Source organism: Seriola aureovittata, chromosome 5 (assembly GCF_021018895.1).
Source record: "Seriola aureovittata isolate HTS-2021-v1 ecotype China chromosome 5, ASM2101889v1, whole genome shotgun sequence".
Taxonomy (NCBI): Eukaryota; Metazoa; Chordata; class Actinopteri; order Carangiformes; family Carangidae; genus Seriola; species Seriola aureovittata.
In genome coordinates this window covers 8,840,607-8,984,785 of record NC_079368.1, presented here as the reverse complement: position 1 = coordinate 8,984,785, position 144,179 = coordinate 8,840,607, and the positions used below count along the sequence as shown (strand labels likewise).

The window sequence follows — 144,179 nt, the reverse complement described above, 5'->3', positions numbered from 1 at the left end:
AAGCGTAAGAAGGACAATAAAAAGAAGTTTCTGTTGCCACAGATGAAGCGATAACTTGATTATTTGATCATTTATCACATCAACTTTCTGTACCTGAAAAGTATTTTCCTACATTGAATCCATCGCTCTGTGTTTGCCGAACTTAACCAATCACATTCACGACTGTCAGGTTAAATTCCAGCAGAATTCCCCCTCAGAAAATCGAGAGAGACGAGGCTGTGGAAGCTATGATTATTTCTCCCGCGCTCTCGTGTTAACATTTTGGATACCTCTGCACTTTTCTAACCTTTTTTGATGCTGTATACACGGGACGAGATTAGCATTTTATTGTCATCAGAACGCACTGCTCTGACTTTAAATTGATCCAATAAAAACCCTCAAATACTATTTTCCTCATCCTCATTGCATTAGGTTTTATTTCATAACTCATAGATGTCAATAATGGAAACCATTATATAGCAGTATACTCAATAACAGAATTTTCCTGCTTGAAATGCATGCAGTATTGATTTCATGTTTTTCTGGGTCCATAAGGGCAAGTAGCGTGGCGGAGGTTGTTTTACTGTACTCAGTCAGCAATGCAGAAAACAACATGGAGAGGATTGCTGCTTAAAAAAAAAAAAAAAGTACAGCTTCAAGAAAATAATAAAAATATATTTTAAGAAACACTTCAGTTCAGATAATTAAGAAGTAGTTCCTAAAATTTTTGATTATTGTTTTCATTTTATTTATAGAAATTACTGTGCTCACATTATTCACAGGAATATCCATGCATATTAACATCAAGCAATCAAAAATAATAATGTGTTATTTCAGATCTAACATCCAATCACGTGCTACTTGAATTACAAACACTGCAATTTCTGGGAATTCAGTGTGTGAGTTATGAACTATTGCTGTGCTGGAAAATGCTCATTTTTCAATTAGGGTCCATTGTTTTGTGAAAGTGTAAAATGAATGTGGACAGCAGTATTTTTGAAACAGCTGTATAGCGTCTGAGGCTGGTACTGTACTGTGGAAGGCTCCAGGTGAAGCTGTGCTATGTGGCCATGCTGCGTTTGATTTTTATTGTGCTGAATTGGAATGACAGAGCAAAGCATTTCACATAGTGTGTCTTCCATTTCTTCCCTGGGATCCCTCCAAGCTAGCCTCTTGTGTCCCCTGGGAAACAAACCCATCCAGCTAATATGCCATAAGCTGACAGCCCTCCTCTGAAATGTGTGTTAAAGAGCCGGGTTTGAAAACATAAAGGCATTCTTCAGAAGCTGACGCAATTCCTTTAGAGATGCACACATTCTGCATGTACCTCTTGCTTCATGCAGAGTGCTCATAGCTCTGCTAAAACAGCGCTGGGATTTTACGCATATTCACACACTGTCCATATTAAATGCATGAACATTTTATACATTACACAAAAAGACAATATGTTTTAGATGAACTTCTAAATTCAGCACAGGGAGGCAACAAAGTCACAGTGATGCTTTTAGCACAAAAAAAAAAAGGACTTTACAGTATTATATGCCTCTGACTCACTGATATCTATGCAATTTAGCAAGCACATGAAATTGCCCCAAGTTTTCCAACCTCAGCTGTAATCCGCTCAAGGAGGATTTGCAGACTTTTCCTCCAAACCATTTTAAATCAGACAGAACAGCGAGGGTGAAAAATAACACTTTAAACGGAAATCTTGACAGGATAGCGCAATGTTAATGTTACACCACAGCTGCTTTTGTTTAAATCCAGCGCATTCACAGCTCTTAAAAATATTGCATCACTGCTGGTTTTTATAATCTCTCTGCACTTTCACTCTTTGATGGTCTTAAAGAATAAAAATGCTGTTTCCTGACTTATTTTCATAAGAATTACAGAATACCTAATATGTGCATTTATCACGCTACACAGAGCAGCCTGAATTTAGACTATATCCACACCTACTGAGACTTACTGTTGTGATCTTATTCAATTTACACAGAAATATTAAAGCTCAAACTTTTAAGTACAAGAGGCAATATTGGTGTTTCATGGGGCAATCTTTCACAAGCACATTGTTCAACAACAGAATCACAAGCCATTTAAAGACCAATACCAGAGACCATAACGCCTTTATAGTTGGTGTTGTCAACTCAATTTTCAAATTCCACCCCACACTCTGGCTCTTCTATTGAAGTGTCATCTGATCTGCTGAATTACTGACAAGGCCACAGTCATCACCGTATCGCTCTGCCTTTCTCTCCAACGACATCCATCAGCAGCAGCGTTACGTTCACCTTAAACCAGGGAAATAACAGCGCTGTGAAAAAAAAAAAACCTGCTTGGAGCCGGTGTGCCAACAAACTCTCTGTGTCTTTTATCTAAAGGAGACTATTTCTCTTCATTGCTATACCAATGTACACCTTGCTTAATCATAGAGATAAGATTCTTTATGTCAAAATAAGGTTAAAGATGGTTCAAATTTCTTACTGACAATGCAGTAGATGACAGTGGCAGCCTCATTCAGTCATCAGGTAGGACTTTACAGCAGCTGTAATTAATGTTTTCATAATAATGGCTCTAATGACTGTGTAATAATTAATTAAAAAGTGAAATAATTAATCCACAGTGAACTATCACACGACTCTGCACTTCTTGTAACTTCTGCAGAACATTTTAATGTCTTTAAGAAAATTATTTTGGTCGTGTCTTATTTTGGTTCAGTTTTTAATTCAGTCCCACGACTCTCATGGTGCTGTTTAGTAAAAAGGTTCAGAAAACCCAGTGTACAGTACCAGGCCGACACCAAGTAGCAGACAGACAAAGTTAGCCACTGTAGCTGGCGGACGTAATGGAGCGTTTAGCTGCTAAACAGCCGGGTATTTCCCCCAGGAGTTGGTGGAGAACCAAAACAAAGCTAAAAGAAGAGTGAATATTAGACTTAGCACATGGCCAGAAATAACGACTCCAAAAGAAAGCTGAAAAACTAATGTTGCTCCACGTTGAATGTGTCAATATGCAAACGTTTGCTTACAAATTTACCAGTTATGTTATGTAAATAACTTGTTTCTGCTGCGCCCAAGTGGCCAGAGAGGTTGTTATTGCAGGTTTGAAGTACTTAAAATTGATTATATTTCATAATAGGAAATATTAACAACTAATCATTAGATTGTAATTTAACTAATAGAAATGTTCTACTGTACAAAAATGATTTCAAAAATATAAGCTATGATACTTATTTTTTCTAATGGGTGACTTCCCAGCTAGTAGACTGTAATTTAACACTTTGAATAACTCAATAGTTAGTCATTGTGGGATATTGGACTGCATTAAGGTTTTTATAATAGGGAACCATAATAGAGTATCGGATCATAGTCATTTTTTTTATATTAGCATCTTATTGCAAATACATTGCATGTTTGTACTGTATCTAAGCAGTGGAAGTCCAACTCAGGTAGATAATCACTACCAGCATATAAATTAGATGTTTTTTTACTTAGCTAAACAGGGATGAGCTCAGTTTTTGCAGTAGTAAGACCAAGATGACCTACAACTCCTCACTTCACACTGAAAGCTTCAGCAGCCTCACCTGAGACTCTGGTCCCTGGGGCAGTAGAACGGTTGAGGGGGGTCCTCTGGGAAAATATCATGTTCATGACCAAACAAAACTGAAGGACACCAAGTACAGCAGGGAAAGGTTGTCGATATGACCAGAGGAGCAGCGGAGCGACAGAGGGAAAAAAAAGAGGCACAGTGAGTTGGCAGCACTCTCGCTGCTCTTTGGTGAAATTGTCAAGCACTTGGCTGAGATGTGGTTTCTGACAGAATCTAAAAAAAGGACACCGGGACACTTTGTCTTTGGCGACCGATTGTTTTCCTGCAACAGTAATTTAGCCTCTTATCATGCAAGAGGATAATCAAAGCTGCTCTACTGGGTACTATAGGCAACTCTGCAACTCCTAAGGACAGTGTGGGAAATTGTCCCAAACATGTGCAGTGGTTAACTACACACACTAAACCCATATTTACCCTCCTGCTGTTGTGTGATTTCTTTGTGCCAAATGAATAAAATGACATGATCGTGTCCAGCTTCCACTGGACAGAGTGCTTTCCTGTTACTGTCCAGGAGACAATTTACATTTTATTCTGAAGATTTCTATTTGCACTGTTAGTGGGTGAAGAAGAGTCCCAAACTAAAACCACAGTTTCCACTGTAAAAAAAAAACAAAAAAAAAAACAGGTCAAATGAATGGAACTTTCTTCACACTCCTCAGCTCAGTGCCACCAAGACACAGCCCAGTTTCTCTACTTGTGATATTCTGAATGAAACTTCTAAATATGTTCTCCCTCAGATTAGGAAACTACTCTGCACTTACATAATTGCACTTTCTGCCTCAGGCACCATCACATTACAGGTCATGAGAGACGTATATTTGACTCCTTTATAGACACAAGCTTGAAGAAAGCTGAGCGTGCCTCCATTATTCATTGTCAAATGGCCAAGCTGAATTTGGACACACTTATGCTGAGGGGTGGGGGGTAAAGAAGATTTTTTAATCCGCACTTTCAGAATCAGAATAAATGCAGTGTCTCAAATACCGTACATGCAGTTTCATATGGGTTGTTCAAGATATGTATACTAAATTTTCTTCTTTTTCTTTTTTACCACGGATTAATGGTAATAATCAGACGATTAAATTAAAATAACAGAAACTGCACTTAATCATTTCTGATAAAGACCTAATTTTCAATACATTGTTAAAGAAACCCTGTGGACTTTTGAGCACTAGTGTATCCGCGGTATCCCCATTCTTGTTTATACCTCATGCATGTGGCACCAACACATTCCAAGCTAACAACCATAGCAGAATTAAAAATATATTTTTGAACATGTTTTATGAGGAGGGAAAAGCATTCAATACGTGCTTCACGCCTACACACAAGGGTCATTCCACTCATCTAACAGTTTTTGGTTGTACTTACTGAGATTTCTATCCAGTTTGATTCTAATTCTGTTGATTTTATTGTCAAGTATTAATAAAATACTGATTGCAGCAAGATCTGTGGACAACATTTCTGGGAAGAGACATTCCTGTTGGAGTTTTCCATATGTTGTTTTTCAAATGGTTCACTTCCATTGTATGAATGCGGTGGCGGAATCTCGGTAGCATTTGTCTTAGCTCAGTCAAAACCTTAACAGATGCAACAGAAAATATCTGCATGGCTAGGTATAACTGAAAAAAAAAATCTGTTAAATATGCTTTGGGTGAACTGACCCTTTAAGTTGTGGGTGTACAGAGCTTGTTTTACAAACTGGCCCTCCTCTACACATCTGTTCCTGCTAATGCCGTCTCCTACCAGCATTCCTGATGCTCAGGTGAGTGTTCTCCTGGTGTGAATTGCAGACCTTGTGCTGAACATTGATGCACTGCCTCCATTACCGCCCTGCCTCCTTCCGAGGAGTCGACGCTATTGTTTATGACACTGACACATGCAGTAATGGGTATTTCACTTCTGCACCTATACTGAGTGCGTGTTGGAACTGGAAACACAGATAAATATGGTGCGTATCCACAACATCAGTAAATTTCTATTTCATCAACTGAAGCATTAGACTGATCACCAGAAAGCCACAGTGTGGTGGTAACATTGCTCATTGGACACACTGCCATTAGAAACTGAAATTATAACGTTGCTTTAACAGAGCAGAAACGATCCCATGGGTAAAACAGTAGCTACTACAAATCCACTATCACTCTCGTGTTTGGTCTCTCTGTTATTTCTGGGACTTAAACGTTCGGGGAATTCAAGGCGCAAAACTTCTGAAAAGATTTAACTGGAACCTCTTTTCAGGAAAATCATCAAACATGCAAAGATGCGTCTCAGGGGATTTGAGGAACTTCAGACATACTGTACAAGTCAGATGAATCCTGCAGTACTGTATGTCCCTGCAGACTGGGGAACATGGCAGCTGTCACTAACAAGGAAAGTCACATGCCACTCTTCTCCTTTATGTTCAAATACAAACACAGACTCTGGTGTATTAGTGCCAGATATTTTCAATTATCTGGTGTCAACCTTTATCTCTTCACATTTACTGCTGTACAGCTGGATTGACGCCTTCCTCGTTTCATATTTCAAGCACTGTTGTACTTCAGAGGAGAAGGAGGAGGAGAAGATCACAACAGTTTGAGGCAACTTTTATGTAGGTGTTTCAGATTCTGCTAGCCTGGGGGTATGTGGTGCACACTGTTAAATTCTTTAACAATGCTTTTAGCGGCACAATGATTGTAAATAAAAACGAAGGCAACCCAGGAAATGTTTGTCTTGAAGAAATCTTGTTCGCCCGAGCAGCTCATTCATTTCAAACACAGGGATTATCAGCCCACATAAAAGACTGATCAACTTTTCTGATAGAGAAAAAAATCCAGTGTAGTTACAGTGTTGATGGTATATATTTGTATTACAGTGTAGCTGTAGAGCACAGCATGGTTTTTACATCTCCTCAGTAGTTTTCTATTACAGTACAACAAAAAGCCTTCCTCTGTTTACATAGCAAGCTTGCATCAAGTGGAGGATTGTGCACATAAAATTACCATAATAGGCGGCCACCGAGTTTGCTAATGTGCTGCTCTGGATGATGGGGCATGCAGAGACTTGCTGAGGAACAGACAATGTGGCAAAAGCAGAGAAATCCTCAGTATATCCTCATTTTTCCAGGCCCTGTTTAGTACATGGGTGTGCAGCCACCCCAGGAGCAGAGAGGTTACCCCACATCTGGAGAAATGAGTTTGACCCTCTCAAAGGGCACAGGAAGTTGCCCCTGAAAGCTGCAAACAAAAGCAGCAGTGGCGAGCAGGAGCCCAGAGCGCCATTCATCGCGGCTAATGACTTGTTCATTAAGAGTGATGATGGATAAAGACTTCTCACGCTGAGATGAAATCAAGATTTATATGCGTTGTTTCCTCACCCAACTTGTGGGAAGATCATCATCATTTAATTCTATCTCTGCGGCCGGTGATGGGCATCCAGAGAGCGGGCTATCAAACGGTGCAGTCAGCTGGCAAAATCCAAAACGTGCCGTTGGCACATCTGGAGCTTGCCGTCGCAGCTGAGGGTGAGCAATGGCTGCTGGCGGGTGGCCAAATTACAGGCAGAGACGCTTCAGGACTCCACAGTCTCCACCCTGGCTTCTCCTCGTTTAGATCATCATCATTATTTATTTGCTTATTTATTATTTTTTCCATTATGTGTGCTGTGTTGCATTTCAACAGCACTTTTTTTTTTCCTCAGCATCAGCGTATTATCACACTGCGCTAGACCCTCGACCCACCTCTCTCTGTAGGTTCTTATCTCTAGCTGGAAATAGGCCCCAAGACACTTCATCAGTGTCCTTCACCCTGCTATCTGCTGCTCCCAACTTTTATTAAAACTTCAGCCTTTATCAGCTCCTGGGTAATTCAGGCATGACAAATTGGGCACCAGATGCCACCTCCATTTGAGGCCGCTGTACATCTCTTGCTCCCCTATCAAGACAATGGGAGGTGGCGGGCTGCAGCATTGTGGGATATCCACCTTTAGCCCACCACATCAGGGTACTTCAACAAACTTCCTTTATCCATCTGAACGCTGAATCCTGTGTCTGCCATTGTAAAAGTTCGTCGGTATGCATCTCCTCTACAGCAGTGCACTGCCGCTCTCTGCAACCTTTTCTATCTGTAATCTCATACAGGAGAATTACTATGAACCAGATGCCTTGTGAAACAACTAGGTGCCAGAATATGCTTTGTTTCTAATTTGATTCTGAATTGAAAAAATAACTGCAAAAATCTTCTAAGGTGTCTTTTCATTTTTATGTTGTTTATCTCACACAATTTTATTTTTCTTGTAAAATATTAAATGAAGAATCTATCATGCATTCTATTCGGTGGCCAGACACAGTTTATCCGTTTAAAACATATATTTCATATCCAATACAATATGATGGTGCAAGAAAATACTGCTATATTTTTCATGGTGCTGGTATTGGAGGAACCTCTTACATCCATGATGATCAATCAAAATGAGCATGCTATCATAATGTGTTATTTGTGGGATAACAAATTAATAAAACTACTGTATTGTGATTCTGTGCACAATTAGCTTCCTCTGCTGCTTTTTGAATGCGCTCATCTTGATGACATGGACAAGAAGAGCACTGGACAGCTCATATATACTGTCTCCTCCTCCTGCACATTTCATTTTGGGCATGTTTAAAGATAGGATATAATTTATGATGCATTTAAAAAGAGGGAACGTGGAGCAGAGTTGTACGGTCTGTTAAGTAAAACCTCAGCGGCTCCAGGATATAGAAAAAGAATCAGTCAATGCCATTAGTTCATTTATATCGCAGAGATTAATAATCTACAGGGGGTTTTAGGAACAGAGCAGACTGAAACAGACAACACACATCCCCTCACATGTACGTGTACATGTACCTAATTCTGGAAGTGTGAAAGGTTTTAAAGTTGACAGCCCTGCGCATAAAGAAGCTAGTTGGATCAGTTACTGGAACTCTTGAATAGTATTCATAGGGATAGGGACAGTATTCATGGGATATGGTCCCTACCTAGACCTGCACATCATCTGCTCCTCAGGGAATTCAGCGAGGGTCCTGCCTGTAAATAAGAATCCATGATAGAGGGGCAGCGGGCGTGAAGCATGAGATTGGAAACCAAAGGCATCACACTGGGCTGTTGGATCTTAGTGATGTTTAGCAACACATAACTCTACACATAGACCCTGTATTTGGCATGAGCAAGTACACACACTAATGCACACAGGGGCACCCATGCATGTGAACACTATCTCTTACACTGCATTATAGTGCGAGTGCCCCCTCTTTCATAAATATACACATATATGTGTAATGTCTTTCAAATGAGCTCACAATAATCAGAGCCTGCTCTCGCAAAGAGTTGCTGATTCACACAGGGAATGTGTCGGGAATGAGAAGTGCACAGACAGCACAGCATAGATCCACTCTCATTATTCCAACTGGGTTCCATTTTTAATTTCTCTCCACAACATCCACGTTTGGTCGTTCCCGTGCCCAATGCAACAGTGCCGGCCAAGATGCCAGCTGTGTTTCAGGGCTAAAATGTGTTTTAAGAGCTACTGCAGGATGGTAATGTGTTGTGCAACCTGCCAGCCCATGAGCATCCCGAGGCAAATGGGAGAAGCAGTGGTTAAAAAGCAGGCTTTTTTGGGCTAGAGCCAGGGAGTAATCTACCACATAAAGGCATGGCATAACCGGGGGCTATCATATGGGATATGCTTCCCAAAAGACACCATTTTTTTTTTTTATAGAGACCTCCCATTATTTGGTGCCAATGGAATTTGGCACTGAAAGCCTCTTTTAGTCAATTAACATTTAAAATTAAAAAGCACTTTACACAGCCATGTTAAGTAAATTAGCAAACAATAGATTCATTTGTCAGTGACGTTGGAAGCATCATAGAACCCCAGCAGAGCAAACACACTCACAGTGAACAGGAAATGGAGACTGACCTCGCAGACAGGACTGGGATACGCTCTTTTTCACACATTTACCCATTGGTTTGAAAAATATACCAATTCCCTGCTTGAAAAGCCTTTCATTTTGGCAATTTGTTATGTCAAATAAGTTTGCTGGGTAAACTGGACTTGGGTACAGAAGCCTGTGATGAATAGTATCCATTAAGCTGGAATCTTACAAACCTTAAAGTGAAAACATACCTAAAACAAGAGCATCATTAGGAAAATGAGCAAAGACCTGAACCTGGAGTGTTTCTGAGCAGAGATGAATGATGGCATCACACCTCGGTCCATTATAGACTCTATTTATACACAGGGACACAGAGGAGCAACACTAGTTAGAGGCTTCTCTCCAATTAGGTTATTACTGGTCTGGGAGCCTTTCTACTCAAGGAAATTTCAGAATAGAAATTGTGTCTTTAATCAAGCATAAGGAAATCTGTCATGGAATAGTTCCCTTTCCTTGGTGTTTTATTTAATTTGGTATCCACATATGTATTTCCTTATGCTTTGTTTAAATGAATTTACCAATTTCATTAAGTATATTTAGGAATCTAGAATGTCTCTAGTGATAACATAATATTCAAACATCCATTATTTACTTTGAAATGAGCCCCTGAAGTCATTCTTGGAGGATATTATTAGCAATAAAAATACAATTCACTCACCTAACAATTTCTGTCCAGTGTCAATGTTCTTTGTCGACGCAGGAGGTCGTGTGCCAACATAAACGCTTAAGATAAATCATCAAAAACTGATCTGAGGGAAACAAACTACATAAAGACAACCTCCTTTCAAATAAATTACACTATTCATAAATGTTCACGCAAACATCACTTCGATGGAATCAGATTATGAACATTTCTTTTCTATTTGTCACAGTTCTATGTTTTTCCCTCAAATTTTTCTAAGGAAACAGCACAAAGCTATTGTAAAAAATTAATGCTGAACACCAGTTCCTACTGAAATATATATATATACAACTACAATGTCAAACCCAGAGCCATATATATACATATATACATACATATATAACAAAACCTTGTAATAATAGCTTGCAAATAGTCAGCACTAAACATGCTAGCAGCTTAACCTATTAGCAGTAGTGCTAGCTCAGCTATTCATGTCCGCCATGTGTCTTATATAATTGTCCCTCAAAAGTCTCTGTTATGTGGTGAGACAGAAGGTGAGAATGTGGAGGTCAAGGTGGTGGATTTGTGAAAGTCCTACTTTCATGTGAGACGTCATGTCTTGTCACAAGACTACAATTTTAAATCATCATCTTTCCCTAAACTTAGCCATACCGTAATTTCCATGTGTAGTTATTGTGGAAAGAAAATTTCCTCCAAAACATTTATCACATGAACACACAGACTGCAAATGTAAATTGCTTCATAAACTGGCAACAAACTGAATCAATACTGTGCCTGATTGGTGATCAGTAAATTGGACATGAGTTTATATGAAAATATCACCTTGTGAAGGGTGATGGTGAGGGTTAAGAGCACCAATGTGTTGCCAATAAAACTTAGCTATAAGGTGAGGTATCACATGGCCCCTCGCACGCAGCCTGAGTGACAGGTCAGTTTACAGCCCTGGAATTCCCCGCCGCTCCTCCTCCTCATCGCAGGACATGGTAGCCTCACTTGAAGTAGAGCGAGGAATAAAGGATTACCTTCTGTATTTTTTCATTAGACTTTTCTTTTGTTACTGAATACATAAATCCATTGTGGCAAGATGCAATATGTATCATGGCGCTCCACCTGCGGACGTCTCATAATGGCTGCCATGTCCCTCCAGTCAGGGATGATAAGTGAACCCCCTGTGAATGTTAATGATAGTGATCATTCTGAACCAGCCCGCCTCTCCGTCTTCGCTCACAGCCCGGGTGTCACACACAGGGTGGCAAGGTTCAAGGGACTAAAATGAAAACAAACACTCAAGGAGATATATAAATAAATAAAGACGGAAATGAATGAATGAGGGACTGAATGAATGAATGCACACAGAGAAAAACATACTGTAGCGGGGATGCATTGACTTTCCTTTTTTTTTTTTTTTTTTGGATTACTTTAACTTAGAAATATGCAATTACTGGCAGTATTTTGTTCCATAGTGTTGATTAATTATTGTGTCATTTAATGCAAAAGTCCAAGCTGCTGTAATATTTTTCATGCACCAGGACTTATTTCATTATTTACAAGGCCGGTAAACAGTGGGGAGCAGGTGGGTTCAAACAGATGTGGCTGTTTACATGACCACAATAGTCTGGGCTTCATATCTGGTCATTGCTCGTAAATAGCTTTGACAACATGCACACTTGCAGGGCCAGACAAAGGCTTGACTCAGCTAATCAAAACTGACAATACTGAAATCACAATGAGCCTTTCTCTATCAAGTGCTATGAGTCAAATGGGAGATGAGCGTAAGTATCCCGCTAATCTTGAACAGCACCCGCACGACGCAGATAACCTGCAGAAGAGGTAAGATTCTGCCGCCTGTTGACGACACAACGACGAAAACCACGTGTGACTTGATACCGCTTTAATCACATTTTCCTCCGCAGCCCGCTCTCTGCAACTTTCTCCGTTGTATCTGTCTCCCTCAGCGTTCGGCGGATTGTTTTGACCAACACAGCAGCCTCTCCAAGCAACACACCCCAGCTCAAGTAACAGGCAGGGGAGAAAGCAAACACAGAGTCCATGCCAGCTCATCCCCCTCTCTACATCTCACCGCTTCCTCCTTGTCTAACTTTGCCAAAGTCCTTGGAACTTGCCAAATCCGGTCATGCCTGCTTAGCTTGCTGGACTGATTGTGCCAGAAAAGAAAATAAGACACAGATGTATACAAACTCTTGGTGGTGCCAGTGGAGAGACAGCTAATGGCTTCATCTCGACCCTCCCATTGTAGCCGGGCACAGGTGGGGATAATTAGAGATCTCTCTCTCTCTCTCTCTCTCTCTCTGCTCAAAGTCCTTTTTTTTTTTTTTTTCAAGTTGTGACAAGCGAAAGGAAGTTAGGCTACTAGGCTGCACCCCTCCCATCATCAACCTCCTTAACCACGGAAGTCTTGGTAAGAACAACAAAACATTACCCATACAGCTTCTCCTTTATAATAAGTGACACCACTGGACCCAGCCTACCAATGGTTTGTGTTGGCAACAATAGAGGAAACTAAGAGTTTTGTAAATAGACAAGAAACATCCCACTGGAAAAAAAAGAAAAAAAAAAGAAAGATCTATAGCAGACCTTCTCCTGTCAGGCCAGGCTGTGTCATCGCAGTGGAAGAAGAACAGCAAAACCACAGGCAGAGGGACCCAGGGAGTGTTTCATAGCCAAGACTAATCTACTGCTCAAAACAGCTCAAGCTTAGTACACATACAAAGTAAAAAAAAAAAAAAAAAATGAAGAAATGTAATGCTTTTCAGCCTTTGGAAATTGAATACCTCAATCAAGTGCACCATGAAAAACAGTTAGGTGTCTCAATCCAGATCGCTGCCTCATTTAATAATTTATGTTCCTGAACTCCAGATGTTTGAATGAGCTCCAGAGTGTGACCTCTGTCCTCTCGCTGGGAGACTCCAAATGAAATAATCCCGCATGAGCAATTCCTGATGCAAAGCGCAGTGCTATCATATATAGCCCAGTGTGCTTCAAAAGGCTTGAAAAGCCCTTTTTCTTCCGTTAGCCTGAGTGACAGCAGAGAGACATGTGTCTTCAGATGAGAGGAGGCGAGTCTCATTACGCCGTATTTGGTTGACACTGAGTGATTCAAGTGTTCCTGGACAATTCAGACACACTGATATAAAACACATTAAATGTCTTTCACAGCACTTTACCTGACACTGTTCATCTGCGCTCATCTGTTATCCCTGACGAGCCGGCATTTGTCGCTGCTTCAAGTCTGGGGATCAGGACTGTGGTGAACAGTGAGTCAAAAGGAGCTGTAATAAAACACACACACACACACACACACATACACACACACACACACACATCACAACTTTAGATCTTAAGATGTGAAATATCGTTTGAATTTTGTTTTTCAAGGAGAATTTTTTAACTTTTATGTTTTCCAAAGATAAAATATCATTTGCCTCATAAACATAATATTGTTGGCGCTGTAATGCCAAATTTGAAATACACAGCAGGCACCAAGTGGCTTTTGTCAAACATGACGGACCACACGCAGATAAAATCAAACATATTGTGAACTTCACTGACACATATGGGTGTATGACAAAGTAAACGCTCTCAAAAATGATATTTCAGTAATCATACATGACCAACCATGATATTATTTTGACATCCCGCATTGGAAAAGAAAAGTAGCATGGCACCACAGACAGCCATATATATGATGTAGAGTTTGTCCAGCAGTGACGGGTATAGTGACAAGATGACACAGTGAACTGAGCGACCTGAAAGACAAACACTGCGTCAGTGAGGATTTGCAGCTCAGGCTCAGGATGAAGAGGAAGCTCCACCTTCTCCATACATATTCAGCACAGCTCAGTGAATCAACACGAAGCTCACCAAACCAAAGATAAAGTGCTGCCTTGTTAGTTCGCAGTTGTTATACTATTTTACACTACGTGACTATGCAATGCAGACAATCACAAAAAGGAAAAAAAACAAAAACAAAACAATATTCTTGAAACTAAAATCTTAACTTCCCACAAAAATGGCATCTCTGTGAGTCGAAGTCAGTAAAACCTAATTAGTCACTTACATTTGAAGTGAAGGTGTGTCCCTTTGTCAGACAAGGAAATATTTTCAAAACACCAACACACCGGAGTCAGCACCCGGAACCGACACTTGTAAGTCCGCAGTCAGAAATTGTTAGCCTACATTCCTTCTCTTTGACACCAAGGCGTTGATCCTCATTCTTGCTGCAAAGACTTTGAGGTGAGAGTGAGGCAAGGATAGAGATACGGTGGAGGCGGTGATAGGGCAGGTGAGTGGAGAGGATGCCAAGCCCAGTGGTCAGCGGGTAACAGAGAGAGGGCGGCTGTCACATCCTGCTGACTTAGCCAAGACAGATGAGACAATCAGCAACCCAAGGCCTGGACAGCTCTTCAACCCTGCCCGCATCCAGTGTTTGAGGGCAGCTTTCCACAACATCTCAAAGCTGAACTCAGCTTTCCCTTTGCTGCAGTGAGGAGGAGAAGCCACTGCTCGGGAACATTCTTCAATTCTTCCATTGTTAAAGCAGATGTGATGCATTTGGTTGATAATGCTAATGCTAATTCCTAAAGCGGCATACATATGTTCTTTGATAATAATGGTGGAACAAATGAGTATGTGATTCAAAGGGGTCACACCCACAGAGAATGATCCCCCAGCCTTCCAGTTCCTCTCAGCCCTGCGGACAGTTTAAACTGCTTTTAGCACATTGTTTTGGTTTTCTGGCCCACAACTGTGTGGTTGACTCTTACCACTCTCATCCACCAGCAGGCATGTGTTTTCAGCAAAAAAAAAAAAAGCTCTGATAAACCTTTTGAATGCGACCTGCTCAGCATCAAAAGAGCCAGAGATATTTCTCCAGACTTGGTTGTAAGCGAAAACAGAGCGAAAAGTGAGTCTATATTGGACTTATATTTGCCGGGTGGCAAGAAGTATTGGGTTTCCTGCATTGTTCAGCAGCCCCCGAGTGGCCATAGAAATCAAATGATGCAGCTTTAATGTAGTTTTCATTCATCACATAAGTTAGTTTATTGTTTTGTTTTGTTCTGCCCATATATTTACGGGCCCTTTTATCACTTTAGCCTTATATTCTTTGAGAAGTATAAACAAGTTCTTTCACTGCAATTATATGAAATATGTTCAAAGTCTAACAGAAAACCTTCAGGCCCTTGCTCAACGATGATGGCAACATGTAAACCACGTAGACCAGAGTAGGAGTATTAGCAATGGGATCTATGGGAAATGTAGTCTTTGATGAACACTAACATCAATAAAGATGGTAAGAGACAGGGGCAACCAATCATCTGGACCGTTGTCTCATTTGCTTGTGATAATTATACCAAGGTGTCACACTTAATTTGACAATGACATATTGAGGTTTAAAAAGGCAACACATTGCACCCTAAGCTGTGCTTCAGATATTTTGCTGGGTGACTACTGGACGTTCAATGTTACTGCAGCTGATGATGAACTCAGTACATCCCAAAAAAAAAAAAAGAAAAAGAAAAAACAGAGAAGAAAAAAGTTTTAGAGTGTGTGTGTGCGTGTGTGTGTTTCGCTTTCTGTGTGTGTGTGTGTGTGTGTGTGTGTGTGTGTGTGTGTGTGTGTGTTTCGCTTTCTGTGTTTGTGTGTGTGTGTGTGTCAAAAATTTCCTAAAGACCATGCTGGACCCCAGGCCAGCTTCCAGCCTCTCTCCTAATTGCATTGATTTTTAACACAGTAAATCTAGCTGTGTCACAATCTGCACTCCACAGGCATGATGTACTGCTCCAACGCCAGCCTGCACGTCTGCTCCCAAATTTGCTGGCTTAAAATTTCAGCTGTAATGGCGTGATTAATGATTAAATTAATTAATTGCTAAATGTATGCTAATTGTTTAATTGGTTGCCTGATCTATATAAGATCATTTATAAATTAAATGAGTTGATTTACAAAGTTTATTGATTAAATGTGACAATGAGTTATATGGCTGACTACCTGATTTGCAATTTTCCCAATTAAATTCACAAAGCTCTTTAAAGTGTGGTTTTGCAAAGTGTGCCCTATCCAAGTGATCTATACCAGCGCTGACACTGCTGTACTTATTTATGAAATCAGACAGCTGATAATGATGCATTAATATTAATGCCAACTGTAAATTTTCATATTGCTGTGCAGAAACCAATCCAAGAACATTTGTCATTGTAAATCCATCTATTTTTCACATTTTTAATGCAAATTAAAGTGGAAGTCCTCGGTAAGGTCAAGTATCTGGGAAGCATCCGATTTTTTTTTGGTTCTATAAGCTACAGGTGAATTATCTAGGGAAGACATGTGAAGGACAATGGAACATTCATGAATAAGCTGCAAACTCTCATTTGCTACAAAAAGTGTAAAACCAAGCAAATTCATTTATATTGCTTATGTTTTTGTAGCACACTCTCCTAAAGATGCTCAAAGAAAGGTTTGGCATTTCTAGTGCATCAAGAGCATTATGATAAGTGTGTTTCCCAAAAATTCTGATAAAAATACATCAAAGCATTGATGATGTAAATTTGCACTGGCTTTCTCTGCGCTGATTTATAATATAACATAAGAGCTTTTTTTTTCTTAAGAATACAATACCGATAAGCTTTCCAAGTGTTCTTCTGAAGAAAATAAAAAAATCCACAGAAACAATCACCTGTAGTCCAGTGCGACGACACCACGCTACACTCCACTTCCTGTCTGTGAATTACCATTTTTGTTGTCTCTCCCCTGGGGGCTGGAGGACATGCAGGGATGTGGTGAAATATGGCAGTATGGCAACCAATACAACTGCCCCTTTGGGTGTGATAGTGGGAGGTTGTGTATGTGTAACAGCTATCTGTTCAAAGATCATTAAGGAACCACTGACCTCTAGCTCCTAGTATTACACATCCCATATTCTTATTACAGTAAAATCACCAATATTTCACAGCAGCGGCTGGTGAATAAACAGTAGGTGTCAGGATGCAGAGTCACTTTACTTTGCTAATCCAGCATTTATAAGCAACACTAATGTAGTTTTAATCAGATATGAGGATATTTTCATTAGTAAGTTCATTAATGTATTTGTGAACTGTAAAATAACTCAGTTGTAATCATCTAAATTATGAATATGAAATGTGATGCATTTATTCATTATGTGTATTAATTATATGATATAATGATGTACGATATGATTATTGAAATTATTGAGATATTTTGATTATGAGAATTTGGTTTGTTATATCTACAAAATAAGTATTTACATATTCACAAATACTCAAAGCTGAAACCTCCAGAAGAAGATAATGGACAATGAGTTACGATTTAATGTAAAAAAAAAAATTTTTTTATTAGGCATCAGTCCAGCTTCTGTTTCCAGAGCCTGATGTCTGTCAGAAAGAAAAGGTGAAGGTTACCTTACACTAAACCATAGGTGTAGCTCACATTTAAAAAAAAGCGCCAAGAAAATCAGACACACACAGTATGTTTTGGAATAATATGAGCTGTGGAGTTGACTACCTGTTAAAGTTCAGTAAGTTCTACATAGTTTTTTGTGCAATCACATATCCTGCAATATGATTACAGCAGCATCATCCATTAAAGGGGCTATCTGTAATTAAGTTTTCTCTGCTGCTGCACATGGTTTCTTGCTGGGAGTGGATGTTGGTGATTGTCACTTGCCAAGAGCTTCAGCCGTTGTTGCAAGTTAGACATTATAATATGCGGTCTGAGTAGCACTTCTTCTCTCCTTCTTCAGGGCAGACTGGACGCTACAGTGAGTCGCTATCAGAAAGTGACGCGACAGGCTGGAATGGGCCGGAGCTAGCAGGTTAGCATGCTAACTTCACTAGAAGAAAACAAAGAAACAAAGAGTTAATATTGGTGTTGCTTTCCACCGCTGGAGACAGCTGAAGTTTGATGCTGAACTCACATCGTTTTTACTAGACTGGTAAGTAAACAGCTGTAAATACAAACAATGGCTATGTAGGCAAAAGAAACCTACAAATAGCTCCTCTAACTGTTCAAACACATGCTTCATGCAAGCTTCATACATGGAGTAATTGTTAATAAATACATTAATAAACAATTCAAAATGTCCTTTTATCTGATATTAAGAGTTGATATGCGTTCATATTTCAGTGGAACAAAGTGAACTGCTGTAGCAGTGAATGTGATACATTGATAGTTTTGTGGAGCTAATGGGAAAGCCTCCAACATTTTTGATAATAATCTACAGTCCATACTTTTCTTTACAATAAATAATGGGCTGAAATCCAAAAATCTGCTGGCAGCTCCCTCTGAGAGGAAACTTGTGCGCTCAGAAGCAACAGTGTGCATCTGTTTTCTTTTTTTTTTCTTTTTTTTTTTAAGATCTTGCTCTTAAGTAATATAGGAAACAAATCTAAGACGTGAAAAGATGAAGAGTGGCTGTCACTCTTTAGGTAATGGGCTTCCCTGCCTGAAGTGAGATTAAACCAACAAATGACTGACAGATCATACTTTTTACTAATGTGCACGGATGTAAATATTTTAAGTAAATACTCCAGGTAATAAATAAATCGGTGTCCCAATCTAGCTGACTAAACTCAGCACCATAATGATAGCTAGAGCAATTTAACACTTTTGAATAAATAAATGGACTCTGTTCGTCTGCCACAGTGTACAGGGCAGTCGCTGTGTACTGCTGCCGCGGATCTGGATTGGCAACAGAGGCAAAGTTTGGCAATGGGACTCAGAGATGGAGAGTTGGAGGCCAAAACTGAAAGCAGTGAGAAGGCCTCCCAGATCTAAATTTATTTAAGTACTGCTTTAATTTGGAATAATCCACTATTCATCCATTACAGTCACAATTATACTATCCAGAGCAGTTATTTCTACTTTAAACACTTCATCCAACATATTCATAGTGACCAAAGCTGTGCCACTCTCATCCTGAAGCTGGCAGGAAAGACAAAGATGATAAAGAGCAACACATGCTCAAAGAGAGAGAGAGAGAGAGAGAGAGACAGAGACCTTGACAGAATGAGATGACCAATTTGACTAATTTGATGTGATCTAAAGAAAAACACTTGCTGTGTTAGTGTATTAGTGTTAGTCTGGACAAAGACTGGGAGCAGATGAATTCCAGAAATGAAATCCAGGTTTTCTCTGAATTCAGAACTGCCAAAGAGTCCTACCTTTCAGACACATTCATCTTCTTCTTTGTCTTGTCTCTCGCCGTCTGTTTATTCTGGCATTCATCAGCGCCATTACTGCCATGCCCGTCAGATCTCTTCGAGGGAAATGAAAAACAGCAGTCATTTTAAGGTACAGGCTAGAAAGGTTAGTTCATGTGGAGGGAGTCTGGCACATCATTCCTTGTGCACGCGTCTCTCCTGTATTCTGTATTTCATTGTGCGCAGCGCTGCAAAAGTGCACCCTAAAAAGTTCAGAAAAAGTCTCTGAATTTGGTATCTGCAGAAAAAAAAAAGTGCAACAGCAACAGTCCTGGCACCAACAGACCCATTTGGATTTGGTTTTATAGGACATACAAAAGCTGAAAGGCCGTCAAGTTCATGAAGCTGAAATTATGAAAAAAAAAAAAAAAGAAAATAGAAGAAAAACATTTCTACCACAGTAAAAGCGTCCTCCGCTTTGTACTTGGCACTTTGGAAGAGATTTGCCTTTGGAAAAATCTTTCCATGTGAGAAATTCATTTTTTCGGTCTCAAATGCCTCATTAGGTTATATCTATCCCTGCGAGTAAATGAAGAGCAATTAGCTCTGTTAAAGTCTCCAAAAGGCCACAATGGCAATAAAAAGAAATGATTGTACAGGTGGCGAACGTCGGCCCGTCTTCATGAGAGGAATGCACGTTTGCTAATGTTGGTGGTGTTGGTCCAGAGGTTACATGGGTAGCTTGTGGTGAATTTTTTATATGTTTTTGCTTTTTGTAGTTCCTCGGAGGTGATGAATGGCAATGGGTATAGTGCCAGTAGCGATGTCTCTAGAAGTAGCTTATTCTGTGCTGCCAAGCATGATTTATGACAAGAAAGGGGAGGGGGGAATCTCTGACTTCACCATTTGCCCTCCTGCACTTTTCCATATCGTCCAAGAGGAGTTTGGGGGTATTGGATTGACACAGCAACTGCACACATCTGGTTTGGAGATATATCCAGGCCCTTTTTTCAAGCCAGCGACCATTTGAAGAATATAAGTGGGAATTACAAAATGGAAATATGATGTGGCAAAAGAGGGAATAGTATCCATGACAAAGACTATTATTGTTTTCTTTAAGGCCTCCAACGTCGGCTTTCAAGAGTTCGTTGTCAAGTTTTCTGTTACTCGAAATAAGAATAATGTGCCTGTGGGCTTTTTCAAGTAAATGCAGATTAGGGAGAAGATATTTCTTCCAAGCATATGTTCTCATACACAGAAATACTGGATGCTGACTGGTGGATATTACCAGCAACCAACCCTAATTCAAATAACACAGCAGTGCTGAGTGCAGGTTTTCTGCAGGGTGTGTCAGTTGAAATATAACTGCAACCTGACTGACGGAAAGATTTAAGTCACTTTTTCTTTTTTTCTTTTTTTTTTGATGGAAATCTTGTCAAAATGTGATGCATTTATGGAAGCAGCAGCTAACTGTAATGTAAATCATCATTGTTAGCCTTTTTTTTTTTTTACAGGAAAACAGTGACATTAACTCTGCCTTTTTTGCCTTGTATTATTATTGAGGAAGAGTAAAATACATAAAGTGCAATTCCATAATGAATAGGCTATATTTCCCCTTTTCTCTCATTTTTCTCCATCTGCCGTAATCTCATTTCCACCGAAAAACACTGCAAGCAGAAAAAACAAAAACAAAAACAGAACGACAAGCACTTCCCAAGGTTTTTTTTTAGTCCAAATGATTATCTACTATACAAGAATTTAATCAGCAAGTTCATCAAAACTAAACATCAAAACAATCTGTTTTTATTGTTGTTTAGTGTAAATAAGCAAATGCAAGAACATTTACTCAAGTACTTTACTTACTTCAGTTTTGAAATATATGTAACTCATTTTCTGTACATTCATATTTGTGCTTTAATACTGATTGTAATCATTAGTTACTTTGCAGATTCAGCTTTAACAAATGAAATCTATGATCAGTAAATAAACATGGTTATAAATAAGATCAAGTCAGATCCCTTTTGACCAACTAAAGCAGTGAAATGCTTATGCTGCATTTTAAAATGCTGTTTATATATTATTACTATGCATCAGTAATAATAATAAAATAATATAAAATAATGTAACCCTGACAGGTGTGATTTACTGTGTTGTAAATTTAAGTACATTTTGCTGCTACATTTTACTTTTGTTATTTTTAAAAGTTTGAATACTTTTCAAGAACTTGGAATATTTGTACACTCCAGTATTGCTTTTTTAATCACTTTACTCATTTTCTACTATTTAAATTTGAATCACTGCAAAGAGAAAAAAAAATATGAGAGAGAGAGAGATACAGATACTTCAGGTTAATTGCTTTATTCAAACTCATAAACATATGGTAAATACTGTAACCTGTAATAGCACAGAGCTGCTTATCTGCCCCATAAACTTTGCACTTTAACAGATTTGTAGCATCAGAGGGGAACACTGTGTCCCTGTAACCTGAGGCCATTAGTCCATTCAAACAGGAGTTAGAAATTTACTTTGGTTTGTTTTTCCCTCAACCATAAAGCCCAGACATCAGCTGACAAACAATCCCCTGTAATGCACAGCAGGTATGATAAATGTAATGCTAATGATGCAACTTCAGTCTCAAGTAATTCTGGTTGAGCATTTTATTGTTCAGACATGCTTTTAAGGACCTCTGTCTTCTTAAATAATATTCATATAAAATCAATGCGGTTAAAATGTTCAAGGAGGATTTTAGCACCATAAGGATGAATTAGACATTCAGAAACTCTATTAATTTCAGCAGTACGCGGCGTCATATTTAGATTTAATAGAAAGTTTTTAATGAAGCAGATTGGAAAAGGGATCCTTGCCTCCATTACCGGATGATGGATAACTGAGAAAGGTTAGCAGCCACTCATTAACACTCTCTTAAATTACGAAAGTACTTGGCATTTTTTTTTCCCTCCACCTTTCATTTTTCCCCTTAAATGAGATAAAATAATATTGAGAGGATGAGCGTTGAATCAAGTCCAACCATAATTAAATACACTGATGGGGTGAAAGTGTTCTCTAGTGCTGGTGGTGTTTGAAAATGTTGCTGTGAGTTAAGATCGTGTGAGGCACTTATGTTCCAATCCACGCTGCTGTCTGTGGGAGTGTGATGGATAAGTGCAGAGCACAGATCTATGGGAGTCAAAAGAAATGTGCTTGAAAAAAGTGTTTTTCTTCTATTTTCTTTGCAACAGAGTTAGGCTGAATACACTTCATACAGTTAATGGTGTCGCATTTTGAGTCAGCACATGGAGTCATCTGTTCCAAATGAATATAATATGCTGAAAAAGGGATGAGAATGGAAAAGCAAAAGAATCTTTTATATTTGTACACTTTCTGAATATACATTTTGCATAAATTTAGACCTGTCAGATTTATTCTCACGGCAGGTTAAGAACTAGAAATGGGAGACAGGGGTAACAGAGCATCTGATAAAAATAGAGGTCATAAGGTATTCTTCATTGCGCTGAGTGCTACAGAATTGGAACCACTTGGGATGCTGGTATATAGGACACCCGCTGCTAAAACACCGCCATGCGGCACCATGATTACGACTTGATCTGTCCTCCACTGAAAGCTCACGCTGGCGGAAATCAAGTACCCCGAGGCTTACAGCTCGCAGCCCAAGGCCTAAAAGGTAATAGCATGAAATATAGATACGGAGGTGACAGATGTTTACAGTGCGTTGCGAGATGGCATTGAGACACAACACAGTGGCTCCCTCCATTGGAGAGGAACCTGATGAGTGGTATAGTAAAGAGATGGAGTGATATAGGAGGTGCTCTGGCAGTGTTTGCAGGCAGATCATTAGGGCCCCTCTTTAACTCAACCCCCAGTGACAATCTATTGCTCTCCTCCCCTGTCAGCGAATCATTATGGTCTGATCATTAGTGACATCGCCACATGCCCATCACTCAGGCTGGTGCCATATTGGCAGATGAACAGCCTCTGCCCCAAGCCCACTAATCTACAGTCTTCAGACAGGGAGGATGAAGGAATGTTCGGCAAGCATCAGAAACCTTGGACTGGCTCTTTTCACTCAGATCAAATATAGATCCAGCTCAGCATCAGCATTCATGGAGGGGAGCAATAACTGCTGTAATAAATGAAATGCGCACAATGATTGTCTTGATTGTCAATTATTGTTTTGTTTTTTTTTAATTGGGGATTTTCTTCACTAAAGGAGCAATGACAACAAACAAGTTTTCCATTTCTCACAAAGACACATGCCAACATCCTTGGCATTTATAATAGTCTAGTTTCCTTCCTATAAAGTTCAAGTTCTTACTGGGTCAGATCAACTCTTCCTGTTTGTCACCGCAGCAGCAGACGAAGGGTGCAACTCACAGAGTTAAGCCGTTGAAACTTGCTGACCGAGCTGTGTGCGAGTCATCACAGCTGTGCAGCCACACATTACTAGGGTTATTAGGGTGTAGCCATCAAACACATGAAGTCTTGTGTTTAATGATATTTCAATCAGTTTGAGCATCATATGTATGTAACACTAATGATTTGTCCAAAACTGAAGCTACTTGAAGGAGAAAGCAGAAAAAAATATGTTAAAAGATCATTTTTTTTAGCATTCACAACAACTCTGAACAACAACACTAAAGTTTGCACCAATTTAAGCTAAGCACAACAAAACTGCTTTTTTCCCTTCATTAGACAGGACAGTGAAGATAGAAATGCAGGAAGAGCAAGCTGGAGAATAACATGCAACAAAGAGTATGGTCAGAGATTCACTGCTCAGGGCACCTGCACCCATGTGGTATGTGCAGTAACCACTCTAAACTGTTGCTTGTGTTCTGATTATTACATAAATGGTCTTCATACATTTAACAGGTGGAATTCAAACATACCCAGGATACATGAAGTTAGTTTGAGAGGTGATAACTTGAAGACAGATTTTAAGCAAGTAAACTTGGATTATGTCACACTGACCAGTGCGCTGAACTAATAAACCCTCACCCACACCAATGTAAATACCGCCATTAACCACTGATCAATATATTTATCACCTTACTCTTGTTGCTATTTTTCATATTAAATGTTACAAATTATGTCATCACACAAGCAAAAAGAATTGAGTCTCTGATTACAATTAAGTACTTTTAACGGCTTTATATTAAAATATTACACATGAAATATATAATTTAACCCAATTAATAATTCATGCCTGATAACTACATAGTATTATGGATTTAAGGGTCCTCTTCAAGCAAATGAGGAGTTGCACAGCTTCATTTATTTATGCATTTAGTTGTGGTTGCTTCTTTCTCTCATCGTTTCACATTTAACATTTGCTATAATGAAACACTTACGTGAGTAAAGAACCAAGCCGTTCATTCCAGTTCAACATGTATACTAACACCAGCACAAGAAAAAGTAATTAGTTTTGAACATAATATGCATGTTATGATTGATTTCATGTGGAGGAACGCCAGAGATGCTCTCAGCTCTCTACTGTATGTTTTAAGATGGTGATTCAATGAAAACAGAAATGCATGGCCTCTGCTCTGTGACCTGTAAATAATTGATAAATCAATTTTCTTGACTAGAACACCAAATAATGAAGCAATGCAATTCTTATCAATTACATTTTTGTCTTAATTGTTGACTTCACTTAGCACAAAGCAGCACAGCGAAACACCATGCCATTTTTCAATTAAAAGGTCCAGATGTTTTCGGAGGCTTCAGTAGACACAGGCAGTTGTGAGAAATGCTTTATCTGCATTGTAATAATCACTAGAACATCAGCTCCAGGCTGCATTTACATACTCATGTTTTATTCCAGCCCTCTTTCTAATGCACCGCTTAATTATACTGAGCGCAGACAATGTCAGACCCCCATAGCCCCAAATTTATTATTGTACTGCATGTGAAGCAGCAACCATCAAACCTAGCGCCCCTCATCACAAAATACCACACTCATCACTGCTCTCACACTATGAAACACATATCATGCTCTCAGCACTGAACCCATATGAAAATCTCTAATTTTCTGATCCCAGTTTTTTTTTTCCCCTATCTTCCTTCTCTTAGATGAAAGATTTGTGTTGTTAACTGCGTGTTATTTTGCACGAGGACGATTGCATTGTTCTGAGAATCATAATGGAAATTGGATCCAAGATGTATAATCATGAGATGTAATTACTTTGAATGGCCAAACAGCAGTTTGTCATCAGGGATGTCTGCCCCAAAACTATTGTCTTATCTGTTTTCAATCATTTCCTTTGACGGAGACATTTCTGTCATGAGTGAACATCATCATGCAGAGAAACTTTTTTGGTGTTCATGCCATTCACGTAGTTGTAGTGTGTTCCATTACAAGTTTGTCCTGCAACTGTCAGCACTTAAGCTTGAAACTTATAATGATTATTATTACTGATGCATTACTGATGCATCAATGTGTGTTATTACAGTTTCTACAAACTTTATATGCTCGTGGGTGGTTCTGTCTATAATAATGAATCATATTTCATATCTTCATAAAATGTTTAGTTTAGAAAATCTTATTTTCAATTATATTTCAATTCAATGTTTTTCTCGTGCCAAAATAACATTTTTGAGTTTAAAATTGTTAAAATATCTTCATTTGGAGGCTCTGCAAAGCAAACACTGATTGTTTATGATTAAATCTGCATATATCTGCCACCCTTTAAAGTCTCCATGACAACCCATGAATATTTCTCAAGATCTGCCGCTGTTAACCTGCAAAGTGACTATGTACTTAATCAGTGGAATAAGTGTAGTGGAGTAAAAAGTACAATATTTCTTGCTTGTAGCATGAAATAGAACTTAAACTGCTTGAGTAAATGTTTATTTGCATTACTTGAAAACACATTTGGCATCTGACATGACTGTATAATGTTTACATTATATTTGAAGTATTTTGTAAAAAGCATCCTGTCCTTTTAGTTTGAAAAAATAATAATTAAGGACATCAGGGATTATCATTTTTATCTAGATTCACTGGATAACACACAAATCAAACAGAACCAAATACATTTAAAGAGACCTCTTAAGTCACTAAATAAACTGCTTATCCATTTACAGTAAATGTACATGTGCATGTGCTTGGTTTGGGTTAATATGTGGAATGGCTACTTATATTTCAGGATAAAACAGACATCCGTAGTGCACAATACATAAAAAAAAACAACAAAAAAACATGTCTTACAGCAATACAAGCCGACATCTCCAGTTTGGTAAGGTCACATGTTCCATTACAGTGAACAGAGAGTGGATACCCCACCCACCCTCCACCCCCACCATGCACAACCAAATCCCTCTGAGAACAGCCGAGCATGGAAGAAATATTCTTATTTAGATGAGGGCTCTGCGAGGGGCATAGTATGGCATAACAGAGGAAGAATACAATGTACTGTGGCATGCATTGAGAGTGACTCCAACACAGCCCCCTTTACAGAAGGCAATCAAATCTGGCAGTCATGTGTAAAGATACTTATCTGCCTGGAGAGGATTTCAACACCATATTTCAGGGAGAAATGGAAATCAATGCTGACAGCAGCTTGTCAGTGTTATATATTCAGAACATCTGATCTCTATAGAGAAACTTCCTTGAGAAAAAGGGGAATAATGAAGAGATATATGGCAGTGAAAGGTCAATCCTACATTGTGAATAAAGTTAAAACACAGAGCAGGAGAGCTTTGGATGTATTCAGTATCCTGATGAGGGGAGATATTAAAATAAAACACACATCTTACCTGCGTGCTTTTACCCACTTCACACTCCACACTGCCTCAGGCACGCTATTGCTTTTGTTTGAAATTTGGTGCATTTCATTGCAGCACAAATGAGATCTAACATGAATTCATAAACAAATACCTCTCTTCTGATATGGTTTTTGAAATATGTTGCTGTACAGTATTCCCCTGACATATCTATAAATTTAGTGTCAGAACTAACCAGTGTTGCCTGTTCTGGGGACTGATGAAATATGACAGTACTCCAGTAAAGAGAAACTTTGGCATGGACAAAGGCACTTCATCAGCTGGTATTCCCGCAAATGTGGAATTATCACCCAACCTGCGAAACGACTTCACAATTCCAGTGAGCGGCGTTAATCAGATTTTCCCACCAGAGCTGTAGTTCATTGTCATTGCTAATGGAGCCTCCTCTGCAGGTTGTTGCTCTTCACTAAATTAGTGTGAAGTCGTATCCCAAAAACATTGACTAATACTGCACTTAATCTTAGAAACTCTCAACTCCCGTGAAAAATCTCATCTGGACTGACACTGATGCATCGGAGCGTCGCCCCGCGTTGCATTCATCATGTTCCTGACAAAATTAATCTTGATAGACTGAAACCAAATTACACCTGAGCTCACACCCATTGCTCACCACAAACACTGAATAAATATTTATCGATGATACGTGTAATTTCTTCTGTACGTGGTGAAGATATTTCGCTAAAAAAAAAGATGGAATGAGAAACTTTCGGGAGAAATTTGCAGAATATTTTTTCGCTGTTTGACCTCAGGTGCAAAACAAAAAACAAAAACTGGTGCTCTGAGGTAAAAATGTAGAAAAGAGCCAAGGCCAGTTCCTCAAGGTGGAAAACTTGAAAGATTTTATTGAAGTCGAGTTGAAACTCAAACAATTAAAAACTAGTGTTAGTTATGAATTATTTCAATACGAACTGGCGTCTTGAGAGAAGTAACTTTTGCCTTCTTGCTGCTCATGTGGTAACAAAAAACTACTACTTTCAATAATGTACTGCACTGGCATATCGCACATTAACTCACTGACAGTAACATGTTAGGAAAAGGATTACTGTTTACTGTTTGTCTTGTGTGGAGCCGTTAATTAACATCTTAATCAAGTGGCACTGGACATGATTACAGTCCACATTGGCAATATTTTCAAAATCCTTTCAATTAATACCTTCCACAGACATTACAATTTTATTTGCGGACTACTCTATAAATGAATATTATTTTAAAGGATTATGAGACCATCAGCGTTGCTGTTTAAATAGCTTCGTAAACTATGCAAATTGCGTCTCTCTCTCTCTCCACTCTGTGCAAACGGGGGTGAAAAACACCCATCTTTAGCCTTGCCAACCAAAAACAGACATGCACAGCTCACGTTATTTATCTTCCAAATGAACTCATTTTTCAATACTAATTAAAACATGTTGAGATGAGGAAGAACATGGAAGAAGGGAAGCATTTGTTTGAGAACTGCACAGTCATTCATTTGGACATGTATGTTTGGCGCCTGTTTAAAGAAAGCAAAGTGATGTACGAACACAGAGCAAGTTGTTGTCACTAATAGCGAGAGGGAGTCGTTTGTATTGTTGCCATGATGCTGACACACCAAACGGATTGACAGGCCTTAAAAATATTGGGAGGTTTGCCAACCTTTTCTGGCGCCATGCTTTAAAATAGATCATCCCGTCGCCTCTTTAATGTACCTTAATCTATTAGGTACACAGCAAACCAACAAGAATATTTTTAGATGATGGGTTTTATGGCTTTGTGTTTGTGATTAATTGAATAAAATGATGGCATTTCACAAATCATCCCTTTAATTAGTCTGTGAGCGTCAGAGTGACGACGCTGCCTCTGTCTGAAAACACAGAGACAGGGGTGGGGGTACCAGCCAGAGCTCCAGCAGGGGCTGGGGGGCTTTTGGAGAGGAGGGGGTGTGGGTTGGGGGTGCGGGAAGGGGGGGGGGGCAGCGCAGCCCCAGGCAGCCTGTGCTGCACACCCAGGTGCTGTTGTCAGCTGGAGTCCTGCCCCAGCTGCTCGCCAAAGATTGATTTAATTATTTCCATTCCCTCTGTCCCTGCATTTCTTTAATTCTTTGTCTTCTCTACCTTGTTGCCTTTTGGCTTCTCTCCCACTCTTGACTCCGTGATGATATAAAAACCTAAAGGTCTATTGTTGTCAAAACAATACATCATATATATTCAATTCTATACATTTGGTTTCATGCAAATATAAAGCCTCCCTCACTGTGATCCTCGCATTTCAAAGCAGCACACAGAATGTCAAATAGAAAAAAGCACTAGATAACTCACATTTTCTAAAGCCGAATTTTGACACTCGTATCACTTCATCTACTTCTTTTCATTCGGCTCATTTTCATACATAATGACACAGATTCATTTTATAATTACAGATGTACTGTATTGTTACAGTCCATAAGTGCTGAAGGAGATTTTGGCTCCGCTCGCTGAGTTTGAGGTCGTAGGACTCGTGTTATCAATTCTCAATGATTTAAATTACTAAAGTTCTTTTTCTCTTATCTGATATTTTAAAGGGCAATGAAAAGGCCCATCTTTTCACTGAAACCCATCCTCAATCACTGTTAATGTTAACTCCATGTACACATAAGAGGGCTGATAAAGAATCATTAGTCTCGTTAATGGAATCACAGGTCCAATCCCTCCATCCTTTTCTATTGAAAAGCGCTCTTCATTTCAAAGTTGTTCTGCTTTATTAAAGCTCATTACCATTTCTCTTTTAATAAGCACTCTTTAAAGTCATTACCTGCAGTGGAGTTAAAGGCTCAGCTATTAAAAGGTTACTTTAATGTGAATAATGGCCTCCTGATATACTCAAGTTAATTACTATTGGACACTGGTTCTAGTTTAATCTAATGCTTAAACCTTAATGAAAGATATGTCACAGTACAATGAAATGGCAAAAAATTGTTCCCGATCAACAGAACTATTTGTGCTATCTCTCCTCGCACAGGCAGCCTTCCTCCATCTTCTGCTCTAAAGCAGCCTTCCAATACATTGAATTGCAATGTGCTATTTTCTCAGAATATCAATAGACACATGGTTAGCATGCTTAATTGCAATTGATGTCAATCGTATTAACATTGTCTTCATCAATCACTTTTTCGAACATTATGTTGCAGTTAATTCTCTACTTTTATTCCTCAAGCAAGATAGATAGATAGATAGATAAAAGACATAAAATTAAAAGATTTATTATAATTCTTAGATCCACCTATATAAGTGACAAATTGCTGACATTGAACTAAATGTTCACCAACCGGTTTCATATGTTTTCCTGCACTATCATCTCGTATCCACTGTAAATCACTAAAAAACTTTTTTAGGTTTCACAGCACTTTGATAAACCGGCAAAATCGATATTTTCATATTAACAATGAATCACATGACCTCTTGAGTGTGAAAGGGGTGGTCAGCTCTACAGAGCTTTTCCGAGTCTTTCAGCTCATTGTTTTGATTTTTGGACACAACCTCACTGTTTTGATCCACTTTTTCGTTTTTACATTTTCGGTCACAGCAGGCAGCAGTTTTCAGCCAAATGATTCAAAAAACACACCGCAGATCGGCCTACTTGCCCAGCACCAAACCACACACAGACAGTGTTAGTGACTAGCTACAAAGTACAAGGCTAAAATGCTAGGTATTTCTCTAGAAAGTTAGTGGAGAGAGAAACAGAGCTAAAAGGAGAGAGAATATTTGACTTAAATTCACCAGGTTGCTTGAAACACGACTCCAAATACATGCTAGTGTTGCTCTGTGTCTACCTGAAGTGTGAATGAGCAGCTGATTTCTATTTCAACTTTATGAGTTGGTGTGTCAGTGGTGTGTTAACTGCCCCCAAGTGGCCAAAAGAAATGAGTTATTGTGGTTTTAAGGTCAGGAAAGGTTAAATATTTGAACTGTCAGCAGTGGCTTAAGAGCAAGACACAATGTGTTACTTTTTTAACAGTCTTCTCCTGCACTTCATCGGCCCACCATCCTCCACCTCCTCATGACATCTGTGCAGTACAGGGGCAGATTTTGTTCATTGGAAATAAAGATTCTCACTGAACATAATCCTCACAGTAATTATGTTTCCCTCAAAACATTACTGGGACATTAAATGAATGGTATAATACATATGTAATTTCTAGGGGACAGGGCTGCATGGTTCATGGCAATGAATTAGTGCAGAAATAACGGCTTGATGAGCACACCCAGTATGTGCACAGATTTGCAAGAAAAACAGTCAAAACCCAGAGTTATTCACCAGCAAATTATTCACCACTCAGAATTCACCATAATCCTCACGCTGTAATATGAGACCTTTGAACTGTGTGTTATTTCCCACTTTGAGGGCACAGGGTCAGATGATGAAAGCTGACCTCTTTGTTTCAGACAGTTTTAATTCACAAGTGAAAAGCCTAATTGCGGCGATCTGCACAGAAGGCCAGAGGTAAAGGCCCCTGAGAAGCATTAACCTTGAGATCATGTGGTGCGGTACACTTTCCAGAGAAATCGGGGGATGCAACTTGGGAAGCAAATCGAGCTAAAATGTGGAACAAAATTTTCACCAAACACAACAAGTCGTTTGATGCTGATGCAAATATCACACATACCTCATCTAAACAAAACCTGAACACCTATCGCCTCTCATGCTCACCAACCTTCCACCGCCCCTCTGAGGGACTGACACACATATACACAGTAATTAACGGGTTTAAAGATGCTCTCGCTAACACACTGAGAACTTCTCAAATCAGCAATTTTCTATAATTCGCATATCGTCACAAGAGAAATAATTACAGCCACGATGACATCACCAGTTAACAAATTACTACTAGTCCTAACTGCTAAAGAGCACATTCCCTTAATGTTTAAGTTAGAGAAAAGAACACATCACTCTAATGCTCCGTTTTTTATTTTTCCAGCAGTGAAATATGTGTCGTATTCATGCACAGAATTAATGTGCACCAAATGCACCACATTAGCATTTTCCTGTGATACGTTTCCCTCTTTCTTAAGGTCATGTGGCTTTAACGGGAGGCTTAAGTAAGACTCATGTGCATGCGTATGACCCATTTCATAAATCCCGTCGCCTCCTCAGCGAGATAGTGGATACTAAATGTCACAAACCAGTGGGTCAGCTAATCCCTTTTCCTCAACAAACCACATTAAAACAATTATAAGGAATGAACAGCGGCTGTGTTGGAGGGCTTCAATGTGCTAAAATACTCTGATGACAACAAACATTTTCCGTCATGTCAACAACAAACGGCGCATTCATGAATAGGTTTGTTGAGACGTGGTGGACAGATGTTGTTACAGTCGTTGGTCTCCATGCTTGACAGATTATTTGCAGAACTTCAATGTATCTTTGAAGCCCAGGGGTTGCCTACTGCCAGCCAAACAGAAATGGCACTGTCAGAGAAAGGATGGACAGGAGACTTTCAGCAAAGAACAGCATGATGAAAAGACACAACATTATTTCTTGATCAAGAGCACGAGGCTTCTGTTGAGCATTGGCTTTTAAGATCAAATGTTTCAGTTGAAAAGTGGCTGTAGCACCGGCTGTATGGTGGTGTGCTTCATAAATATTGTACTGTATGTTTCACATGAATGCCTTGCTAACAAGACGAACGGGACACAGACAAGACATGTTCACCTGGAGATGTTTGAAGAAAGCTGACAATAAAAAGTGTAATGTTGTGACTTCATAGAAGCTAAAAATAAAGAATTTTGCTTTTGGCATTTATTAAAATACTCCTGATTACACAAACCAGACTGACTGCTGAGATGCATTTGAGCTTTCTCTTGCTTTCTTTTTGTTTTCATTTTTCTTTTCTTTGAGCTCTCCATACACTTAAGAAGAAGAAGAAGACAGTTATTGGTGAATATGGTCACATTCGCACCACCGCTTGTCACCACTCCAACATTAATGCACTCACTGAGTTGTTAGGTGCCATAGGATCATTTTCTATGTGGCATGTTTTCATGGGAAATAAAAGATGACACATGCTTGAAAAAAGGAAAAACAACTGTCTTATCTACTGACATGTGTGTCAGCATGTCAAAACAAAACATTATAAAGTAAACCTACTTATTACAGTAAATGGAAATTTCAGCTTATAGAATTTTCTATTTAATAATATTAAACAAGGTGTTTTTTTAAAAAAAAAAAGAAGCTGTTCATTTAGAGCTAACTCACAATCATCGAATTATATTCATGCATATGTGGAAAATCTGTTAAATATGAAAAAAGTTGTTTGATATTTTGGGAAATATAGTTATACTCTTTCTGACTGAGATGGGAAGTATTTTGGTACCGGCAAAATTATGCTATAGCCAGCAGCTCGTTAGCTAGGCACAGCACAAAGACTATAAACACGGGAAAACAGTTGGCCTGGCTCCTTACTAACATACTAAAACTCACCTTTCACCATCCCTTAAAGTGGTTATTTGTAAGTTTTCTCTGCCGCCGAACATGGTTTCTTGCCGGGATCAGGTGGTGGTGATTGTTGCTTGACAAGAACTTTGGCCATTGTTGTAGAAGAAAATACAGAGACAACGTGATAGAGTTGACATTGGTGTTGCTTTCCACCACTGGAGACAGCTCTTGATGAGTAAAGGAATGAGGTTTTGATGCTGAACTCACAACCTTTCCTCTCGACTACTAAGTAAACAGCTGTTAAATAACTCCTTAAAGTTCACCAATTGACATACGTCTTATTTGTTTAATCCTTACACAAACCAAAGTGTAAAAACAACATGTTTCACCCTGTTCTTTCTGCTAAGCTACTGTAAGCTAACTTCATGTTTACGGCACAGACATAAGCGTCGTGGCAGTCTTCTCATCTAACTAAGACAGTGCATAATTTGCCAAAATATCAAACTTAAAGTTTGAACTTTGTCACAGGTGAAAACATTGTCAGAGTTTATGTACAAAATATGCATCGTGCCTCTTTTTGCTGTTGCTTCATTCATTTTTTATCCAAATGTGACTTTTGTTTTCACACACCGCTGTTCTTCCATGCACCAAAGACCATTTCAGATAAGACGAGTTATTTTTCTGAACAATATACTGATACAGCTTTGCTACACTCTTCCCCTCGATTGAGAAAAAAAGACAGTGGGGCTGTACCTCCATAAGAGCCTCATAAAAATAATGAAACTCTGACTGTAGCGGCTCTCCCTGCTTTCCAGCAACACTACATTTGAACTGTATGTCGACAAAGCAACAAAGTCATCACTATCTACAGCGCGAGCTTGCATTATGCTGATGAATGGAGAGCCCTGCCAGATTACTTGATTTGATAAGCAGTACAACCCATCGGTAACATAATACATCACAAATTGTTTTGTCAACAATTTATGATACCATTTATCAAATGACCATCGCAGTGGGCTGAGTTATGGTGTCATAGCTGGCATAATGTCAATACTCAAGCTGAGTTGAGGGCAGTCTGGCCACATTGATTTAGACACGCTACACTCTGACCTCTTCGGAGATTTTCTCTTCATTACCAGACAAATTGATGTTGAAGCGAGACAAAAGTTGTAAAATTTAATGTTTAAATCTTTACAATTAAATATATGAAGGAGATAAAGTAAGTGAGATAAAGTCCAGAGTCAATGTTGTGTATGCCGGGTGCAGTTCGATGAAGACTTCGGATTCACAAAATGAGCCTAAGTTTCAATTTTGACTTTAGAAACGAAGCAGCGTATGCTCAAAAGGAATTCAGATTAATATATTTAATTGGACACTAGTTGATATTTATGAAAACCTTCAGTTTCGTCTGAAGATCGTTACATCTGTCCATCAATTTTCCTGCAGATGATCCACATCAGTGTCACATGGCAACAGAGTGAGCACAGCGCTCCATGACATCCCGTTCATCGCCGACTTCCGCCAATTTTTTGTCACATAAAAAAAAAAAAAAGTCTTAGAAATCTGTCAAACACGTGAATTTTGCAATGAAAGCTTTGCAATCAAGGTCTGATTTTATTGCGCTCCTGAGAATCAATTTGGGCTGCAGCCTGGATAACAATTAAAATGTAAGGCCTTAAAATGCCTCCCCAAGTCAATCCCTGTCTCTGGTATTGACCAGAATATATGGCCCGTGTCCAAGCCACCACCACTGGCTGGCCAATCTTAAAGGTTACTGCAACCACTACATGTACCCACATTAACAGGACACTCACCTCTCTGGGTTTATGGCCTGTGTAATAATTTTAAGCAAAGAGAGAAGTGCATTCAGTGGAGACAGTAACAGCGAGAGAGTCGAGGGAGGACAAGTATAGTATGATTGATCGTGGTGAGCAGTATAGCTGTGTACCTCTCACCTTCCCCCCCGATTACTGCCTGCTCCTGATCTCTCACATCTGTCTTGACTTCCTAAAGAAACAGATTCCTTACATATAACACTGTTGGGATTAAAACTCTATCAAAACGTTGACTTTTTAAGGAACATCCTGCTTTGTATTTGTGCAGTTTCACACATGAATGAAGTGTGGCCAGAGTGGGGACACTGAGCAGCTCCACTGGAGTAGCTGAAGTCACAGTAGGTGTGGTGTATTGATTAAGATTGGAGTAGTTTCGCCCAGATTTACAAACTACAAACTCACAACTACAAAGTTAAATCTACCCCTGTCCCACAAACATGTCAGAGATGTATCAACCCTCTAATCGTGCATGTAACACTCTTACCAGTTTATTAGTTTACCTCCCACACTAACACTTGAAGTGATTTAATAACCACAGGGGGAGTTAACAGCACTTGTTAGAAGATGAAATATTTTCTGCATAGTTTCAAACACACTTTGTACAGTCAGGGCTGCAATGTAACAAATCCATCGAGTCCAGCAGGGTTAGCAGTTTCTTTGCAGATTAGGATTTTACATAGAAAACATATGATCAGCTCATGAAATATGACACATTGCTGTAGATTAAAGTATTCAGCAGTATATAAAGTGTTTAAAATGAGCTCCTCCGCAACTAGCTACAACTGTAAAATGCTTATTATAAATGTATGCATCAGCACAAATTATTCAGTAATGTAATATATAATAATTCTGCTCGATAGTGTTTTTACACTGTGGCATTGCTACTTTCGCTTAAGCTAAGGATCTGAACGCTTCATGCACCAGTGTCTGCAACACACAACACCTGATACCAGGAACTTTGCATTTCAGCTCTGCTTGGATATTAGTTCGCTACACGAAACCAAGGAGCAGATTCGACAAATATTCATGCTACCTCTCTGTGCTTTCACGTGTGCAGCCGTAATGAAGACAAAGTGCACGCGTACCGGCGACAAATACCAGGAAATAAATAAGAATAAAGTATCCAAACCAAATGAAAGACTGTTCATAATTGGGTTAGTAATGTCTCTGGCACCGTCTGCTCGGTCATTTCCTCCAATCTCCCCGAGCAACAGGGGGATCATACAGGCGTCATTCAGACCAGGAGGTATCTCGCCGCCGTGTGACAGGCTACCTTCACCAGCATACTTTCACTGTCTTCAAAACCAATTCTGATTCGAGGAAGCTTAGAGGAAAGACGAACGTCATCTTCAGATGTAATACAAGCAGCGATTTCACAAATCTTTTAATGATTTGTGACCCCTTTGTGGACAGCAAAATTGTGAAATCATGCACCCATAACTTCTCACTTAATCTGTATTACTCTCATCACAACAGAGCAAGCCACTCTATCAGTAAATGCTAATCTCCTAATTAACAAGCTAATTAGGCAATTACAGCTTTGCAGAAGGATGCCTAAATGAAATATGACAACACAGTCACTTTCTACAGCACCTGTGGGTCTTTTCAGATGTCACAATGAGAAGCATGATGACAAAGTGTTGTCTCTACACTCATAGGTGCTTATTTCTATGCCTCGCTTAGCTCATTTGTAAAAATATTGTCATTTTATTTAACCTAATGCACGGTACATGTGGAAACAACTTGTCAAATTACATGTAAATGATTCCTCTTCAAAGAATCAAACCACCAGCATTTTCAAGACATTTTAGAAAATGAAGTGTACAGAAAGCAGTGGGTAGCACAACCCCTTGGTTGTGTAAACAGGGTTTTGTGAACTAGTAGCACCACAGTGTCTTACTGTAAGGAGCTGTCACATACGGAAATGAATTATGTTGACATATGGCTGAAAACAACGGTGAATAGCGCTGCTATGCAATGCAATGAAGAATCATGCACTGCAACAGAGGAGAGGAGCCGGAGCTGTACCTTTGAGCCCTTCTTGACAGGTATGTAGTGTGACTTGACAGCTCAGTATTTCAATGATAAATGCAGTAGTCCTGGGACTCCCATTTACTAAACTCAAGAGTGTGTTGCTCCGATGCTTCAAGGTCAAATGAATGAGCAGAACAACACAGGCCGCTAAATACAATCTGTTTTTTTTTTTTTTTCTTCAAATATTGAAATCTTGTGATATTTAGATCTATAACTTCAGGTCAACATTACTTATGTCCTCAAGTTTTAAGGACAAGCTGAACACTTGTATTAATGTCTGAAGATACTCATTAATAAATTCAAAATATATCAATTTATTTTCATGTAGTGTCATATAAAATTAAATGTACTAAAAGTTATGTAATGCATCATTTGTTCTCAGACCTCTGAAGTTTTGACTCATCCTCAGTTGCTGAAAAAAAACAGACAGGGTGATGTCCCCTTCATTGTAGAGCAAGATAATGAAACATTGTGAGCAGTTATTTGAAGTAATGACTCACTGTATCGTGACTCAAAGTAGAAGTTGCTTCCTTTTCTGAGGATAAATCCGGTCACTCAGTTCTGATGCATGAAGATGATTCACAACCAAACACCAGGTAATTCCCGATCCGTCCACCATTTTTTGACCAAAGAGAACATGTTATTTTTAGCACAATATTTTTGATGGACGCAATTAACTCAGTATTCGTCAGAGCTTGCAGTAATGACTAATAACAAATGATGGAATTTAATAGAAATTGATGAAAATTGTATTTCATTATCAACCCTGTGTGTTCACACATGGTGTTTATGTCTGTTTGATCTTTACTAAGAAAAGTGAGTTACAGTCTGAGCTTTGCGTAACGCTGTAAAACCAAGAGCTTCCCTGTCAGAGATGTTGTTGGTGTTTATTTCATTTAATCCCAAACCAGGAGCTCAGACTTGAAGGTGATGCTTTACTTGGTGTCCCGCAAGTTTGTTTTCTTTTTACTTTTTCATTTTTTGAAGGGGATAAACACGGTGTTGCAAGACAATTTGCAGATGTTTTTGACCAATTTCACAATCTTATGACATTGTTCAGCTCCCTTTGTGTTTTCAAACTGCAAATGAAACCAAATACCTAATGACGGTTTGTCGGTTTGTGCATAGTGTAAATAAATCTGTAAGGATGGATAACACAGTGCCTTTAAAAGGTAAACATACCAGCACCAACAAAACCTCTGGAACATGAGAAATGTTTTTTTTTTTTTTTTCTCTCTACCAGCTTCCTCAGAATAAACTGTACTCTTTTGTCAACTTTGTCTGAATTCTGGTCCCTGTTTGTCTCATCAGTGCACAAGTTCAACAGTGCATCAGTTTAAAAAGAGACTAATGGAAACAAAAAAAGCTCAAAGTGTCACACATCTCTTCAAATGAATTTTTACGCTGTTTCCTCTCTCTGTTTTTTTCTTCTTAGCTTAATTAAATATAAAACTTCAGTGAAACATTGGAAATATAAAAGATCTCTAAATAATGTGTCACTATAAACTACTTAGAAGCCAAACTTTAACATATTTATGGATTATCTGATGGGTTTTGGTAGAAATTACACCCATAATGGTTATTTTGGCTGCCAGAGAAGATAATATCTCATGTGAGCAAACAGAACTGTACATGACGCGGCAGATTTGTCCTTATTTATGTCGACTTTGCCACTTTATTCCATAGTCATCATCAAACCCAAATCAAACAAATCCCTTCTGTCAAAAGTTCAGCATCATGACATGCTGTCTTTCTATAACACTCCAATGTAGGAAAATCTAACCTGCCTTTAACTCTTCTCGCTCTAATCCTGCATGAGTATCATGAAACACCTACAAAATGAAAGCAAAACCCCGTTTTTCCCTCCTTTTTCTTTACAAATCCACGATCTAGATGTTTATAGTGGAGGTGCACAGTGTATTTGCTGCCTCGCATCCAGCTCAACAACTTGTCTGCTGCCATAGCAACTGCGGAGGAGCACAGAGCAGCGCCGCCTGCTTGTGCAATGGATGTCACTCGTAGCAACGACCAATCAGAAGTTCCCATCCTTTTGTACCAGCAGTGTGAAGATGGAGGGATGGAGTGGGTGGGCTTTCGCCATCATGCATCTGCCAGTAATAGGACACTCGGATCGTCAGTCTCCGTCAGTCTAGCCCGGGATTGGTCGAGGAGCTTGACTTTCCAATAATATAAACATGTCTACTGCTTGCCTGGCTTGAACCAAGGCTTACAGGGGACTGTGCAGTTCTACATCAAACTGTATAAAAACTCTCATTATGTATTTGGCTGTGTGGTTGCAGGGCTAAATCTTTATCACTGCTAGAGAATATGCACATAGCTGCACGTGCACGCGTGAGGAAACGAGGATACCCTGCTGCCGCCGCTGCGAGAAAGAGAGAGGGGGACTCTGCCGTGCTTTCATCATTATAATCACCATCCTAAGTACTAGCTCTTAACATTTTGTTTTTCGGTGTTCAGGCGAGAAGTGACAAGAATATAGACCCCTCCTCTGCAGGGCGGAGCGTGCATTTTCATTTCGTATTTTGTATGTTTTTTTTTTCTACCCCTGTTCCCTGCTCTGACACGTCTGCACTGAGTGAGTGGCATTGGCACACTGTCAATCGCTCACTACCGCTGCCATCAAACAACATAAAACACACACAGGCAGAGGCTGGAGCTCATAAATTTCAGCAGGGCGAGATATTTTTTTGCGCATCGCCTGTACACAGCGTTGTATCCTAATTAATTTCTTCTCGCTGTTGCCTTTTTTTTTTCTAAAAAGAAACCCCTAACTTTTTGTACATTTCATATTTTTTATAGTCACATTTGGACACCTTATGCAGCAGATTGTGTATATATTTTTTTAAATGCTGTCAGTTGTCGCGGGAGTCATTTCTGCACATTTATAGTTGGCAACACCTGCAAGCCTAAGATTTTTTTTTTCTCTTTTTTTTTTTTTTTTTTTTTTTTTTTTTGATTTGTTTACACGTTTCCACATTGGATATTTTTGTTGCCGGTGCTTCACGCGGAGGATTTGGACATTTTTTGGAGAGGAAATGCGATGGGAATCCCATATGAAGAGCGCTAATAAATGAGAGATCACCAAGGAGCGTTTCTGTCTCAACCACCCGTCAAATCCCAGAGAAAAGACAGATTGGCATCAGGATTCGTGCGGGATACGATGGACCGTCAATTTTGACAGAGAAGTTTTAAGAAGAAGATAAAAATAAAAATTTATGCATTTTTCTACAAACGCAGCCACGCGTTTTGGCACTTTGGACCGCGCGTAAAAAAAAGCGAGAGGACAGCGAGAACTTGGACACAAGATTTACGCTAAAACATCTCTGCTAGTCTTCATTTTAAAAAAAAGAAGAAGAAGAAGAAAATCACCGTGTCTGCTCTGCATCGCTGAAGAAGCCCACGGCCGTACATCCCTCCAGTCTGCGGCACATGTTGTAGCCGATTTCGTATATGAGTTTTTCAATTTGTGTGGCTCAGTGCACAGACTCTTTAGCGGCTACAATGGACGATCAAGCCCGGATCATGCAGTCGATCGGCGGCGTTAGTCTGGCTGGCCACTCGGTACAAGGAGGCATGGCACTGCCGCCTCCACATGGACACGATGGGACAGACGGAGACGGAAGAAAACAAGACATTGGTGACATTCTCCATCAAATAATGACCATAACTGATCAGAGTCTGGACGAGGCGCAAGCAAAGTTGGTTGATTTATATGTTTTATTAACTTCGCCCCCCCAAAACGCTGAACGCATCATTGCTGAGTTGTGGCCCGCTTAACTTAACTCCCCAATGCATAACAATAGACTGGAGTGGCTTTAATGATAATCTTCCACTGAGGTGTATTTAGTGCGTCGCAGGGCTTTAACACATGAGAAAGTTGTCACTGAGGGAACAACAGCTTTTTATTTAAACTGCCTGCGTGAAACTGAAAGAGGTCGTGCTGTTCAGAAAGTTCATGTGCACACATGTCCTGTAGTAAATGTTCATACATCTGCACAACTATAGGCTAAAAGAAAATTAATGCCTGTAGGCTCATTATAGAAATGAATTGCCATTGCATTGGCATTGTATTTATAATGGAGCATTATTATTAGCCTAATTTATTTAACAGATACCTTTATTTCCTTTTTCCCAACTTTGTGCAAATTCTCCACTGTTACAAATGATAACTTTGGAAAGACCTCTGTGTTGGAACATAGTGACAACTAAACTTTATATCTGAAAATATCCATTCACTTGTTAATGTTTAACATGTGATTGATCAGTGAACTTATTTCAATATTTTATCTTTTCTCATACTGAAACAGGAAACATGGACTGAACTGTCACAGAATGAAACCAGCACTCTTCAGCGTTCTCTGTGAAATCAAAGAAAAGACAGGTAAGACCTTTATGTAAAAATATCAACTCTCAGAGAAATAGCACAGGAGCCTGAATGCGATAGCACATAGAGATTTCAACCTCCCAGGGATCCGATGGCAGCCTGCATCCAGGTTACAAGGGGACCTCTGCCCAAATTAATCAATCACTTTTTTTTAAATATGTCATTGTGCCACACAGAAACAGTCCTGTTGTAGCAGCAGAGGTAGATTTTTTTCTTTTCTTTTCCCACTGAAGATGCTCTTGTTTCATCTCCTCCAGCACTGGTTGCTTGGATTTAAACAGAAAGTTCAGCTCCAGCTTCCAGCCCCACTACACTGGCTCTGAACAGGATGGGGGAAATCCCGCAGCATATGCTCTACATAGCTGAGATCACACAGAATTCATGCTTTATAACCTCCCAACAATTTCCACGCTTTCAACATATGAAGGCAACTATACACTCTCAGTCAGAAACTGTCCTGCAGTTGCATGCAGACGCCTTTCCCACAAACGTGGGCTGTTGATGCTTGTAAAACACAATCAGCTTGTAGGGAATTATTGAAAAAAAATTCATTTGGAAAAAAAGAAAAATTTTGTTGCATATTGTGCAGTTGCTCTGTAAAAGCATCAACTCTCAGGGTTGAAAACTTTCAGTGTGTGTGTGTGCACATTTACACACATATATGAGAGACAGCTCAAATTAAAGCTGTCGTTTTTGTGTCTTATAATTTTTCTTATAGCTTCAACTTTTTACATTATATATATATATTTTAAAAATACACCTTTGTACAGACAGATTGCTGTTTTTACACTTTCCCCACAATGTTTATGGGGCGTATAATAAACTGCATCCCTTTAAATTCTTAAATGATTTTTCGGTGATAACAGCTTTGTACTGACCTTGATGCTTCACATTTTGAAACTGCTGTACATTTTCTAAATGATCTGTACATCTCTCAGACAAAGAGCAAATAAGAATATGTAGAAAACAATGCTGTGGGTTGAGTGTAATTTAGCAAACCTGATGTCTTGTCAGATTTGTGACCTTTGTGCAGTTTATGAGGAAATTGGCTTCGGGGAGATCATAAAAGTTTATGAACTTCCCCAACACAGGTGGCGTCCACAGGGTCAGGCAGAGGGTCCACAGTGTGAGCCGAGGTGTTCTGCTGTGTGTTTGTGTGTGAGATCACACATCTCACAAGATGCCAGCTTTTATTTTTGTGTGCGCTCATTGATTTAATGTGAAAGTGTCTTCCAGGACAGAATCGTTGCTGCGTCTGTCAAACCTCAGTGAAAAAAGAAAAAAAAAAAGATTGCTATTTATATTTTCAAACTAAAGTTATATTATCATCCTGTTACTCTAGTGACTTTATCATCAGATGTTTTAGCAGTTTGCTTGTGGAAACTTGACTCTGGTTTCGGTGTTTTGTACTGCCGCTTTAAGTAGCATGAAAAAGTAAATGAGAATGACAACAACAAAAAAAAAAAAAAGAAAGGATTAATATATGTTCATGTGTCAAAGAGTGTATGTGCTCGGGAATATGTGTGTGTGAGAAAGAGATGAGAGGAGAGGGAGAACAAGCTTGTGTGTGTGTGTGTGTGTGTGTGTGTGTGTGTGTGTGTGAGTGTGAGTGTGAGTGTGAGTGTGTGTGCATGGTTAACCTGTGGTTTAGAGTCACAGCCTCCCCCTCTTAGCCATTGACAGAGCTCAGCTGGTCTGGTGGCCTTGTTGACCGGCCTGTTTTTCCAGCACACACTGAGCCTTTCACTGGCTCCTGTAGCACCGTTCACAGGGCTCCCCTTGGTCCTTTCATGTGCGTTCAGATGGCACAGGGGCCGCTGTCTTTTAGCCATGGGAATCCACCGTTGGCTGAAAATGACTTTTAATAATAAATTTGAAAGCCGTCCAAGAATCATCTGTGTAATTACTGCGCACATGTATCATGTTATCTCGACCTATTGTCTCGTGCGCAGATGAATGGTGGGTATATGGTTTAGCTTCAAAGCTTCGGACGTGTTTATGGTAAAAGTATTATGTTGTGAGACAAAGTCAAAGCGGTGAGAACGATGTTAATCTTGATTTTTCTGGGTTTTAGCAGAGGTGAAGACGTGCTGTTTCTAGCACTGGAAAGCCACGTTGAAGACTTTTCAGGGTGTTTAGAAGTTTCTGGCAGTCTTCTAACTGTTATTATAGAGCTACAGCATATTTCTGCATTGCTAATGCCCTAGAAGTATTAATTCACTTTGATATGCTAATTAGAGAGCATTATGCAAGAAATGAGATTAAGTGGCAGCATGAAGTCATTTGCCTGTCACTAAATTGAGTGTTTTTAGCAGGAGGGGTTTTTTTTTTCCTCCCAGATTTTCTTGGTTTTGCATTTAGATAAGCTGCATGTGAGATTCGGTTGGCGAGTGGTGTTCTTTGTCCTTCAGTGTGTGATGTTTTTTTTCTTCCTTTTGGTTGTATACATAAAGAAAAATGGCAATTAAAGTGTTTGATTCTCTCACGTTTTCCGACCGTTCCAGGACAAAGGCTGCGTTCATGCTGCACCTCTGTACCTGTAGGCTGCATGGGAAGACAATGAATGCATTGAGTGAAAATGGCCTGTGATTCAGATGAGTTTTGCAGTTACTCCTCTGTGCTGGGTTTGTTTTATCCTGCTGGCTACTCCCTTGTCTTGCTCTCATGCTTGGAAGAGAGGCTCACAGCAGCAGCAGCAGCGGGAGCGGCAAGAATAAGAAAGGTGAAAGATTACCTCCATATGGTATTTCTGACCAGGAAAAGAGAGGTTCTGTAGCAGGACTCCTCTTTGATGTGAGGTTTAATCAATAGAAAGAGATTACAGAAAACTATTACAGGCTAAATCACGGAGTGCCACAGAGAGGCTTAGCCCTCTCCACAGCTCTCTCAGCTGCATGGCGCTTCTTTTGGCTGCGTATTGACTTGTTGTTTTCCTGACCTTTGACTCATCAGGTTCTGAAACGGGGGGTCTGGAGAGGCAGGGGAGAGAGAGAGTGAGAGAGAGAGAGAGAGAGCGGGAGAGAGAGAGAGCGTGTGGCAGATTCAGGCTGATAAATGCTCCGATCCAGTGTTTAAAGCAGTAGATTAGGGAGGGACTACTCTCACAGTCCGAGCCAATGTCGGCGTCGTGTTTCACATGTTTGATTTGGCTTCTGGAAACCGCTAAACATGCTCTCATGTCTGTTTATCGCTTCGCCTATGTTATATGTAATGTTCAGCTAGGAAGGACTGTGTTAACTAAAGACAGTTCAGGATGAGCCTGTAATTAACCACATGCGAGGCTGACTAAAAGCATTACCTGGAGTAAATAGAGTTAGGACTGAGGAGGTAAGCATTTCTGAAATCTACAGGGAACATTAATTTCAATGTTCCCTGACAAAGTTAATGAGCCTTCTCATTCCAACAGGGTTATTATTATTAATACAAAATTATTATTATTGTCATTATTATTATTATTATCATTTTTATTATCATTATTATTACTATTATTATTATTATTACAATTATTATTATTATTATCATAAGGCAGAGAACAAAAATATTTTTAATTTGACTTTATTTTTCTACCTTATGGGTTTTCTTTGTGCTGAAAAAGCTCCAGCAAAGGCATGACAGAGACAGCAGGAGAGACAATTGACTTTGGCTGCTTTTTGTCTCAGAGAGCCCCAGTGATGCGGCTGCAGTGACTAGATAGTGTTGTGCCGAATGGCTCGCGCACAGCTGGGTTCCTGACTGGCTCAATGGCAGGGCCACTAGTGCTTCCTCCTCTAAAGCACGAGGGGGACCGGGGAAAGATGTGGTTATTATCTAAGTAGCTCCCAAATACCCTCCATTTCCCCATCAGCAAAGATGAGAAGAAAGAGAGGCAGACAAAGAGGAAAAGGGAGAAAAAACAAAGCGTATACATGTCAGTTTCGTTTGGAAGGGTAAATGCTTTTGTGCCGTGGAGATGGATGCCTGTGCACCGGTGCTGCCTGGTATCCGCGCGCACGGCTCCTCAAACCTGTTTTTTTTTTTTTTTTTTTTTTTGTACGATGATTCAGTGCTGTCCCTCCATCTGCACACACGGGCACCCATCTTGCACACGTCTCCCTCGCTCCCCCTCCAATCGCTCCAAGCGTTTTCTGCGGGCTCCTGCGCGATCAACAGCTCATAATTGTTTTTTGCACATACGTTATGCAAATGAGTCTTTATGGCAACTGGCATAACAATTAGCATTCTCCAACAATATTTTAGTAGGTTAATTGCGAAATTTCTGAATTGTACATCTGAGTTGTTAATTAGGCATGACAGAGGTGGTGAAATAGTTATCTTCAGGCGGTGGCAGCCAGCAGAGGCTGCTTTGGATGCAAAAAGGAAGGATTGATTGAAATTAGTTTACAGCAGTAGGAACGTGGCTGTTGCCTCTTTTGCTTTTTTGCGGCATCTGTTTGTGGCTGAGTGCAGAGATAGAAACCCGAAACTGACAGGGAGAAGCTAGTTCAAGTGATGACCTGAAACACTGAACAGAGATGTGAATGATACAACTTGTTGTCTTGTCAACATGTACTTTCTTTTTTTGAACGCATCACTGCGGCTGTGCTCTTGTCAAAACTGTAAAAGACCTTTGACCTGCCAGACACAGTTAAACCAAACTTTCCTTTTTTTTTTTTTTTTTAGGACTTTTTACTGCTTGAAACAAAGTTAATGCCAAAAACAAACACTTTTAATATTTCACACTTTCTGTTTTATGATGCAAAATTAAAAAAGCTGACAGCCTGTGTTTATGAAACACAAAGCAGCAAAAAATAAAATGAAAACTCACGCGTGTATCCTCCTTATTCTGTCAGCGTCCAGCTCTGTTTATTTACAGCAAAAAAAAAAAAAACACTCAGATTTTTTTCTTTCAACATGAACTTTTCCTTAAGTCTCCTTATGACATGACGTTCATTAGTGTGTCACTCGATGGCTGAGGAGATGTAACTCCGTAGAGCCAGTTATTAGTGTAAAAAGGGTTACAGCGAACGACTGGTGCAAAGCAAGTCCTCTCTCAGTAATGACTCTGCTATTTATAGGTCCCTATTTCATTAGCTCTAGTGTTTCAGGGAAGAGTTTTCCTCATGGGACAATAGACACCATGATGTTCATTTACTCTGTACACATTACATGTGGACAACTAAATGACCTATCATTTGTGAGTGCAAGAACACTGAAGACAATCCTGCTTCTGTCCCTGTTGTTGCTTTTGTCCAAGTAACTATTTCTTTATTTAAATTTTTGATAGAGAAACAGCTACTGAAATTTTTTCTTGGCAGATAAATGCCTGTATTTTAGAACATTTTGGTGTGTGTGTGTGTGTGTGTGTGTGTGTGTGTGTGTGTGTGTGTGTATGTGGAGGTGTTACTCCTACAGGTAACACACAAGTGAGTAAATGTACACATTTTAAATCCCACTTGTAATATTTTGACACTTTAGCTTGTTGCCTGACAAAAACAGAGTGATACACTGCCGTCACCTTTCTTTTCTTTACACAAGATTGTTTTCCAAAAACAGGAAAAAGAAAAAAAAAAAGAAATCTGAGCTCTTTTCCTCATTTGCGAGCTTGAAAATGAAGCCCCTCTTCCCATTGTTCCATCTGCCATTGTTCCACATGTTTCATACATTAGAATGATATATTGAAGGCAGAAATGGGAAAAAGACTGCAATGCAATGAAATTTTAATCAGCGTCTTCTGCTGCTTTAATAAGGCAAATAATTCTTATTGGCTGCTGTGTTAAGATTTCTGATATTTAATTCATAACAAACCTTGCATTATTCTGCTTTAGCCCTGAGACAAGCTCCACTCTGCTGCCTGCCAAGAGGCAACTATGGGGAAAAAAGAGAAGTAAAAGGAAGTGCAGACTGAGCATTTTTCTTATCAGTTGTGGCATAATACTATCACACTGATTTGATACTGCCTGTGAATTTAAATATATATTTAAAATCTTTATGAATAAATGTGTTAGTGGAGTTAACGACAGAGAAACTGGTCACCTGAAACTGATCCTGAAAATTCTTTTTTTTTTCTTTTTTTTTTGGGGGGGCGGGGGGTTTTCGTCAGTATGACCATTCACCAAGCATACTATCTCTTTATTTTCTTAAGTCCTTGAAGTTCATTTTTGTGTCTGAAGTAATGGAAAGATGGCGAGGGGCCAGCAGCTAGGTGCTGGCTCATGTTACAGTGAAACGGCGGGCCCTGTTTTCGTCTCTCGGTGAAATGGCTTAATTGGTGTCAGAGCCCCAGGGATAAAGGCCTCTTGCTCTGAAACACAGCCACACAGGCCCTGTCTTCCCTCAAACCAGGAGGAACGGCCGGCGTCTGCTGGTGAATGAGGACTAAGCCGTGGCATAACAATACCAAATGATGTTTGGGATGACAGAAATTAATATGCGCTTGCTCCCAGAAAGCTATGATTAATGACGGCGAGCAGGGGAATGCTGTCCCTCCTTTAGCTCGTCTTTGATGGGGATTGAAAAGCAAAAAAAAAAAAAAAAAAAAGGCTGGTTTCTCCTCTCTTTAGAAAGTGGAGGTCATCCAGAGTACATTACTGCTATTCTTCTCCTGCTTTTTCCTCAAGCAGGAGGCAGGAAAAGGACTGAGCGCTTGTAATGAATTTTGGAATGATTCACTAACGCTGTGAGCCAGTGTATTGTCCCATGGCATGTGGCTCAAAAGAGACACATACCTGTGTACCTCTGCAAAGACATTCACCCGCTGCTCGTAATTTTACCTGTAATAATTAACAGTCTGAATCTCAGTCTGATAATTACAGATATATTTTTAATAACCTGTGCAGGATCATTTGAAATGATAATTTGTACTATAAAGGAAGCACTTCTAATTTTAATAATGGAGCTAATAACTGATGTTCTGGCAGTGTCTGTTTTTTTTGTTGTTGTTTTTTTTCATATGGAATTTTATACACCATTGATTCAGATGCAAACGTGTGAACAAAATGGTGGTGTGCTGTTGCCATGATAATGATCTGTATCTGTTGTGTCCTAGGAGGAGACACATGAATATTTAATTGTGTCTGCTAGAGAGATCCCCAGACCCTTCTGTTCATATCTTACTTTCCCTAATGTGTTTCCACCCTCCCAGGTACTTCCTCTCTAAGTAATGGAGAATTAAAGTGCACATTAAAATGATATAAATTGCAATGTAAGGGATTTCTAAGGACATTTGTCTCCGCACAACGCGGTTGAAAATTCAAATGGCAAGTTTTGACAACGGACATTCTGCTGACATGGTGTATTTGCCTCACGTTGGCTCCTCAAATAAGCATTTCCTCTGTCACCGGTGATTGATATGTATTAAGCGTGCGCTTTTTACATCACGGTGCTCTGGAAGATGATGTGGGTGCAAGGATATGAGTTTTAAACAGAGGATGAGTTCCCCTCATATTGATCTATTTGCGTTGCCGGAGTGGCAGGTGCTATACGAAGACCGTGTCAGCTTTGATTGTTTGTGTCAGTGATCCGAGCCGACACTGAGCTCTCGTACTGTTCGTCACTGCACTTGGCTCCTCTTGATGAATGGCAGCACACTGCACAGATCCTCAGAAAAACAAACAAAACAAACAACAAAAAAAACAACAAAAAAACAACTTGTGTCTACGCTGTCTCACAGACGCTGTGAATCAGCATTGGTTTTCTCAGATTATTTATCACTCGCGTGAAGATTGTGGGACATCCCTGAAACGTCCCAAGGGTTTGTTTTCGGTTCTTTAATAAAATGATGTAAAAGCTTTCCCTGTGAATGTGAACATCAGTTGTCGAGGGACAGGAGGTGTGGTTCCTCTCCTTCTCTAAATATTCAGGATCAGTTCTTATCCTGTGTGTGTGTGTGTGTGTGTGTGTGTGTGCGTGCGTGCGTGTGTGTGAGTGCTGGCAGGCCGGCTCGGGTGTGGCGTGAAGGTGAGGTGCGTGATGCTCTGTAAGTATGCAGAGCACGGTGGGCCTCTCGCGGGTGCTGAAGGAGAGCATGGAGTGGCAGAGTTAATTTATTTAATGACTGAGCGTCTTATATCTCCCCAGCCCTGATTAGAATCCATGCTTGATGAGGGAAGCGATAGAGGGGTGTGCACTGCCCCTAGGCCCTAGCACGTACGTTCATGGTTTTCTTTCTCCAGTGCCTATTTTCCCTACCCCCAGTCCACTGGGTTTTGCAAAGAAAGAAAGAAAGAAAGAAAGAAAGAAAGAAAGAAAGAAAGGATAATTTCCACTTTTGTCTGTTGCAATATTATGTGATTATGTCTCTACGTGTGATCATTTTGTTGCACATTGACAGGGAATTCAGCTCTGAGGCTGATTAAATGTGTGTGTGTTTGTGTGTGTGTGCGCGCGCGCGCGTGTGTGTGTGTGTGTGTGTGTGTGCGCGCTCCGTGATAAAGACGAAGCGCTGTGGAGCTCTATGAACGTGGGAAAGCCAAACAGAGTGTGTCACTTTGGCAGCACGGGCTGTCAGCATTGGGGAGCTGCAGTTGTAAAAACCATGACCTTCCTCTTTGCCAGCATGTCTCTTGCAGAGCCAAAGCGCTGCCCTGTAGATCTGGGGCTGGCTGTGGGAGGGAATACAAACACAGAGAAAGGACAGACAGTGGAAAAAAACGGTAAGAGCCATAATTGTGAAGAAGGAGGGGTGGTGGGTGGGGTGGGGTGGGGTGGGGGGGTTGAAGTAATGAAATACTTCTTGGAGCTATCATGACTGAGAAGGTGAGGGAGGGAAAGCAAGAGGACTGGCGAAGAGGGAAAAAATACTCCTAGGCTTCCAACATTTCCATGAGCCATCATCAGTAATGCCGCAGCAGCCTCACAAACCAGAAATTATTTCTTCAGGCGTCGCTGTCAAGTGTTATTCAAATAACACCAGCCTCACATTTGAATAACAGCCGACATTTTGAATTAATTAATCAGACAAGATAGTCTGGGCCTTTTCTCATTAGTCTACAGGTCAGGCTGGGGAAGATATATGCGCTGGTGATGATATACTTGTCTTTAATAGTGATTTATGGAGATTTTGGATTGTACTCGATTCGTCAAAGGGCCCAGTAGCAGAAAAATAGGACAGTGCATATTTCATTACCTAATCTTTGATATGTTGCGTGATGCTAAAAGATACAATCCTGTTGTTTAGATGCACAGGAAGCTCGTTTATATTCACTCTTCTTGAGTGAAGAGGCGCAAACACACACTCACACACACTCACACACACACACACATACACGGACTCGCATGCACGAACACACACATACACACATTTAATCTCCTCTCATAGACCTCTCCCATTTTACTTTTCCTATGCAATTAAGCGAGGGCTGTAAATTATAACTGTGTCGTACTTTAATTATCATGGTGTAAAAATAGAGTTCCTGTCTTTGAGAGGATTTCATTAACTTACTCAATATTCCATGTCAGTTCAGAGAATCACAAGATTGCAGTGAGCTTTAACATGATCCGAATCAAGTGTGTTATTTACTTAGATGTTATTTACATTTAGTTGAAAAGTAAAAAATTAAAAAATTAAAAAGTTGGTTTACATGTGAACATACGGTATAATTTTGACCTTAGCGTAGCCTGTTTGCTGGTGTGACATTTTATTTTGGTCCAATATAGGGTGATGTGTGTGGCCATGGAGGTGTAAATGGAAATATATATTTTTTTGAAAGGATTGCTGGTGCTAACAATGTAGTGTCACCTGCTTTATTGCGTGTGAAATATTAATGAACACATTCTGTTTAGCGACACTGTACCTACTTTTTTTTTTTGTTCTTAACATACACAGGTTTTAATTATCCAAAGTAGACATGTAGCACATGCAATATGCATCTGTGATTTTGTGCTAGGCCATGTGTGTGTGTGTGTGTGTGTGTGTGTGTGTGTGTGTGTGTGTGTGTGTGTTAGAGGCTGTATGTGTGTGTATGTGTGTGTGTGTGCAGTGTCAGGAAGCTACGAGCTGTTGCCATTCCGGTGAGCAGCCCACACAAAATGCACCAACACCAGTGTGACAAAACATTCAAATAAATTGCTGTCAGGCTGCTGAAACACCAAGTGCAGCGATTTTTATCTGACATGTGGAAGACCCAGACATGCAGTCCTGACAAGTAACGCCGGAGCACCTGTGAGAGACGGGCGATAAAAATCAGGATGTGCCTGATCCTCGGCATAACAATACCTATCATTACGTGATATTATTACTCTTCTTTAAGAGAGAGCTCCAGATGGAAAGATAGTACGCGTGTTGGCTCTTTTAAAGCCCGGATAGTAAATGATCTCAGGCCGTTGTTTGTGCAGATGCATTTTAAATTTACAGTTAAATTGAATTATGCAGTCCGATGGCTTATCAACAAGTACTAAACTGGCTCTCATATTCATGCAGAATTGTTTATCATTTAGAGGAAACTGCCATGTTTTTGTCTGCACGCTCATTGTAAACAAAGTCCAAGGTGAGGACATTTATTTATTCTAGTCCAGCATCATAATTCGCAGATGTGCTGTTTAAAGAACATAATGCATATATGAAGATTTTAGGTATATATATATATATATATATATATTATATATATATATATATATATATATATATATATATATTTATTTTTTTACATTACAGTGTTAAAAAAAGCTACAAAAAAAATCTGTAGAATAAATTCTGTTTTTTCAGTTCTTTGTAGTTTAAATTGAATTTGGTGCAAAATCAAGCCGCCTGATGACACTGATTGACTTTGTTTTACTGTTCCAAGTAGCATGGAGGCACAAATAAATACTGAGAGAGCCTGTGTTGCTTCACTTATTTTCATTGAGTCTACAAAATTGACTCAGTAATTCTTAAATCCAATTGAGAAGCGTAAAAAAAAAAAAAAAATGCTTTTTAGAAACTCTGAGACAAAGGACTCGCTGTGCAACGCGCCATCCATTCTCTACTGTATTGTTATTTTCTCCCTTATAGGTTACTAATGAGGAATCGGCCCTCATTATGATTTTAAGGATGAGAGAGGAAAGCTTTTAATTAATGATATGTAAATGGTTCTGAATTGATTATGTTAGAATATCAAGAGAGATGGGTAGAAGCTGTGGTGTAATATATTTTAATTAAGAATTAATTAAAAATGATGGCAATTTTATAGAGGCTCACAGAAAATAGAAGAATTTATTCTCTGTCACAAGTAAATCAGCCCTTGATTAAATAAACAGACACATGCTGTATTCATTGAAGAGTTATATTTATACTTTGCCAGGAAGAATTATCCTGATTATTAAAAAAAAAAAAAAAAAAAGGATCTGTGCGGTATGTCAGTGGTCGACCACAAGCTGGGTTCTCCGGGGGTTAATGGTGATTTATCTCATTCCTAATTCATGAGATCCTCCTGGTCTGTGTTAGGTGGATCAATAAAGCTGTGTTTCCTTTTTGAATTCAGTGTCTACTATTAGATTTGCAGCGTGGAACACAATTACAAGTAAGACATGAATGCATGTTTTTATCACTTGTGGCAAGTGAATGTGCAACCCCCCCCCCCCCCAAAAAAAGATATCAATCTGTTTATGAGGTAAAAAGATTTGTGTGAAAAAGATGAGTTGTGACTAGACGTGGACCCTAGTTAACCTTTTTAATTGCTATCTGCTTTCTTTCATTCATTCTTCAGGGCAGGGGGGGGGGCAGAAGACGTTAGCTGCATTAACGGCGTGCGCCACTATTAAAGGGAGAGAGGTCTTTGTTTTCTGCTAACGGTGGCATGCATGCTCTGTGCTAAACTCTGCGATCAATGGCAGAGAGGCTGCTATCACAGCGCTCAGAGCAGGCGTAGCTCAGGGGGGAGGGAAAGGGGGAGGGAGGGAGGGAGGGGTGGGGGTCCCTGGTGGTTCATTTTGATTGGAGCGCAGAGTTTTGTGTTGAAAGGCGAGGGAGAGACAGGCTGTTGGAAGCAAATCCCCCTGGATCAGTTAGAGCTTTGCAACAAAAACACCTTGATATTCCTGGGAACATTTGCTTAGGAAAAAGAATGAATTTAAATAAACGGGCAACGAGAGAATGAAATGATCTAAAGCGTTTCTGAAGGTTTGTGTGTTCAGAGAAAGCTCCTGTATCTCAGGCTTAGAATTAATTTAGGAAGCAGTGTAAAAAGGGGAAATCAGTGTAACTGTATTCTGTCGATATGTTGTTCCACATTCCTAAAGAGCTGTTTTTCCAAAAGAATAATATATATATACAGTATATATATATATATATATATATATATATATATATATATATGTAAGTAAGGCGATGGTGTGAGGTTGATTACAGTAGAGGCTGACCAGCAGACAGTGGCAGTGTGTGAGTGTGTGGCAGTGGTGAGCCTTTATGAGCTAACCAATCTGTTATGGGCGACAGGGAGGATGTGCTGCTTGGGATGGAGGGAGTGTTGAATGGATTATTAGTATGATTCACCCCCCCCCCCCCCCCCCCGCCACTATACCAGGTCACATGTACAGACTTACAGGCATCATGCACGTTCACACGTCAAACGTCTGCGAGAGCACACGCACGCACACACAAATATACACATACATGATGTGCAGTGGGACGCACGTTCGGAAAATCACGCAGGGGCACAGACGTGTGCATGCATGCATATATACAGTGCATGCACACCAATGGCTGGCAGAGCATCTCCTTTTTGACACCTGCAACTAGTTGCAATACATCACTGTCAGGATCGCTTTCTCCACCTATCCGCATTTGCGCGTTAGTTATCCGCGGAGGCCTTCGTCAAAAAGTTGAGCAGTCTTGACACGAGCTCCCTAGTGGGAACAGAAAAGGTGAAGTTGTGCTGGGAGGTGCCATGGCGGGTGTCATCGCCATGTACTCTCTGCACCCAACAGCATCCTAATGACAACTGAAGAGAGAAATGATGCTTTAACATACAAACATTATGCCACAATTAATCTTGTAATTGACGCGTGAGGTGAAATTCTGAGCGGCAAAAGCAAACATCTTGTTTGGTTGCTGCTCTTTATCTCCAGCTACACAGAACGCCGCACTGTACACATACTGTATTTATGAAATGAATAGCAGGGAATGACATAATAAAAAGCCAGGCTGAGGTTTATTTTGTTTAGGGCCTCTTGTAGTGAATGTATGTTGCTTGTGTAAATGACAGCGAGTGTGGCTGTTGAGGAGGAAGTGAGGGCACGGCGCCTCCTGTGTGAGCTCACTGTGGAGATGAGGAGAGTCTGCCAGTGGCACTGCTAGTGGTGAGCACCAACAGCTCTGGCCATGACAGAGAGGAGGTGGGGAGTAGTTGGGGGCGGGTTGTGTGTGGGGTGTGGGGGGGGGGTGGGGGGTCAGCGTCTGAACTGGCTGATGGGAGCCAGAACATGAAACAATGCCGGGGGAACGTCTGGTGGGTTCGCTGCACAGAATTACAAGCGAGGGAGCAGGCCTGCTGAGGCAATTACAGCTTAATGGGGTCATTTGGAAGGCAATTGCCAGGGGTTAATGTAGTATGGAGAGATGAGGTGAGATTGAAGTGAAATTTTTGGCTAGAAAATGTGTTCAAATGAAAAGGGAGCAGGCAGACAAGCCGCGCGCTGATGGGGTGGGAGGTTGATTGGGGGAACTGGAATGCAGGCTTTCACTGCCACACAGATAGACGCAAGGCCCGGGCCGCCCGCTTGTATGTGCACCAGTGCAGGCAAATGCACATGTCCATACAGGTGCTTTTTGCGCTCTTTCTCCTCTCCACAAGGCTGTGCTCACTTTTTCTGGCGTCTCCTTACTGCCCAAACCGTGAACAAGAGCTCCTCTGTTCCACTTTGCTGCTGAAAGCTGTCTGCTTTGCTCACAGACGTGGTAGCTGTAGCTGTGGTTTTTCTTTTGTCTCGGATTACCTGTGATATCATTTCCTTTATTAGAGAGTAGCAACCACCGGGATGCAAAACAGAAAGTGTTACAAGTTGTTTTTAAGTGATACAGAGAAAGATGTGTCAGAGAAACTACAACAGACCGACACCCTAGAGAACGAGGATAAAAAGGATCATTATGCGCTGTTACGTTAGCCAGTTCATTACCTTAATTGCCCAACATAATCCGGTGTTGGAAGGGTGCACTGGAGCTTTGGGAAGGAGTCTTTGCCAGGACCTCCGAGCCCAGGTCTCATCTCCCTGATCCCCTGATCTGTAGCAAGCAGACCAGTGGTGCTAACGTTAAACTTTGATCAAAGCCAAACTTATTTAAGGTCAGCCATGTGAAATCCCCTGGGAGCCGCCGTGTGCGCTGAAGCAGACTGCGATATAGGAAGTTGTACAGCACTGTGCCTTGCTGCTGCTGCCTGTGACCGTGCTGGATCACTGGACAGCAATAGCATTATCATCAGCCCTTTCAAGTCTTCAGCATTTTTACGCGATTATGCTCAACAGTGGAACTCAACATCATCCATGGGTGGAGATTCCTTGAGAGTGTTCTCTCTCCCTCCCTCTCTCTCTCTCTTTCCCTTCTCTGTCTGTCTGTCTCTCTCTCTCACTCTCTCTCTCTCTCTCTCTCCCTCTCGTTTTCTGTCATCTCTGTGAAGTCTATGCCTCCCCTCTCCTCCCCTTCCCCTCTACACAGGGTTTTGGCCAAGAGCCGGCCACTTCACTGAGGCAGATTTTCCCAGGCTCCCCAAAGGCTATTTTACCAGGATTCCCATTAGGTCTTTACCCATTACCAATGTTCCAAATCATTTACAGAAGAATCTATTTACTTTATGTGGTAATGGATTCATTTTACATGGCTTGCACTAAGGAAACTCAACATTTAACATGCACTTTCCCCCAGTTGATTTTTTTTTACTGTATTTTCTACGTTTGGTTTATTTTTATCTGTTATCTGTCTCGCCTTCAAATCCTCCTCACACTGTGCTTTCCATTACAGTACAGTATTGCACAATATGGAGGTGGTGGAGCATTGTGTCAGTGCTGCAGGAAAAACAAGTATGATGCAACTCTGTTGTCATTTTCGAGTGACAAATAGACAGTGGCAGACAATCAGAAAGGGGGAGAGAGTGCAGTGGTGTCGCTGACAAACTGCTATGACCTTTGGGTCCTTTGGCCTCCAGAGTGGCACATACAGTGTTTACCTCAGGTCAGCAGCAGCGTGAACATGCTGGTGTCCCCCTCACCGCCCCACCCCACCCCCGACTGGAGAAAAGTCCAGCCTATTGCACTCATCACATTTGAATCGTCAAAATCAATAATCAGTCAGATAACCTTTGGTCAAATTGGAGGCATGTGTCTGGAATAAGCTATAAAAGGAGGGTGTAGAGTCTGTGTGTCATTTTACATTTTAAAATACTATTAGTTGGCTATGCTAAATCATACTTAATGTATAAACGGTCCATAAAGCAAAGCCTTTACTACAGCAACTGAGGAGCAAAGCTCCTAAAGCTACTGAGCCCTTCTCCTTCCCCTATTCCATGTCACCAAAGCATCCCATCAAAGCCTGCCTCCTTCCTGTTGTAAGGTAGAAAAAAAAAAAATCAATGCTGCAATCTTTTCTTTTTGCCTCCTCCAATCCGTAATTGAAATGGAAAATCAAATGAACGGCAAGCAGATAATTGTTTTATCAATATTCCCTGCCTGCCCTACAAGGGTCAGTGCAGAATGATCATGAGTCGGGGATATGACGAGGACAAAATGTGAAATTGAACAGCTAGGAGGCAATAAATCAGCCTTGACAACTAAGAGTGACCAGCATGTAGCTGCAGCAGGCAGCTCTCCCTTCAGAATTTGTCCTAAAGCTGTCTACACTAAATGGGGAATATTCATCTCATTATTGTTGCACTTAATATTGCTATCAAATATTATTCTTAGAGTCCAGACGGGAAGTCAAGGTCACTCGTTCTATTATTGTTGTCATTGTTAGTGTGTGATATTGAGAGTATAATAGAGGGCAAAGCCATATGGTCGGCTAGGCTTATGAAGAGGCAAAGAATAAATTTAGTCATTTGTTAGAGTTGAGGAAAGAAGTGGTTTCCTTTTGTCATGTTCATGACTATTACCGCTGCTTATAAATTGCTATTTAAGGTTGAAAACCAACAAATGTACAAAAACACCAAGAGCAAAGTTGTCATCGTCATCATCATCAATAAAAAACATTTTCTGACAGATTACAGAGCGTTTATGCAGTTATCAGGTTTCACTGTCAAAATGTTGATTTCTGTGGTATTGTATGTTGAGTCAGAAAATATAAATGAATGGATTCAGATGCAATAAACAAATTAATAACCGATAATATGCATGGTAACAGTCTGAGCTTTGATGATTGCAGACTGAAAGTCTGTGGATATTTGTTTAGACGTAGAGGTTTTAGACAATAATAAACTATCTCAGTTGTTTATTTTGCTCAAACAGCATTCCAAACGTTAACACAGTATAATGAATATAAAATATGAATAAATGGTTTATAACACAACATAATGTAGTTGCAATCAGAAGTAGGTTGTTTATTTATGCATTTGTTTTTAACTGTAACTCTTCCTATGGGCACCCAGTGGCGGGGAGGCTGGTGTATAAACACATAATGACAAAATTGTAAAACACAGTTGCAATAATATGAAATATGTCTTCATAGGAGACAGTTGTTGAAATATACTGTACATTAATTAAACAGCTATATTGGCCTTGTATCTGCTTACAACCACAGTATAGTGTGTTATAAATAATTTACTCCAAAAATAGTTGGTTTACTAAGCTATAAGAGAAGCAAACGCTCAGTTTACACGCTGATGTGAGATAATGATTGTCACTGATAATTAAAGAAATGACTGAAACGATTAATCAACCAGTAAAATAATTGCCTTTTAATTCTCTGCCAATCAACTTATCAATTAATAACTGATAGTTTCAGCTCTACCATAATGTATGTCAACTTATTTTTGCTCCTGCCCCATTATATGTCTTTAAATAAACCCATCGTGTCAGCTTTCTAAGTCTTGTAAAAACTGCAGATAAAACAGTTGCCAGAAAATCGACATCCTAAATCATGTGACGTCCCTTCCCATCTGGCTCATCCAGTTGCAAGGCATTGACAAAAATATGAAATTGATTTGGTTGAAGGGTGTTAAAGAGCCGACAGGAGAATGTCACAAACAATGAATGGTCACAGCTTGGAGGAAAATCAATGACAGAGGTTGAAGCCAGTCTAGAGTGCTACTTGGCAGTGCTACACTGTTCCTGGAAAAGAGCCGTCTTGTGGCCTTGGTTGTCTGATCAAAAGGAAAACTTGATAGGTTTAATGAAGGAGGATACAATAAAACTGACCATGGAAATATAGACACTGTTTTACTTCAATGTAGGTGGCAGCTATATGTTTGCACTGTTTGAAAGTCATTTGTAATTTGCTGCTGTGGAATGACTTTCTATTTCCATATGTATATGCAGGATTGCAATGCAGAATCAGTGACTGCCCTACTAGCTTGTAGGGCAATTGCTGTCACCTTGTAAAGCTCTAATGTGTACATATGATTATAGCGTTTGCAGTACAATTTTACATTTTGGAGATATGTGACAACATTGCTCCATAAATCATACTGGAGTCAACTGATGAGAAAAATGTCTCTAACATGTATTTCAAACATGGTATGTGAATTGTACTGTGTACAGTAGATTATGATCCTTGGAAGGAGAAAAAAAAATGAATTGGCAGAGTGTCTTTCAAGTGGACAAAGTGATGAAAATCCCCCCTACTTTGTTGGGATTGCAGTTGTAAGCTTTGCACCATATGCTACTTTCCTCTTTAGCTGGGATTATGCCATCATTATTGCTGATAAAAGCTGTTTACTGCCTTGGCTCCAAATCGATGCTCGGGGCGCTCTGAAACTGGCATTCCCTCTCCAGAAGAATTCATTCCATGCCAGCTGCTCAGGATTCAACCCCCTTTGTTTAAGATTTCACAGTTTTTGTGATGTTTATTTTCTATTTAGTTTTTGCCCCCACCCTCCCCACGCCCACCACCCCCCTCACCCTCACACATGAGGTTTTTCCTGCATTAGCATATGTTTGCAACAAATTGACATTTACATTTGATTTACTTACAGCAGATTGAAGGTGTCTGAGACATGCTTATACAATACTCTTGGTGCTACAGTGCTAGTTAACACAGCAGAGGCCGTAGAACACAAATAATAAGGCCTGATTTGAGGCGATGTTTTTCGGTATCCAAAATGCAATCACGGTGTTGAAAAGGCTCTGAATTTGAAGCAATGTCCTAAAGGCTGCCTTCTCACAGGGTTACCAATCAATGGCATAATCAGTCAATGCAGATTCAGCCCGACAGCTGTGTTAAGATAACAACTGGTTCTCATGACTATAGCGGCCCCAATGACCTTGTGTGCCTCAAATTAATAATGTAAAATCAACACAAGACAACCACCCCCCCGGTTCCCATGCAGACAGTGATGAACTACCTTTTCGCCTTACCATCAAAGGCCACTCAGACTAAGTCATGTTTCAAGGCACAGAGCATAACGTCACCTTTTTTTTTTTTTTTTCAACTTAGGCTCCATGTCCCTTAAATAATGTCTCTCACTCTTCCTCTACAGCTCCCTAGTACCCAGGGAAATCATACTGATCAATATTTCCCATTTTAGAGGAACTGCAGCAACATTCACACAGGATTTACTGTAGTCCCCCGTTAGACTTTAATCAAGCTATAATTTAGATCTAACAAACAAAAGGTTCAGTTGAAAATATATGGAAAGTCAATTAGCTGATAAATGATCTATCTATCTATCTATCTATCTATCTGTCTGTCTATCTATCTATCTGTCTATCTATCTTTCTGTCTATCTATCTCTCTCTCTCTCTCTCTCTCTCTCTCTCTCTCTCTATGGATTTTTTTCCCATTTTCTTATTTTTCAGCAATCGTGTGTGTTGGTGTTCATGCATGTGCTTGCATGCATTCATAATGTCTTCACAGGGCATAAATCAGAACATGCTATCTCAGTACTTCTTTATATTGGTCAAGGGCCATTGAGCAAAACAGCTTAATGCGCCCTTAACCATCTCAGTCATGGCAGGAAGTGGAAAGACTGCTGACTGGCTGACTGGCTGGGGTCGACACCCTCTGCAGTCTGTTTATTGTTTATACATAGTGTGTCTGAAAAACCACACCACAACAACAGTTGTTGAAGACTTAACAGAGTGGAACAGTAGTAAGCATAGAATTTGGGTACATTATAGGCTAAATGCAGCTAGCTAACCATTTGGTTAAAACTTCACTTATAGCCTTTCATATCAAGGGCTTCTGCTAACCCTAGTAAAAAGCTAGTCTTTTACTCATCTACCATCTTCCATTTTTTAAATCCCAGTGTAAAATGTCAACACATTATGTCTTGACCTGCAAAAAATAGAAGCAACCTGAAAAAGAGAGAACACAATGATGGATTAAGTGTTTATCTGGTTTGTAATGCTAGCGTTTTGGCAGCTGATATTCCTTTTATACCTCTCGGGTATTGTGTAGCAGCTCCACATCCATACACGACTGTCGACACACAGACTCAAGCTTAACCCAGTCGAAGGAGCACTACCAGAGCTCCCAGTGGTTTAGCAAGCTCAGCCAGGATGTGGAGGACTGGAGTGGAGCTGAGGCAAATCCATAATGAACATACAGATGCAATTAATGGGACATGTGCACATAAAAGGAGAAAGTGAAGATAGGTGCATTCAGGTGGTGTATGGCGCACTGCAACTCTTTTTTTTTAGTCAAGATTTTTTGCTGAATGCATTATTGCATTATTAACTCATGAAAACTCTTCAAACAAGTATGGCCGCTGTGCCTGTTATGTAATGGATTTTCTGATGGGAGACATTTGGTTTTGCTCTTTGATCTCTGCTTGAACTTGCTGGTAACCGGGTGACCAGAGTGCAGACCGTTGTTGACTGTTCTCCATGGCAGGTGGTGACAGAGCATGTGTGGTCCCCATCACAGGCGTGTGCAATTAGCCTGACAGCTAGTCCTGGATTGCCACGAAATAAGACCCTCCACTGTTTATGTGACTGTGTGTGCGCATGTTTACGTGTCTGCTCTTGTGTGCATTAGTGTACATACTAGTTACCAGCAAACATAAACTGCTGTATCGCCACGAGATCCTTTTACAAAGCACCACGGTGCAGCAGTGTTTGACGATTTCATATAGTACACAGTGTAGCTCCAAACTGTCTAGGTCTTGTTGCGAGCTTGGAGAATCTGTGTGTCATTTATTCAGCCTCCTGTAATGGGGAATGGACTTGGAAGAGAAGAGAGGGTAATGTATTGGAAAATATCCCTTTCAGCACCTCAGCATTACTTGTCATAGGTCAGGCTTAAAACGTAGCTTGATACAGTTATTAACTCTAATCCGGGCATAAACGCAAATCCTCAAGCACCAGCCCAATTAATAATTTGCATAATTAACATGCATTTTAAATAGAGGCTGGTCTTGTCGTTGCCAAAGCAGGGATGGGGGTAATTAGGGCTAACGGAGCAGTGCCTAGGGCCCTTACCCGCGGACGTGCTGCAGTCGTTTCCAGGGAAGGGATTGACAACAGCAAGACAAGCTCTCTCGGCTTAGAGTGAAACCCCCTTTGACAGAATTAATAGTTGACAAACTGCTCCTAAAGCCCTGGCATTGTTTCTGTCAGTTGTTTGGTTTGATGTCACTGTTAGACATTATAAATCAATAGTGTCAGGATTTAGTAATGTTTATAGCCAGCCATGGTTTATTATTTCATGTGACTGTCATGGACAAATAGTATTTATCATAGCTGTCTATAAATTACTGCAGACAGACTGTTGGTTTACCCAAACCCACTCTGCTCTTACAGGGCCCATTCCAACGTCCACTTACATATTTAGAGTAATTTATTTTCTCAGCCGTAGGCCCACATTAACCCCTCTCTTTCCCACACTCCTCTGAGACTTATTGTGGCTTGATTGCTGTGCCTCCGCTGACACATTAACACATCAAAAAAGCTGATCAAAGCTCGTTCGAAACTGCTTGTCGCGTCTATTTCAAGACTCAACATATTTTATCTGTGCATGTTTTCAAAAAGGCCTTAAAAAACAAAACAAAATTGACAGCCACTTCCTTTCATGTTTTGACATTATATACTGTCATTGTCTCCTCTTTCTCAGGTAGAACTGGGTTGTTATGTGGAGTTAACTTATTCAGTGAGAAGCAATTGTTAAGTGCTCTAGTTAAAAAGTCCAGTCCTGCTTCATCAGTGTCACACTTCAACGTGAGCAATTTATAATGCATTCATTCAACCAGCCGGCTTTCAATATAACAAAACGGTCTTAACCTTTGCATCAGTGCCACACTCATCAAAAACAATTAGAATCATCAGTTTTAATGAGATGATTGATTAGTGAGCTCTTGCAACATCTTGTCAACACAGAACGAGAACACAATGGCTGCATTCAGTGTCAGGTAACATTACTTACATTAACACATGGATTTGTCTTGTTCACATTCTCCATCATAATGAATATGTAACAATGACACGTTATTGACCAATGTGCTTTGTGTTCAGCAGTCACCATTGAGGTGTATTGATCAGATTTTATTCTTGTTTTTCTTATTATAAAATAAATATGAACACATGAGACGTCTATGATAATCTGGTTTAATATCGTATTAAACTGCCTTTAATGTCTTTTCCAAGGTTGTGAAAGGATTTCAGTGAAAACTAAAAAGAGAGAAGAGAGCGTAACCTGAGCTGGAGCGGTGATATTGATCAGCTGTGCCATCGACTATAAGGTCCACTTTCAGCAGGGAGGTCATTAGTTACTCCTGTGTGCTAATTCATCCCCGGGTTGAGGCGTATCCGTTAGAATGCTAATTCACTACTATGATCTGACAGCTGGGGTAAAGAAAGGGGCAAGCAGGCTGCCGCAAAGAGAGAAGGGGAGGGGGGTGCAGCGGCTTAGTGGTCTGGTCTTGTGTTTGGGTAAAGAGGAGGACTTCAGTACATGGAATGTGCACGAAAAAGGGGTGCGGAACTGACCCCTGCTGTCTTTGCCCCCTAGCAGTAATGATGTAAAAGAAAGATGACATTTGGTGTCCACATTTAACTTGCATTTGCAGTCCACTTGAGAGGTCCAGTATGCGTGACCTACCTTGATTAAGCCTGAGGCTGCCTAGGACTGTACCCTTTAGACTGAAACAAAAAGTGGAAGCTCGCAGGAGAAAGCTGAGCCTGTATAATTGGGCCAAGTAGAGCTGCGGGAGGCAGCCAGTCTCCGCTTCGCCTTTTGTATATTCATGACCCCCCCGACTTGATTGATGGAAGGATAGCATTTGGTGACACTGTCATTTGCAAGTTGAAAAGGTAGTGCAGTGGCTGGAGCGGCACTGTGACTGTGCCTTAGAAGGGGCATCGAGAGGAGGCTCATTTCTATGCTGATGATATCCAGCCCCCTCTCATTTTCTTTGTCTCCGTTAGAAGGACATCTGCTGACAACACAGAGTTTAAAAAGAACCAAGTTGAAAATGAAAAGGGGGGAGAGAAACATACATCTGTGTGTTTGCATGTGAAAAGCACATGGTTGAACTGCGATTTTAATCAGTGCAAAAGTTTGCTATGTGATATCTGCATAAATGTGTCTTACATTTCAAAGAAATGGGGCGTTTTTGAAGCAGATGGCTTAAGAAACAAATGATATAGTAACGGAAAGACTCACACAGACTGTTTTTGATGTTTTGGCTTTGAACTCATGCTGTCAAAGAATCTAATCACCAAACATTAAGAACAGGTAGCTTTGATTCTGACGGATTAAAATCATATATTTTTCCAAGCACCTATTTTACTGTACTGTACTGTATCACCCATAACTCCATGTAAAACCTCTAAAGTTTCTGTTGTACTGTTGTCAAGGCTATAATTAAGATTTAAAATGAATAATGACTTTTGATTTAACTTTCTGTTTACACTCACAGGTTGCCTACAAGAACGTAACACAAAAGTAAAATTAAGGGAATGTGTGGCCTGATAATTGACTGTGATTATTGACTTAGACAACTACATTAACAGCATTTTTGTCTTTGCACGTCTTATTCAGAGTCACGTAGTGGTTTAAGTCACTACTCATGACATTTTTTGTAACCATGTGACAATTTTGAACAAGATCATATCCATGACATTAACCCGGACAGTGCTGAGACCCAGTGACATTGATATACAAGCAATTATTCATGTTAGTTTTACAGTGCAAACACTTGAATTCTTTCCTACCATGAAGATAATATGTATTATTATTATTATTATTGTTATTATTATTGTTGTGGTTGTTGTTGTTGTTAAAGTCAGAAGTTACAGGTATTTTAGTTCCTTGTTGTTAGTCCTGACCATGTCATAACACAAAAGCATCCCCCAGCTGTTGAGTCATTTCACTGCATTCAAATGGAAATTCTGGAGGCTGGGGTTTTTGCTGTAATAAAAAAGAGGCCAAACATTATATTCCTATTCCAGTAAATAATATGCTATAAATATATATATTCTCTGTTTGAATGAAGCAGTTGTTGCATATCTGGTAGAAATGTAGAACCATATACCCTCATTTAATCCAGGATGGAAACACTCTCATGTCTTGTAAATGAAGTTGACAACATGGTCTTGAAATAGTGACATTTGACATCCAAAGGTACATGAGACGTTCAAAGCCAAACCGTGCAAAGATGTCTTAAGCTGTCCAAAAATGTTTCAAAGTACTGTGCTTTGAATGTGTAAACAAGAAAGAGGGCTGGTGACAGAATATCAGTTTCCTAGAGACACTTCTGCTATTCCCTCAGTACTACAACCCACACTTATCAGAGCCACAATTTATAGCTGCGGTGTGAAGTGTTCGCCTGCAACTCCCATCTTTGTATTTACACCAATTAGCACATAAACTCTAATTACCGAGATCAAGGCAGCCGGGAGTCCATAAATGCAAAGCGACATGGAGAACACAAGTCAGCTGACAGAGAGGGAAGGTGACAATAAATAGGGAAGTATCAATTAGGCATCAATGACGCGATGATGCATGTGCGTGCTGGGAGGTGTCACACAGAGGGAGGTGGGAGTGTGAAATGTGTGGGGGCAGCAGGGTCCACAGAAAGTTGCACAGGCTGTGGGGTCTTGTAACTCACACGCTGACACACAGCGCGGTGACACGTTGACTGTACAACATGTTTCCATATTAACACCAGAGCACAATCAGGCACTTCTCTTGTGTCTCAGTGAAAAGTAGCATTTATCACAGCACTGCGCTGCGTATAAGGTAACAATTAACACGTACTAATTTAAGGGGCACGTTGCAAAGTCGAAAGGTATAAAAGTTCAAAATAAGAAGAAATTAATACGTTACAGCAAAGGGTCATTAAAGAGCCATCACAAATGGAAGACAGGTTTGACAGTTTAAACTTGTGCTTAATTATAAGGACTAGAAACTCAATCACAGCTGGAGAAAAATAGAGGCTTCTTATAATGATTTGAAATGGATCGTAGACCACGCTTGAACCTCAGGTTAATCCCAATAAATTGAACTTGATCAAAGACCATAGCAGTAAAAAAGTATGGCTCTGCACATTAATCTAACAAACGCATAAAACAGGACTGGCTCAGCTCTATAAATTAAACTCTGGCTGCAATAATGCTGATCAGGGGAAATTTTGCCAGCATTGGCTCAAGCCGCCTCTGTATGCCTGAAGTCTTGTTATCCCCTTGTCTTGATCTGGAAGGGTGTTATCTGTTCCCTTCTCCTTGTGCAGCTTGGTTTTTTTTTTTTTTTTTTTTCGCAGGATGGCCCAGTGATGGATTTGCAAAGAGGCTGTTTACAAGAGAGTGTAGAGCATTAAAGAGCTGCCAGAAGGTCCATTAACATAAATGTTTAAATCAGACACACAAACTTATGCCCCCAAAATGAAGATGTTTCCTGCATTAATCTGCCACATCTGCCTTTGGTCCGACAATTAGTCCCCTCTAATCCAGTGCCATGTCTCGCTGGGTGACCAATGTAAGTAGAAGAAAAGACATGGAGCAGCAGATATGACGCTCAATGTCACTGCTGAGGCTGCAGCTTTCCTGGGGCCACACCAGGATTCAGAAAATAATTGTCAGTCTTGTATATTACAGCCAAGTTTGTGGCATTACTGTGAGGTCCTGGTGAGAAGCACCAGACAGTTTACTTCTTCTTTTTCCTCTCTCTATCAACACATGGCTCCACTGCTGATTTAGGGCCTTGTAAAGATGTCTCATTTTAAATACTGTTCGCATGCGGGCCCCTGGACGACATTTCATGCTCACCAGATTTACATTATAGCCATTATGATGATTTTATGATGCTGAAACCTTAAAAACTATTTCCTCAAAATGCTCGGGAGCCCTTAGAGTATTGGCAAGTGTAAATATTTCCCTACACTGTGTCTGAGTTTCTCCCTCACCAAAAGCCGGAAGGTCCCAGATATCACCGGACACTTTTTTTTTTTTTTTTTCCTCAGAGAGATAAAAGCTTCTCTCGCTGGAGGTTAATGACATGTTTTTCCTTGACCTAAAATCAATGTCAGGGTTAAGTGAACTTCCCAGAATTTAGAGAAACAATGAAAAATTAAGTGACACACAATAGATTTCCTACCAGTTTTCAGTGAGCGACCTTAATCATGACAAATTCTACTAGAGTTTCATGTTCCTCACCTCTTTCCTGTGATAGCAGATTGAATGGTCTGATTCTTCTGCTGCTGAAATCAAGGATAAGATGACTGAGGTAGATTAGAGTTAGAATTAGCCTCTGCTTATGCTTATCCTTCACCCAGCCTCATTTCCTTCCATTATCTTGTGTTTGGAGACATCACACCCGTTTATCAAAAGTTACCGTTCGGGGCATATTTCACCGACACTGTTCTCTGTCTGCTTCATGTCCTGGAAGCACTGTAGGAAGCAATCAAATGTAGCCGAGGCCGAGAATAAAGCATGTGAATTGATTCCTCCATCACCTGGATAGGCTGTTGATTTTGGGGAGAGTTATCGCTGTTTTCCTAAGTGTGGCGTGGAGATTTGCTGGAGGGCTGAGTGATCGATTCAGCAGCCTGGAGCATCCTAGTGTGTTTATACATGGCTTGTATGGCAGCTTTCATAAGACATTTACCCCATGATTTGCGATGAGCTTATGTGTGAATAATTAATGGCAATTAATCCTTAATTACAGTAATTAGGCAAGTCACAGGAAATTAGGCTGCAGCTGGAGAAGCCCGTGCCTAGGAAAGGGAGGACTGGGGCTGAGAGAACGTGCCATTTAGTGACAGTGGAGCCATGGTACAATGATTGTGTGGCAGGCCTGCACCAGGGTGTTCGCTTGCCAGCAGAGATAAGACTATAGGAAGACGCAGATGCTGCCGGCCAGCGAGCCAGGCCCTGCAGAGCAATCACAAGCACAGAGCACCAACACAGGCAATAAAACCTACCTAGAAAAGTTCCAGCGAGGCGACCTTTGACCTCAGCAGCACTTAAGTTTGCTTAGAATTACCCGTTAAGAGGTGATGAAACAGGTTGTGACTGATGAGCTATCAGCAAGTGGTTAATGCTACACATCCAGCACCTTTTTTTCTTCACTTTTACAAAACTAGATTCACCACTTTATTGAGGCCCCCGAGGCTGCGGACTTTAGCACCCGGTGTGCTGTTAACACCAAACTTATGAATCTGCCGTGGCTGGAAGGAGACACAGTCCAAGAAATATTTATTTGTACTTTCTAATAAAACAATTAGCCCACTTGGACTTATTAAAGGAAACTACAGCAGGCGGAGTTGTTTGGTTGCTGATTTCATTGTTTGGTAATGGTGGGAGAGATTAGGTGGATCTGTTCTGGGCAAAGACAGCACAGAAGAATAGGGATGGAGCTCTCTGTGTCTCGCTCGGAACTCATTTGTGCTTTTCCATGCTTGCCTTGATGAATTTCCGTTTCTTTCTGCTCCTGTTGCTTTCAATTACACTCTTATTCACAATCCTAATTGATATGCCAGTCTCAGTAGATGAACCATGGACTTTTTACAGTCCATTTTTCTATTCTTAGACCAACGTTTTTCCATGATAAAATGGAACTATGGATACCACAGTTGCAAATTTCTCTCTTCAGATGTTATAACACTATAATAATGTATTGTTTGATTAAAAACATAAAAATATGATATTCTTTAAATCTGTCAAACTAATTCTCTTATGGGGCCTGTGAAAGATTAGCTTTTGGAAGTAACGCTTTTGGACTTTTTGTGGGCCCTCTGCCGTCATGGACTCCGCAGTCGTCACCTCCTTTCATGCATTGCATACTTTTTCTTTCATTTTTTTTTTCACAAAAGGACTTTTAAGCTAACAGGGAATGTAAGTGAGTTGAGGAGGCATCCAACTGTGATATTACATTAACCCATAGTGCTTGGCCATGTCTGTCAGTGACTGCAGAATAAAGAGAACATGCTCTGCTCTACTCTTTAGCCTTCAGAAGTGCTATTAGAAATAATGAGGATTTATAGTAAGATAAAAGACGCTCTCCTTGCTCCTGAATTCTGAATGGCTGGTCATATTCCAGCACCAAAAGCCAAATAAGGCTCATTGGTGATGCATACACAGCCATAATGATATGATTAGTGTATGCATTGTGTTTGATATTACAGCCTCTCATTTCTGACGCATTTAGAAACAAGCTGGATGTTCAGAACCTTTGCTGTGATATGAGCTCCTGCTGTATTTGTAATAAAATCTTTTCTCTTCAGAGTTCAATGGGCATGGTCATGTTGCTTAGCGATTCAACAAGCAACTGCTCCGCTGTCACACTCCCAGGCCCTTAGTCCCTCCTTTATGTATAACACAACCAAGGAGCCGCTGAGTGGTTGGGTAACAGCACCTGAACACCAGCAAGGCTCCTCACTAGCACGGTGAGATGCTGCTAACAGTGACAAGGTCAGCATGTTCTACAGGCCCCGCACATACATTCTTCACTATAAGTAATATAAATGAGGCTGCGTTAGCCGTAAACTCACAGCATGTTGCCTGTAAGCTAAAGGGTAACTGCGCAAGAGCAGAGCAACGCCTCCAAATCTCCTCTTGAGCAGGTCGGACCGTGCAGTGGGGTCTGCAGAATGAGAGATGGAGCCACCTGCTCGAATCGCATCTCCCGTGTGAAGGATTTTGCAGAATTGAGCAAATCACAGTCATTCCCAGTCAGTTTTCACCAAACATGGTTAAATTGCAGAGCTGAGTATATACACAGAGGCTCCTGCTGGATTTTTTTTTTTTTTTTTCTCTTCCATGATGTGTGTGACAGACTACAGTGCAGCATTAGCATGTATCCACAAACTCAACTAAATTTGTCGAGCGTACAGCTTTAAGTGGGAGCAGCAGAGTTTGTTGTTAGGGGCATTCTTGTATCTACAGTGGTGTTTACTCACATTGGTAATTAATTATTAATGCAGAAGCACTGAGAGGTTACAGCGATATGGCGCTCAGGCTTTCCAAGCACTGTCTATATATGAACAGTCAACATAGTGAGAGCTTCAAAGGAGCCCTCTGAAATGTTTCAGACTCTCATGGAGAAAGCTTATTACAGTTGAAATGTTTTTCTAGGAGCCCCAGATATTCTTTGTGAATGCTATTGCCTGGAAAATATGGGGTATTTTTGTTTGTCTATATCAAGAAACATGTAAACAAAGAGACAGTCAGCACTTGCAGCTTACTTGGCGTGAGTATAGCAGTTCACAAGCGAGAACTTGTTTGTGCAAAAAAAAATTGTTTTGCCAAAAACTGTGAAGATTTGACAAAGAGCAAAGATGTAGGAATCCATTTACCAGCCCAAAAAAATATATGTATTTTCTAATACAAATCATCACACATGGCGTGTGCACAGTGCAAGGCTAATCAATTTCTCCCATTAATTTCAGAGATCATATGTCCAAGTAGGCACAGGCTGTAAGGGTTTTTAATAATGAGTCCAGAGATACACATCAATTGGCAATCTGCTCTTTTTGAGGCGTCCTCGTTGCCTGCAGAGCCCTCCTGATGACACCTCTGTGGATCTGCTAATGGAGGGAGGACCTGTAAGGCTATCCCCTGGCCTTTGTCTGACCCCTTTGTGGAGCTGAATTCTTCAGATGTTTGCAGGATCAAGTCACTTAATCTGTAGCACAGACTAGGGCCAGGAAAAAAAAAAAAAGGACAGGGGGAGCGTAGTAGAGGGAGGAGGGGGGAGGAGGAGGAGGAGGAGGAGGAGGAGGGTAGCAGACAAGCACCTCACTCTGTCTGAAGGCAGAGCATTCAGCGCGCAGAGTAAAGAACTGCAAATGTCTGCCTGTTCTGTTATGCACCATTGTTTCATACAGAGCTGGAAATAGACAGAAACAGTGTAGCAGCAGAGCTCTGGCAGGCAGTGCGTTTTATTACTGCTAGACCATAGACTCAGACATTAGTGAATATGGCTCATTAAATGGCATGGAATGTTACCATTTTACATAATTCCTCCTGTATCGTTGTTGTAAATGAAATCCTGCCTCTGTCTCTGACTGCACTCCAGTCACTCAACAGCCATTACAGCTTTCCCATCAGGCCCTAGCCTTCCTTGAAAGCAGCTATCTATAATTTCAGGTCTGTGTCACACACACAAAAAGCGTGTTCTCTACAGGCCTAATGGTATGGCGTGGTTGATGTGGAGAGGATAAAGCGCAAATAGGAGGAAATCTGGAGAAATACTTGAGAATTAGGCAATGATGTATTCAGATGGCTAGAGAGACTAGGGTGGGCAACAGATATAAATAATGTATGTGGCAGGGCTCCTAAACATAAGCTGGAATTTGCTGCTGTACTTTTTGTTCTCAATCACCTTGATGAAACAATCCCGAAGCAATGGCTGTGTGAATGAGACCACTGACAAGCTGATTTTCCACCCCTGGCATGAGGCTGCTTTCTCCACTTAATGTTCTCCGATAAAGTGTAGCACAGAAGTAAACTAGAAGAGCCTCCACTCCTGACACATGTGACAGTATTTGCATCAATTATGCAGTCTACGGCTGCGGCAGGAGGGAGCGGGAGAGAGGGGAGGAGATAGGAGAGAAAACGGTTTGTGACAAGATGCAGAGGCAGAAATGCGAATTTCTCTTTAAAATGCATTCTTTAGAAAATAACATTCAAGATCATTTACATGAAAGCGGCTGCAGCGGTGAACTCGACAAAGCGGCAACAAAGTCTGCGGAGCATTTTGACACTAAAGACTTTGGCAAACAGAGTACAGTGTAATGGAGAGTTCTTTGTCTCCTCTGTATTCACTGTACGCTGAATATCTACCCTGAAGAGTAGTGGAGGAGACAGTGAAATGAGGAGGGAGACTGGGTTAGAGCTCAGAGGGAGGCTTGAGTCCCTTATTGCTAAATTCAACCAAAGGAGTAGAGTGTACAAGGCCAAATAAGCCAAATAAACATTGCACTGCAAGGGCTGGACTTCACAGCCCAAGTGGTGATCTTCTGTAAATCAAAAATCCAGATGCATCAAGAAATGTGCTGCGATTGCATTTGACGATTTCATATTGTGCAGGCTAACAGCAGTTTGCAAAGATGTGTGCGTGTGTGTGTGTGTGTGTGTGTGTGTGTGTGTGTGTGACAAATGATATTTGCAAACCAATGAGGTTGTGAATCCCTTTAAAACCACAGTGGTGGAGAGAGATGCCTGCTTATCGGCAGAGGGAATAACTTTTAAAGCGTGTCCCAGTTTTAACAGACTCCAGCACAGCATTTTATTTCACTGTGTCCAACCCTATTTCACATCCTAGTTAAGAACACTTACAAATCTGCTGTGCCATGGTTTCTAACTTCTCATACACATGTGAATCCACACACACACACACACACACACACACACAGAGTCACATCACCAGGCCTGTCACTGCCTTTTATCCATCGTCAACCTTCAGCTGTATGGTTTATCCGTAGTGACACTATAGCAAAGTGCATGACTGCTTTTTGCCAACAGACTGCAACACTTTAACTGTACTTAGTCATGCATCATTATGGCAGACTCAAAGCGGTGTGTCTGGGAACGCCTGCAGATGGTGGAGGCTGAACCATTTGGAAAGGAAAGCTCTGTGACAATGATGCTTATTGCATGAGTAAGTGTGTATGGACACAGGAGTGTATCTGTGTACAAGTGCTGAATAGAAAACAAGTGTATTAAAAAAAAAAAAAAAAAGAAAAGAAGAAGGAGAAGGTGCCCTGCTGCTAATTCAACAGGCTTCTCTTTGCAGTATCTGTTTGCGAGATATGATATATGAAATAAACATGCAAGTCTTTGTTAGAGGGAGTCTTTTATGTGTGTATTGATCAGTCATTGTTTACTCCAATCGATGCTGACTTTGTGAAATGCAGCCGCCTCTCTGTGAGCTTCGTAGAGATTTAACCCTCTCTGCATTGCATTGCGTTTTACCGCTTTGTTCTCCCCTTCAAACCTTCCTTCTGCTGAAAATGTGATAGCAGTTACTGTCACTTGTCACTTTCTCTTTATTTCAACAGATGACAAAGCTTTTACATTGAGAATTCTGCGCCACACATGGGTATTTTCAACAGATCTCTCCTGCTATTGAAAGATAAATGTTAACTTCATTCAGCAGAAACCTCATTCATGGTTCATACAAAGCTGGCTTCTTTATTCTTTAAGGAAATGAAGAAACCATTAGCGAAATATTCACTCACGGAGAAAGAGAATCTTATCTTTATTCCACATGACCATGCAGAGCCATATTCCTTTTGACATCATTATGTAAAACCAATTTCTCTTTCATATCATTTCCGCTGTGCTGCATTACCACATCTATACACTCACTATTCTTTATTACAAAGTAGGTGGCCTAGAGGAAAATATATGCATTTGTTCCCTATGGCATAAAATATGCATATAGGTGCCTCATTTCATCTCCAATCTGTGTTATTCCTTTAAAAATTCACCACTGCCTGCAGTCCCTCTTCAATATTTAATTTGACAACTTTTTAATCTGTCTTTATGCAATGATGAAGTAATCGTCAGCTGTCACAGAAATGATTGAATCATACAATGGGATTGTAGAGACTCATAGGTTATAGCCTTCATTATTTGTCTGAAGTGTGTTAGTGGTGTGTTATCACACACTAATTTATCTTCTATCTTTATTCATCTTCTCTCCTGGGCCCCTCCACACACACACACACACACACACACACACACACACACAGCAGAACTATGTATAACATTCATACATCATTCATGCTTTGTTTACTGGCTTTTAGTTTGAAGCAAATCAAAATACAAGAGCCTGTTGGTATGTAAAAGACAGAGTATTTAATTGTGAATCCATGCTACTTGCTGCTTTTTCAAAGTCCTTCACTTATTAGTGGGAACCACAGAGCAATGATAATTACTCCCAGTCTTTTCTTAGCTCTTCTGATCTTTAATGATCACAGATTATCCATCACACTAGCTAAATAATTAGTGGAAATGTCTCATGAACAAGCCACCGACAGATGCTCCAACACCCACAAGGTGAACATTGGGCGCGCTTCCTCCTCAGCGAGGTGACCGAAACGGATTCGTTTGGAAAACAAAACAAATAGATAATGGAGCAACTTGAACAAATGAATGTTGCAGCAGATGAGTGATCAGCTCCTGCTAACTCCGTAGCACCACCTCTGCCGGCCTCTCTGGCAATCTGGCCATGTTGGGCCCCCACTGTGGAACAGCATGGCACTGGGAGTTGTGGTAGCCAGTCCGCCCATAGCCCCAGGCTGCCTCTACCTTTGCTACGCTACTCAAGGTTAAAGGGATCCCAGTTGGGTGTTTAACAGTGTTGTGCTCGGATCCAAATGCCCACCCACCCCCCTCTTTTATTTATTTTTTTTTTTTGACACTATCTGCACTGTGGAGAATGGACCTGGAGAAATACACAGAACTGTTCATCTTTGGAGCATTTTCACATCTACAATGTAGATCTTAGTTCAGTAATATTTCTATAGCAGACCTTAAATCCCTGCACCACTGTAATACTCTTATAAAGTAGCAAGGGTAAGTGATTTGAACCGTTTTACTGTGAGGATCTGCTGTTCGCCGTACACGTGCAGCTTTTGCTGACATTCATTTTGAAACCACTCGGAGCACTTGCGACTCAGAGTAACAATGCTGGGGGAAAAGTGTCTGCTGAGCTCTACAGTGAATATACCTCTGACCCAGACCGAGGAAAGGGAGATTTATGAAATCCACATGTTTAATACATTTCATTTTGTCCAAGGGATTTGTATTGCTTACCACAGTATTTTAGGGTTGAAACATTCTGTATAGTCACAGCTTGTATTGTCTGAGGAGAATAAACCCTGTCCGGTTCTGCCTGCTGAAGATTTGTTTTATAGCACCTCGCTTTCCTTACACACGTCAGCCGTGCACCGTCTGAGGTATTGCATTTTGTTGTGCTGAGGTGTTAGGTATACACGCCCTTAATCTTTAATGCATAATCCCCTGAAAATCCGCCACATAAATGAAAAAGATAACCCTCATATCAGTGCAGTGACAGAAAATAAGATAGCTAGGTAATTTAATAAAGGATTGACGCTGGCCCCGGCGTGATATGGTGTGTGACCTCTGTGTATTCATTGTGTAGCGCTGAGCAAGTGAGCCACTGCTTGTAGAGGAGTAGTTCCTCCTATTCGGGGGAAAACTCATCCTGGGAGTGTAACATCTGCGGTGACAAACAGAATACACCATATGGATTAAAGTGCAGGGAGGGCAGTCACTGAAATATTTGCCTTCCCAAAGTGTTGACACAGTATGAAAAAAAGGAGAACCATGGCTGTGCTTTCCCCCGCTTGTAATCAGGTAGCAGTTATCACAGTGAAGTGTTTACCTACTTAATGGTGTTTCCATTTTGTGTGGGTCTGTGTCATCGGCTTCCCATTGGGATCTGCCCTCTCCTATAGTAAGTGCTACCCTACCGAGGATTAGCGTGTAATACTCCTGTGTTTGTTCTGTCTGTGTGAATCAACAAAAAAAAAAAAAAAAAAAAAAAAGACAAACTGGTGATTTGGGTGAGAAAGAAAAGCCTTTTAAAAACATCACAACCGTGGTCAGACGCCGCTGCAGGAAGCGTTTAGTTCATTTAGCCGCTGACCACATGCAGTCATAAATACTCTTCCCAGGGAACCCTTGTTTTACATCTAAAATGCACTTGAGTGTAATGTTGACAGATATAGCTTGTGACGAGTGATAGTCAGAATGTATGAGCTCCCATAATGCCGCTGTCAACCATTGGTGCCAGACTGAAAAGAAGCAGTTCACCTCTGTTTTCATTCAGGAGAGTGCAGCAGACAGCGCGGGTTCCTCCCCTGTATTTATTGACTTGTTTTACTAGCCTGAAACAGGGTGCTTTTATACGGGCCTGCTCAGTCTTAAGACTCTCCAGACATTTACATTATTCCTGACTGAGTTACACACACGTATAAAGGAGCACGTCCGCAGGCTAGGTTAGATATATGCTCTGCTTCCACCTCTCTTTCTCTCTTACATTCATACACACTCATGCACCATTTTATTACCCCACCATTTTAGATATTGTTACACTGTACTTTTCTCCCCCGTGCTGTTGCTCTTTGTTTGTGTGTGTGTATATTTCTTAATTGTCTTTCTCTGTTTGAGATGGGTATTAAAAAAAAAAAAAAAAAAAATAGCATACTGTTTTTCAGACTTGATAAATTCGAACACTCATGAAAAAAAAAGCTTTTTTTTTCTATTTATGATGAAGCTGATTCACTAGTATGAAAGCATAGATTTCACGAGGCTCCAAAAATCATCTTTCGCTGACTAATCTGCACGACTGCAGAGGAAGATAATGAAAGCCAACACCAGAGTCACAGCCGACACCATGATCCCCCCCCCCCACCCAGCCTAAACCTCCAGCAGTATTTACATGATATTTCATTTTAGAATAAACCTCTTTTCTCTCCCACTGTGAAGATATTGAACTCTTTCGCACAGATGTCATCTTAACCAAAGCTTATTAAAAAGATGGACATCAAAGTTGTGGGTGCCCATTTATCTTATAGCGCTCTAATTGGCCACCACAGGCAAGAGAACAACTAACTCCAAAATAGGAGGCGTCGAGTGGTTGGGCTAAAGAAGAGGATGTCTAAAGACCTCTCAGTGGATTCATTGCCAATAAATCCTCTGGAATGAAAGCAGGGCTTTTCTAGGGGGGCGGGGTTGTTTGGGGGTGGGGAGGGTGGGGTATGGAATTTCGCAAATACATTATGAAATGTGATATGCTGAATTAACTGAACACTTATGGCTACAGGCTTTGGTTTCTTTGTTCGGGTATATTTTTGTGGCTATATTATCCTGCGCCTGAACCTTGCAACCTCAGTGTTTGAGTTTCTTTAACATCATGGTTGGCGACATGTGGCGGTACGCTCTGAAAAGGTCATACACCATAGTAGCCACGAGCGAACTGAGATTACATTTCGCTAACTCTATATAGTATGCTGCATTGTTTTGAACTAACCATTCACCACGGTGAATGAAAGCGATTCTTTAGCCAGAGTCGCCGCCACTCCATCAAACACACGCTCACAGGCCTGAGGTGAATAATGTATTATGTTTTCCACTCAAGTGGGCAATAAAAACACAAAAACAAAGTCATTAATTGCCCACATACAGTAACCAAATGCCATCAAGAGCCTGTGCTCTCATTAACCTGGCACCTAATTATCTGCCTCCAGTCTGAGTCCTGACAAGCCCCGCCGTCTGAACCCTCAGCTTGGTTGTGGTGTGTTGTGTTGTGTCAGCGCTCGCCAACCGCAGCCAAGGCACCATTAGGTACAGAGAAGACAAAAGCTTCTTGCAGCAAAGGTTCCCTCTGCACGTGCCGCCACAATGTTCGTCCTGTTAATACCTTCCCTTCCAATTAAATCTGCAACTGTTAATTATTGTAATTATGAGAGTGAGCTCCCAGCTCTACACCCCAACCACCCCCCCACCACCACCACCACCACCCCCGGTGTGCGGAGACGCTACGGGAGCTGTTGTGTTGCTTCAGTGGCGCCTCGTCTATGCTCCAGTGGAGCCCTAGCAGGGAATTGGATGCGGAGGGGGACTTGGTGCACATGACAGGGGTGACGTGAGGGAGATTGCACGGTTCATCTTGGATAACTGGGCAAGCAAGTCACAGCCAGTGGCCACGCCTCCACTCTAACTCATTAAATGGTGTGTAAAGTACATGCTGGGAATAATTAGCACCAAATAACCTTTTTTTGCTACCTTGCTCACAGTGTACTGCACAACAAAAGAAAAAAGGTGGAATATCATCTGTAGGTGAACAATAAAACTACTCAGCTGGTCAAACGAAATGAGGGAGATTATATTCTCCCAGCAATCACTCATTTGCTTTGAAAACTCAACAGTTATTTCGCTCCTTTCTCATGATAATGTGAAACTCCATTCTTGCCGTGTTCTTTGAGAGACACTTGCGATGGATCCGAAGTGATGTGTTGAGTATAAGGAGAGCTGAAAAAGAGTGGATGGCAGGCCGGCTGCCTGTTAAGTCACTGCGTGTCTCAACATCCTCTTTGGCCTGCTTCTGTCACAAGCTGTTGTTTGGCCTGGACCTGATCTGCCCAGCTACTCTTTGCACTGCACTCTTGCAGACCCAGCAGTAACCTGCAACATCAGGCTCAGGATGCTTCCAGAAAACAGCGATCTTGTTTTGACACTCGAGGTGGATGTGTTTTTGTGAGCTTTATCAATCCTCACCACGAGATGCGCCGAGAATCAGCACGTCAAGCGCCGTCTTATTCCGGTGTCGTAACCTCAGTTGCCTCGTAGCAGAGTCCCTGCGCGTTAGCACAGCTAGCAAAGGACTGTGGCTTTACAATTTGGAGCTGAATTCTCTTCTATAAAAGACACTGAAGGAAAGAGCAGCTCCTTCTGCTTCAGGCAATGCAGCCTTTTCGTGGATACACTGCAAAATCTAAATGATGGACTGTCAACTCTCTTGCAGAAATGCCACTGCAAAGAATAATCTCTCTGGCAGTGGATCATGGTTGGCTGTATGCTACCAATGCCGTTTCTTTGTTTATGCGAGCATGTAGTGTTCACACGCACGCATGCAGACATGGGCGTATGCACGTGCACAGATTTACACACGTGCACGTATGCACTCGCACGCGGAGGAACACACAAATACAGGACACACACACAAAACACTTCAAGCCTAAATCCTTTCTTTGGAAGCATACAGTGAAATATATGGGATTAATAACCTGAATAGCATTATTTTTTCACCTCTAGCCTTTAAAATAATGCATGCTTGGCTTGGTGTCTGGATGAAGTTTTGCCTGTGTATATGCCTGGTTATCGGTGTGTACAAGACCTGCTGTGTGACCTGGTTTCATGCAATCTCCATCTTCTAATTAGGAGGCTGCAGAAAAGGCTGGAACGAGAGGAGGAGTGATTAGTTGCCTTTGGGTATTTCATAAGTGGCTTTCAGTGCCACATTTGCATTATTTGCTTGAGGTCTGAATAACAAATCAGCCTACCTTTGCAGCAAATTGAGGCTAGCAGCTAAAGACCATTAATACATGAAATATAAAATGAAACTGAGGAAAAGAAAGAAGCAAAACATGCTAACATAATATAGGGGCGATAAAATGAAATATTGAAACACAAGATGCAATAACTGTCTCTCGACTGTGAGTCTACCAGCAGCACAAAGTGTCCTCTGACTTCTTAAAATAAATATATTTTCCTATATGTTCATCATAGATATGGGATGCCTGCCTGACTAACACACGACTGTCTCGGGGACTGCAGCTCATTCTGTGACTAGCAGACCATGTGAGCCCTATGTTGGAGCCCCATGCTGTATGTGTCCTGTAGGGTCAGTCAGTGTGCTGATCTGTACCGGAGGTCCTGTCCACTCATTTGGCCAGTCTCCCCAACCCTCTGCGTGCGGCCGCCACCGCCAGGCCTGGTCAGCCATCACTACACCACTTGGCCGTTTGCCCACACTGAGTCTTAGAGGGCAGGAAACAAAGCGGGCACTCACACACGTCCACGTATAAACACACATCACACACACACACACACACACACACACACACATGATCACAGCAAGTGACAGTGGCTCTTGTTTACCCAGCCCTCCCACCCTCCCTCGCTCTCCTTTCATCCTCTCCCTCTAGTCTGTCATGTTGTGTGTCACTTCCCACAAATGTCAGTGCCACCGTGGGACAGTGATTAATTTTGGTGTGCTTGGCAAAATGTCTTCAAGATGTTTGTTTGGGTTGTCTTTTCCCACCCCCTTACCCACCCCCGCTCCCCCGCACGTCTTGGAGTCGTGGGTCGAGAGTGGCAAGCACCCACCCCACCCACACCCCTCCTCCTCCTCCTCGCCTCTCCTCCCGTCACACCCCCTCGCCCCCGCTGTCACAGAGCTCCTTCTCTTTGGTGGGTGGGGGGTGAGTGTGTGGGGGTGCTGGTGCATCATCATCATCATCATCATCATCATTGAGGGACAAAGGCTACCTGAACTGACAGAGATCTTCTTTTCGGACCAGAGCCACTTTTTGTCACTACCCACCACCATCACCACCTCCATGCGCTGTCTGTTTAGTGTGTGCTGGTGGTGTATGATGGGAGAAGTCTTGACCCAGCACTGGGGGGCTGTAACACTTCACTGTCAGCGCGGCTGATTAGCTTATCACTCACCGCACTGGGAGGAAATACATCATCATTCTAGACAGGGATTCCCCAGTTTAGGCCCATTCCCTGCCTCCTTTTACTCTGCATTTAATCACCAGCCTCTCTGTCCCCTCCAGTATTTCAGCCTCACTTCTGAATCCAATCCGTGGTGGTTTACACTCAGAACTTACTTACTTTAAGGCGTACAACAGCTACATTATACGTGTGAGAGTACTTTTTTGCGTTGGAGGATTTACTCTCCATTGCAGACACATGCATGCGCAGATATTTCCTGTGTGGAGGAAAACAGAATGAGCCATTTTTTCCCAAATTATTCTTTTCTGCTCACTCTACAAAGAAAGTGAGACACAAAGTGGCAAATGTGCTTTGGCTTCCCCACAGTGTGGTATCAGGTATGGTAATTACTCTGCCATTAACATTGGGAATAGTTAATGTGTATTAATGTGTTAATGGCATGTTAATTACTGTACATGCTAGAGAGAGCCCGCAGGCATTCTCTCAGATTCTTTTGTGCCATGTGGATGTAGGCCAAGCTTAAAAAAGCCTTTAAGAACATCGATGAAAGAGGATCCTTATGTTTCATTTGTCAGAACAAAAGATTTTCAATGGTAATTTGATCCAGCGCCCCGCTTCTGGAGCTGAAAGTCACTGATCCAGGCGCCACGACAAAGGAGATGATATGAAGTCAAAGGAGACGTGGAACACGGCGGCAGTGACACTGGCCTCTTTGTGAAATGGATACTTTAAGCCCTCTGTAGTCTCTAGTGTGTTGCTTTGGCAGTGGGTTTTAATAACATGGTGGATTAGAAGCCTTGGATCATGAGTGCCAAGCCCGAGTTAAAGCTCACCTTGGACGAGCCTCAGTAACAGGCTAGATGCCACGGTCCTCCTCCTCCTCCTCCACCTCCTCCTCCACCTCCTCTCTCTCCTCACACTGTCGACTCCACGGCTTTAAGAGAGATGACCTTTGCAAATATTGACAGAAAATAAATTCTGTTTCGATTAGTTAGCTTTGGGAGACCTTTGCAGATCAATGCAATTAGATGAACAGAGTGTCGATACGTGGCCGGAGCCGCTCACTGGAGGCAGTGGGTAGGAGAGGAGCTGCAGGAGGTCAGGGTTACTTGTAATGAACAGGATGTTTTAGAGTCACATGGGTGTAATGTCAAACCCAGGCTAAAAAAAAAAAAAAAAAAAAATCATTTCACTGCATCTCACTCTGCTTGCAGCACGGATCATTTTACTATCTCTGAAACATTGCATTTCCAAAAAAAAAATGATTAGAAATAAAGAAAAATCTGTGGCTTTATCTGCAGGAAGTGCTGCTCTTGGAGTGTATTGTCTGGTGCCTGACAGTGCAGTCAGTGCAGCAGAATGAGGTGGAGAAGCCTGGAGCCACCCCTTCCCTCTTCAGCAGGCCACATTAACCCAGCAGGACTCTGCCTTTATGGCTCTCCTGCTCACACTTCAGTGATGAGAGTAAACAAGCAGCGGGCCAAAGGTCAGCTAAGCCCACAGAATAAAAGAGGGCACAGGGGGGAAAGAGGTGGGAGGAAAGGAGAGAGCGGCCCGAAGCAGTGCTCAGATCACTGTCAGGGCTTCAAGCAGGGAATGATGTACGAGACAACAGCCCCGAACCGGAAATGATTATAAACAGAGAACAGGGGAGAGTATATGAGAGAAAAGGGCTGCATTGTCTTTATCTGTCAAATTTGTTACTTCCTCGGATCTGATACCGGCGGTGAAACCTGTAAAAAATGAAAAGGAGAACCACCCCTGACTGATAGGGATGGATTAATCACAGTGTCTCCTTTTGTCTCAGCCACAGAGGAGAAATGAGGAACAATCATATAGGCAAGTGCTTTTTCCCCAGCTACTCCACCTGTATTGTTGAATGACAAATGAGGCCGATTAAGGACATGTTGCATTATTATTACAATTTCACATTTTTTTCCCCCCTTCTTTTACATCATTAAATGCGTTCTGGTAATTAACTGAGCCAGCATCATCAGAGTTATGTGAAATAACTAGACCATATATAGATTTTTCATTCTCAAGTCCCCATTGCTCGCAGGCTTTACCAAGGTGACACGACTCCCGCACTTTCCCTTTGCACTGAGATTAATCCCACTTTGACTGTGGAGGTGGATTAGAGCTAAACTCGGGTGCCCAAACTTGTTTTAATACCCATATCATCAGACAAAAACAGGATAAAGATTTGAGCAGGCAAAGCAGCATTGCAGGGCTAGAATGTGACTGTGGCTTTGCAAGTTACTATACAGATTTGTCAGCCACACAGCAAATTAAAGATATTATCTTGCTGGAGCCTATTTTGTGGAAGTTGTGTGATGATGCTGAGTTTAGACAGTGAATCCACAATCTGTAGCTCCTCCAACAAAGAGACAGAGATACATTGCACCTGTTTTTAAAATAGTATTTTTTCTGTGGACTAGGTTTTTTTTTTTTTTTTTCTTTTCTAATTTTTAGTATTTATGTGCTTTAGATGGAGGCATCTTCCCTCCCAACATGTGTGTTATGAATGACCAGCCAGAGCTGCTGTGGCACAAATACACCCTGGTGGACTCCTGCAGGGCCGTCTGCTTCTCAGGGCAGCGCAGTAATCATTTTTATCCTGCTGATTTCCCAAATAGAAATGGACACGTATGATAAAAATGTCACGGCCACTCCACATGTCAGTGGACTAACAGGATTACATGTCACTTTCTAATGTCTCGCTCTGTATTCCTTTGCCATGAATGGCCACATTATTGCACAGAGGAACTTTGTGGTAATATATGGTAAGAGACAAGTAGCTCTTTATGGCCTGTGATTATTTAGTTGGAATGAAACCAGTGATTTATGCCCATTTAGCTGAAAAGCCCTGTAAATTCCCTCAGCCGCATTTCCCCTGGATATAGAGTGAGTGGAGTGAAAGTGACAACTGGGTTTGGTGTGGAAATGTACGCCGCGTCCCAGAGTTATATTTAATATACCTGACATGAAAAACGTGCCTACCTACTTACCACCACCCACAGCACAAAGAAAAGTGTAAACCTGCTGAGCTTGTGTTGAATCAGAGAGTGGGAGTAAATACTGAATTAGGAAAATATGAACCACGGTGGCAGACAAACCACCAGCTATTAGAGCATGTTGAGATATGTAGCCGGGCATCTGGTCAGTCAACATTTGAATCACGTGCCATTTTGCTTCATGCTGCACAAACTGGAATAGAAACAGTCGAGCCTGTCCAGAACGAGTGCTTTGGGTGGAGTAGTGCAGATGCAGTGTGATGTGGATGAGGGTTAGTGGAGCAGTGGCATATTGTCCACATGGATGGGCTTGGCTCTGCAAGCCTGATGGAGCCTTGTCCAGCATCTCAATGTCTCCAACACAAATAGCCACATTCATCCACTCCTCTCACACCATTACACCTAAAAGACTCAAAGCCAGCCGATCCATAAATAGAGCCAAATTTGTTTTTCAGCGGCACTGCAGCTGAACAAAACACCAACAACAGAGATGAAAACATCAGAGGAGTGGCTACAATATGATGTGTTTCCTCTCCTTTTTTTTTTTCTTTTTTTTTTTTCAAAATTCAGGATTGTGTTTATAAGAAAGATAGCAGGAGAAAAAAGGCGTGTTGTCCCTCCAGTATTTACTCCTGTGGATGGTGTGCAGGGTCAGTCGGTCAAAGCGTGGTAAAAGGGCTTCTCTGATTGCATGCCTACTGGCTGACACAATAGAGCCACTAATCTTCTTATTTAGAATCCAGAGGCTGGCCATATCTTAATGAAGCTGTAATGAGCTGTTGAAAATCCCTGAATTGCAGGAGGGATTATTGAATTGAAACAACTCTGGTAATCATAACGTTCGAGTAGCCACTCAGTATTTACTGCCCATTGAGCCACATTTTTATCCACTTACTAGACTGGATTGCTCTAGCTTGTTTTTGTTGTAATTCTGACCTGCAGTCTTTTTTTTTTTTTTTTTTTTTTTTGTGTGTGTGTGTGTTTGTGTTTGTTTATTCTCTGTAAATCCCGGCATCGTGGTTGCATTGCCAATGCATCCAGGTGTGCATGTATGCTATCTGCTGGGTGATTACGACTTGCTGACAGACTGGCGAGACAGAAAACCAGAGGAAATAAACAGCAGGATCTGAGAACAAAAACAGGATTCATGAATGAGCACTTTACATAAAATTGACTTTGCACTCATTTCGCTGTATGTAGATTTTGATTCCGCCGGCACATTTTTATTACGTCTTAGAATGCTGCAGAATCGGGGCTGTAAAATAATACGAGATTAAAACCTTATAAGAAAACAGGAAGGAGGGAAACAGTAGTTACTTTCTGGAGTTCAGAGCATTCAGTGTGTCAAAGACAGAGACACTTACTAGAGGTATAGTTTTCTGTTTAGCATCCTTTCACAGAGTAGAAGTGCCACTTCACCATTGAGCATTTGTCAGTTTATGGATGTTGCTGTCATGTCAGCTTTCCCGTACACACAGTGTGCAGCGCAGTGTGTAAATAAAAGAGAACAGGCAAAGACATGGGCGACAGGAACACAGCACATACACAGAAGGCAACCCAGTTCATACCTGCGGGGGAAACATCCCACTATAGCACAATACGCAGGCTAGTATAATGCTTTTAATGGCACTTAACACTTCAGTCTGGGCCTGTTTGATCTGTTTTATTTGTCATTATTGGTATTAGTCTTAACACTCTGGAGGATGTTAGCTGACCCCGTGTCCCTTCTTTTGTGTGTGTGTCGCTACAGGTCTCAGCATCCGTGGCGCCCAGGAGGAGGACCCCCCGGACCCCCAGCTCATGCGCTTAGACAACATGCTGCTGGCAGAGGGCGTGGCGGGACCAGAGAAAGGCGGCGGATCTGCCGCCGCCGCAGCCGCAGCCGCAGCCTCGGGCGGGGCGGCCGACAACTCCATCGAACATTCCGACTACAGAGCTAAACTCACCCAGATCAGACAGATCTACCACACAGAGCTGGAGAAATACGAGCAGGTGAGGTTAAAGATTTCCTCAAGAACAGCTACACCTCCTAATGCACCTTTCTACATCCGAGGACAGGAGAATGGCATGCATTTTGTCCTGAATTCATCATCAAAACGTTTAAATAACCACGTGACTACCAGCTTTTTGGAATTTCCTTTTGCATTCATATGGACCCATTGAGTCGTACATGATACTTCACATTGCTACAGAAAACCCAGAACAGCTCATTCCCTGCATTAACAAGAAATTGCGATGGAGGAAAAAAGAATTGCAGTATTATTCATTGTGTTGTAGCTGATTATAGAGATCCAAAGGAGTGCCTTAGTCATCTGTGTTAAATGAAAGTATGATCAGCTTATTCACCTAGCACTTTGAGCCTGCCATTAAACACAGAGGCATTGTGGGTGAAAGTAGAAGGTGTAACAGTGATGCCTCAGCAAGCCAGTGAGGTAAATTAGACTAATTTACTCCGTGCTCTCTGGGAGAGGAGATGGGTATGTGGGGGCATACAACACTTCGCCTGGAGTAAATGCATCTTTCTTAAGGGTGTTTCCAGGTTTTAATTATCTAAATGTAAATACTTAACGAATTTTACTCAGAGTAATGAGCTAAAGTGTGCACTACGTAAATGAGTTATTCTAATTAATCATGTATGAACTACAGGTTTAACGAAAAGCTGTTTAAATTCACTCTGCATTAGGGCCAAGCCAAATTGCAAATCTGCATTTATAGTATTTTCAAAGATGACTTCACCTATTATGTCATAAAAGTAACATAAAAAAACAGAGCACTCAGTTGAAGCTTTTAATAAGAAGAGCTTGTATGTAAAAATAGATTTTTTTCTGTACAACTTTAGATGTTTTGTAAATTCAAAAAATCTCAAATGTAATGTGATTTGCGTCACGTACAGAACTCACTTTGTCTCTTGTTGTCTCTTGGCAGGCATGTAACGAATTCACTACCCATGTGATGAACCTGCTGAGGGAACAGTCTCGCACGCGGCCCATCTCTCCCAAAGAGATTGAGCGCATGGTGGGAATCATCCACCGTAAGTTCAGCTCCATCCAGATGCAACTGAAACAGAGCACCTGTGAGGCTGTCATGATCCTGCGCTCCAGATTCCTTGATGCCAGGTCAGTGTATCTTGTGTGTGTAGTGCATATACTGTATATATGTGTGTATGTGTGTGTGTGTGTGTGTGTTTATGTATCTAGAAACTTTTATTGCTTATGTCCCATATAAGCAAATCCATTGGGCAAGGTCCCTTATAGTCTGAAGTCTGTTTTTTCTCCCACTTTTCTGGCACAGCACACAGTGTGAGCTCTGCAAAGATGCATGATTTTAATTAAGCCCATGTTCCATGCATTATCCATTTCCAAGACAATCATGCCCTCTCACACCTGAGAGCAGTTACGACCAAATGAAAAAGGGGGCCGAGTCATGTGTAATGGATGGAGGGGAGGTCATCGGCAGGTGTTGTGGATTACTCTAATCACTAACAGTGTGGAGCAGTGCGGAGCTCAAGTTCGGGCCAAACAAGCCGAGTGGAAGCACATTTGCTGCCCACTGCCTGTGTGAAGTGCAGTAAACAAGGCAAAATAAGCAAATGCTCAACAACATGATAAGTAGTGCCCTTGGGAGGGAAGGGGACCCAGATCTAGTTAGAGTTTGCTTGTTTCTACTGGAGATCCCTGGGGCTGTGGCACTTCAGGAACAATGCTCAACTGTGCATGCCGTGATTTCTATAATGTACCGAGATGCACTCCGACTGGGCTTTGCGCTCCATCACGAAGCCCACCCATCCGCTGCACTAAACTCTACACATTACACGCTTGGACTGGAGATTGGAGACCAACAGACCAAATTAAACATTGTATGTGTTTTGTGAATGCGTGTTTGTTTGTGTGTGTGTGTGTGTGTGTGTGTGTGTGTGTGCGCGCTTGTCAGTTTATTGGTTGGAGTGTGGTCTTCTGTGTGTTGACGGGACTCTTGGAGCAGGACACGATATTCTGCTCCTGAGGGCCCTTAGAGCCCATTCCTCATTATTTTCACCATTTATGTGTGAGATTGATTGTGCAATTTGTGCGATCCAAATGGATGAGTTAATGCTGGTCCCACTAATAGGCTTGCTCGGCCTTTCTCTCGTTTTGCTCCCCACTCAGGCGGAAAAGGAGAAACTTCAGCAAGCAGGCGACGGAAATTTTGAACGAATATTTCTACTCGCACCTCAGCAACCCGTATCCGAGCGAGGAGGCGAAAGAGGAGCTGGCCAAGAAGTGCAGCATCACAGTTTCCCAGGTGGGTAGTGCTCATCTAACAGTAGCTGGTGGGTAATCAGGGTGGGAAAGGCTAGAGCCTAGAGGGATAGTTACCGTAGGTCACACCACCAAGACACAATGTCCTTAGCTAACCTTGACATTGTGACTGCCTAATGATGCTTCAGTCAAGGCTGGTCCCAGTCAGTCAGAGCAGGGCCACAGGGAGGGGAGGCCTATATCATCTTGGCCTCAATCAAAGCACTATGCTGTCCTTCCTTAGCCACCCCAACGCTGGGTCCCCTGCCATTTTCCCCTCTCATTCCCATCCACCATGTGTGCTCTCTCTGTTGCCCGGTCAGACGCTCAGGTCATAAGCTGGGAAGAAAAAAAAAAAAAAAGAAAAGAAAAAAAAAATGGCATCATCCATTACTTTAAGAAAAGCAGTTAAAGTCTGGTGCTTCAGAAGCGCTGGGTGATACTGGCTATTTATTAGTATGTTTGCTGTTCAGGTGACCTTGCAGGACTCTGCTAATTCACAGTTATATTTTAGACTTAAAGATGTGACTTTCCCACTTTATATATAGCATAGCCTCCTTGTTGGGTAAACCTGAAGGCAATATCTCTCACACCTAACCCCCACATCCAATTATTATCCTGTGCTCTTTTCATGCTATGATTGTGACTACTATCTAGATTTCTCATACTCTATTGTTCTATGGTTGTCCTCATGAGACACAATATCAGAGAACCATGAATCTATACAATAATCTACAGTGTTTTTTTTTCTGTGTGGGGAGGGGGTGTTGAGGGGTATATTGAGTGTAGTCATGAAGAGTCAGATACTGTAAAAGCCCATTCTTTTTTGCCTTCAGGGGGTGGGAAGCACCATCACAGTATCACAGGTATGTCATAACTTCTCCTGATCCACTGTTTTCATTTTTTTGTATCTCCTTTGTTTATGTATGTAATAGCCTCACAGTTTGCCACTGCACAGAACCTCCCTCCCTCACACTACTGGACCAATGCTAATGTTATCATCAACTACAGTATTTTAAAGTTTGAATTTACATTTCTAAAAGAGCGGATAAGAATTTTCCAGCATTTACATCCCACCTTTAAGTCACACAAGAACACAGACTATTTTTTGATTGATGCATTTTTTTTATTTAAATTTTTTACACTACACTCATGTTATCACCATATTCTGTCTGTACAAATGTGTCACATGAAATTTTACTTTTTTGGCTATTGTTTACCACATTATTTATTTATTTATTTATTTTATTTATTTATTTTTGTTTGTTGTAGAGCGTCGACTAATTGTGTGGTCTTTGGAATCTTCAAACTGCACTCTGAGTTTATTTACCCCACACCCACCCCACAGTGATCACTGTGCGCTTTATGGCGGCTAAAGAATGGCCACCGACCCTCACAAATGGAGCTCCACTCCACTGTTTTCTGAGTGCCTTGCACAACAGACCAATGTAGCAGCTCCCATGAGAACAAATCAGTCCATGCAGAAATTAGAGGGCTTTTAAAAATTCACTTGAACTCATCTCAGGCCCCATTTGCGGCGTACTCCTCGACAAGCGGAGGCCATGGCAGACATTCTTATTGACTTATTCTTAGTGCTTTGGCTCATTTTAAGTGAATAACAAAGTCAGATGCTCGACATGAGGCCGAGCGCACCGTAAGTGTGTTATCCCTCACCGTGCCCCGGCCTTTCAGAGTCACAAACCACTCGCTGTGGCCATGCTGAGTGCTCAGCTAAGTCATTTTTTCAAACACCCCCAAACTCTTTTTTTTTTTTTTTTCAGTGCTTTGTTGATTGCACAAGCAGTTCATTAAGTAAAAACCATCTATTGTGAATGGTATGCCAATATCAGTCCGTAGCTTGGCTCAATACATCATCACTGACGAAACACCCTGCATCGTTTCAGCGGGGATCGTTTCAGATGCAAGCGATGCAGTCGTAAAGAGCAAAGCCTCTTTACCTCGGGAGATTCCTGCACTGCAAATCCGGTCTTTTATTCATGCTACAAAAGGAATGTACACATTGATCTGATTAATACTGAATCCTGCTTGTTTATAGCAAACAGCTGCAGTGCAATGAGCTGTTGGCATTGTTAGGCGTGGCTCTCTAAACACAGGACGCCGTCTTATTCCCTCTGTCACCTTGCATGCGCCATGCTGGGCTCCTGAATGAAGGCATGGGATTGGATGGCTGTGGTTTGTGTCAGGGTTTACAGAAGGCAGTGTTTGCTATAATCTGTGTGAATGGGTCAACATTTTAAGTGCATTAAGCTTCATATACATTATTACACTTATTTCAGATCAGTGAATTTATAGAAACAAAAAACTTGAGTTATTGATGCAGCCTGTGTGACTGATGGTATCAGGGCCACCTTTGTATATGTTATTTAAGACCTACGGCATTATTATGCCTCAGATATATTGAGATCATAGACAGATCATGCATTGCTGTACATCAGCCGGCGAGGAGTATTGACCTGAAATAGGGTGAAATAGTTTGAATGATTAACTACAGCTCCGCAGCCTCTGGAGTGGGCAGCAATGAAAGCAATGGTATCGTGTACTTGCAAGGAGTCTGCGTGGTCATTATACAATCGCTGCCTTTGAGGCTGCTGATGTCAGGTAATTCAGTCTCACAACCTGGTTCTCACCACACATAGGAGTCAATTGAATGCATGGCCTGCCACGAGATAAAAGGGAATTAGTTCTGTAGATTGGGTTGTGCTCCACACCTTCCAGTGCCGTGCATTTGTTCAATATTTAGCTGAACCCGAGAATCACTAAAGCCAGAGTTCAGTGGGCAGGAGAGAAGTGTGTGTGTGTGTGTGTGTGTGTGTGTGTGTGTGTGAGCGTGTGTGTGTCTGTAGAACAGAGAAGGGTGGTGTAACGTCTGGAGGATTTGATGCCAACACTGCTGAGACTGTCCAGGCTTGTAACACCATATAGTGGTAGAATACAGTCATAACACACTTCGTCATAAAGGACGAGAGCGGAATAAAGTAAATAACATGTTTATGTTTCACTGTTACCATTTCTCGAAATAATCTGTCTGGTTTTACTAGAACACTTTAGAATGAACACGGATCACTGACATATGTGGTAGAAAGTAAAATAGTCTGTATCAGCCGCTTTGACAATGAACGAATGAATATGTTTTCATGTGCAAACACTACAGCTGACATTCTAATAAATGCAGTTCTGTTTAATACACTGTTTGCATGAACATGTTGCTAAATTAAAGACAGATGAGCTTTAGAAAAGATTTGCTATGATTTTCAGGGGTTTGTGGGCGCTCTGTGAGCTGTCTTAAACAGCGAGAATATTGTATCGTCTTTGGCTCTACAATCCACTATAAGCAGGTTAAGTAAAAAGGATGATGGCCAGGGCTTTCATTGCTTCCAATTAAACCTTGCTTGTTAGTTTAACCTCTAGGTAAACCCATCAAACAATTGATGTCAAGGAAACCCTGCCAACAGTGGGCCTCGCCTGAATGGTCATTAATTTTAATTGCCTAGATATTAAAGATTTAGAGCACAGAGACGTGCAGGATAGAAATGATCTGATGTCCTGCAAATCCAGTCAGTTTTCACGCCACAGCATTGGCGGGCTGCTGGGGATATTAAAATTTAAGCACATGGGTGGAAATTAAATAAAGCGTCATTAGGGGCAGCTGCTCTTTGGCTGGTCCAGCCGTGGGCTGCAGGGCCTGAGAGGGGGGCAGCAGCACCACGACAACACACTCTAATTTATAGGACCATTAAAAACAAGCATCATCTCATTATTATTCCACTGTTATTGCAGAGCCAGCATTCACACATAAGGCTCACCCCTCATACAACTTTTCAGTGTCTGACTGATGTTGGATGTCACCACTGCAGTCCAACGAAATTAGCATTTCCTCCTGCTCTAAATCTGAATATACCCAGTTTGAGACATTAATTTGAACTCAGTACTTCCTCGTGCCTGTAGAGTTCAATTTCACCTCAGTAAAATATTCACTATACTTAAACCACATCATCCACTAACAGTGCCAGTCCAATAATCTGTGTTTACTGCTCCACATGTCTGCAGGTCTTTACCCTCCAACTCTTGTTTTTGATAAAAAAAAGTTGCTTCCTCAATCACTGAGCATGCATGTACACATACACACACATACACACAGCTGTTTCATCAGCTTTAATTTGTGTTAGTATTAGTATTCTAGTCAAATATGAACATTTAACACAGATTTTCCAGTTTTCTCTTTGTGGTAACATGCAGGCTTACATACGTAACAGCTCTATTTCCTATCGACACTTTGATTGAACACATATATTTTAATTCAAATAATTGCACGTGTATATTTAGATTAGGTGTCAGATGATTAGACTCACTTATCTGGAATCAGTGCTCATTCTTCAGAGGGTAAAATATGAAGATTCATATATTTCACTGAGGGAAATGTGAGAATTCGTGTCCTCAACAACAAATGTGAGGAATATATATAATACTTTGACGTTAGTGTCTGAGCAGTGGGAGCCCCTTGTGTTTTAGTTTTGTCAGGAGACAGATCTGAGAGCATGTCATGCTCCCATCCATGAGAAGACACAAGTGGCTCCTGATTATGGCTTAATTAGCTTGTGTACCCGGCGGACATTACTGCAGGGGCTGGGAATTGGGTACTTGATGGACCCAAACATGACATCTTGAAACAATCACACTGCTCAGTGCACGGTGCTGTGGCTGCTTGACGTCTGACTCCTCTGCTCCTCCTCCTTCTGCTCTCCCACACAGGTATCCAACTGGTTTGGCAACAAAAGGATCCGGTACAAGAAAAATATCGGCAAGTTTCAGGAAGAAGCCAACCTGTATGCCGCCAAGACTGCTGTAAATGCAGCACATGCTGCAGCCGCTGCAGTGCAGAACAGCCAGGCCAACTCCCCTACCACACCTAACTCCGGTAGGCACTCCTGCATATAGACAAAAAAAGATCTGCCCTCTACCTCAGCCTTTAACCTGCTGCCTACCTGCCTCACTCTCTCATGCACCATTCACACAGGCAAGAGTGACAGGCTCTGCTCCCAGCTTGGGGATCACAGTGTCTCCTGTCTATAAGACAGTTGATGCCAAGCAAACTCATGCATAAAGAGAGCGTTCCTGACTTGTGAACCGAGAACACATGTATTTTTGGCAAAATAGAAAAAAAAGGCAAGAATTCAAAATGATGCCATGGGATTTGTTTTCCCTTGACTTTCTGTCAACTTCCTGTCATTTGTAATGCAATGGTATGTAGTTGTAGTCCCACTGAGCGGTAGAGCTTTTTCTTTCTTTTTCTTTTCTTTTCTTTTTTGCTAAATAAAGAGAAACATAATTGCTGGGAGTATTTTACCTACAGTAATAGTGTTATATAAAAATGACATATGCAGTTCATATTGAATAAAGCCCAAAAGGTTTAATGAGTGATGTAATGATGCTGAGTTTGGACTAGGTTGCCCTGCGTCGGGATGTGGTAAGCTTATGAAGTGGTCCCTTTTTCTTGCACCCAGGATTCCAGATGAAAGATGAAGAGTTTCAGCTGGATTCTGCAGAGAGCAAAAACACTCTTTTAAGCAACATGTTTACTGGTACTGGTCTTTTCATAAGCTTCTTATTGTCCTTGTCATTTACCATGTGATATACCTCCCTGCCAAAGTTAGACTGGAAGTAGGTGATGTGGAACAATTGGGAGCTTAAGCGACCAACCACATATAGAACTGGTCCCTTTGTGTCATGTGATTTTCATTTTCATTTGTGTCCACCGCATCCGTGAAAAGATCCTCTCCAGTCCTCTTCTGTTTGTTTCTTTGGTTCCCTTCCTTCACCCTTGTAGTTGCTTGCTTTATGGGAGTCTTCCTTTAGTGCATTTGTCTGCCTGAGTTGGTCTGTGTATGCAGACACACGCGCGGTGTGTGTGTGTGTGTGTGTGTCTGCGTTACTTGTGTGTGTGTGTGTGTGTGTGTGTGTGTGTGTGTGTGTGTGTGTGTGTGTGTGTGTGTGTGTCTGTGCTTTCCCTTTATAGCCCTCTCATGTATTCAGCTACTTACATCTTCCCTTTCCAGGTTCTTCAGGTTCTTTTAACCTCCCAAACTCTGGGGACATGTTCTTGAGCATGCAGAGTCTGAATGGGGATTCTTACCAAGGGGCACAAGTCGGAGCCAATGTACAGTCACAGGTAGGATCAACAATCAGGGACAGTTCCTGACTACCAGTGCAGAGAGCTGTGCTTGTCTTGCCTGTGTACTGAGCCATCCACAGTGCAGTCTGAAGCACATTAAACCAAAAACAGAAAACAGGAAAAACATGCTGCTCATGGGAGGGCAGTTCAAATTACCACAGCGAGGCCTCCGCTAACCTCCGATTGACTCAAGTGTTTATGACTATTTCGCTTTGGATGGAATATTTTGGCAGCCAAAATATAATCCCACCCCACTGCTATCATAACACAAAGCAACTTCCTGGTTACTATTCCAAACATTTTGTGAATGCATTTGGCTTTGACTTGAGCTCTTGGGTTGGTATTGGGTTTTTGGTACTGTGTTTCCCCCTCCCCCTTTTTTTCTGTACTCTATATTGCTGTCTTCCTGTCTCATCTTGTTATTGTTTGTTGTTGATGTCCTCCATTTTGTAAGTTTAACGCAGCTACACAACCGACACACAATCACAACCATGTGCTTACAAGACAAAAAAAAAAAATAGATGCTTATTCATGATTACGGTAAAAAAAAACAAAAAAAAACAAAAGCTATTTTAAAACAGCCATAGTGTATGTTACGTTATTGTCACTTGTGCTTTTATTTTTGTTTCTTATTCCATAGCCACTATAGATGTAATAGATGTAATAGACAGCATGCTAGTGATACCCTGACATTACATGTTTGTTTGTTTTTTTCATTAGAAAATCTATTAGCTGTGTTACAAATCTGTTTAGTACATTTGCTGTCTCCGAAGTCCCTTTGTGATTTCACACTAGTCACTATCTGTTGCTTCACTGAGCATGTTTACAGTTGGTGTTGGACGGCAGCGAGACACCCAGTTGACCAGCTTGCACACCTTGTCTGTCCCCTCAGGTGGATACCCTGCGCCATGTTATCAGTCAGACGGCAGGATACAATGATGCTCTTGGGGGAAACACGATGTATAGTCCACATGGCTTGAATGTAAGTAGAGCTTTTTTATTGGTTGCACATGTAGATTGTTGCAGTGTGAAATGAGTTACTACTGTTTTTCATCATGAGAATATTCTATTTTTAATTATAAGCAATGACGGCACAGTCCATTATATTCCATTACACACATGGTAGATACAGACAGACACACGCTTTCATGCGTGTCAGCTTCCCGAAGCGTGCGCAGTAAAATATTACACATTGTGTCTTGTCACTTTGTCACCTGATATGAATAAAAGTTGAATTTGATGAAACATATTACACAGCAGGGGAATGAAACCTCCAGTTTTACTTTAATAAACATCCTTTAATACTTTGTTTGACTCAAACCAAAAATGAGATGGAAAAAAAAAAAAAAGAAGTCCTTTCACTGTCGGGTATCTGTTGCATTTTAGCTGTTTTGAAATGCTTCACAGAATTTTCCATAGCCTTATCTTCATGATAAAATATGAACATGTGATCGCCCGCAGCCCTTTTCCAGACATGAATTCCATCTTTCTTGATGAGATTTGATATGGCGCCTTTTTGTAAAGCAGCGCATAATCTGAAGCTATCAGAGTAAAGATTAATTTCGCTGATGAGAGAGGATGAAGAGAGAGGGAGAGAGAGAGAAATGGTATCAGACAGCTCTCTCTCTCTTTCTCTCTCTCTCTCTCTCTCTCTCTCTTTCTCTCTCTCTCTCTCTCTTTTTTTCCTCTCTCTCCCAAAAAAGACTATTTGCTCTCTTTATGTTGTTATGCCTGTTGGGTAAAATGCATGCATATTCACACTAATACTATTGAAAGCTTAAGCATCAAAAATAAGGTGTTGAATTTACATCAGTGTTGCTGGAAATTAAAAAAAAAAAAAAAAGAAAAAAAAAAAAGATGTCTATGAAAAAAAATGAACATATTTAATGTAAACAAATGGTGGAGGCTGTTGCCAGCGTTCACTGCGTTTGGTGTCATTTTGGCTTTGCTGAAGCTTTATTGCTATAAGCTCTTTAGACATGTCAACTCCTCACAGGATCAAGTGTTTTTCACTTTCTCACAAGGTTTCTCACTTCCGTGTGCAGTGTAGACCTGTGCCTACTGGCTCTCCACAGCTCAGTGTGATCCCTGTTCAAACAGCAACTGACGGCGCCGAGCTACCTTAACGCATGAGAACAGAGAGTCAGAACAAAAAATAATACAGTAATGAAATATTTTTGAGCCATTCAAATTTTGGCAAAGCTTCTGTTTTGTAGCAAGAACCCTGAAAGTGCCTTAAAGATATATTAGCATAGACTAACCTTTAGCTTTGTTGGCGGTGACGTAGAGGGATCCAGTAAAGGCTAGGTCATGCCTGGAGCAAAGGAAAGTCAGGCTGGCTAAGACTGGCTCTCTTGGAGAGGCCCTGCCCTGTCACTTCCACTCAGCTCTCCCCACCTCACCCTGGCCCGAGCCCTCCCTCTTCTTGACTGACAGGAGAATATGTAGCGACAAGCTGTCCGCCGCTGCTGAAATCTGCTTAGACACTGATTTCGGGGACTGCTCCCATTGGTCGGGACACGAGACAAATCTGTTTCAGAGAGTCACTTTGCTGATGCTACTGTAATGTAAAGAGTGCTCAGAGTCTGGACTAATCACACGGCATCAGTGTATTTGCAACATTTTAATATCGGCTGACACATTAGTGCAACCTATCAGTTTTGTTCTGTTTCCTTTCCATTTCTGGAGTGTTGTGTTACATTTTGGGGATAAAACTGCAGCGAGCTCATGTTGCAGAGATTGTGATTGTAATCTCAACCTCTCCCATTTGTGTCCCAGGCTAATGGGGGATGGCAAGATGCAACGACTCCGTCTTCTGTAATATCTCCGACAGAAGGACCTGGAAGTGTGCACTCCGATACCTCGAATTGATCCGCTATTAATGCATCTTCGCCTCAAGCTGGGCATGGACTCTCTCTAACTGTCTGACCAACTGCAGAGGATATTAAAAAGAAAAAAAAATCACTACAAATTTGTTTTCCTATACCTTAAAATTTCCCACGACCATGCCACACAAATGACATCCTCCATCACGAACACTGAGTGTTTTCCTGATTGTTCAGTGCTTTCTTTCTGTCTTCATAAATCAGCCGTTAATCACCATGCCCTTATTTGTTTGTCGTAGGAGTAAGCACACACGTGTACAAATAGAAAAACAGCCCTCAGATGTTACTCTGTAAACTTTCAGGATAATTGTCTCCTCCAAACTCAAAATACTGGATGACACTTGTGTATTTAACGTGACATTTTATGACATTTTAAATGCCCATTTGTTTGATTCTTGATTTAATCACTACCCTCCATTTTGATAATTGCGTTCTCTTTCAGTTCTTACAATACATAGATTAAAGCAGCTGTTTCTTTGACTGTAATGTGCTCGCAATCTTGTCCGGCAACTCAACAATGCTACTGTTGACAGCTCAATGGCAGCTTTGTAGTTCCTTTTGAGATTTATTTTCGCCTTACAGCCGTATACATTAGTACAAGGGAATGACTATTCAAACTCTGGAGCATAAAGAAGTGTAATTGATTGCTTGACTATATCATGACACCATTCCATATTTTATAATTTGATGTTTAGTATGTACATATGTAAACATTTTTTTTTTTTTTTTGTACTGCTTATGGAAATCAACAAATCCCCCACAGTAGATCATTCCTTCATGGCACAGGAGCAGGCCCCCATTACACAGGAAAAGTTGTACATAATATAGCTAAAGAGTAATTATACATCCCACCAATCAATCCACAGCTTTATTACCTCATTCAAATCCATAGAAACCAATAATTTCCAACTTTTTCTGTAGCTTAGAGTGCTCACTTACTACCTCTAAACAATATCACCACCATCGTTTCTTTTGCCCTTATTTAATGTTTTTATGTAGTTATTTTGATTACATCTTGTAACACTGTAAACTCTTCACTCTCTATGTAATCTAATGTATATTTTAATCTTTTAATAAAATGCTGTTGCTGTAACTGCAACTTAAAATGACAAAAATAAAAAAATGAAAATGATAACAATATTAATACCGTGGAAAATAGACGGGGGAGGGCGCGGGCAGGGTGAAGAAGAAGTTGTTGGTCTGTGGCTTTTACCGGGGACGGGGGGTGGGGTGGGGTGGGGGGTGGGAGGGACGGGGGTGCGATGAACATTGTTGATAAATTAACACCAAACAGTGAAACTGTTGTAAATACTGAAGAAAAAAAAACATTTTGAATGTTGCTCATCTTGTTACTAAATCATGCAAAAAAAAGAAAAAAAATCACTATAAAAACTGTAATGCATAGAGGTTTCAGTATTCAGAACTGTAAATTTCCAGCTCTGTTCAACAGGGTTCAAGACTTCTTTTCTCTTTTTTCTATTGTATGTGATTCTGAAACTGAAAAAGTCATGACAAATGATTTGTGGCAGTGATTCTAATGTATTAAAGATGTTTAGTGTTACTTTCTAACCAGACTACACCCTGGACTGAAAAGTCTTCCTTGTGGTAGTTGTGTAATTTCAAACATGAATAAACCTTTTGCTTTCATGACATCAAGGTGTGTTTTCTTTCATGTTTGCTGAGTCAGTAACAAAAGCTTTGGCACTTTTCTCCATCATGAACACACCTGTCCACTAATATTACCTTCAGACTCATATTTAAGATGCTTTTTTTTTCCCCTGTCATTAACGATAAAAACAATTAATTTTGCGTATTTTTAAATAATTTATCCATCATTTGCATGCAGTGATTCCTGCATGTATGAGACCTTTGCTCTCATTTCATATGGTGGGTAGAAGGTAAAGGCCTAACCTGGTTTGCAGCTACTGTGGAGCTGACGTGGTTAGTGCAATTAACTGAAATGTCAGGCACTTCTAATTCGGGCTATTTTGTCTGTCTGTTGTGGAAAGGCTGCCTTAATGGATCATTGGTTACCAATTCCACATGGAAATTGACACCCATTTATTCTCATTTTCTCAGCACAGTTCTTCATTCCTGTCTTCTTCCTGTGCTTGTGTCCGGTGTTTGTGTCTCTCAGTCATGGACCCTCCTGCTGTTAATCTCTGCTGAAACGCCGAGTGTTTGTTACACTGCTGCAAGTGGAGGAACTAATTTAATACTTTTGCGTGTGTGTGTGTGTGTGTCTGTGTGTGTGTGTGTGTGTGTGTGTGTGTGTGTGTATGTGTGCGTACATGAGAGTGTGCTTGTGTTAGTGTTTGTTTTGATTTCACCACATGAGCGTAGATAGACAGGAAAAAGAGGAAAGAGATGTTACAGCTTCACATGAGTTTAAGTCAAGCGCAATGCACCGACGGCTTCCCGGGAGAGCATATTTGTCCACTCAACCAGTGCAGAACTTCATTGAACACCTTTCTCTGGAAATCATATCTTCATCCTGATATCGCACACCCGTGCCACAGATTTCCAAATGTATGGATAATCCTTTTTGTATGGCAATTTGAATGAAAAAAAAACAAAACATTGCCTTCAAGGTACATCAAAAAGAGAAGCGTAATGGATTTTCATACCTACTTTGCATACCACTTTTTCTTAGCATTATTAATAAGGATTGGATTCTGCTTGAGGGATATTTTGCAACACGTCGTCGTTGTTTTATTTAACATTTAGTGCAGCCACACAATGAAAGTGGAGTGTGCATAAGCACAAATACAGTATTCCCTCTTATGAAATCATTTAGAGTTTGAAGTCCAGTCCTGCTGTACCCTGCCATTTGGATTACAATCTATTTGCTCACTCTACCTTTACAAATAGATACATTTGCTTCCTCAAGACTTCAACTATTGGATTTTAAGTACTGCACTCAGCAAAATTGGCCTCAGAACCTTTTAAATAAAGAAGTTACATTTTCTGAAATTATGCCTATTAGAGATTTTTCTAAGGTTCATTAAAGACGACATTTTCTAAGTAAAATTCACCGTGAAAAGCATGCATCATTAAATATGGAAATCCAGAATTATATTAGCAATATGCACCAAGCTAGTGCCAATTAAATTAGAGAAAGATATCATTTATATTATTAAGGTAGAGTTCATATTAGATTAAATATAAAATGTAATTCTTTCACGGTTTGATTTATTGCTTATAGCGCATTGTTCACAGACCCATGTTATACTGTATTTCAATGGAAAGATTGTTTATATTAAAATGTAAAAAGCTGTAATTGCATCACACTATTGCTAAATTAAATTGGTTCAAACAGAAATTCGTAAGCTGGCATATATATTTTTCCTTCTTTAATGTGACTCTTAAGTATGCACAGTGGTGTGCACACAAACAACTATTTTGTTGTTAACTTTAGAGCAGATGGAAAAATGTGTACTTTCTGTAACCCTTAGAAATTTGATTTCAGAGCATAAAACAAATTAGTCTAAGTCGAGTCCAAGACAATACGCAATAATGTTGTAGCTTTGATCAGACTGGGGGCAGTATGCGGAAACATAGGAACCCAAGTGATCATAATTCATTGGAAATCATTAGAAGGCTGTTCCGGATGCTGATTTGAGTTAATATATAACAGCTGATAAATTTTTTGTGCCTGTGATCATTGTTGGGCATTGCTAATTGTTGATGATCAACAGTTAAGATGACCTAATGCATCTGAGCTCAAAACAGAGCAGTGATCACGCCGAAAACCAAAGGAGGAGAGTCAGTGTTCAGGCCTCTGTGTTGTTGAATAGTTTGGATGAGCGGTGTGACATGACGGACATACTGTACCTCCTGATGCCTTGGTGCAATTCATTTAAAGTCTTTGGTTTAATAGTAGCATGGATCCTTTGTGAGTGGTGTGTATTGGAAGTGCCAAGATTCAGCTAACACGTATTAAAATACATTGGTAACATTGTACATTGGTATCATATAAGAACAATTTTATATTATTACAACTGTTTTACCATATTGTTGTACATAAACATATACATAGATACATATTACTATGTTGTTATACATTCAAGTAGCTCATATCCACTTATATCTGCTTACAATTACAATATAGTGTGTTATAACCCATTTATTTTACAGTGTATACATTGCTCATAAATACTAAATGGGAAGTTAAAGTAAAATTTTACCAAAACATTTATCAACTTTGAATTTATTTGTTTAGTGCAAAACAGTTGAGAAGAATATGTTTCAATATGAGCATTACAGTGTTTTATGATTTACCACCAGTAACTAAACACTGGAAATTACTTGAAAAAATCCCTCAGACTGGTTGTCCGCCCCTTCAAACATCCATATTCAATAAAATGTCATTTCATTTTTATTTTAATCAGTGTAAATAACATCTGAAATGGAAATGTTATTCTCTCAATATGATGCTATTATCTAAATTTATGTTTAATGGCTTTGTTTTAATTGCAAGTATATTGTATCAAAACAAGCAAATAACGATGCGAAGTATGTAAGCAAACAAGTCAACTGTTACGCCAAGGGTTTACATTAACATTTACATTAACATACTTAGAGTAGCATGTATGGTTCCAGGAGAGTTTTCTTTTAGAACAGAATTCGTGATTTTCCTGAATTTTGATTTAACAGATCGGGTTAACTAATCCTCCCTTATGGAATAACCCCTTTAGATAACACTTTTGCTTTGCTAGCGCTTGCTTCATGATATGCTCATAAAGCCAGAGACATGAGTCTGAGAGTAGTGTACAGTAGTTTAATTCACTGAGTATAATGGAGCAGAGACTCCCTGCACTGATCTCTGCAGCAGCACTGACTTCTATAAAGAGATGAGTCCTGAGTGTCCTTTGAGCTTAAAACAGTGGAGTTAATTAACATTTGATCCTACCTATACTTACATCTTTAGAAATTCAATTTCAATTTCATTTTAACCCATTCATCCATTTTGGTGCTGGAAGATTTAAGACTGCATGTAGCCTCATCTCTGAACCGATGGTGGCTTATCATAGCTTGTTGGGCAAAAGCAGGCATGTGAAGGCTTGTGACAGGAGACAGATGTTCGCCTTACCTCTTAGCAGACGCGTGTCAGCAAGCAAGGGCCTTTGTGCTGCTCAAATATACTGACACCAAGTCACAAAAAAAGAAAACAGCAAAAAAAAACAGGAGCAGTACATGTCATTCTTTCTTTAGTTCTCTGTGTCTGTCTCTCTCACATGCACGCATTGCACAATACAAATTAAATAATTATATCATGTTATTTTATTAAATCAATGGCCGCTTTAATTTAAGGTTTGGACCTTTCTAATTTGGCTTCATAAAGACTTCGTTACTGAGCCAAATGTGTCACCATTCACTTAACTGCACAACTTACAAAGCAGGTGCAAAGTCAAGGCAGATGGTAGATGATAGATGTAGCATATAGTATGGAGCGCAATTTCATATAAAGCCACAAAAGGCTCAAGCATAGTAATGTAAAAAGGATTGTGGTGACAGCTCTTAAATTCATTTGATCTATAGAGGTGCAGCGTCTGCTTTTGATTAAATTTGGTCCTTTGTGGCCTCATTCATATTTGTTCATATTGTTTTAAGGAACAAATATGTTAATACATGTGTCATTTCTAGAAATAAATAAATAAATAAGAAAAGATGTGTTTTCCAGCCACAAAAATCGTACATTAACACAATTCAAACATAGCACCTGGCACCCTGAAAACACACCACAGAACTTGAGGTTCATTTGCCAGTTGCATGGGACACACACTGATGTTTTCATCTTAGGGCTGAGACCGGAAGAACAGCGACGCTTTCCAGCTCAATTCATTGTGTTTCGCTGACTTTTATTAAAGCTCAATAACTAAATGGGTGACACGTAAATTAACAACAATAATTACCCACAAGTCTTTGCATAAAAATTAGGGGTTATTATTTTAATGCACAAATATTTTGAGTGCCTTGTTTTGACCAAACTGTAATAAATGTAATATTCACAAACATAATGTCGCTCTAATCTAGTGAACAAAAAAAACAACCAATATATGTAATATATTAGAGAACAACAACGCTTCCAAACAACAATCTGGAAATCATGATTGTTTTCAGTGTCAAATTACAAACAGCATATGAGTTTTCAGGCAGAGCAAAGTGGTGACAAAAAAAGTTGTGACTTTTTTTTTTTTTTTTAAGTCATGCTGAAATTGTTGTTATTGCTTAAGTTACTTAAAGGTTCCCTGTAGAGTTTTTGACCACTAGTTGTGCTATGGAGCAATGTTTGTATGAATGGATGCCTGTATTGTCTGTTTCACGCACTCGCATGAGGACACACACGCTCACAGGTGGCCATATTCACAGCAAGTTGGACAGTGACGCACCAACGAATGTAGCAACGCGCTAACAAAGCCAGTGAAGAAGAAAAGGTAGCAAACATGGATGTAAATAAAGTGCAATCTAAAATATTTTGAATATCGCCTTCACAAGTTTTCAAGGAAAGTGGATTCAACTCATTTGTTAGACCTCAAACATGTATACAATGCATACACTGTAATGTAAATATAATTTTGGATTGCTTATATAACTTTTTTATTGTTTATAAGGAAATTGTAAGGTGCTTGCAGGCATCTGATTTTGATGATTCAACGTGAAATGAAAAACTGTATATTGTGACTCATTGTGACGTATATTGTATCTTCCTATCTTTCAATACTGTCATTTAAAATATAAACCAACTGCAGTAAACTGCAGTTTACGCACTCACTGTTCACTATATGTCTTGTACAGTGTTTCCTAAAGAAAACTCAAGGACAATATTATTGGAAGGCCGCGGGTATTAACTGTGAGTTGTTGGTGTTGGCGCACAGTATGTCAACCAAGAGTTGGCAGAGCAAGCCCATGGACGATTGTATAAGTGTTAAGTGGGATGGAAAATGTTTGATTAGATTGGCAGGACAAGGTAAACTGGGTGCTGAATCAATGCTACACCCTAAATTTGTGCTTTGGCAACGGCTGTGGCAAGAAGGATGATCCTGAGAATGGGACACACAGATATCTGTGTATTGAGGGCACCTACTGGAAAAAAAATAATGTGCCACTGGAAATAAGGTAAGTGCTCTGGGAATTTTGATTTTGCCACCTTGATTCTGGGAGATAGTTTTGCCCCCGCCATGTCTGATAGAGGATATATCAGGGAATATATCTTAATTACTAATTTAAGAAAAAGACTTTAACTGGTGGCATATGTGATAAAAATTTTACTCTTCAAAGGAGTGTCTAAATTCTTCTTCCTCTCTCCCTGTGTTTCTTGTCTCTGTCTGTTTTTGTTCGGATGTATATCCTGACATCCAAAAACAAATGATCCTGCTGTCAACATCTGGAAAAAAGATAAAGCGGCTGAACCAATTTGTTATTCAAGATTAGGCAAGTGGGTCATTGACTAAGTATACCAGACAACAGACTAAATTCATTTACAAGCTTTAAAAAAAAATTTATAAAGTGACAAGTCCACCTAAAGTGACAACATGTTTGTGACGAGCTGCCTCTGATGTTTTTTTTTTCTTTTTTCTGAAACTTAAGATGGTCTGTTAAATATCCTTTGCAACAGAGATGGGATGATTCAAAAGAAGATGGCAACATGCTGGGAAAGATTATCAAAAGCTTCTGCGAGTTACAAAGTAGTTTTGAGCTTCTGAATGAGCTCTACCGTCAGAGTTATATTTGAGTTTTATAACTTGGATGTAACTTATTGTTCTCCCGCATCAGTATTTACTGCTGCAAAAGAGCAAATGTTGTTTCGGCTGTGAGTTTACATCTCCGAGAGTCTACAGAGAGGCCGGAGCAGTCATTTGTTCTTAGTGCAACTACACTCGGGAATGAGTACACTATGGAGCTGTACCTAACCCATTGTCTTTGTGCGTCTTTCCAGCAGCAACAGATCAGCACTTACAGTGTGTTCTCCTGTGTGTTTTTGTCTTCGTGAGCCATGTACAGGTTGTTTTGTTCTGTGTGCTGCATTATGTCAGAGGGGAGGCACCATGAATGAATAACTGCTATCAGTTCAGTTTAGTTTCTTTTCCAAAGCTGATCTACATGACCACTCTGTCTCAGTTCAATAGACCCATGTCTTAAGTTCAGACAGAGAGCAAGGCAAATTTTGGAGGGAGTGTGACTGCATACAAAGTCAGTGGAAAAACACAAAAATATATGTGAATTCGGTCGGGCTGACGTATCAGTGCAGAGCTAAAATTGTTTCAACTTGAGCAAAAAATGTGCACGTATTACAGAACCTTATGAATCTGTTTCATAAGCATGTGAAGACGAGAGGAAACAAGAAACAGAGAGACAGGAGGGAAATAAAAGACACAAAGACAAACACATAAACACACAGTCAGTGTCTCCACTGCTAGCAAGCTAACAGCTAACGTCTCTACAGTTTTTGTGAAAAATGCAAGGCAGAATTTTGTTTCACTTTCAATCTGAACTACATCTGGACTAGCACAAATTTGTTTTCAATACCACTCACCTGTCTGTTAAATGGAAAGTAGCAGCCATTTAGCTCAGCATAAAGACTATAGGAGAAAACAGTTAGCCTGGCTCTGTCAGAAATGAAAAGTTGTGATTTGTCTTTTAGCTTTCGACACAACCAGGCTAGCTAGTCTTTATGCTAAGCTAAGCTAAGTGGCTACTGTTGTCGAGATGATTGATACTGTGGTATCAATCAATCAAAATCAAAAGGCACTTTTTCCCCAAAATGTTGACCTATTGCTTTTAACTGTGATGTCTTCACTGAGACATGCTTGTTGTGTTCATTATGATTATTTAGACACACCACATTGTTATGAAATGTGTGAAGAAAATCAAATACACACTACTATGTTTCATAACAAGCCGGTGAAATGTTAATTTGACTGAAATCGATCCAAACCTGAGATCCACCACCCAGCTGCTTTGATTCTGGTAATTACTTGAAAGAACAACTAATTTTTACAATACATTTTCCCTCCTTCATGCACTATCTAGTGCAGTGTGGCTATAGGCTACACTGTGTAATGGGAAGTCATTAGCTTTTGGTCTGATGCAGTTTGTTCTCAGTCCCTCGCTGCTACATTTATATTTCATATCTTATGTTTCACACTGTATTAACAGCTGTGGGTTGTTTTTGCCATCTGCAGACAATTACTTTAGTTTACTTGGCTTTGTAATAATAACATGTTTTCTTCTTGCAACTCTCTCAATAGACAACATACTGCAAATTCTTGACAGGTGCTGAGGCATTTGCTCGGGAGACATGGTGAGGAGGATTATTACTGCATTATTTAGTTCTCCTGAAATAAACAAACACATTCCCTTCCTGGCATCATGTGCGACTATCAAGTCAGCATTGTGTTTTGCATCGCTCCAGCTCGCAGCAGCCAATTATGATTTACGCCGACTACCAAGAACCTCAGTGCCCCTTTTCACCTCCAACAAGACCCACTTAGTGACGAATATTTTCCCTTCCATACCCTCTCATTTGCTCCATATCTCCTCCTTTTATGACCTTTTTACATTCACCTTGCCTTGTTTCACCTACTTGCTATCACCACAGTGGCTCAGGTTCCGCTCCACAGTCTAGTTTCAGTATAATAACTTGACACTTCACATTGCATTAGTCTTAGTCCCGACAACAAGGTTATGTGACCTATAGTGTCAGAGAGCATACACCATACTTGCCTGGAGTAGCTATTTATCAAGACAGCTTTGGGCCACCTATGATTCAGAGCAGAACAAATACAGATGTGAGGCTGTTATACTGAGGACATATTTGTCCAGCAACTAGAGCTTTAGCTAGCAAACACCATCACAAGGGTTCCTCGCACAGGGACTTCAATGGAACTTTTAATCCTGAACAAGTCACCAGGATGTATGGATGTATTTAACACAATGAAAACATTATTATTATCCAATCTTTGAATTTCCCATTATAATTCCCTTGGTTTGGTGTAATTGGTGCAATCTAAAGACAGAATGTAATAATTTACTGCTGAATTGTATACAACTTATTTCTTCATATCAATCAGTTGATGTTGCATATAGTCATTCTTTAAATGCCATATGTACAATTACACACTCGTACCTCAGGGTGTAATAATATTTGTACATTTTCAAACATTTTGGTGTAGAAATATTCAAATATTAGATATTCTGCATGTGTCAACTATTGATGAAGAAGAATTAGAGGAGATGCCTCAGCCAAGTGTTTAGGCCCATGCACTGGGTGGAGACCCTGGGCTGCAGAGAAGGAGGCCAATTCTGAACCCCGAGGAAGTCATTAGGAGACCAGTGACCTCACTGGTGCAGAGCTCAAAAAAGCTGCCCACCGGCATAATGTCATATTTTACATGCCATCAGTCATTCTACCACCCCCGGCTATCAAACCTGATGAGCATACAGATATTGACCATTTGAGAAAATTATCATGAAGAGGATTTGTGGGTATTTCCTTTGTATCTGAACATGACTTTTGGACATGCAAAATAAGTGCCCATTCTTTAGTGCACATCTGGCCTTTATAACAATCTCTTGACATTATAATTGAAGTTATAGGCGCGTAAACCCATTTTAGAGATGAAGCTGGAGTTATGAATTGCCTGTATACATTCACAACTGTTAAGCTTTCACTCTGACTCAACACACTGGCTTTAGCTCTTACCAAGTTGCCCTTTTCTCCTCAGTACACATCATATGATGAGGCGACACGTGATTAGCACTGCCCATTAAAGGCATGCGTATATATTTTTCACTGCATGTCAGCCACTGTGGCTACAAGTGGTAATTACAGGATCAAAAACAATTTAATTTCCCTACATTTCCCAAAATCCTTGTGATTCTGTTGCTTTATAAATGTGTGTATTTCTTCCTTTTTATAATTATCCTGGGATCTCGAACTAGGTGTGTGAGGCAGGTTTTTAAGGAGTCTGGAAGACTATACGGAGAAACTGTAGACCCATTAAAGGGACACTGCAATAATTTACAGTTCAGTTTACTCAGGAGGAGTAGCTGCTATACTCAACCTGTGAAGACAGAAGTTAAATTCTTTTCTGTGGCTCTGGAAGCAGCTGTCTGAAGTCTGAGGATGATGTCATCAGAGAGACTAAATTTTTAACCATAACCCTGCGTTACAAACCACATTGCATTTACCAGCCAGGGCAAGTCTAACAAAAGTTGCTATTAAATTGCATCATATTTTCCAGCATTTATGTTGAGACATGGGATGTTCATGCTTAAAACTGCATTATGGGTGATATTTATTTATTATTTATTTACAAGTTTGACCAAAATGCCAAAATTCAACCATCAATTACATGATTGGAACAACATCTATGCAGAAGAATCATGAATATAATCTATATGCACACATTTCTTTTTATTGAATTATAGATCTTCTTTGATTTTTTTATTCCCTGTGCATTGGTTCTTACAATACAACATCAGATAAGGGTCATCAAGCAAGCTTAAATTAAACTTCACTTAAAGCCACAGATAGCAACTGCATTTTGTGAACAGGAGTACATAGCAACACAGCAGTCTAACTGGCATTGACTTATCATGATTAAATCAGAGAAAGAATAATTGTAAGCTTTGTGGCAAACCAGGCATAGGCATTCAAACAGCACTGTGTGCTTTTGCATTCATCAAAACCCCTTGAGCCTTTTCACATTTCTCTGCATTAAGCTTCAATGTGCTTTAAGAATCGCCCCAGAAAGCTGTGTAACCAGTGTGGCTACTATGTTGATCTGTGCTACAATCTGCACCACTGTGCTGCATAATTTATTTTATTGCACGAGGAATAAACCCCTATCACTCTTCCACACAATCGCAGCCTTAGTAAATGTGTTTATCTTGTTTATTTCTCCCTCTCTCTCTCTCTCTCTCTCTCTCTCTCTCTCTCTCTCTACCTCTCTCTGGGTCTCTGGGGTCCAAGCAGCCCCTGTCTGCTTCCTGGTGGTGTCTGGGAGCCCAGGTCTATGAGGCACCAGGATCATTTTCCCTCTGTAGTTGTTGTCACCAGCATGGACCCAGCTAATTCATCTTGCTAATGGCAGGTGGGTCAGTTGAGCGCTATAATTGTGATTTCCATGTATTTTTTTTCTGTCTCTCTCTTCTTTTTTTTGTGGTTGTAGTTCCTTGATCTAATAAAAATAGCAGAACTAGGTTTAAAAGAAGACAGCTCTACCTGCCATCAACATGTTCACTCTCAGTCAATTGTGTTTTCAGTTAAAAGCAAAGAATGACAAATTGCCAAGATTCAGAGTTCAGTGTTTTCAAATGCCAGACACTGGTTGTTTGATTAACTATAAAGACTTTTATTCCAAACTAAAATACACATTTTCTAAGTTAAAGTTGCACAAAATTACAGTAGGATTTAAGTAATTTAAGACCTTGAGTAGCACTTAGATTATATCTGTATTACTCAGATATATTATAAAAGACTTTTTTTCTGAATGGATATAATGAACTCCATGCTTTTGAAAGAGTTAACAGATTCTTTTCAGAGTAACCAGAATGAAGTCAGCAGTCAGTTGGAGTCACTGGGGCATGAATCTCCAGAGAGCGGTGGACATGGAATGAGCCCGGGCTGATTTCAGTCAGGAGGAAGGTCGTCAACACACAAATGAAAAACATGAGAAGTGGTTCAAGGTCTAATCAAGTCCTCAGACTGCACTCACTGGGAGCAATTAAGTTCCTCCCTCTCTCTCGACATAGGTAACCAGATCCTCCTATTGACATTCTCAATAAAAGGTCATTTACTGTATGGATAAAATGATCAGTCTCCATTGCCTGAGAGCCTTATAACATAAAATGAACTTGAAAATTGTGGTCAGAGCAATGACCAAAAAAAAAAAAGGACGTTACGTTATTTGCAAAATTATGAAGGACATAAAATCGAAGAAATGATTCACATAAAAGAACAAGAGGAATATATTTAGGAAAAGCTTCAATAATAAATAAATGACTGCGCTGTGTATTTTGAATCTACATGCAGGATCTTCACTGCATGAATTTCGAGACCTTGGCACCGAGTCCAACCACAGGAATTCATTACCATCATTGCTAGTCTGACACAAATTAAGTCCTGGTACTTTCTGTCTTGCCTCTCAGACCACAATACTTCATCATAAGTCATCCTTAATTTGTATGGTTGTCGCAGGCACTTGTTGTCAAGTCTGTTAGCGTGCAGCTCCCTTTGTCAAAGCCTGTCAGGGCTGCACAAACTGGCAGGGAGAGAGTGACGCGATTTTCACACTCTGATCCCACCTAGAATGCCTACGAAACACTTGTTTGCCTCTGAGCCAAAACCTAAAATATAGTCCTTGCATGTGCTTGTTGTGCCGTCTGCCTTCACATTTTTTTTTTTTTCACAAAGTGTGACATCATAGGGGAGAGACTATATATGATACCTCCACAGACACGATTCTACACAATCCAAACTGTAACATGATGCCATTTTGGCTTTAAAATCCTTTTTCAAAACAGGATTTTACTGACATGGGAACATGTTTCCTTTTTCCGTCTTTCACCCCCCAGGAGGAATCAACCTGTCTCTGTTTCTTCTCCGAGCATATGGCTTTTACAACACATCCCTGTTCAAATTAAATGCAACTTTGATGCTCGCCAAGTACAACTGAATAAGGGGTGAAAATGCTACATGATACTATAAGAGCCTCTTATTGACAAGGTTTCATCCACAGAAAATATACAGATTTAGGTTTGAATTATGAGTCAGTCTATTCATTTTTGCCAGGGTAATAATGAGCAAATATAAATTCTCTTAAGCACATCTAGATCATCTTACGCTCTTACACCATGAAACGGAGCAACACATATTATAGCCTTTCTTGTGGGCAGCTCTTGAGGGTTAACAGCCTTATGTCCCTAGTCAAGCACACATAATGGAAATGGGATGAGAGGGCTGGGATATCACCCCGCATTGCATTCTGACCAAAGGACTGACACAGTCATCGCTAAACAGTTGAGAATATTAACAGAGGAGTCCTATGGAATCTAAAAATAGCTTTTTACATTATACGGTATAAATACTCTGCACTCCAGGACAACATTAAGAGGAAACAGCAGGAAAAAAAAAAGAATTAAAATGTCTGATGGTGGGGAATCAGCCGACATTTCACTTGAAATTCTTTAGCTGCCACCCCTCCATCTCTGTTAATTACTTCCGCAGCAATACAGAAATTCCCCTGGGCTCTTTACCAAAAAGCAATAAACATTGTATCACACTGACTCACCAATTGGCAAACAACTGTAAAAGACAAGAATAAAAGTAACCAATTAAACAGAAAACCTATTTGCCCTGATTGGTAACACTTTAACTTTTCTGACTGTATTAACCTTGTTACAAAAATAGTGCATGCTTATGAAACTATTGGCTGTTTATACTGTAAGTATCCCCACAGTGATTATAAATCTGTTCTATCGGATACATTTTTAAACATGTTATTTCAGGTTTGTATGCACACATTGGTGTATATTTCATACATCATTTTCTTGCGAAGAGTTAGATGAAAAAATCTATACCACTCTTGTTTCTGTCCGTTACAGATGAGGCTAAAACCAGCAGCTGCTTAGCTTAGTTTAACTTAGCACAAAAACTTTGAAGGAGCCAGGCCAGCTGTTTCACAGTTTCATGTCTTTATGCTAAGCTAAGCTAATATTAGTTTACCTTTGGCAAGAAAGCACATGAGCATTTTTCCCCATAGTATGAACTGTTTCTTTATGATATGTAAATTTTTCTTTTGAATTTATTATAACACAGGAGTGTAACTTTAACATGTTGACTCAGTTTAGTCTAAAGACTGTTGCAATGACTGTTGTCTTTTGCTAGCATGTTAGCGATGTTAGTGAATTTATTGAGCATGTAACCAAATCTAAATTCTATAGAGGACGATAATTCTGTTCTCTGTAAAGACTCTCCTCAACTTCTAGTTTTAGATTATTCAGTTTCTTCATATTTCATTGTTGCTGTTTTGTCTGAGATTTAATAATATAATGGAGAATAAACAGAGACAACATGAGATTCATTTTTTACAGAGCCCGACTCATTTCAGCACTCTGACTCTTGTGCAATGTGCAAAATCTCACAGAGCATTTTATTACATTAGGGAAAATTGTTTCTAGAGCAATAAAACAAATTCAGTGTTGCATGTAGTATTCATGTTCAGTTGTTGAATTCATGTTTCACATTATTTGGAAATAGTTCATAATTTCCTAATTTTTACAGCAAGTTCACCTACATGCATGCTTTATTTTACCAACTAGATCAAGTAGAAAAGCAACCATAGGAAACAAAGGCACAAAGACTTGGAATGTGGCAGCAAGTCAATGGCAGATATTCTTCATTGTTTTCTATCATTTCGAAACACAACCAGCAGCCCAGCAGGCAGTGTTGGGACTAATTCAGAGAATATTGTGTACTTTTGGTCTGTAAGTGAATTTGGTCCAACTTCAATGTGCAACATGCCGTGCTCTGGCTGGGCTTCCTGTAGCACAGAAATAAATGCCAAGTTGCCTGTTTACTAGTAAGTACTGGTGTTCCTCACATTTTCAGTCATTCCAGTTTAATGACTGTTTGAAAGCATGACAATTGTGTGTGTGGGTTGCACAAAAAGACAGGTCATAATGGAGTCATAATGGCCATAATTATCAGTTACATTTATGCAATTTTAACAGTGTATGAACAGTTTGAGAAAGTGTTTACTCAGAGGGATAGATAGAAATATGCTCATTTATTTTCTTCCTGAGAGTTAGACAAGAAGATCGGTTAGCTAAGCTTAGCATACTGGAAACATGCAAGCTAGCTTGTCTCTGTCTGAAACTAACAAAATCCATCTACCAGCACCACTGAAGCTTTAGAAAGATGAAATAACTTCAGAAATTTGCCGGTATTTTGGACAAAGGTAGGATAGCTATTTCCCTCTGTTCCCAGTATTTATGCTAAGCTAAGCTAGCCGGCTGCTGGCTGTAACCTCATATTTATTTCCCATGTGGACATGAGAGTTTTCCGATTCAACTCTCAACTAGAAAGTGAGCATAGCGTATTTTCCAAAATGGCAAACTATTCATTTAACATTAGGTTTTACCAGGAATTTCTCACAAATATTTCTACTGAGCTACAACCTCATTTAACATTAATATTATCATATCAACATCCCCAGTGTCTGTGGTATTCAGAAGAGGAGACAATGCAGCTGAGTCTTTTGAATAAGTAAAGAGACTCTATTACTTACACATTCATTTTGGCACTATCAGCAATGAATCATGGATGTGGTGAAGGGCTGTATTTATCTGAGAACAGGACAGGGACTAAAGAGGTTTATCAACACTTTCATACATCCACTGATTCCTTTTGAAGTGAGACGCACCATGCAGACATAAGAACAGGAACAACAACTAGTAAGAAATGCTGGCAAAATCGTGGTCCTGTAATTATTTATGGAGCAGAGCATTTAAAGTAATTATGAGGTGTTCCTATAAAACAAGCCAGGCTGTGAGGTATTCATATATTTATTGTCCACGTCAACTGGTTTGTTCTGAATGGCTTCAGTGGAAAAGCACATTTCAGCAAAAGGTGTCACACCCATACATCTTGTTATGTGTTCATGGTGCTTACTTGCAAAGTGCCATTCTTATTCATGTCTGAATGGGCATATGCCACACAAAGGACACCTCACACAGAAGTGATTTCACTGCAAGAGTGCACGGTAAGTGGAAGTAAAGTAGTTGCACTGATGCATTGACATGACATCAAAGCAAACCTCAACATCAACACATAGCTGGCTATCTTTGGAAAGTGATGATGATCTTAGCTGTGCTTCTCTTCAACAGTGAGAAAGATTGCAATGTACAGCCGTCTGCACGCCACATCCCATCTGACATGTTGACACAGTAGGTCCTTAAAAGTGCATGTGTCAGGAACTCGGAACTAATAGTGCAATGTCTAACTTCAGAAGATTAGCCAAGCAATGACATAAGCTGTGGCTGCTCCGGTGTTTAGGGGCCGTTTTTGAAAAATGTGTGTGGCATTCGTACGTGAGGAGAGAGAAATGAAGTTGATGGGAAAAGCTCTGCAAGAGTGGAAAATAAGTGAAATGTAAGTCATAGGTAGCAATATTTTGATAAAGTAATCATGCTTCAGGAGCAAACCTCGGACTCTGAAATCAGCCTTTGGTGATTCCGCGGAGCTCCTCCGAACATGGCAGCATCAGATTTACAAATTGAAAATCATTAATAATTCTAACCAGGATGTGATAAATCTGGAATCACTCCCGATGAACCTGGACACACTTTCATAAATCAAAAAGATTACTTGGAAATTTTTTAAAATCTGACGTCAAAGTGTCAGGCTTACTAATGGTTTTTGTAGATCCCTTACCGTGATATATCATTAATCTGAGATACATTTGAAGTGTGTCACCGGGGCAATATGTGATCCCTCTAATATTAGGAATATGCTGCTGTGTCAATACAGGAGCTAGAAAGGGATAAAAGCGGGCGGGGGGAGCTGGGGAGTAAGTTGCCGTGGTTTACATTTTGATAAGGCAGTTCAATGAATATTTCAAATGACCTTACACAACAGGAACTGATCATCCTTACATCTGAATGTAACAACTGTTCTGGGTATGGTGCATTCTGGTAATAGTGATAATGATGATGATGGTGCATGACAATCAAAACAGATGAGCTACTATAGAAATGATAATGTATTTTAATGCAGCGCAAGTGTTTCCCTCCTAAATCCACAGAATATCCGCACAGAAAACTCTCTATCCCCAAAATCCACATCACTGCTGAAATACCTTCTTTATTCTGAGAGCAGCGTTGCTGCGACTTAGGAGTGCTATTGTGAAGAAGGTGGTATTGACTGTGATGGTGAACAGGGCACCTCTGTAATCTAAATGTCATTCACTGAAAAGCATCTCCCACACAGCCAATGGCTTTCATCTGAATGTGCCTCCAAAAGATTCAATTACTTTTTCTCCCCTTCTATTTCTTTCACCCTCTGATCTCCACCCTCCTTCCCATGCACTAGTTGCTTATCTGCTGTGATTATAGTCATTATGAAGCAGCCGTGTCTGTAGTGAGATTTCAGCAGGAGCAGACACGCTCAGCCAGCTGCCTCTGCAACCAGGTCCTGTTTTGTAAAGGAGCTATGCAAAGAGTTAGCTGGAGATGTTATGCTGGGTATTTCAGCTGCTCCTTGGCTTACCATAGATTCTGATAGTCAGGGCATAACAGGAGAGTCAGTTACAATTATGTATTCTGTGCCATATATTCGGTAAACATTATTCACATTAACATGACTGGCTCCATCTACAAAAGCGTATAAAGGTTGTGTACTGCAGTAGTACACAGCTCCGACTGTGTTTCCTATTCTGGTGAGGCAAAGGGGAGAAGTACGGCAGCCTGGGGATAGAGGGCTGTATCAGCCAACACAGCTGCTCTTTTCATGTTCAAAATCTGTTTCTCGCACATCTCCGTCTAGGTTTCAGGAGAGGGGGTGGAGTTTAAATGCGATGGAACAAAACTCATTTTTTGACAATGACATCAAAGGAGATGGCTGCTTTTGTGTTTGAAGTGGAGCATGTTTGAAGTGTTCTGAAGACAGTGGAGTGGTAGGGCAAGTTCATTGTTGCTTCGCTCTGAGGATGATTATCAGCTGCTATCGGTGCGAATCTCTGAAACAACTGTCAGCATGACATGTGAATAATGATCTCCCTTTTTCACCTGCTGACGCCTAACCAACTCTGACACCTAAATACCTACAGTACTACCAGAGTTCAGACATTCATTCCGTCTTCCTTTCTTTCTTTGGCTGCAGTTTTATGCAATTCTTGGAAATTATTGAAATTATGGCAAAACTTTATTTTAAACCGCGCTCCTACTTTGCACTTGCAAGGACTATATTTTAAATACATCCATGAACAGTTACAAACAGGTTATAAAAGTTACACGCACCTAACACACAATAACACACTCTAAACTTGTTATAAGTAATCTATCACTATATCTGCTTTGTAAATCCTGGAACCTCAACAAAAACATCAACTCATGTTAAAAGGGCTGTTACAGGAATAAAGTTATCCAGATAATTTAATAAATGCACTATAAATATTTAGTAATCTTGTGTTAACATAATTACTAACCTATTAACTATCTAACCCTTAAAGGGTAACTTAATCTAAAGTGTGCATTCTATATGCTTAATAAAAACCCATTAGCTATAAATCAAAAGTGCAAAGTTGTACATTTTTCTACAGAATTTCATTATGCTGAGCATGAAAGTGCATCTTGTAAAGAACTATGAAGGGAAGTTAAAAAAAAAGAAAAGAAAAAAAAACTGAAGACATTACAATTACAAGTATGTTATGGGCTATATACGTTAAGTGTTTATATACCAGTTATTAATGCTTCATTAAAGGTGTTACAGTTATTAACAAAGACATAAATAAACCATTTAATGGGCTCATATACACACTTACAGTGCAGTCTCATCGTTAACAGCTATGTAATCATACAGTATATGATTACATAGCTGTAAAATATACCGTGTGTTTCCAGTTTATATTGTGTTTATAAACACTTAAAATGTCGCATGTACATATAGTAAGTTATAGAACATTTATATGGTGTATATCTGCTGAATAGGACAGGAATAACATTTTCATTTCAACTACTTTTATTATGGATGAACATCCTCCACTTTTAACATATTTGCAGTATTTACTGACTGCAGGAAATGCCATGTTTTCCATTTCTCTCTGATAATAGTGCGAGTCGGAGAGCAATGGCTGACACTGCCCTTAAATATAAACCAGTCTTTGATATTAGCTCCTATCATATAACTGTGTGCCCTTAATGGTTACATTAACCTAGTAAAACAGACAAGTTAACAGTCCTCCCAATATGTATAGGGAGCTCTAGATTTAGTTGGGCCTCTAAAATCCTCCTCCGCTAACTATTATTGTACATGGGTTGGCAGTCTATAGTCCAGCCTGTAAAATCTTTCAGGAAGGGTCATTAAGGATATTTCATTATCTCCATATTGCCAAGGTCAGGTTGTCCATATATCCACTTTACGGCTGCTAGGGGAATATGCTGCGACTGTAGTATAATAGACCAGAAAATGTCCACACCAGGAATGATGGGAAATCAATATTGGGCCCAGCTCATCAATACAAACCCCATTTTCACAAGCAGGAAGAAGGTACTCTGGAAAAAAATGTTGAGGAAAATAGATTGAATCAGAGCAAAAAAATAAAATAAAACAATGTTTTATTGTTAATAAAATGTTTGTTTTTTGGTGTACAATATGCTGCGAGACTCGTCACAGAAGAGGTTTAAAGCGGTTTGGCTTGATTTTGTTTTAATCTGCCAGCACTGGATCAGGCAGTCCATAAATGTCCCAGCACAGTCATGTAACCACGTTAAAGGAGAAAGAAACATGGGTTGTGACAATGATTTGCCCCATTTGTTACAGCAGTGGCAGCCAGGGGCCTCAATCTGCCTTTGGTTTGTTAGAAGAATGTTGATGCCTTCAGTTTATTGCAGGGTAATGGCGAGGAGAAATGTAGGATGCCAACAAACAAAGGAACGTTTATATCATTACGACTTAGGGAGGATATGTAGTGGAAACCATTCGGTCATTACTTAAACAATTCCACTGTCACACTACAGATGATATTTGACACATTTTTACGTCAAGTATTTGTGATTTATCAATCGAAGCCTGCACATAAATCACAATACTCCTCTAAGATGCAAGGTGTAAATATTATAAGGTGAAATTGTCAGTACATGTAGGCTATTTGTTAAATAAACATAGCAGAGCATGTTGTGGTCCAACAAGGAATTTACAATGTGCTATGGTGGAGAAAAGAGAAAACAGCCTGTGGTTGTTTAACCAGCCAGTTGTAGCCTTGGGCGTTGTTTGTTTATGCAGCACAGCTTCCAACAAATGAATATCACACTGGCAAACTGATGTTGGAAAAAGCTAGGACTCTGCATACAAAAGCTTCTCCATGCCTTTCCAAACAACCACCAGCATCAAAACAAGCCCAGATACTTCAAGTGAGTTCTATCTCTCCACAATGTAAAATGTATATTTCTGCCCTGAATTATTGTATAACACAAACCCTGACTCACTATATTGTTACTGTACAGTAGATACATTGTCTTTGTGTGTGAACATTACACATTGTCTGCTGCATGTTAATGGCTTATTGACCATGTATGGTGTAATGAGACCTTGGGTGCAGGGGCAGTCATGATATATGAGGGTGAAAATTGGCCTCTGCTGCACTGATGACCTAATTTCAATATTCAGGGACTTGGGGATGGAAGTGACACTTTTCACATTTAAGTGCTTTGTATTAGCCCCTGGCTTACTGTACCTCTGCCTAATCCCGGTCCGCAGACAGAGCCGCACACTGCACACACACACATAGATAGAGAGAGAGAGAGAGAGAGAGACTGCACTGGCTGATATGGACCCTTCAAATTGCAAACCATTCATTGTGAACACAGCAAGGTGTACACCCTACAACCACCGGGCAGCGTGCACAGAGAGGGAGCATTTGACTTGTTTCTAGGAGTCACCTTCATCTTTTCCGTTCAGCTGGCTTGATGCATGCATTCAAGAAAATAAAGCAGAGGCAGATTCCAAAAGGGCTCTGTCTTCAGAGATAACCTTGAGGATGTATGGCATTTAGCATTCCGCTCAACCCCGGTCATGGCTTCCTGAAAGCAGCCATGGCTTCCCTAAAGCACATATTTTGATCCCTAGCCTTATGTAGGGAAACATTAATACCTTTTCATGCTAAATTAGAGACTTTCCTATATTTTTTTTTTCTTAGGGGAGCGGCTTCAAACTGGAATTTAAAGACTGTCATTGCATGTTAGGGCAAAAGGGGGATGAAGCTCGATGACCTATTTGTATTTCTGTCTAGGAGAGGAGAGGAACACGAGGGTGGGGTATATAGTGGAAGGTTGTTGAAAATGCAGACTTATTTATCATTCATCCTTTATTCCTCTTGTATTAGTGAGTGGAGGTGTCATGTTTGACACATCGAAACTCTGTGTTCTGCCAAAGAGATGTGACGCCAAGAGAGGTGTTGTTTTAACCTTGAGCCTGATTTAAGCAAACATGAATATATTATGTGCAGTATCCCTCATCCACCCCCCAGCTGACGTGCTCACACTGTATTCTTGCAATGCTACTGTATATTAAATGCAGTTTTTACTGCAGACAGGAATATGAGCTGTCAGGTTCTGCACAAAGGACAGGTGAACCACAGCATGGCAGCTTTGCTTTCTTCCTTGACAAGGGGGAAAAATTCTGAAAGATGCTCTGTAAACTATAACAAAAAGTACACTAAATAGAAAGAAAGATAGATAGATAGATAGATAGATAGATAGATAGATAGATAGATAGATAGATAGATAGATAGATAGATAGATAGATTTTTTTTCACTCACCTGAGTTGTCATACAAGAGCAGATGGGACACTGTGTTGGCAGCTACTGCTACGTAAGGAGAGAATGTTCGCAGTGTGTGTTTGTGTGTGTGTGTGTGTGTGTATTTGTGTGTGTATTTGTGTGTGCCATGGGGACAGCGCAGTAGCTCATGGTGCTCCGACAGGTCCACTGTGTGTGGTGTTCTGCAGCATCAGCAGCCGGACAGGGGCCAGACGGTGGATTTATGATGCCAGGGAGCGGAAATGACCTGCTTCTGTCATTGGGTGTGTGCCCCATCACGAGAGGCCCTAAACTATATTGGCACAGCGCTGACAGACATGTTTGTCATCCAGTCAGTTTTGAAGATACCAAGCACGGGGTATTACTCCTTTGACAAGCCCCTCCACTCAATCTGTGTGTCCGCGTGCGTGTGTGCCGTCTCCGTCTTTTCTGCTTTGTTTATGTTTTTTGTTTTTTTGGGGTTTTTTTGCTTTCAGAGCTTTCAGATGCTTCACATCGGCTGTTTGCTCGTTGGTCATATTAGTCCTAATTTCTTGAAAGTAATTTAGGCATAATATATTAAAACAATATATTACAGTGTAAGTATATTACATTACAATGGCTGTATAATCATAAGTACAAACTTGTAAGTATTGAATCTTTTATTACATCCTTTATAGTATGTATTTGGACATTTACAATCTTTAACCTGGAATTGGTATTTATTTTAAGATACTATAAAGTAGGCAATTGTGTTGTCATCTTAAAATAATAATATATTATACTCTCAACTGCCATGGTTCTAATGTAATTCATGCACCACTTTCACAAACTGTATCACAAGGGTGCTTTCAACTTGTGAAGTGTTGCATGAACAGTGACACCTTCTGGCTTTCTGAAAGGCCAAGTATGACTGCATTCAAAATTTCAGTCACTACTCATTTCACCTTGATTACGTTCAGCAGTCACACAGACAATATAATTATAATTTAGTAATGAACTGCTGATATTTATTGGGAGACAATCCAATCAGCCATTTATGGATTTCAGTTACTGATTGAGGGAGTTTGTGATTGTTACATGTGCAATTCTTTCATTTCAAATAAGGGAATCCTGACAAAAAACTATGAAGACATTTATCAGTCATACTTTGCACTGAAAATCATTATATGTGAGTTAGGGCACATAAAGGCAGGGTAAATACAGACAGAGACTAATTGATGTTAATTTCTATGATAAAAGTGATGTTTGGAGCTCTGGTAGTGTGGTCATACTGTACACATTTGTATTAATATCACTAATGAGCCCAATTTAGTGATGTATATGTTTGTTAATTTTTACATGTGATGCAAGTTAAGCAGACAATTATAGGACACAGCAAGGACATTAAGAGTGGTGCACAGTTGTAAGGCATAAGGGATGTTGGGGGTTGATGTATCTGGGAATTTGTGATCATTGCAGGAATGTCACCGCGTGGATATAAAACTGGAAAATATAAAGAATGATACAACTAACAGGGGCACCGCAGAACAGAGACTGCCAAGTGCATAATAAGGGATCCAGCTGTAATTTAATCATGATCATATCTTAAATCAATCTTTTGTCAGTGTAAAATGGATGAATGATGCCGTAACAAAAGCCATCTCACAACAGTAAATCACTTGATCAGCTCATTTAGTAGATGCACACCATTTATTAAAAAGGAGCACTTCATTAAATATTTTGGACCATATCTTCAATAGAGGTACCAAATTCCAGCTGATTTGTAGCATTTGTGGCCTTAAAATCCCTGACCTACTTCTGTGATTTACACAGCAGACACAAAATTCTGTTTCTATCCACTTGAACTTCCAAAGATTTCCTCCATCACCAAGCAACCATCTACAGAGCCTTGCCTCACCCATCTACTCCGATGAATATTTTATAAAGATGCAAAGATTTTCCTCCTTCTTAGTGTGTAATCAAATGCACACAGCGCTGCAGGGATTTAAGGAAGAGATATAAAGTCACATCTTAAGGAAGAAATCCATTTTTCTCGAGCCTTGCATTCATTTTGGAATCAATGTGCCTCTCAAGAGGCTGGCTATTCGAATCACACACACAAACACACACACACACACACACACACACACACACACACACACATACACACACAAGCACACACACACACTGGAAGCCTTTTTGTTAATTTTGATCTTCTGATCTTTAAATGCGCTTAGACAGTAGCATTAATGGACTGTAGGTACTTAGTAATCAGAAGGCTATCATGTAATGGTGCTTAAGTGAACACTTATGAAACATGTTAATTAGAAGACAAAATAAAGGTCAAAGCAGTGATCAGAACATAATATTTAACACAATACTTAATATATACAGTTTTCAAAAGTTCTTGTCTATTATTCTTACACATTTAGCACCAACAAAACAGACTCATTGCACTTGGTAAATTTGACCATGACTTCTAAGTTTCAAGTGACTAATGTAATAACTTTTCGCATTCTTGCTCAGAGCTGATCTTTGTGATTGAATCTTACAATTTGTTATAATTTCACAGATACCATTTGAGAAGGGAAACAGCAATAAAGTAAAATACTGAGAAGTGATTAATGTAATACACATTATACACATTTTTCTATAATCATATTGTTTCTGCACAGCTGTATTTCCATTAGAGTGAATTCAACACCCTGTGAATATCTGACACAGTGTTTTTTGTTTTGTTTTGTTTTTTTCCTTGGAACTGTTGGCACAGTGTGCAATCCATTTGGGTCCTCTTGTTATTTTTATTGTCATGTTTGAAATGCTGTAATGCTGAACTGTTTTAATTAGTACTCTGCACTTTATGGAGATCATTGTTCACGCTTGCCTAATTATGTTTAGATGGCCCAAATCTCCATCAAAGGAAACCATTATCCTACATCGATGGTGAAGCGACGGGATTCCATCTTCACCCCCTAGACAAGGCTATTACTGCTCTGCCTTGGCTTGGACACGCTAAATAAACACATCAATTTCATAGGTCTGGAAAGTTAGAGATTGAGGGGAGATTGTAGTTATCAGCTGCATATGGTTGATACAGATACTGTACTGTACATCACAAGTGTTTTTGCACCAGGCTAGATCGACCAGCAGAGGATTGTGCTCTCTGATTCCTCTGACCGCCGTTTAACCACAAACCTTCTTCTGATGGGAAGGAATGAAACATTATCCATCCATTACTTACATATTCCTTTGTAATGCCTTCCTAATGGTGGTATTTAAGAGCAGTGGGGGAGGAGTATGATTGGTGATGTAGTTTTTTTTTTTTTTTGTATGCATCCTTGCCTGAGAGCCTAGTGAATGTGATGGTTTCAGATTTGATTAGGCAGCCCAGGGGCCTCAGCAGTCCAGCCCTGCAATGGGCCGGCAGGGGCCTTGTACAGGCGTCTCATTGCTCACCATGCCTCAGTGGTGATGTACACATCGAGTGTGACCGCCCGCTTGATTTAAACAGCAGTCCAGCCTCGATGTGGGAGTGCACTCACTCAGTGCAATATTGTGGCCCATTCATCCACTAACCACTGGACATTGGTCTCTGCCAAATACATCGGGCTTGCCACCACATTTGTGTTTGGAGTGAGTAAATGGATGGAGTACGAGCGCCATGAGACTTTATGCTTGTGTGCTTTGTTCCCTTAACACTGCACAAATCAAATTTCAGCACCAACATTGACAAGAGTAGATTAGGTGTTACAGTGTTAATCCAATCCAATAAATGAACACTTCATTTGAATATGATCTTATTCACTGTCTTCCTTGTTGACGATCTGCTTTCATCTCTTTTATGTTAGCTAGTACACAAAGCTTTATAGGTAGCCCTGGTTTGTGAGACTATCTTATTTTGACATACAAAATAACAAAAACCCTCTCTTACAAATGTAAAGCTGAACAAACAATAAACAACGAAACACACCTCTCCTCACTTCAATACAGTCAGGAGTTTTGTTGCTATCAGCCTTATTTGCCTGGTGTGACCAGAGGAGTGTAGTAGCTAATATTAGCTAATGTTAGCTAGCTTTACATAGATATTGCTGTAACTGACATCAACGATCAGCTGACTCCTCTCTACTTGTGCTACATTTTCACACGTGTTTTAGCATTCACCCTTAAACCGTCATCTCCACTTGTTCCTGTCCAGCAAAACGTTACATACTGTGAACTTGCTTTAAAGGGGCTATTTGTAAGTTTTCACTGCCGCCAAATGTGTTTCTCGCTGGAAGAGAGTGTCGGTGATTGTCGCTTGACAAGGGATTCAAACATTGTTGTTGTTATAGTACAAGATGTTATGATACGCCCTTCGAGTAGCGCTACGTCTTCAGGGCAGCTCGGAGGCTACTTCTAGTCGTTATCAGAAAGTGACGGACTGGCTGGTGCTAGCTCGTTAGCATGCTAACTTCAGTAGAAGAAAAGGCAACAGTTACCGTTAGCGTTGCAAACCACCGCTGGAGACAGCTCTTGGTGAGTAAGTGTGATGCTGAACTCGCAATGTTTCTTCTAGACTATAAGTAAACAGCTGTTAATGTTAAAGATACGTAGCAATTGCAAAATTGCTTTTTTAATGTTAGCAACTGAATAGCCAGTAAATATAGCTTTGGTAAAAATAAAGGCGGAAATAGTTTTACTATGTTATGTTTACAATTTACAGTATATTGCTGGTGATGGTGGTGTTTTGAGTTAGACTAATATCATGAGTGCCTGAGAGTGTGCCTCATATTTCCATGTTCAGTTTTTTATAACATTCAACCTAGTAAAAGTGTAATACTTCAGACTTTAGAATAAAAAAGCTCTGTATGACCCATTTTAGTGGATCCTCAGTGTATACTTATGATTGAACAAAATATCCTTTGACAAGATAGTGTTATCATGGAAAAACATACTGAACTGATCTCTTTATTATGTCTACCCTTGTACAAACAATAAAATACATTACATTTCACAATCCATCAATGTATCCCTACAGTCCAGACAAAATGAGTTTAACTATTCACTGGTGTCACATAGATCATTTTAACATCAAGGATTATGGGCTGCGTTAATTCTTACAGTAATACAACTTAATACTGCGCAGTAAATCCAGACTTTTTTTTGTAGAAAATTACTGTGTGATGATGTTTGACCGACTGATGAAGTTACAGTAAATGTTTCTCATGACAACCACATCATCCTGGTGTCATCATCAAGATTGTGTGTTCTAGTCACCCACTGTGGGTGCTCAAGTTATGTCCAATTGGCTAAAAACAACTGAAACTATTTTGGGGTGAGATCACCCATGTCTCCAACAGTGCACATCTCACTTGCAAAGTCATGCACAGCTTGTGTTCTGCCTACGAAAGGGTAATGACGAAATGCACAATAAGGATTTTTTTCATGTTTTGAAATCTCTTATTCATTGCTCTGTACCAAAAAATGATCCTATTTGCAATTTAGTGGCCTTGTAAACTAGCCCACCCATCACACCATTTCTTTATGTGAGAGCATAGCAGCCTGTGAGCTTTTAAGTTATATTTAGAAATTCAATTCTTTACTCAGACCCTGAGCCTACAGGCCTTTGCTTTGCACAAAATGAGCAAAGTTATTTTCATTTCCTAATGGTCACCACAGCCAAGCAGTAATGAGCAGGGCCAAGGAGGATTGTTATTTTCTTAAGGATCAAATTAAAAAAAAGAAAGAAAATCCTGAGTGGTTCCATCATTACAAAGGGAAGCCTAGAGGAGAGTTTGCAGTTCATTAGTCTACATGCTTGGTCCTCCTGGTCCTACAGGGTGAGGGAATATGGCTGATAAATTGTGCATCCATTCACTTCCACAGTGCTAGTTGTCATTAAAGGCCCAATCTGGAATTGGAATATAGTGCGACCTTTGAGATCCACCTGCTGCTGTAGCTGTGTTTTTATTTATTTTGTAGGGCTGGGGACTTTTATAATTCCCAGAGAGGATGGCTGACTTCCTGAAATAAAGACTACCAGGTATGTAATAGCCTTTAAATGTATTTCAAAGCTGCAAATGATACAGTTATGTAAAGTTGGATCTGGACCTGCATTTTATATGCAGATTTCTTTATATCATGCTGATTTATGCTTCTAGAAATCCTGTGTATTTTGGTGTACACAAATATATGTAATGTATGTATACATCCATAGTGGATTTAATATACTTTACATTCCATTACTGCATCTGGTTCAGTGCAGCATGGCTCATTGAGATTGCTTGTAGATACAGTCGGTGATGCTTGATTCACTTGAGGCCACTGCTGTACATCAAATAGAGGTAAAGCTGCCAGGTACATGATGTAGCTTTCACAGTTTTGGAGTCTTCACTGTGTCGCTGTGATGAAGGATGACATGTGGAGTATGACATCATGCTGGTGGGCAGCTTTTTTGAGCTCTGTACCAGAGAGGTCACTGGTCTCCTAATGACTTCCTCGGGGTTCATAGCAGGCCTCCTTCTGTGCAGCCCATAGGGTCTCCCCCTCCTCTACCCAGCGCACGGCTCACCCAACATGGTCAGCTCAACGCTTGGCTAGCCTCTCTGCTCATTGTTGTTAATCAAGAAATGGTAGGCTTAAGGATGCAGTAAGTCAGTTCATGCATGCCCAGTGGGGTCCTTTTTGTCAGACAGTCAGATGAAGCCGAGTGGAAAAAGCCTCTTGTACTGTATAAACACACATACAGAGCAGCTGTGTAGGGAAATGATGGCTACCACTGGCTGGATTGTGTATGAGACAATCACATATTCAGCTTACATGGACAGAAGCTCTTGTACTTGATGTATTATTGGATACACTTGTGATATTACAACAGCAGGTTCTCAGATCATCAAAGCAATACATTTTCAGCACACTATATATATGTATTCTGCATCCAAGTAATGGACCACAGGATGAGAGTGGGTTTTTTTCTTACTACTTGTGCATCTAAAGGCAGGATGAGAGGCATGTAAATCAGGCAGCCCATGTACTTCTTTAATATTTAACATAGGTTATTAGACAGGGCAAAGATTTGACCCCCCGAGCGCTTCTGCACATCACATGAATAACTAATGTTGGCTGATTATGTTAATCAGTAGTACTAGGCAGTGATGACCAGGAACGCAGCATCAGTGCTGCAGGAGAGAGCTATAATCTCAGACGCATCACAAAAACACAGCCCGAGCCCATCATTAGCTCTGAAACACAGTTTCTGCACAGTGTGTGCAGCACAGGGTGATTTACACTTCACACGCTCAGCTTGAATTTTCCTTTAATATGTATACTAGAGATAATAAACATGCTGCATTTGTGAAGCTACTTGCTGTGATCTCCCTTAACAGATAATCAAATATTTGCATAATGATTGGAACACTGAAGCTACACCAGGCAACTCTGCATGTCAGCAGATACAAATGGCAGCAAGAGGAAACGGAAAATGTTAAACTTCAATATCTAGAAGTCACATAATGTGGCTACAGTTAAGTCAAACACTCCAGCTTATGATATCAGCCATGCATGACGCCAAATTATACAAAAGACACAGCAAGATTATCAGTGGGTCCAACTCTTAGGAAAAGTACATATTTCACTCAAAGGTGTACATACAGTGTACAGTGTAACATCCTAATTATAGTTTGGACGAGACACCTCTGTTACGGTCTCAGTTTGTGCGACTGATAGCAGCTTTCTGTTGGAGCATTCTTCAGTGTGTCTGTGTGCATTCAACAGCCATGCCAGCTCTGACATTTTTATCATATGACTGAGTGAACTTTAGGTGCACTCTACAAAAATGCCTACATTTTTTTTTTTTTTTTTTCAAACACAACAGTGCTGATTTTAAAAGCTTATTGCTGCGTCATAAAGCAAGCGCCTGTCTTCTCCCTTGTTTGTTTTGAGCCAAAGATAAAAACATACTTTTGGAAAGCCATTTAGAGGTAGAAGTGGGTTGATCGTGGCTATATTCCATCCCCATCACCAGAGTTCTTTGGCCTCCACCATAAAGAATTCCAACGAGACAATTTTGCGCAGTGTGGGGTGAGCTGACAGGGAGTGTTATTAAAGCGCAGGGTGCTGACCGCTCTCAAAGTTATTAAAGTGCTGTGAGATTGTGTCTGTGATAGCCCTGCCGGTCGGGATGTCCTTCACACACACACAGGTACATTACAGTGGGGATGCGGTCATCGCGGAAGGGGTGGGGGTGGGTGGGTGGGGGGTGGAGGGATACAGATAGACACGCCAGGACTCACTATGGAGCATTGTCATTGTCTTCATTCCCCCATTAACGATAACCGTAGTAAACCTCTGGCTGAAGATTCTCTCCACTATAAGTGTAAATAATTCAGAATTATAGTCTCCAAACATTTTCAAAGTTAGGAGCTCAATGGCAGTTCAGCATCAATGGCATCAAACCTCTACGTATATAGAGTGCCTACTCAATTTAAATGTAATTTTATGAGGGTGAATTAGAATAATGTGGAACACTTGTGGCAATTGACAGTTCACCAATATATTTTGATATGAAGCCAATACATTACATCCACACCCAATACCATCCTGAAATCCTCAAAGTGTTTCATAACATATCACAAAGGAGAATGCAGATCTAACACTCCAGCATTCCTTGTGCCAAATTATCCCAGATTATTCCTAACGTAGGACAGATCAGGCTGAAGTCTGGGACACTCATTAGAAGACTGGAAAAGTCAATGCCCTTAATCTTAGTTCATACAGTAAAAACTTCTCTGGTCAATGACTTTCTATGCCAGAGACTATGCACATGTTTGGTCATTTCAGTAATTCCTTTGTTTTTGCTGTTACAATCCCTTGTAGACCTATGTGTCTGCATGTTATGTGAAAAATGGAATGTATGTGGAAAATCAAACAATATGTCAAACAAACAAAAGACTATAATTGCTGAATATAATAGTATAATTTGCAATCTGCCTAAAAATAATAAAAAACTAACCAGTACAACACTAAGATCTCAGAATAACTATGGGTATTACACATCTAATGTGCTTAAATGTGTATTTCGCAATTTAATAAGGTATCTGACTGTCCCATATTAGTGAAATCATGCTATCCCGCATTTCAAACCACATTTTCCAAAGTGGGTCAATTAAAAATTGACTGAAATAAAAAATATGAAGCATGTTTATGACATTATCGCATATTTTGATGCATGAATACATCATAAACACAATCAAATAACAATGGGCAACATTGCTTAATTTATGGCATTTTTATATCCTTAACATTAACTTATCTCAAATTTGCCTCTGACCTTTGACCTTTGACTGGACTTCCACCACCAGTACTTCCTGTTGGAAAATTGCCACACCTCAGTCTATGTCATGTGTCCAGTGATTTCAATCACATGGTAACACTTTGATGACTTTGTGCAGTAAACATGAAGCTGTTGTCTCTGTCCAGTGGCAACAAAATCTGCGTACCTGCCCCTCGTAAGCTCACTGAATGACATATTATATGTCTGTTTGACTACACATTTAACTGGGGCTCAAGTGCTGTATCATCACTTTGGCATGCGCAGTGACTCCTTAGGCAAGGTCTGTTGGTAGTATCATCGTATTTAGATATGACGATGGTATCTATATTCTTAGCTAACTCAACAATAAAGCAAATGAACACATTCCCATAATGTCAAACAATGTGAGCTTCTTTAGTTTTGTTTTCTTTTTATGTTTGTTGAAAAAATTAATTTAACATATTAAAGAAAGTATCTCTTCCCGTTGGGCAGATTTATTTATGGGGAAGACCTAGCTAATGTGTGTTTAGAAAAGCAATTATAAGATTTTATAAAGAAGCTAACTGTCAATGGTACAGGCTGCAAAAAAAAGAGCAGCAAAACATGATGATTTACATAAAAATGATGTGAACATTACTTGAAAAAAAAAAAAATTTGTGAAATGTAAACAAAACTCAAAATGCTCGGATATTCACCAAACTAAGAAAGCTAAAGACTTGGTGTGCTGTATGTCTTTGGTTCAGCCCCTAGGTGAGTCTCAGATTTGAATGTGGGGGCAGTTGCCTGTGTAAAATGATAGTCAAATGGGAGGAGGGCTAATGGACTGATTCTGTGGGTTTTAGAGGAGAGGGAAGAAGCCTGCAACATCAATCTGCTGTCTGCTCCTTCTCAATCTGTTTCAGCTCCACTCTGACATGACAGCATGGGGGACTACAGCCCTCGATTCATCACTGGGTCTGGAAATAACAGGACACCTCCAGTTTGTCATACTAGATTAGTCTGTGGCCCGTAACCACTGTCCTTAATAGAGTCTCCAGCGTTTCATCTGAGGTGTCCACTAGACCACCACTGTAGACCTCAGGGGGAACACAGAGGGTGTATCGACATCCCTTGTACTGGCTTATGTGTGAGTGTATTTTACTTCCGCTGTAGAATCGATAAAGAACCAAAGCCATTTACAGCTTCTGCCATTAAAAGAAAAATATTTCCTGCTCTAAAAATTCCAAAACCTGCAATCAACAAGAGACAATTTTAGTCTTTAATGTGAGGATTTGCATGGATCATCGACTGTCAAGAATGACCTGTGTGCAGCCCTCAGAGATACTCAGTCACAATTCTCCAGGGACAATAAGTCTATATCCCGCACATAAAATCAATCGATTGTAATCCATAGTATTTCTTAATTGGTGATTAGCTGTTACTTTGTGGATCACAGGTCCTGGCAGTGGAATTAGCCTTGGTCTTTAATAACTGCTTGACCAGCCAGTGGGGAAGTGTAATGGACAGTGCAGGGTTAGGCCAGGACTGTGATGCAGTAGCTCCTCACCGCTTCCCCTCCTGACCTTGACTGGCAGTATGGCTCTTTGAAAATCTAAGTGCCCATCTTACAGCATGCCTGAAGCAATTTAGGAGTCCATACACATTCATATAAGTCGTACCTATTGATTCTTTTGCTGCTGTTCACACACAGTCTGGCAATGTAGAGTTTCAATTATCACTATGTGACCTGCCATTGTCTGGGGAAAATGTGATACATAGCTGAGGAATCTTAAAGTTTGCAGAAAAAAAGAACAAAAAATCTGCACCTGTACGTATTGAATAAAGAGACCCTGTGGACATAATTTAAGAAGAGCTTGTAACTTTTTAGAAACAAACTTGATTTCCAGACTTGTATGCAGTGGAAACCTCAACTCTCCAAGTGCAAAGAGGAAATTCAAAATAAACCTTAACTAGACAAATAGACCAGTTTACGCATCAACTAAAGCTCAATGATTTCTCCATGTAACTATTGTCAGTTTTGCCTGCAGACATACCGTCTATAGACAACAGAGTCAGGGCCCCTGATGGATACACCACTGCTGGGGGGTTGCTTATTTAGACTGGGATGATGTGCGCTGTCTCTGGCTCCAGAGGCTGCCCCTCTTCCTGTTTACCTGGGAGTCCTTTGGGGTGAGGTTGAGCTGAAAAGCCCAGTCGGAGCCAGTCAAAGGGAGCGTGGCGCAGTCTTGACCCTGGCGCTCCACTCATTGTGTAGTGCAGCGGTGTAATGAGGCCCTGTGTGGATATTGATATGACAGAACAAAAGGCCAAGGTGCAGTAAGGACAGCAATCCACACGTTTCACACCATTTGTTTTTCACACCGTATCCATCACATTAATGGGTCACCTTTCTGTGACAGCTCATGATTACCTGCTTACCCATGGAGAGAAAAGGGGGTGAGAGAGAGAGAGAAAAAGAGAGAGAGAAAGAGAGAGAGAGAGCCTGGTAAGTGCAAGGAGAGAGAGAGCGATAGGCAGGAAGATAGTGAGGGTGCTCCAGTACTGAGGGTAAAGGGTGAGTTGGGGTTGGAAGGGGGCTCAGGGATTGGGGGGGATGGGAACCTACTGCCATTTTTTTATACTTTCATGAAGATTGGCTCCGGCCCTGTCATCATCCCCACAGAGTGAATTTATGACGGGTCAGCTCTCCATGTAGTCACCTGATGGATGGAGAACATCCAAGTTTATTTGGGGCAAAGTGGAAATGGCTGAACAATTCCCCAAAGCACCGATAGATTCTTTTTTCTACTTTATTTTTTTTTTTTCTAAGTGAAATGCATCAGAGTTACTGAAAAAGATCATTGTCACTTGTAAAAATAAACAAAAAAACAAAAAAACAAAACCCAAGATCTCTTTGTTATTATTCTCATTTTTTACCTTCTTTATACCATTTTTTAATTGTCTTGTTTATGAGGAATTCTAGGAGCATAAAACATCTACTATCCCTGCTAAGTGAATAATTATTGGCAATAAAATACTAGCGAGCAAAGGTTTTTTTCCCATTGATCACATATCTTGATATTTGCTCTGTTTTTTTTCTCCATCTCTCTGTTGATTATTGCCCATGCATGGCTCATTTGCTGTAATGTCCAGCAATTTCTGATGCTGAAAATCTTGACTTGGATATATTTTATTGCTGCAACAACGAGTCTGCTGCTGATACTTTGAAAGGAAGATTTATACGGAATATCAATTTCTTCTAATGAAGGCAGTTTTGACATTCGCTCTGGTCTCACTTGGACATTACAAACTATTGCAGAGGTATACTTAAGTTTGATTTCCAAAAGTTCCAACACAGTTTGGCTTTAAAAAGTCAGCAGTGCAGACTGAATAGCCTACAAAGAAGCCGTTGTTCTCACCTACACAAAGCGTTTTACGGTGTTTTCAGTTGATCTTTTCCTTGAGTCTTGCGAATATGTTATGTTCTGCTTAGCTCAACAGCTATTAATGCGTCCCATTCCCAAAGCACCACCGCAAGTGTCATCTGTGAAATCTTAAGTCACTTAAGACGAGCATTTCAACATCTAGTCATTGCGAGAAAATGGCAAGATCCCATTTTATGATAAAATAAGACTACAGCAATGTATCTTTGGAAAGGCCTTAGCTCAGCACATCAGGTGAGAGGCCGGGGAGGATGAAAGAGGAGAGAGAGATCACTTTGTCTCAAATTAAAAGTCAGAGTGTCATCTTTCGGTCTAATTGCCTGGAACCATTATTGGACACTGCAAAAAAATTGTGTCTGCATATGCATTTATTTTGTAATCCATTGATGTACCTCACTCTCCTCATAGTCTGTGGGGGCCAAACCCCAGGCATGCAAACATGCTCTTTTTTATATGAATGGGGGAAGCATTGCAGCCTATACTGCAGAGAGACAGTTCGCCATATGTCATAGCACCCAGCAGATATGAGGTGATGGTGTCAATACATCTTGCGTCTGCCCAGTGGAGGCTCACTCCGCATTACACTAAAACATGAATTATATAAGTGGAACAACGCTGTGTTGGGCTGGGACGTAAATCAGAAGGGAGAGAAATTGCTGACAAGTTTTGCTATTAAAAGATAATTGTAATCAAGGTGCAAGACGAGCAATGAAGTGGTGATAGCAGATAGATAGACAGCTGCAAAAGATGGATTGTTTTAATTTGCACCAATTAAATTGAAGTTCACTGGATCATCTTCCTCAATCTTCATGAATACTTGATTTTCTGGCCGCTACAAAGCTATTAAAAAGAGTGATTGGACTCTAACACTTGGTATACCATATTTTATGCTATACTTTCATTAACCCTTTGTAATAATACTTTTTTTTTAAGTAGGATGAACTTAAAGATATACCATTATGCACAATTCAGTATGTGTGCAGATTATTGTTCTGTGATTAATATAGCTGTAAGGTCATGTGACTTATTATATATTCTATTTTCTATTCTCTTATTCTCTATTTTTCTTACTGTCAAAAAATTCCATGACGAGATCAAAACCAACAATCGTCCATTTGTCAGTACTCCAGTAATACTGCAGCACAAAGCTCCCTGGTTCCTCCTGATGATGTAAATCTTTAAAAAAAAGGGTCACTGATGTATAGTTTCATTTTCATACAAGACTGTGTAACTTCCCAAAATGTAATTTTTTATCAAAAATCACTCAACCAGAAATGAATAGTGCATCTTTTGGGGACTATTTTCTGCCGTGAAACAATACACATTTGGCATGTTAGCTCTATGGCTAACAGGAATAAGGCAAGTAATAATTAAGAAGATGAAATTATTGTTGGTTTTGGACTTTTCATGGTATTTATTGACAGTAAGTAAACTATATATCATCTGCCTTATTCTTCAACATCGAGCAGGTTGGGTGTGTAAAGATTTGCCTTCTTCTTTGTTACTTAACAACATATTGAAGAAATTACAAACCTCATCAGGCATTAGCAACATTGCTAGAGGGTGAACGTAAGTGGTCATTATAATACCTTCCTCATGGTTATCCCACGGATGAGAAGAACTTGATGTTGCACACACGTTCACACCCGCCCACATGCACACACCCACACACACATACAGAGGCACATACCTTTTCAGCTGTGCTTATGATCATGAAAAAAACAATGTATTTTAGGCAGGAACAATTTGTTACTTATTCAGACTGAACTTCCTTGAACCTTTTAAAGAAAAAAATATATCAGTGCAAATACTTTTTTTTTTTGTTCTTTCCCAAATGTCAATCCTTTTATTCTGGATGAGCACATTCTTACTGATTTTTTCATGCTCAATTTAAAAGAAATCTAAACAAAGTAACAGATATGTGTATATTTCCTAGTCTGAAATCGTTCAGTGTTAATTGATGCTGATCCTTTCTTGATGGTAATGTTGTGTTTTCTAAAGGTCAGCGATATTCATGTTTTTTTCAGTCTGATATAAAAAAAAAAAGTTGCAATGTTTTTTTAAATAACCTCAGACGGAGAACACAAACCCTCTGGTGCAGAAACTTCATGTATTTAAGGAAAAGTTATTTGGTATTGGCAGATGTGAATTGATGTTGTAAATCACAGTTTCATACACAGGAAAGGCGCAGAGTGTGGTTGTGAGGGTGGTGAGGCATTTCAGCGGGGGCTGGGAGCAATGTTCCACAGTGTTTGCTTCTGAGCCAGACTTGCTCCAAGGCAAGGGTGATTAGTGCTTGTCGGTAATTTGGCAACCTTGACCATGTAACCTTGCTAAAGCTGGATTAACATTTTACCCTGGAAAAGCCAGAGATGCCTTAAAACATGTTCCATTTTTCTGCTGCTTATTATGAGACAGTAGCCTACAGAGGCTATTCAAATAAGTGCCCATAGTATGCTGCATGAGCACTCAAGGAGAAACTCTTATTAGACTTAAGCATGCTAAGTGTCAAAAAAATGTTGACATATCCATCTGATTGCTTACTGAAAACATCACAGGCATATCACTTTACATATTGAGAGCATGTGAATCCCAGTGGTTAACAGCCAAGGTTGATATACAACTTTAACATCTCTTCAATCGACAGGAGAAACAATATGTGCAGAAAGAGACTTGTTTAAATGATAAATGACAATGAGATTTTGTCAGTTATTAGGAAAGAAAACAAAATTTCTGTTTTCATTCTGTAAGACAGCAGCTAGTCTTTGGTCTTGTTTATTCTTTGTTTTTAGGGACTGTATGAAAATGATTGGGGTAGGGAGGGGAGCTAATATTTGACACTTTTAAGAAGCAACATCTTACCCAGAAACATTCAATATTTAATATATTTGACTAAGAGAAAAATCAGAACACACAGTCCCTACACTATCTCACACTGATATAACATCATTGATTGGTTCATTTCATTTTGCCATTAATAACTAAAAGTATACACAGACTTGAAGCTATAATGTTGAACCACAGAATCATACAATATGGCTAACAGCTAATTAGCTGACATATACTTTTTAAGTTACTGTAGCTCTGCTCTCTCTCTCTCTCAATATTTAGGGTGGCTGCTGCTATAACATAGTGACAGGTGATGTCCTCTCAGGAAGGATCATGTTCACTCACTAAAGACTCCAAAAAAAGAAAAGTAAACTACACTCCCTTAATCATTTTCATGCAGTCTCTTAAATGACCAGTTTCCCATCAGCCTTTTGTATTAATTGTTAATTCAAACAACCTCATATTTTCACAACTATACAAGGTTGTTTGCTAATTTCTAAGTGCCCCTGTGTTTTTCTGACAATGTTGTATCTGAGGTAGGTGGTACATTGCCCTCCTACAAAAGGCTCAGGCTTATTATTGAGCCTCTTTATCTTTACTGTAGCTAAGTTGTTAATTAGCTAGACCTTGAATTAGATTATTTGCATGTCTGAACAAGGGCTAAGGTATTAATGCTCCCTCAGGACAAACTGTAATAACCTCTTCGGTGGCTCTAAGATCCCTGTGGAGGGGGCTGCATGGACGCTAGCCCCTGGAAGGAGGGAGAGAGCATAGCCATTTCATCCAATTAGCTGTGGATTATACTGCTCCTCTCCCTTTGAATCCTATTTGCTGTGATAAGGTGTTCTCCTACAGGGACAGAGCTGAGCTTTGCTATCAGGAAAAATGATTAATTCACAACCCACTATTAAAATGCAGTGCCTTCCATTTCACACTGTCTGACATAGGAGGAAGAAACAGCTCAGAAATCAATACAGGCACTAAACAACCACACAGGAAAAGGAGAGGTTGGCCAAGTAAGAAAATACCCCTAAGAATCTAAGAAAGCAAGCTGCATTTCATTCTACACATCACACTTATATGGCTCTCCATGGTATGATATGTCCTTGAATTATTCAAAACCGTCTAAACTCTGGGAATGGTTTTAAGACTAATGTGGCACAATATCATGGTCGCTGTTGTTATTGCATTGTAGTGTGCAATTTTCACAAATATTTATCTCTTTCTTCTGATCTTCCCAAGGGCATGTAGTTTAATTTTACAATTCCATGCTCCTTGCACCTCTTTGAATAACCAACACGCTCACATAAGGTACAGGGACGGGGTCATTTTTACAGACATTTTTCATGTCTTTTCTGGTCTTTATCTGGGATAGGTGTGGAGAATCCAGTGTCCAGATTTTATATTTTCCAAGCCCTCCGACGCCGCACAAATGATGTTTAAACACCCAGCACCTAGGGTTTAATTAAGTCCCTCTAATCGTGTTCCAATCAGAAGCTTGGACTGATGGGCTGGAATTCCTGATGTGCATTTCTGTCAGTCTTAATTGGATAATTGATTGCCAATTTGAACCTGGCCACACACTGCATACACAATAAAGCGTCTGGCCATGTTCCTTGAGGATTCATTTTCCATCCGAATAAAGATGCTGCTTCGATAGGCAGAACTCCAACTATTGGTCTTGCAGAAAAATAAGCCCTGGCTGCTGATGTAGATTGGAAGTCCACTTATGAATGCCTTTTGAATTTTTAGTGGATAAACACAGTTTTTGTTTGTGTAAATGCATTTGTATTGTCTTCTGGGACTTACACTGCATATGCTGTAAAGGCATATACGACTGAATAAAGCAGCAGTTGCGTTTTTTGGTAACAAAGGCCTCTCATAAAATATTTTTTACTAATAGCTTGATTACATGCTAATTTCAGACATGATGTACAGTTTTAATTAAATCCACTTTGACTCAGTTCTAAGCCGCACTTTTTTCACTCACTACATAATGCTGTATATTAACACAATCTTGATACCTTACTAAAATCTCTTTCTTTCCCAAGGAAAACACACAGATACTGCAAAGATGTTTCAAATAAAGTTCAATTTGTTGAATGGAATTTTAAGAATCTATGGATTTGAAAGTAAATTGGTTCATAAAAATTGGTGCCTAATGAGCAACCTGGGTGAAGTTTAACCTGCAAATTTACAATGCTGACCTTTGTTGATCTCCAACGGCCCAGCTGCACTAGATCCTTTTACTTCTCTGTATATATGAACAAATTATTAGAAAGGCCTTTCAATGTGGCAACAACACCACAAATCAGACTGCACCACTGAGTGGAGTCAATACCCAAACAAGTTAATAGGGAAGTACTTATTCAAGGACTATTGCATTGCATTGCATCATACAGGTGTTTCTATTTTTTTTTTTTTTTTAGCACAGGGTGTTTTGTTATTGTATTTGTGTATTTTGTTAACGCAGCAATAGCTTGAAAACAATCAAAAGGTGATGCTGAAAGGGTGAAAAGGTGATAAAGAAAGACAAGGAGGATATTAATATTTATTACGTATGTGAAAGATGACTGTGAGGGGACACAGGCTCAATATTGCCAACAATTATTTTCTCCAGGCAGGTTATACCTGAGACTTTTCCTATTGTGCACATTTACTTGGGTCTGCTGTTTACCTGGAGGATAAATTCACTTGAACCAGAAGATACCCAGGGCAGAACCTTCACATAATCAAATAACAGTCACATAATAAGAAATTGATGTCATTAATGTTTAGATTCAGTGTTTCTCATGATAGATGAGTTTTAAAAAATTACACTGGTTTGTGAACAAAAAAGGTAAAAAAGTGTAAAGATTTGTCAAAAACAAGTCCAAATCCATATAAAAGACATTCGTGTTTTATATTATTTTATATTTATATAGTTTTATATTAATCTTCTTTTATGGGCTGAGTAAAGTAAGGCAGTGGTTTATTCTACAATTTGCAGGGTATTGATAATTGTGTTAAACTTTAAGTGCTGCAAAATGACAAAGTGATGAAGACATGGATCTGTGAGCACAAACAATGTGAAATAACAACATTTACGAGTCATGTCGCGGAGTGATAACATGCTATGATAATGGTGAACAGATTTCCAAATATCTTTAAGCAGTTAAACACAATTTCCTTGTCAGAGAAAATGTCTCTGGAGAATCTGAACAACAATGGGTTGATGGGGAACAGATCTGAGGAGTCACCACAGCACCGAGCTGATCTCCTCTGATCTTACTCATCAGTGAGCACATTGCTCTCTTCTGGGACAACTGTGCATTTGGTTCCATTTAACCCTCCCTGCTGAAATGTGTGTTTGATGGTGTCCTTAGCTATCAAAATGTCACCAAACACACCACAATTTAATAATTTGTAAGAATAACATTTTCTCAGCTTTTTACTGCGCAGTGAAATTCCTTAAGTTGAAGGAGCCAAAATGTTTTGACATGCCAAGGTGAAAGACTCTAGAGGCCTTATTTGTGTGGACAGCCACAACTGCCTCTGAGTCCCTCTCTGGGTGGGCTTGCACTGAGTTATTCTAGTCTCTCCCATCTACTCTACATTTTCTGCACTGTTTTCTCACAAGAAATAGCTTTCCCCCCTCTAAATAAGAATTCTTCCTAGGAGCCAAATGGCAAGGAGAGAATTCTCCTATTATAAATGGCCTTTCGCAGCCCTGTAACCTCGCTACAAGTTTTAGCACTAAAGTGCAACCCTTGGTGGGATTAGATATTTTGGCCACCATTTGTACAGAGTGAAGTTTCTTTGGAGTCTCCTTGAGACAAGTGACCAGTGCAGGGCAAAGTGAAGGCCTTATCAGTCACCCCCACAATGGTGCCACCCCATGAATTATATTAGGGACGGATGTGGCTCACCAAGCCACTGCATTGTGGACCATCTGGGTGACAATAAACATGTCGCCACATGGTTCCCTCCATCATTCAAGTGTAGATAGCAGATCTGGACCTTAACTATAGCTCACTATCTCCTGGATCTTGGCGTGACCTGTTAGAGAGATGGAGGTGAGGCTCAAGGATATCTCTCAGAGAGTCTGCTCCAACACCAGGAGGTTATTATAGCCATGCTGGGGGGAGGCAGTCCGTCTGTCTAGTGTGCAGCTCTCTCTCCATCTGTATGTGTCTATATGTTACACACACAGGGGGAGTTATTGAGAGAAACATGTTAAAGAAACATGTTAAATATAAAGAAAAGGAGCATTTGTGGTTTAAGTTTCAGCTTTCAGCCTTCTGCAGATACAAACCAGTGGAGTTCATGAATATCAATCTTTCATTTTTTTTGCTGTGGCACATAATCAATTACATGTGTCGAATGCTAATGTTAACTGGTCATTTTTTGTTCAATGGTCACTTTCTTTTAACTCTGTTTTGGTCCTCACAAATTAACGGACAAATAGGGAAATATTTGTCCTTTTAGCACCTGAATGTTTCATTGTTGTCGTGCTCTCGTGTTTAAAGGCTTTTCGCTATCTTTAGCTGTCTGTTGTTTGCTGCTAGCATGCAGTGAAAGTGATAAAAAATGTATGAGAGCGGTGAGAGAAAAACAAAACAGACTAGAAAACCAAAACAACAAACTAATAGAAGCTAAAATGCTGAGGGTTAATCAAAATATTGATTAAAGCGGCTTTACGGTACATCACCTGATCAGATTTCATTCATTAGGTAATTGTTTTAAAATTTGAATCTTATTTTGGTGAGACAGATATAAAACATGTTGTTCATATTTTTTTTTTTTTTTGCCATAGATTGTTTTTTCATGATTTAACATAAAAAAGTGCAATTTCTGATGTAAAATTAAACAGTAATGGATCAGATCTGTGATGGCGTGAAGCTATAAATGTTTGTTTGATTTGGGTCCTAGACACGTTTGACTTTGACTTCATCAGCTCATCACTTTATGTGAAAGCTCGTCACCAGCAAGTCAACAACTGGACCTTTCTGCAGGCTTAATTGAACAGAAACTTTAGTGGTGGAAGTTTTTTGCAGCGGTAAATCCACCTGCTTGAGCAAGTGACTTACTGAGGCTAGTTACTCTCTGCTGTTCTCGCTAATAGAGAACCACACAAATTAATCATTCACAAGTAAGAGGATTCAGGGGGCTAAAATAATGTAAGGTTCTACAAATCTGGCACAAGGAAAAATTGGTTAATTTGACTTAACATGCTAACGCCTTGATGATGAAACCTGAAGTGAGACTCAAATGAAGCATGCTAAGGGCAGGCAACAGAAAAACAGCACAAGACCAATGAGGAAGTGAAAAGTGAGGCATAAACAATGGCATTTAATACAATTTCATAAAACCACTTACAGCACATGACAGGGGCTCACATGTAATCACTGTAAGTGGAGACGAGGATGGGGGCTGCGGTGTCGTCGTCACGATGCCAGAACACTTCTCCATGACACGTCCCCTGCTTCTTCTCATTAATCCCCTAAGCTACATTCATTAACGGTCACTCCCTCCGTTCAGCAAGCCTGCACACTCCAGTGAAGTCACACTAGCCATCACAAAAATAACCTGCTGTTGAAATGCAATGGGATAATTTGTTGTAGCTCTCCATTCGTAAAACTTCCATTTTAATTAATTAGTAAACACAGTTACTTTATTTATTATTGTGAGATTCAAATGGAAAAAGAGTTATTATGCATGGCTGGGATCCAGGTCAAATCAGAACAAGCACATTCAGACAAGTTGGAAAAGTGCTGGAAAGGAAACTCGTGTCCCTGTATTTCACCAGACACACGGTGAAATCTAGCTAACAGCTGACACTGAAGGACAGTTGTGTAAGGATGGCAGTCAGAGGGGAGAGGTACAAGAGGAGATGATAAATACAAGAGATTTACAGGTCCTGGGAGTGTCAGATGCACTGTGGAAATAGTGCTGGGTGTGCTGTTATCTAGATGGGCCAGTTAGTGGCTTTTGGAGGATCCCCTGTTCTGAATAGGGCTGTAGTTTCGGAGGGCAGCCTTTATGGCTCACCAGTGCACTGACCACAGCCCATTAACTCAAAGAGCCTCCACAGGAGCACTGGAGCAGGGAAAGGGGCCGTGACCTGCCCGAGACCATCTTATTACTTTAACACATTATGTCTCCCACTGCGATCTTTTTATTTAAGTGACTTCAGCAGAACGCATCATCTCAGGCCAAGCCGGGGACAGACAGGGGTTTCTAGACAAGAGGCAAGAGGAGGGGGTCAAATGATTTATTGGAAACGTCTGCTATTGGGTGCTACGGAAAGGGAGTGCAAGGATGGACAGTGAGCAAAAGTGTGGGGGGGAAACAGTTAGTGATGAACCTGACTGCGATGGGAGCTGTTTATGGCGTGGAGAGGCCGAGCTGACCCCAGAACAGCTCCTGGGAGGATTCTCAAGTTCTCACTGATGAGCTTCCGCAGCCCTCTGATGGCCACATGGCCCAGACAGTAAGGAGCAGGAGGGGTGGGGGGTGGGGGGTGTGGGGGGGTGTGAGGGGTGGGGTGTAAGGGGGTGTAAGGGGGTCCGGGGTTGAGGGAGTGATTTATTTTACCACCATGTCACGCTTTATGGGCCACACCACTAGAGATGGCCTCAAATGTTACTGTCCTCAGGAGGAAGATCGGCTCGCTTTGCCTAAGTGTTGCAGCAGCTCAGACAGACTTACTCACCTCATGTGTGCCCCCCCCCCCCCCCCCCCCCCCCCCCCGGCTATGTATGTTTGCATCAGCCAGAGTTCATCATTTAAGGGCAGCAGACACAAAGTGTATCTCACAGATGCATGGAGGAAGTCAGAGGTTAAATTACAGCAGCGCATTTAAATCTTGAGAGAGAGGGGGCGTGTCTGTAGTCTGACAAATTTCTCTCGAATTTTCAATGAAGTCACTTGTGTCACTGATGTTTGTTTTTTCTTTGTTAACCCTGATCCTGATAGGAGCGCATACACATACATTTATTGGCGCAGCATCCGTTTGGAATTACATGTATAACCATCATGGAGTTTTCTGCACCTCATGACGTTTTTCTTTGGTAACATTCAGATCTGAACACAGGACTTATATTCAGGAGACCAGAGTTCACATCCGGTCATTCATTTTAGCCCTTTTTTTTTTAGCTAGAGACATAATAACAGAATGTAAATACATAGCTCAAAAGATACTGACCGTAGTTGGTGTCAAAAATAGGGTGATGAAATTATATCTTTAATTACACTGTAGAAGTAGAAAGCAAGAATTTTGAAATATTGGCACTGGATGTAAAGAAAAAAAGAAAATGTCAAATAATCTAATGTGGTGTTTTGCAGAAGTAATGATCATTATCATTTAATTTCATTATCAACTAATCTGCTAAATATTTCTTTTTCTATTAATTGGTTACTTATTTGGTTATAAAATTAAAATTAAAATTGAAAAAAGAAAAAAGAAAATCAGTTGATTTCCCAGAGCCCAAGGTGATGTCTTCACATGTCTTGTTTTGTCTGATCAACAGTCCAAAAAACATTGATATATGACAACAAAAAGCATTAAAACCCACAACTAATAAAAACAGATGAAACAAGTAATCAATAATTTTCCGGTGATTGACTAATAGATTAACTGATTAATCGTTCCGGCTCTAGAAATGCCCCATATCATCGTTCTTGTCTGTTGAAGTTTAAAACCCTAATACATAATGAAATGAGCTGCTCACAAAATCAATATGAATATTTACACCAGTTGCATTCTTGCTTCATGGCAGCCTACAGTCGTGGAGCTCATATACTCCCCTAGAAGAGCAGGAAATTGTTTCCTTTTCCTCCTCCGAATCTTACAAGGCCCCTCAGGTTCATGACATGGGTCATGGACATTCCACTATGGCTGATTTATTTCAACCCATTAGGATTACAGAGACAAATCTGCAATCCTCCCATTTTCAGAGGCTGTCCCCTCTTTTTCACCCGGCCTTCCCCGACAACCCACACATCAAAACTACCATTACGTTCTTGTTAGTTCACACTGTCGATTAGAGAAGGGCAACATAGATTCATGCCAAGGGCTAAATGTGTTTATTCTAATTCCTCCCCCGTCTCTGCTTTGTCAGAGACAGACACCCACAAACACAGAACATCTGAACAGCTCCAGCAGCTCACATCAGAAGGACTCAATCCTTCAGGAAGTGGAAGTAACCGATTAGATTATGTCATTGCCACAATCTGTTACGAAAAATAAACACTGGGCCTTTTCATTAACCTAATGAAGACGAAGCACGTTGATGAGCTCTTAAGTCAATTAACGATATTTAAAAACAGGCGGTGCAGCCCCAAGGTAAATTAGCATGCAGAGAGTGAGGAGGACCCAGGTTCAAACAAATTGTGCGTGGAACCCTCTGGTTCAAGCCGCTTGACTCTCTCTCCCCTAATGTACACCCCTCCTCTTCTGCTCAAACAAGCTTTCATTAGCCATAATTAACTGCATGCGTTCTGTCTTTGCAATACCAAGAGAGTTCAAGTTGAGACTGAGGGTAAGGAAGTGTGCTGAGATGCCCCTTTTTATACTGACTGGCTGTATTCTTCAGTCAATGTGCGGTTTGATGGGAGAATGATGCAGTTCAAGAATAATCCATAAGATCACAGTACACACAGAGCATCTTGACTCAGAAGGACTGCTTGCTTTGTTTTCATGCCTTTTCTTCTCTCTTGCTCCTTTTTTTTTCAGTAAACTTATTTGAAATGCTCCTGGGTTTTAAACCTCTCCTTCTTTCTTTCTCTCTCTCTCTCTCTCTCTCTCTCTCTCTCTCTCTCTCTCACGCTCACTTGGTCTCTTGGCTGCAACAAGGTCTGAAAAGATTGCACTTCATTTCGACCCACAGTGGATGGAGGCCTCATTTAGTGGCTGCTGGCAACTCAATCAGCCTGCCTCACACTGATGAGTGAGTGACTACTTTCAGTGCACCAGTCAATATGTGTCTGCTGTGATAGAATGTCAGCACCCATGCCCTGTGTTCTCCTGACCCAATGTTATGGCTTTTTTATTTTGTCTAATCAATGATATATGAAATAACACAGACACATTTCAACAACAGATCTTTGTTTTTTTTTTTTTGTTTTTTTTTTTCTCCTCACGTACTCACGCTCGCTGTGATTTCTGTTCATGCAACCACTGTGATGTTCAGGATTAGATAAGCAGTTAAATTTTTTTGTAGCTCT

The 144,179-nt window shown here is 40.4% G+C and overlaps 1 protein-coding gene and 1 long non-coding RNA gene across 9 annotated transcripts; both read left to right on the top strand.

Annotated features, from left to right (window-relative positions):
* The first annotated feature begins 39,628 nt into the window (after nucleotides 1-39,628).
* pbx3b (pre-B-cell leukemia homeobox 3b) lies at nucleotides 39,629-98,581 on the top strand. 8 transcript variants are annotated; one of them, XM_056376627.1, is made up of 11 exons: nucleotides 39,629-41,129; nucleotides 41,733-41,812; nucleotides 85,328-85,569; nucleotides 86,503-86,693; nucleotides 87,723-87,858; nucleotides 88,691-88,720; nucleotides 92,625-92,790; nucleotides 93,377-93,454; nucleotides 93,929-94,041; nucleotides 94,937-95,026; nucleotides 96,823-98,581. In XM_056376627.1, exons 1-11 carry the CDS (start codon nucleotides 40,882-40,884, stop codon nucleotides 96,913-96,915), a joined length of 1,467 nt encoding a protein of 488 aa, XP_056232602.1. In that variant the 5' UTR covers nucleotides 39,629-40,881; the 3' UTR covers nucleotides 96,916-98,581. The 8 variants fall into 8 exon arrangements, with proteins under 8 accessions (XP_056232602.1, XP_056232603.1, XP_056232604.1 ...); XM_056376628.1 differs by having other exon boundaries at nucleotides 39,630-41,129; nucleotides 41,739-41,812; XM_056376629.1 differs by lacking the exon at nucleotides 88,691-88,720 and having other exon boundaries at nucleotides 39,630-41,129.
* Nucleotides 98,582-123,585: 25,004 nt separating this feature from the next.
* On the top strand, nucleotides 123,586-131,588 carry LOC130169883 (uncharacterized). Its single transcript, XR_008827900.1, has 3 exons — nucleotides 123,586-123,947; nucleotides 125,394-125,454; nucleotides 129,624-131,588. It is a non-coding gene; the product is annotated as an uncharacterized LOC130169883 (long non-coding RNA).
* Nucleotides 131,589-144,179: the final 12,591 nt, after the last annotated feature.

What these genes read in the sequence shown, in the direction of transcription:
- pbx3b (XM_056376627.1), top strand. Translation starts at nt 40,882, where the DNA reads ATGAGTTTTTCAATTTGTGTGGCTCAGTGCACAGACTCTTTAGCGGCT. An exon ending in GCACCATCACAGTATCACAG is followed by an intron (nt 88,721 to 92,624) that starts GTATGTCATAAC and finishes TCTCCCACACAG; the next exon opens with GTATCCAACTGGTTTGGCAA. An exon ending in GAGCCAATGTACAGTCACAG is followed by an intron (nt 94,042 to 94,936) that starts GTAGGATCAACA and finishes CTGTCCCCTCAG; the next exon opens with GTGGATACCCTGCGCCATGT.